This window comes from Maylandia zebra, linkage group LG8 (genome assembly GCF_041146795.1).
Source record: "Maylandia zebra isolate NMK-2024a linkage group LG8, Mzebra_GT3a, whole genome shotgun sequence".
In the NCBI taxonomy this organism is placed as follows: Eukaryota; Metazoa; Chordata; class Actinopteri; order Cichliformes; family Cichlidae; genus Maylandia; species Maylandia zebra.
Genome location: NC_135174.1, coordinates 22,423,094 through 22,544,989, shown reverse-complemented (window position 1 = coordinate 22,544,989; position 121,896 = coordinate 22,423,094). Strand labels below are relative to the sequence as shown.

Here is a 121,896-nt window from a genome sequence, read left to right as displayed (position 1 = left end):
CCTGGCTTAAAACAGGACATATTAGCTGCATTTAACCTTCAGTTACTCTTTATATAGTTAGGTAGGAGGCTGGATAATCAGATCTTCCCCACACTGTGAAAAGTGTTATTCAGGTTGACCTAACAAACCCAGTTAGCAGCTGTAGCTGTGAAAGGTCTTTTAGTGTCTTGATTCAGCTCCATACCTGGCTGAGAAGGACCATGGGTCAAAGCAGACTTCAGCACCTGGCTGTGATGTCAGTTGAGAAAGAGATGCTTGAGAGACTTGACCACCAAAATGTGATAGACAGATTTGCCAACCTCAAGGTGAGGTTAAAATAAAAGAAAAAATCTGCAGAGCCATAGAAGTATCTGCAGTAAAGATCTTTTCATACATTGTATACATTGTACCATAGGCCAAGGTGTCTCAATTTTTTAATAATATTTTGTACATTTCAAGGACTCTTCTATTTTTGGAGTGTATTTTTATGTATATATATTATATTATACATACACATTAAAAGTGAATCTCTGTCCAAAAAATGCACTGAGTTTACTTTTTACTCACTGTGAGCATCATTCATTATTCTCCCGCAGGTTAGGATATGTATTTTTTTTTTAAATTCCAATCCATTCTTCTTTGGCAGTAGTAGTCTTTAGCAGCATTTAAATAACCTTTATCAGATTTGATGGTTTTGTTACAGACTTTTCAAAAAAGTGTTTTGCTTTTCTTTCACAAATTTGGGGATTAAATTTTGTTAAAATGTACAAAACAGTGATGTCATGTTTTGTGGCGAGGACCCAGGCACAGAGAGACTTGATGAATTTAAGAATCTTATTATTTAATAAAGAAATTTGCAGACTTGCACAGAGATGGTAAAATTATGATGACTGATAATGGAGATGAAGACAACAGACGATGAGGACAGGGAGGAACACGGGTTTAAATGCACCAAGGAGACAGTCAGAGGGAACTCGGGACAACTGGAGACATTTAAGGATGCAGGGACTGACAGGGATCTTGTGCTTTGAAAGAAAACTTCTCCCTACTCTATAGTTGTTACCAGCCATGTTTTATTTCCACGCTGATGTCAGATTTAACCAGACCTTGGCATTTATTGGTCATGGCGGCCCACTATGATTATTTATACAATATGCGAAAGGACATGACATACCAGAGGATATATGTACACATTGTGTTATTTAAAAAAATAAAATAAAGCGCAGCAGCCAACAAGGAAGAGAGTAATCATGTTAAAAAACTACTACCCACTACTCAGGGATTCATCTTGCATTCTTACCTCCTCTCTAGCCTATAGCTCGCCTTGCATCCACTCTCAACCTGACTCTGTCTGCAGCCAATAACAATATTAAAAGTGTATTTGGTGACACAAAAACAGGATATTTCTAAGTATAGTTTAGTAAGTTTCCACATGTCTGTTGTTGATGCTGAGAAAGGCCCACTAAAACAATGGCCACCAGGCAAAAGCAATGCTTTTGACTCGATCAGTGTTAACCCCACCCCTGAATTTGATGGGTGAGACTGACAGATAAAATTAATTCATGAACACAGCCGCAAGGCCAGGTGTACCAAAATGAATTAAATAAATGCATCATTAAATAATTGATTAAATGTAAATTCAATTAAATGTCAAATTTGTATTAATTGAATATATAATTGTATAATTAATTATATGTATAATATATAATATAAATAAAATTGGAAATAAATAAATAATGTATTAAAAGCTTTAAATGAAATGAATGGGCATTTAATTATTAATGAACCATTTAATTAATTCCAATTTTAAGTTGATCTGTTTCCTATATTTTATTGGTTTAGAGTTATTCCAGATTCCGACTGATACTGTCTGATATGACAGGTTTGTCCTCCTGTAACCAACCAGTCATATATGCTAGGTCCCAATTCAGGGGCTGCATCCTTTGGAGGCTGCATTTGAAGGCCGATTACATCACAGCCAGGCAGCAAAGGCTGTCCCAATCTGAAGCCTGCACCAAATGCGGCCGACAAATGCATCCTTCATTTCCCCAAATTTGAACAATGGGTCGGGCGTATTCTTCTAAGTGTACGAATTTAGAGGAGAGCTGCTGATAGCCGAAGACAATCCGGTGGACCATGCATTGAGAGGGTTATCGGCAGATCAGCTCGTTGCTTCAAATCAGGGCCAGACTCTGCGGGAAACGGAGTTACCCATAAGGGAGGCTAAGGTGAGAGAGGTTAGTGACAATGATCCAGAACTTTAAAAGGCTCAGGTGCTCAACACCAGCACAAAGGTAAATAGAACATTGTTGGACCGCCTGACTAAGTTTTCTGGCTGGAAAAGAGCTGTTAAATGAGCTGTTGCTTGTCTTAAATGTTGTGCTAAGCAAGTCAAAGGTCTTAATCCCAACGGAAGTACAAGTGTTGAGGAAAGACAACAAACTAAACTTTTCAGAATCAGATTGGTCCAAAGAGAAGCATTCAGCAGTGAAATCAAGAATCTACGGCAATGCAACAACATAATATCCAAAGACAAAGCAAACACGCTATGCAAATTAAGTCAATTTTTGGATAAGCAGGGTGTGCTGAGAGCAGGCGGCCACTTGACAAGATCTGATCTTCATCCACACATGAAACATCCTGCCATTCTTCCAAAAGCAAGCCACATGTCTTCTTTACTGATCCAGCATTATCATAAGAAAGTACAGCATCAGGGAAGAGGTATGACTGTAAATGAATTGCGATCTAATGGGATATGAGTCATTGGATGCAGCAGTGCAGTTGCCTCACACATCTGTAAGTGCATCACATGCAGGAAGTATAGAAGGAACACACAAGATCCAAAGAAGGCGGATTTGCCAGACTGGTTGTGGCATAGACTGCATTGGAACATTCTATGTTAAGGATGCAAGGAATCCACCCGGATCTGCTCAGCCTGAGCCAGAGGAGCTCAGCGAGCCGGAGCATGACCAAAACCCACTGATCAAAGCCCACTGTTCAATGGCCGTGAGCACCATTCACAGAGAGTTGGGGAATGGCTGCAATCACAGCATTGTAAGATGGCGAAAGATGTACCCTTAGGCCCCCTCCTCGATTCAGAGCAGGTCTTTCCCTTTTCAGGTAAATGGTCTCCTTGACTCCCCGCTCAAACCAGCGTTCCTCCCTGTCCAACACGTTCTCACTCCCAACTCGTCAAACGTGTGACGCATGGTCAGGCTCCCTCTGCTGCACTTATGGACGCGCAGGGTACCCCTCTCGCGTCGGGAATTGACGTGAAGGGTCCTCCGATTGAAGAGATTGCCGGGAAGTGCCTGTTGTCGGTATATTTAGACATTTTCCAAATCACATTGTAGTGACGTATACAGAACACAATAAATTATATAATGTAAACAACTACCTGAAAAACAGGTAGAACGATACTTTTGTATGGTTTATTGCATTTACGGAGGGAGTGATGTATGCTGGGTAATGGCACAGCTAGCGACTGGGTGACTTTATTCACCCGCTTCGGCTGTTATCAGTCCATACATTAGCGTTATTAGCACAAACCAGTCCCATAGATATGGGCCATCTCCTGCTAGATTGTTCAGAAGGTTGTTCTCATCCATCCAGATGGAGGATCACTAACAGGAGCGTGGGAAGACTCCAGAATCCACTCTGGCTGGAATCCGGTGGATATGCAGTGTGTACAGGTAAGACCATTTAAACGGACAGCATTTATAGAATGACTATTAAAAGTCAGCGAGTGTCAGTAATGTTAATGTGGTTATGTTAGTAATACACCGAGTGCTAATATAACAGCTTTAAGATGCATTTGTAGATGTTATTACGTGTTTTACCGTCTTTATGGTGCTAGCTTAAAGTTACGGTGTAAACGTTAGCTTATATTGGAGGAAAGCTGTTACTGGTTAAACGATGTTAGCACAGAAATATTAGCTTCTGTCATGACTGATGAAGTTACTGGTTAATAAAGTTTTCAGTAAAGTGTTTAATCGCAGCCACAGATTGACAGCAAATATCTCGGTTAGCTTCAGTGCATCTATAATAAATATGTGCAAGTTTCAGTGCTTCGTTTAAACTGTATGATACTTATACTGACCCAGGGTCAGTGTAAAATACAATCCTAGCTGTGTGAACAAAGCCTGGCTCCTTTAATCCTGCATGACAAACCTCAGGATGCAGGTTATTATTACTCTTTCCTGCTGGCACACCTGTCACACCTGAGAGTCAGCTAGAAACTTACAGTGATGTGGACATCATGCAAAGACTGCCAGACTCTGTAATACTGCAAATGATCAGTGACTCAGGTTAACACTAAACTTTAAACGGCACCTCTGTGTCTCTGTGTGCTGAACATCTAGGATTGGGTCAGGCTGCATTGACTGTGGGACTTTAATGTGTTAAAAGCAGGTTGAAGACGGCTCAGAAACATTTGAAGATTAAAATTTAGCATTATGGCTGCTGGTGGTTTGTAAAGCCTCTACTCAGCTGTATTTTTGTTACTAATTTATGTTTGTTGTTGTTTAACACAGATTTCAGAAGAGCAAATATGCTTAATAGTTTAACTAGATTTCATTTGTCAGTGTGGGACTGCTGAGTCACCTGAAGAACTCATTTCATTCATTCTCCACATGATGTTCATTTACAGAAATGTTTCACAGGAACTGATTCCTCCCAAAGGGTGAACTAGTGTGTTTCCATAGATTACCTCTGTATGAATGTACTTCTTAAATGAAGGCAAGTGTTTGTCCTGTTTTGTTCCTCAGGTACAGTACGTGATATCAAGGGCAGGCGGTCAACACTGGGGGAAGACAAGAAGCAGACGTACTTCCAAGAGGGAGCTGCAGTGAGGTCAGAGGTCAGAATCTGAAACAGCTCAGGTTTATATTTTAGAGGTTATAAAAAATCAAAATGTATTTATAAAGAAACCTTTAAATAATAGTCATAATTATGATTATTATAAGAAATATCAAACATTTAAGTGGATTTTCTGTTACACATATTGTGTTAGCCCTGTAATAAACTGGCAGCCTGTCTTTGTCCTGTATCAGCTGGGATAGGCTTCATCCTCCCGCAACCCTGAATTGGATACATTGTATTCCAATTATGTAATCTGATCATTTACAAACTCAAGGTTTATAATCAAAATGTAAGTAATAATTATAAAATGGGAAAGCAGAAATAAGTGTGACATGAATGTAAATGTGTGAGCTGACATAGAGGACAGCTACATGCAGTCTGAAAAACCTTTGTTGTCAAGTTTGCTGGTATATCAGCACGAGACATTCTTACATAGAAGAGACATTAAAGTCTCTAACTCAGTGAAGCATTATTGGTCCCATCTGTTTGGATAAATATAGTAAGTTGATGTATGTCCATTTATTGACACATTTTCTTAAGTGCTTATCCAGCTCAGGATCACAGTGGAGCTGCAGCTGGATATGTTCACTAAATAAACCTTACAAAAGTCAACAATAAACCTGCATCCATGTACGTTGTTGTCCACAGGATGAGAAAATCAAACTGGAAGACTGTGGAACATGTTAATAAATGTTTGTGTGTTTATGCCTGTGTCTTTCACAGGAGGCGCTGGAAGGTTTCCCTAATAGTTCCTGGTGAATCAAAGCAGAACCATAAAGGTTGCTGGATTGCATGATGGCCTTACCCCTGAGCAGTCATCCTGTTACAGGAGGAACCAGTTAGAAGCTGTTTTCAAAGTAGCTGAGCAGATTTCATCTCAAGTAAGCAATTAAGTGTTTGTTCGTTTGTTCTGCCACTTAAAGAGCATTTAAGGACGTCTTTCGAGTGTCCAGTTGAATTAATTCTACTGGCTCTCATGGTCATTTGTGATTATAGACATATTTTTCATGTTCATCCAGCTATTTAGTAAATTCTATCTATTTAGTAATATCCGTCAGCTATAAAATGTAATATAAATATAAAAATATCTAAATATCTCCTGCCCTTTATGTTTTAATGATGTAAGTCTGTTATCGTGTTACATTAGCATTCCTCACATATCAATGAGATGCTGTACAGTACAATCCTGCTGACACAGCAGAGGGATAACGACGGCTATTCAACATCGTTACACGACACATTCGAGCTGCATGATGCAGACAAAGTGACTAAATCATCTTTTTTGTGGTTTATTGTCTTCAAACCAGCAGACAAAGCTGATGGCAGAAGATGTCGGAGAAGAACTTCAGGCCGTGGACTGAAAAGGTATTTTTTTCTTGTTATCAAAAGACATTTGGAGTGGCAGCTTCTACAACTGGTTGTGCTAAAGTAAAGCTTACAGTCTAAGAAACCACAGTGTTGATATTCAGCACAAAGAGAAAAGCTCACTTGTTTGAATTAATTTACAATCATAGTTTTATAAATTCTGACTGTAAAGAGCTTTTACAGCTTTGATATTGTTTGACACTCGATATCAGGTGATGGGTTTAATTTAAAGGTTTCTGTGTCCCAATGAGCCATTCACACTGATCAGTGTCAGTTTAACTGTAACACATTCATTATTTAGATTCAACAAAGAAATAACTGAATGTAAAAAAATGGCAGCCCTCAGGCAGGTTTATAGAGATATATGCATGCATTATGAAATTTATGTATCCCAGATAATTGTTATACATCTAGTCATGGCAGACCTACCTCTTCCTCCCAAGTTAACTGCAACCCAAAAGAACTAGTGGGGCTATTTACACACTCACAACCAGTGTGGGGTAAAAAGAGCCACCAAAAAGCTGTCAGCCACAGATGTGCTAGAAGAGTTAGAAGCTCTACTTATGGAGAAACTTTCTAAGTCTAACAGGGGACAGGTACTCCTGCCCAAATAACATGATATAACCCCACATACAGCCCAGCCATAAAGTGAACCAAGTCATTTAGTTAAAGACAGCATGGGACCAAATGCATGTAACCAGCCTGCATCAACCTGACATTTCTTCCTCCTGAATTAAATGAATGAATGGATGAAAGTTAAATGACTACAAACCTAAAGCCACTAGTTCCCACACTGGAGCTCCCTGACACTGTGTGTTAACCGTATTTAGCTTGTATCAACAGTTGTAACAGGCTAAGCCACCTGAGACACTGCATTGAATTTGTTCCTGTCTTAATGATTTCAGCTGACTGGTTTCAACTCAGATATTCTGCTTTTTCCTTTCAGTAGATCAAAGCAGCTCGTGCTGCTTCTGCTTCCAATTTAATGGCAAGAAGAAGAAGAAGAAGGCGAAGGCTTCAGCGAAGTGGCGTTCATGGTCTCAGTGAACAGTCACGGTCACACACTGCATGTGGTTTTAAAAGCAACATGTCTGTTCACCACAACAATGGAGATGTGTAATATTAGTGCAGCTACGGTTTGTTTTTGAACATCAGTTCTGTTTTCTACTTTGATCACTTAGACCAAAAAAGTGTTGTTTTCAGATTCTTTCTTTTACATCTATAAACCACCTGTTCATTTTTTTATTACAATTAGTTTCACATGAATGTTAGTGTTTCCTTTATGATCTTTTAATGCTTACACTACACTGTACACGTCTACATTAGAGACATTTCTGTTGACTCAGAGTTGTGAAATGTTCTTTTGTTTGATGCACAATATGAAGTTCATAGTTTTCTTACAAATAAAACTCTAATGACAAACATGAACAGCTGTGCTTATTTCTGAGACATGAGTTTTTGAGTGTGTTCATATTTAGACAGTGTGCATCTGTCTGCTGAAACTGTAATGGTGAACCTGAGGTGATGGTCAACAGAAGGCAAATATAAAACAATATTGAAGTAATGTCTTTACCCTCTGCAGCGTGTGGACGCTGTGCACACAATCACCTTATTCACTGTAGTAAACGTGCACCGCTAGCTCACATGACTGACTGTCTCCATGGTTACATCGTATATTATTAGCTATGCAAACAGCTTCCAAAGATACCGCCATAGCTCTCTGCAGCTGTAACACTTAAACACTTTGCAAATCATTTCATGTTTTTGATAGTTATGAAGACAGAATATGTTTTTAAGGTCATGCTAGGCGGTTGCTATGGTGGTTGCTGTGGACTTGGCTGGACCGCGTCCGATTCCTGTTATTAGCTGTCCGCCGCAGGAAGGCTGCGTTCCATTTACAAGTAGTGACAGTCTGCCGCAACTCGAACTCAAACCCCACTTTGTTCTTTAATTATAGGCCTTTTATAGCCGTTCATGACACGCACACACACACATAAAGCACTTTGCCTCACCATGAGAATGCAACTTTACCTAACCTAACCTTAAAGTATCTGATATAGGATAGAAAAATGAAGCAACCAGAGATTTAATGATGAAGACTCTGGGTTCTGTAGTTCACGTTTTACAGTCCTGAATGACTCTTTGCATATGATTTATTGAAGAGGACTTTAGAATGCACTTTACATTTAGACTGTTGCTGTTTAATTTTTTACATTGTTGCCGTGTTATGTCATGAATAAGGTTCACCTGCTGGGGGTTTGATGGATCAGCTGGACAATACAGTCAAAGACAGACTTCATTCATCATATGCAAGAATCCTAGTTGGATTTTTGTTGTCACTCGTGTTTTTGAACCAAATATTGAAAACAATTCTGACAGACTGGATACCTGGTCAGGTGTACATTACCTTGTACTCAAGCATCCCAGGACAGAGCCCTGCCCCACCATGAGCCTGGGTGGATACGTGGTTATAATATAAAAGGACCGATACTGAATATGAATATTTCATGAAAATTGAATTATAATACGAATTAGTAATAAGGGTTTCTCTGCGCCCTTATCTACCCCATACTCAAAGAGCTGCGGGCAGAGAGGGTGACAGGCGAGGATGGCACTGAAGAGAACATGCTCGGTTTCTGGAGTCTCCTGGTCCTGTCAGTATTAGTAGGATGCATCTGCTGTGTCTTCTCGTGGATGCTCACCTACCTTGACTCGTTCCAGCCTGGTATGGATTTCCCAACACTGCAGACAGTGGCCCACGTCAGAGACGTTTAATATTGATTACATATGTCTGAATTGCTAACCCTAACCCTAGCTCAACAGACCACAGTGCCCTGGACTGTCAGTATTATTACATGCTGTGAACATAAGTAGCTTTGATCACAGTTTGTTGTAAAAGAGAAGGAATATTGGAAAAAAGATCAACATTGTGATATTATTTCTTCCAAACTGACCAGAAACATGCTTGTCAGACTCTCACAGCAAAGGATCAGACTCACTGTGCATGACAGCTCAGGCCAATGATGTCTGTTAGATTGTCAGCTGTTCAGTGCTTCTGTACAGTTAGGGTCACCGTCTCTATTTCAGAATAATTAATATGCGGAAAACACTAAAAGTTGATTGTCTTCCAATATTCTAGCATAATTAAAAAACTTTGACTTTAAGTACATATTATTAGTCCTAATGCCAGCATGATTCTTCATAACTCCTGCTTTGAAATACTGAACTTTAAAATTTACCTGATGAAAGATCATTTACAGTGGCACTCTGTCAGGATCATTCTGACTGTAAGATCACTGTATTAATCTGAATCCTTCTGAAATGTGCTGTGAATGAATGCTGATGCAACTCACTGTGGGAAAGCTGTTAATAAAATGAATCTGTGACACATGCAACACATTCACAGAGGAAGAGGACACAAAGGGAGGACACGCAGAGGCTGTGTTAAAGTCAGAAATCCAAATCTTTATTAAAAAACAGGCGGCGGTAACAAACAGGAAGACAAGCAGTCCATCAAACAGTCTACAGGGTCAAACATACAGAGAATTCAAACAGCAGTAAAAAATAACTGGACACTGAAAAACATAAAGCAATGTGTGACGCAATAGAAGGAAGCAGCGCAGTATATTCACTGAATTATCATCAATTACAAAAGAGAAAAAGGACGATTTCTAAGGATCATTTTCTTAAATGCAGTTAGAGTGTGGCTGGTAAAGATGGAAACATACAGAATGTAAACTGTGTGAGTTTGTGAACTTTGTTAGTAACAAATGAGGTAAAAAAAAACAAAGACAAAACACAGAAAGAGGCTCTCAGTATTCATTAATAATTAGAAAGAAAAATTCTGGTCGTGGATTTTTACAGTCTTAGTTCCGCTCGCTGTCATCATTATAATCATCATGATCAATGGCGAGGTCCTGAGGTGGGTGGGGCTGTCTCTGGTGATGTCACCATGAAGGAACAGCATCTGGCACGTGTTGGTGAAACATCCCAGTACACTGGTGTAGTTTCCTCTCCAGCTGTTTGACATGTGACACTTGAACATTAAGGGGAAAAAGAAGAAACAGTGTTAGGTCAGGTGACCACTTGGTTTCTAAAGTAACTGACAGGAAGTAACCAGGCCGTTAGAAATGGATGGCATGTGTTTAGAGTTACTGTAGTTGGGTAACTCTACTTACCAAAAGCAGCAGCACACAGATGAAGGATCAGATGCTGAATGTTGCAGGAACATGCTCATGTGTGGTGGTCATTCAGTGCTGCTCCGGCAGGTTAGACAGTCCAAGACTGATATGCTGCCCATCTGAGAGTTTGAAAACACACATGCAAAGATTTATTTTGTATTACAGTCAAAGTTGGATGTTCATTTTTGTCCTTTAAAAATGTTTGTGTATTTGAAAGCACTAACATTTAAGGATGACTCTAATCGTCTCTCTCTAAGAGTGTCTCCTTTAAAGGGGAGACAAGTGTATCCACTGATCCACGTCACTTTACCTGGATAATGACTCCTCCACCCTTACTCAGAAACACTCCTAATATAACCAAGCAAATAAATAATATTGAAGATTTACTTACATCATTACAAAAACAGCAAAAACATCTCCCTTTGATTCCATTTCTCCATTCCTGCTGAACATCAGGCAACAAATATTTCAATAAATCACAGTAAAATGTAAAGCACATGTTTTCTCTGCTTTGTCTAACCTCTGCAGAGCCTCTGTCAAGAAAAACATAACTGTAAGCATAAAACAAATATACATTCATAACACGTCACTGGACAAACCTCGGTCAGTTGATTTCCTCTGTGCAGTGCAGACGAGCATCAGTCAGCGAGTGACTCTGCTGGTTCTTCTGAGGAAACACCACCGTCTCTCCACACCGTCACCATCTGTGAGCACAAACTGCTGCTCTGCCAGCATGTAGGAATCACATATCACACACACAAGGGTGAAGAAACATCAGAGCTCAACTTTGGATACTTTAGATCTAAACAGATCAAAGCAACTCTTAGTTTCAACAATCAGTGAAAAGACAAACAATGATACCAAACTGATTCTGTATGAATACAATATGGTATTTTCAATACAGCTGTCAAATTAATTTATTAAAACTAATACAGATATATGTATATTTCTTTTGATAAATTAGTTTGCTAAATTATAAGAATATATTTTTATTTTTTTTTCATTTAACAATTGCAACTGAAAGAAATTAAATATTGAACAAAAATATATTGTCACATTCTGAGCATGCTCAGCACGCTGACAGACTTGAAGTTGCTACAGATTTTAAGAAGTGATAATTATAGGGAAGAAACTTCTCTTTTTCATCCGTTTAATCAAACATTTGATGCCTCAGCTGTCTCAGTCTATAGCGTTCTGCAACTACAACTAACCTGAAGCTTGGATTTGGCTGCAGGTGCCCCTGTACATCCTTCTCAGCAGCACACATGTGGGTACCATTTAATCACACTTCTTCCTGAGCTTTGCTTCATCACAAGACCAAAGGTGGCATCCTGTGTCACAGTCTTATCATCATCCAGAAGAAACATTTGAAGAAACATCATGGAAAAGAAACATTTACGCGCCTCCTGGTTTTGTTTTCTGATCCTGCAAAAAGACTGAGGACAACAAAGCCCAGAGAACACGAGATACACAACATCCAACATTCAGACTCAACAGCCTCCATAAATGAAGAGCACCAGGTTGGTTCAGTTATAGTAGATATGAGCATACTTCACATTACTGGGTATGAATAATAATGAGGAGGCAAACTTTGAAGATGCAGAGCATGATGTCCCATCATCAGACTGTAAACAAACATCCACCAGGCTTCTTTGTTGGCAAAATTGATGATTCTCCCATCAGGGATCAGTAGAGTGTAGAAGCAGCAGTCACTGAAATATTACCGTTTCAGATAAGAAATCTAGCACATAAAAGCCAGGGTGGGAGGGATCTCTGCAAACTGACTTACCTCTGCAAGTGTGAAGCTCAACAAAAATCTGACTCTCCAGTCACAGACAAACAAAAAACTGCAGCTGGGAGATAGAAAACGCTGTCTGGGTCTTGCTGGATGTTGCTGGTCAGAGTCCCACATTAGCAGAGTGCTTCTTGGTCCCACTGACCCATGTGGACAGCGACTGTGGAGAACTGTTCTGGAAAACAGAGAAGAGAATTAAAATGACAAAAAGCCAAACAGGATTTCCACAAAGACTCTCTTGGAATCAGCAATCAAAAAAATCACTGGTTCATATTTCAATTAAATATGAACAGGTTCCTCAAATGTACGCAGTTCAGATCTGATTTAATTTAATTTCCTTCACACAGCACATTCGTCCAGGCTGACAGGTAAACATAGAATTAATCTCAGGTAACATGACTCATAGTAGAGATTCAGTAAGAAAGATTGCAGGCTCTAATATTATTACCACACAATCCAAGGACACACCGACAGCTCAGATTTGTAGAACTATTTAAACAAATGTCTTCTGAATATTCAATTCAGGTTCACAGTGGGGGGGGGGGGGGGTCGTGGAATTTTTGAAATAAAGTCTGCAACACAGAAAGAGCTGTGATCAAGCTATTTATTACTGCGCCAACACACATCAAACATCACAGTTCAGTCATGTCAGCGCTGCCACAGAAGTTGTGCTCCTCCTCCTTTATGCATTCCAAGGAAGAGGGAGGAAGTTACAAACTGATCCTACCACACTTCAACGGATCAATGGTTAAGCTGTTTTGTGCCCTTGGCCTTGTCAGCACCTGTAAAGGGAGTTGTTTTCTCAAACTGCTGACGCTGAAGTAAGTTCATCTAGTTTTAGAAACTTTCACTGAACAGTCTATAACAGTGTCACAACTAAGCATATGCATAAGCACTTAAATACTTAAAATGAGAATAACAGAACATTTCTATTACAGAGGCTAGAGCCTGTCCCAGTAGTCACAGGTAGAGCACACCTGGACAGGTCACCAGTCTGTCAGAGGACTAACACAGAGACAGACATCAGAGTAACAAATCTATTTAAAATTAATGTAAGTTTGCTGCAGCTGTATGTATGAACATGTGTTTCTGTGCTCACAGTCCACCTCTCAGGAACCTGCAGTTCACTTTTAGTCTACTTTAAACAGACCTCACAAAAGGCTGATGTGGCTGGATCAGTAGTCTGATTTAAGTACGATACCTTTGGCCAGGGATTAATCTGGTGCATCGCTTCACTGCAGTCTTACGTATTTTCCCCACACCTGAATAAAAAATACTGATATATACAAATAACAGCTTCAGCTGATGCAGCCTGACTCAATCCTAGATGTTCAGCACACAGAGACACAGAGGTGCCGTTTAAAGTTTAGTGTTAACCTGAGTCACTGATCATTTGCAGTATTACAGAGTCTGGCAGTCTTTGCATGATGTCCACATCACTGTAAGTTTCTAGCTGACTCTCAGGTGTGACAGGTGTGCCAGCAGGAAAGAGTAATAATAACCTGCATCCTGAGGTTTGTCATGCAGGATTAAAGGAGCCAGGCTTTGTTCACACAGCTAGGATTGTATTTTACACTGACCCTGGGTCAGTATAAGTATCATACAGTTTAAACGAAGCACTGAAACTTGCACATATTTATTATAGATGCACTGAAGCTAACCGAGATATTTGCTGTCAATCTGTGGCTGCGATTAAACACTTTACTGAAAACTTTATTAACCAGCAACTTCATCAGTCATGACAGAAGCTAATATTTCTGTGCTAACATCGTTTAACCAGTAACAGCTTTCCTCCAATATAAGCTAACGTTTACACCGTAACTTTAAGCTAGCACCATAAAGACGGTAAAACACGTAATAACATCTACAAATGCATCTTAAAGCTGTTATATTAGCACTCGGTGTATTACTAACATAACCACATTAACATTACTGACACTCGCTGACTTTTAATAGTCATTCTATAAATGCTGTCCGTTTAAATGGTCTTACCTGTACACACTGCATATCCACCGGATTCCAGCCAGAGTGGATTCTGGAGTCTTCCCACGCTCCTGTTAGTGATCCTCCATCTGGATGGATGAGAACAACCTTCTGAACAATCTAGCAGGAGATGGCCCATATCTATGGGACTGGTTTGTGCTAATAACGCTAATGTATGGACTGATAACAGCCGAAGCGGGTGAATAAAGTCACCCAGTAGCTAGCTGTGCCATTACCCAGCATACATCACTCCCTCCGTAAATGCAATAAACCATACAAAAGTATCGTTCTACCTGTTTTTCAGGTAGTTGTTTACATTATATAATTTATTGTGTTCTGTATACGTCACTACAATGTGATTTGGAAAATGTCTAAATATACCGACAACAGGCACTTCCCGGCAATCTCTTCAATCGGAGGACCCTTCACGTCAATTCCCGACGCGAGAGGGGTACCCTGCGCGTCCATAAGTGCAGCAGAGGGAGCCTGACCATGCGTCACACGTTTGACGAGTTGGGAGTGAGAACGTGTTGCCCTGTCCAAGATGTGTACATCCTCATCCTTGAGAGAGTGTCCACTGGCCTGTAGGTGTAAGCCTCGTCAGGCCAGGACTCTGCAGTCTATTTACACCTACAGGGTACATCTTCCACCATTGATCGCTTTGATTAGTGGGTTTTGGTCATTGGTTGTTGATCAATGGCCATGAGAATTTGCATAATTAAGATTAAGGAACTGACCTCCCAGCCCTTTGTTCCTTCAGTGGGCTGGTTTCAGTCATTATGCAAATGTACTGTTTATAAGATTGGGGAAACCTGCAGTCAGCTGAGACTGAAGAAGTCACGTGGATGAGTGACGAAACGTTTCTCCCACAAAACGCTACATCCAGATGAACAGAATCAACTTTGTGGAGATTTACTTTCCTGGATGATTGAGAATGCATCAAGACATCAGTGACTCGTATTATAGATATTACGAGAGCTTTTGAACTGGTCATGCCCAACTCAACACAGAAAATCATTCTTGAAATGACCTTTCTAAAAGGACTGTGTACTTTGGAGGTGAGAATTGGGGTCCTCGTCCTGGCTAGGGTGTCAATGAATTAATCATCTTTGGACTGAACTACAGACAAATGTACAGATGTACTTTTGTATACATATGTATAGATATACATATACAGAGATGATCTGTATAACATACAGATGTGCTACATATATACAGATGTACTAGTGTGTGGTAAACAGATCTACACAGTGCTATAAATATATCTACAGTAGTGGAAGCATAGCGCTCTGAACAGACTATAATAATGACAGTGTACACACTATAACAGAGACTATGCTATGTAAGGGTCCTAAAACTATAGTAGTAACCAATGTGAGCATATGTTCTGTTCCCACATCCCACATCACTACAAATGGAAATGTGGTATTTTCCATTAGAGCTGTGGAACTTTCCACTTACGACAATAGCAAATTTATTTAAATACTTCCGGCTTGGCACACAGTAACCTTGACACAGGTGTCCTTGGGCAAGACACTTCACCCGTTGCCTACTGGTGGTGGTCAGAGGGCCCGGTGGCGCCAGTGTCCAGCAGCCTCGCCTCTGTCAGTGCGCCCCAGAGTGGCTGTGGCTACAATGTAGCAGTGTGTGAATGTGTGCGTGAATGGGTGGATGACTGGATGTGTAAAGCACTTTGGGGTCCTTAGGGACTAGTAAAAGCGCTATACAAATACAGGCCATTTTACCATTTATTTGCCAACCCTGTTAATGGGGAAGTAAAACCACATTCCAAAGATCAACTATCAGTTATAGCTCCGTGAATGCACAGTGCAGTTTAACACCGCCACAAAAATAACACTATGCTTCTGATCTAAAAAAAAAAAATGGACTGGATTATTTTCTTTTCACATTACATGCATTTAGTCTTTGAGTGACAGATCGCTTACAAATATGACAAATTTATTTCCCCTTTCTCGTGCTCAAATAATAATATCCTTTGCCTAGATTTCCTTTGAGGTGCTGCTGATTTTAAAATGAGATATGCTGTTCTGTTCTTGCATAAGGGAAAAGAAGAACAGCATAGATGCATTAAATTAATGGACTAATATGTTAACATTCAATTCATTAAATTTATTTAGCACCTGTTCACAATGCCAGTGATCCCAAGGAGCTTTATATTTTAAGGCACAGACTCTGCACAGAGACATATCTAATGATGAGACATCATCTTATTAGGACATTTTGGAAAGGAGGAAATGTACCACTGGATAAGGGGAATTGCAGGATGAAGAACTGTGAATAGGATGAGATGATAACAGAAATGAGCAGCAGCAAGAAAAGAATCATAAAGCAAAAGATAAAGTATAAATAAGGGATGCTACAGGGCACAGTGATTTTAGGTTAAAACTTTTAAGCAAACTAGAAATAGAAGTATGTTTACATTATGCTAGTAAATTATAAAATACAAAATTAACACATCCCACAAAAGTCAGCTTTATTTCCTACATAAAATTACATGCACAATGTACACAGATGTTACAGATCATTTGAGCTGTCTTTGGATGTCATTGATACATCAAACAACTCTATACAAAACTTGTTGTGTTTGACTGAACATTTTGTGTTTCACAAAAAATAATTTTTCTGAAAGATACAACTTTTGAACTAATTAAGAAAATAAAATAACAGAGAAAAACTGTAACATCAAAACAAACCACCACAATAAAATCACAGCTTTTTTCTCCATTAAACCTCTAGAAATTTAAATTTACTATAAAAGCAAAGTCAACCACTAAAATCCAACAAACAAACAAATAAAAAAAGGATAATAATATAATCTTGTTATTATGCCTTTTTCCAGGGGTGGACTATATAATTGGCTATTTGGTTTCAACATGAAGATATTGTGCCACAAGTAAAAGCTGTAACTACAGCTGTCACAAACAGGTATTAACAGCGTTTATCTTAAAGCTAAATAACACATCAGACGTAAATAATTATACAGATATACCTGGATTACATATTACTCTTTTGTCAATATTTGATATATAAGCTGAAAAAGCATAAATGAAAACTGAAAATCTGCAACCAATAGTAACCAAACAATATCAAGTATTCAAATGCAAGAAAATTTATAAAACTGCCATTTATGCTGAAAACCCCTTCAATGTGACCAAATTAAACCAATAGTAAAAATAAAGAGGCAAAGAGTTCATCTGCATTAATGCTCTTGACTCAATCCCAGCTGTTGTCGATGCTTGATTTTAATCTATGGAAATTTACCCACAGAGATGCACTTTAATAAAATAACATGAGTGATAATAATCATAGCGTCTTTGCTTTGGATGGTTTAGTTTGCATCATTAATGAGATATTACTGCTCGATCGTCTTTTGCTTTTGATAAAACCACAAAAGGAGTTGCAGAAAAATAAAACCAGCTACCATAATGAGTAAAACTGAGCATCACATATTGTCTCAGTCTTTGGAAAGTACACATAGTTGTTTTTAAATCTGGTAATCAGAAATCTTGATCATGTCAGCGTTGCTTTTAGTTCTTTGCTTTTGACTCAGTTCTTCGAAACAGCCTGATTATTTTCCTGTTATGAAGGTCTTTCCATGTATTCTTCTCCAAAATGTAGTCATGGTTGGCGTAGAAAATGACTTTGCTCATGTTTTTCTCAACATAGTAGTTAGGATATTTGACGTAGTCGTCAGTCATGAATCCATATGCATCGACCTGAGGAAAACAGAAAGGGGGGGAAAAGAGTAGGACAAATATATTATAATTATATGTGTGTGTGTGTGTGTGTGTGTGTGTGTGTGTGTGTGTGTGTGTGTGTGTGTGTGTGTGTGTGTGTGTGTGTGTGTCTTTTTATTAAAATAAGAGGAAGGCAGGTTGAGGACAAAGTTAGAGAGGCAAAGGCTATGATGGTTGGGATCCATCAGATTCATCCCAGTTATTCTTGGATTTAAAACACCAAGAACAGTGAAAACGCTTATGTTTCATGAAGGGAAGTATGTGGTGGGTGGCACTGTATTAATCCCAATGGGGCGGACCTTTTGTTTAACTTGCAGAGTAAAAATGTGCTTTTTCATGAAAGGTGTCTTTGACTCTTCATCTTATTTCTGATTCATCTGGGCTGTGTGAGAAAGCTCCTGAAAGTTGACTTGCTCATTCTAGAGTTAATTGCCAGGTCAATGCTTCTAAAGCTGTGAATACCAGCAATAAGCACACAAAGTTCAAGTAGTTTTAACTCACTATGTCACAGGTGTGCAGAGCCAAGAAGACAGTGAATGCCCCGTTGGTTGGTCTGACCAAAGACCAGAATGTTTTATTCAGATTAGGTGACAGTAAGAACCTGTGAGTGAAGAAGAAGCATCAATTAAGCATACACATGGGGAAAATGAGCTACACTTCTATGACAGCAGAATAGGCAACCTCCAAATCCCAAACACACTGTAAAAGAACACATGCATAGAAAATTACTCAGTGTAAATTACTTGATGTTCTTCAAGAAGACTGGAGTCCTACTCCTGAAGACCACTTAAAGGAATTACAGGAAAGTTTGTCTGAGAGAGTTCAGACTGTGTTGAAAAATAAAGGTGGTCACACCAAACATTGATTGGTTAGAATTGTACCAATATATTTTGTCTAATATATTGTATGTCTATGTATGTTTGCACATGTTTCAATAAATTGCTGCAAATATTTCCCATTTTCAAAGTAAATGGGGAAAGTACTGTATAATTACATTGTTCAAGGACTGTTCATGCTGACATTCATGTCTGAGTTACAATCTTATAACAGTTATTCCAGTGATGTTTTGCTTGTTTCTCATCCTTATCGTTCATTTCTAATAGGAATCCCAACTGTATGGTTGAATTAGCTAACAAGGTTGCATTCCTGGGGTAGAGCTGTAAACAACAAACGGGTGTGGCAGCGTGTGTGGAGTTTCAGAGCGAGTGTGGCTGAAGAGGAGTGCGTGTGTGCGGAGGAGCTGTGGCGGTGACTGTGTGGAAGAGGAAGCATGTGTGTGGATACCCCCCCCCCCCCTTCTCTCCCTGGACCCCCTCCCAACTCACTGCACATATATATAGCACTGAGGTGATCCCTGTTGTAAATAAATAATCTCCTTTTGTTCTCAAAGAAAGAACTGTCTGCGCGTGAGTCCATCCAGTAGCCATGAAAGCTTTCTTCTAACTATTCATAGCCCTTTTAACAAAAATACTATGTACAGGGTGTTAATTGCAGGCTGACCTGTTCCGCACATATCGGAGGAAGTCCTGGTGCAGAACGTAGAAACGACTTTCATTGTATTGCCCTGAATAGTAGGTCCTTGGTCTGGTGAGGTTAGAAGACGAAATATGGCACACTTGTTAGTCACATATATGCCACAGAAGATATTTTGATTTGTAAAAGACATTATATTAGAAAGATACATTTAAATTACATGTCACAAACATTTTATATGTATGCAGGTAAAGCTTCCATGTACACTCAAAATTTGCATTTGTGAAACAAATGGCAACTGGTTGAATTTAATTTGGTTAAATTCATGTTTTTTTTCTTTCTTTTTTTTTCTATATTATATTATGTTACAGTGTTGACCTAAGATAACAGACTTTGAATAAATTAATAGATTAAATATATATATTTGTATTGATTAATATTTTATTTTGTCCAATTGTTGTATAAATACTGTAAAGGATAATGTATGATAGTACAAATAATCTTAATAACTTTCTCCTCAGTGGCATCATTATGTGTCCCATAAAATAGAAATAGAAAAATAGAAGGTTATAGTGTTTATTTATTTACTGAAAAATAAACAAACATATGTGTTTGGGAGTACAAAACATTTACATCATGATTCAAAAAACAAAACAAGACGTAAACAAATACAGTTGGAGTCTTAATTCCTTAATGGGATAATTGCAACTTTTTGAAAGTGGTGAAAACATTTCTTGATTAATTTTCTTTCTTTTTTTTGCATTTTATACTCACAGTTTATTGCGGTATGGGCCAGCAGAGACCTTTTCTCCTCTCAGAAGAGCCTTTAGCCACTGGAAATCCCTCATCCCCTCTGGAATCAACACATATTTTATACCCTGTCAAAAGGAAAAGGGGAGCCCTTATGTTTATTCTGTGCAGGGAAAATAAGTACGATACAACACTGTTGTCTTTGAAGTTTAAGTACCTCGTCATGAGGGGCAGATTTGTACCCGTACTTCTTGAGCAAGTAAAGTGATGTCGTGATGGAGTGGGCTGTGTGAACGTAAACCGATGTTTTGTTTCCTACATCTTCCTCATAACCCTTAGTGATGGCACCATTCATCCTGCCAGACAAGACAAGAATACATTTTATCAGTTGTTGCTAGCTAAAAGTGCAATACCAATGTCTAGGTGTTGACTACAAATATCTGCCATATATAAACTGCTTGTGGGACAGTGAGCAATTTCATGTGAAGTATCATCATAAAGCAACTCTAATTCGAAACATGCTGGAACATTGTGTAAAGTGTAAATCAAATCAGACTGCAGTTATTTGCAAATCGGATAAACCCACATATTATACACAATGGAACACAGAAAAAATGTACCATTTTAAGAAGAATATTACACTTTGATGACATCAACACATCTGAAAAAGAGTTGTCCATATTTACAACTGTGCATCATCCGTCTGTATTCTAATAAACCTCCATAACTATTTGGTACTGTGGTGTTCTGTGTCATCTCTATCCTATTCATCATTTCACATCTCAATCGAATTGAATTCAAATAATGACTAAATAATTATTTTTCTATAGAAACGATGTAAGTCTAGGAACCTTTTATGTTTTTTCGTTGAGAAACATTTTTCCAATAATTTGTAGACTTAGTGTTTTGTATGTTGTTGAACTGCTGTCCATCTTCTTCAAGATGCTCTTTTTATACCCAATTATCTCACTGACTTGTTAGCTAGCTGTTTGGGGGGGGGGGGGGTTAGCCCAACTTCATTTTCCTTTTTTTTTTACCTGTTCCAACTTTTTGTAGTTAGAAAATAAACAAAAATGTTGTTTTTGTGGAATTTTATAAACATTTTATTTAGATTTTTTTAAAATCAATACAACAGTTTCTTTGATACGAGATTTATATAGTCATAGACTATCGAAAGAGTAAAGCCAGTACAGAAGTGAATGAATATGGAAGCCTCCATTCTTCGTGAATGACAGCAGTTGTACTAAGCAGACGGTATCTCACTGGCGTCACTGTCGCCAGTGAGATACCGTAAAAAAGGCTACGGTGCGTTACCATAATTTGTCCAAGAGTATTATACTACTCCAGCAAAAAACGGTATCATCCTGCAGAACAGTAAGCTACCGTAACACGGCATCACGGTATGACGCTGGCAACAGTGACGCCAGTATGTTACCGTAAAGTGGTGATGAAAAGTCTAAATGTGTGGATCATTTTAATTCAGCTGGGTGTCTTTCCTTTTGTTATATTTCTTTAAGAGTTCAAAATGTGTTAATTACATAAATAAAATGTAATTTTCTCTGTAGCATTTCATGGATTTCATAAGAAACACACCTTAGTTGCTCTGTGGAATCTTTTAAGAAGCAGTTAAAAACTTTTCTGTTCAAACAAGCTTTTTGTTGATCTACGTATTTTATATTCTTTACATTATTTGCATTTGATCTTTTACATTGTGTATAATGTCTATTGATTGTATTGTTTATTTTAATATTTGTGTCCAGCGCTTTGTGACTGCCTGTCTGTGAAAAGCGCTTAATAAATAAACTTTACTTACTTTAGTTGTTCACACAAAGCATAAAGGTAAAAAACAAAACAAAACAATATATACAGTGTTATCTTCATTTTAGATTTCAAAAAGTATTTGCGGCTCCCAGTGTTTTTTTTTGCGTGGAAACCGGGTCCAAATGGCTCTTTGGGTGTTAAAGGTTGCTGACCCTCGACAGAGGGTTGTGCGATCAGCTGAGCGCACCATCCGCTCCGAGCTCCCTGACCTGCACTCAATCTACAGCAGGCGGTGCTGGACCAAGGCCAGGAAGATCGTGAAGGACCTCAGTCATCCCAACAACAGACTGTTCTCTCTGTTGAGGTCAGGAAAGCGATTCCGCTCCCTGAAGACCAACACAGAGAGACTGAGGAGGAGCTTCTTCCCGCAGGCGATACGGTCTCTCAATCACACCACTACACAGTACTGACCCACACATATAGTTCTTACACACACTGGACAATCTGGACATTGTTTTCACTTCATCACTTAAATCACTTTAAGCATATTTGCACTGCACAAGACATAATGTGGATTGCACAACACTGGTCACTATATTCTTCATTTCCAGTTAATACTTGTACAGCTGCTGTTATTGTGTATATATTTATTTATTTATATTTCTTCATACATTCTTATATAGTTCTATACTGTGTATTGTGTATTTTGTTGTACAGTTATTTTATTTTCAACTTTAATTTATATATTTAAGTGTGCCTATGCCAAAAGGCACACTTATTACTATTGCTCGGATTTATTATTATTATTATTATTATTATTATTATTCCGCCTGAAATTTTGGACCGTAACTCGCCCCACAGTTTTGAGACAAGGTTCACATATGATTGTGTGCGGCTGGAGCTGGAATGAGTTGCTATGACTTTTGGTGGTTATTACTTCTATAGTTTTTTAAATATTAATATTTTAGTGAAAATTTTCCCACGCTTATGTGCCGCACAGTTTTGAGACAAGGTTCACATATGTTATATCATTTTGTGCGGCTGGAGCTGGAATGGTGTGCTATGACTTTTGGTGTTTATTACTTCTATAGTTTTTTAAATATGAATATTTTAATGCTAGTTTTTGCCTATTGAAATGAATGGGAAGGGAAGTGAAACTTAACTTGTGGTGTGTTGGCTCACTCACTTAATTAGTGGTGTGTTGGCTCACTCTAGTGGTATGCCAGCAGTAGTACGGCCTGTCTACCCTTATTTGGATTTTTTTTTTTTTTTGAGCCGTATGAATGGCAAACTGCACTCATTGGCAGCGGCATAGGCACACTAAATTTTCGCTTTCTAGTTTATCTTATTCTTTCCCAGTTAAATTTACCCTTCATTCTAATTTGTGTTGTACAGTTATTTCATTTTTAACCTTAATTTATATTTTGTTCCTTCCTAGTTAAATTTACCCTTTTTAATTTTTCATATTTATTTCCGATCTTATTCATAGCCTTTTCCTTTGTTTTTCTTTAGGTCACGAGCAGTTGTCTAAGCATTTCACTGCATATCGTACTGTGTATGACTGTGTACGTGACAAATAAAATTTGAATTTGAATTTGAATTTGACCCCTGGCCTAGTGCCTGTCAAACAAAACAAACAGGTTTGCTTGGGTTTTTTTTGTCTTACCGAAAAACGTAATCATGGCCATCGATCTCCACTCCCTTCTTTGAGCCGTTCAGGATTCCTCCAGTACCTACCACAGCACAGCGCACACAGCCATCACCACCTGGTTTTGGGAGAAGCAGTGGCTTATTTGGCTTTGGAATCAGCTTCACTGAATCCATCACATCTGCAAACCAAAAGAAAAACATGAATACACATTCTGTGATTGTTTTATGGTTGCTGTATGAGTAGAGAAGAGGTTTGTTAGTTTGCTTTAAACTAATGTTTCATATTTAAAAGATGTATGTCTTTATAACGATGTCTCAAACAAGACAATATGATGCAGGTAGCATATAGTTTGAATCGATGGATATTAACAACTACCACCATCAGAAAATATAATACATCACCTGAAAAATAGCATGATTCATCCCAACACTCTCATGATGTGTAAACTCTTTCATATCGAACCACATTAAATTCGGCACTTGAAAATTTCCAGACAAAATAGTTCTCTGTTAAATTACAATAGAGCGACTACCAAAACAGTCGCTCGATTGTCTCTCATAAGTCTTCATTCACTCAAAATAACAAAAAATGCCTAAAATGCATACTTTAACTAATCTGTTTACATTAGTTAATTAGATTAGTTAAGTAGATTTTAAATGTAAGCTTTTGTTTGATTGGTATATGTTCAGTTTATACCAATCACATTTTCCTTAATGATTAATTATTTGAATAAATAAATATTTGAATTAATATATTTTAACTGTATCTCACTTAAAATAATTGCTTCATGTTTTTTTTATTAAGTAGTCCAGAGTTAGGTTTATATCAGCACGCCATCTTTTCTATTCATCCATTCCTAAATGCATTGACGTGCTGTTATTTCATTGGCTGTTTAAACATATCTCATAAAACTACATATGTGTTTAAAAATCCAGTCAGAGAATAGATGTATATTACTCTGTCATTCTTCAGTCTGGCACACAATACTGACCCAATATCAGCTTCATAAAGACCTACCATCATATTTGTAGTTCATAAACCCAAAAGGACTGTTGAAATGTGAAAGGCGATTCCACTCGCTCATGTTAATGTTGTCTTTGTGCAGAAACAAACGTATGTTAGGAAGAAAAGCCTTCTTGAATTTCTCATCCTGAGAGTTTCGTAGAGACTGAGCACATGTCTGAAAATCATAAAAAAATATGAAATGATGAAACAAGTTAAAAATGAATGACTTGAAACAAATCATGAAAAAGCAAAAGCAATACGTCAAGAAGCCAAAAAGACAGAAACTGAAATGTCAGGCATCATGCAGATGGCTGGTATGACTCCAGCTATGCTGGCTCACATCCATAAAGTTAATACGTTCGACTGTTTTTACTATATCTTGTCTTAACATGCTTACTGGTCGTCTATGTTGAGTATCTTTGCTGTAAACATCTTCAAAATCCCACCGAGGAAGCTTCTTGAAGTCTTTTTTGTAGAGGAGAGCCATGGGGGTCTCAGCTACAATGCATTGTATTGTGTTGTTTTTTGCTGAATCTGCTATTTCTGCTATTTCTGCTTCAAAGTCAGGATGTGGTGGTCCTGATTTTAATTTTCTTTCCCAGTATACCCTGTACCTCTCAAGCACAAAGTCTTCCGATTCACTGTCATCTATTTCTATGAAGGTTGACCAGCTGAATCAAAAGGGAAACAGAAGCAACATAAGATAATTAGTGAGACAAGTGTGTGTTTCTTTGAAAAACTTTACAGAAATAAAAAAATAATTTACCAGTAAACAGATTAAATCAATCATAGGTTTTTCATGAGTCAACATATAAAAACACAACCCACCTGATGCTTTTTATCCTATTGTCTAATAAATTCAAAATAATCAAGATACACGATGACAAAAAAAGCAAAGAAAAAAACTTTAAAATTAACTCTGCCATCTCTGGTTTGTGGAGTTGTTGCTGCTCAGTTAAGCTCAAAAACTATCTGCTCTCCCTCCTGAGAGCTGCTCACAGGTGGAAGAGCCACCTAACAAGTTGTCACTGATGCAGCAGGGCAGGGCTATAGCCAGTAGCGGTTTTTGATACGGGCGACACGGACGGTTTGCCCTGCTTCCAAATACAGCACATTTCATTCATAATATTGTAAATCCAAGTCCATTATGGATTCATGATTTGAATCCCGGGTTGTGTGAAATCCCAGAAATAAACTCTAGACAAAGCAAATCTGTGAAATAAGGCGTAGGTTTATTAGGTTATGTTGTGGTGATCCTCGAGTTGGGGGATGGGTGTTCATACTGGAGTGCAAAATTGAAGCCAATTGAAGATGGACAAGAAAAGTTCAAAGCCATCAGGTGCTCAGTTTAGAAAAAAGAGAAAAGAAGAGGAGGAGAAATGAGCAAAAGATACAGGTAAGCAGATGTGTCATTGGATAATGGCAGCTCATGTATCCTGAAACATTCAGGATACATGAGAATCATCAGAGGGAGTGTTCGCCCAGGGCGCCAAACAGGCTAGGACCGTCACTGTGTCTCCTCATGCAGCGATGCAAGCATTTTATTTTAAAAATGGCACAAGTGGGAATTTCTTCTGTACGGGTAATTTCAGCCTGTTCACAAGCGTTTCATTTAATCAAACCACTAGTTTTAATGTAACTAGTTTTTACGCATCTACTGGGGTTTCTTTCACGGGTTGATGCGATCATTTTATTTAAAAATCGGGATTTCAGAATGTTGAACTAAGAGGGAGACAGAGCCAGCTAGTTTTTTAACACAGTAAACGGTCGCAAATAATATTCAGCCCCTTTAGAAAATAAATTGTAGCTATTGGGCTACTTCTAAAACACGTTGCACACGATGTCACCTTTTCCCCCAAAGCAGCCAGTATCGCTCTTTCAAACTAATTGTTTTAATCACACTCATTTTGTAATTCTGATGTCACAGCATGCAGCGATGCAAGCATTTGATTTATTTACAAACGGATCAAACGAGAATTTCTTCTGTAAGGGGTTTCGTGGTTTCAGAGTAGTTTTTAACACGACACATGGTCGCAAATAACATTCAGCCCTTTAGAAAATAAACGCTGCAGTCATACTTCTAAAACCAGTCGCACAGACAATTAACAGCCGGTTAATTGTTTGAAATTGTTCAGGATTGCAAAAGCGTTTTTGTAATTCCCCGAGAAGGTAAAAGCCCCGCAGATGTACCAGTCGAGCAGGGTCGCGCCTATTTTCTGAAGTAGCCAGCAACAGCGGACCCTTAGGCCTATCTTGGCCAGTTACACCGGAGCTCAGCAACTGCGTGCTCCACCCTCATTGTTTTAAACTTGCACAGCAAGGCTTTTGCAATCCTGAACAATTTCAAACAATTAACCGGCATTTAAAAACCAACGGCATACCAAAGTGCTTCACATAAAAGACAGAAAATAAGACATAAATATTATAAATATTATAGGACCGTAGCAAAGTACCAAGTTTGCTAACAGGTCAGTGTCACTAATACACAGGAATAGCATAAAATGAATATCAAGTAAAAAAGCACAAAACCATAAAAAAGTGTATATAAACGGTAAAATAGAGTAAGTCTAGGGATCAGATACAGAGATTAACGAGCAGGAAAGACAAGGTTAAATAAATAGGTTTTTAACCGTGATTTAAGTGATTGGATAGAATCAGACACGCGGATAGCAATAAGAAGGTTCTTCCATAAATCTGGTGCAGCCAAGGCAAACACACGGTCACCTCTAGACTTCAGCCGAGATCTTGGCTGCACCAGGAGTAACTGAGCAGATGATCTTAGTGCTCTAGCGGGATTGTACGATCTAAGGGGTTCGATAAGGTAGCTCGGGCTGTGTTGTTGATAATTTTAAAAGTAAGCAGCAGTATTTTAAATTGGATGCGGCATTTAATGGCTAGCCAGTGCAGGTCAGCTAGAACAGGGGTAATAGAGGCAAACCTCCCAGTTCCGGTCAGAAGGCGTGCCACCGCATTTTGAACAGTTTGCAGTATATGAAGAAGGGCAGAATGAGGACCGAAATAAAGGGAGTTGCAGTAGTCCAGCCTAGAGATCACAAAGGCGTGAATAAGCTTTTCCAGGTCTATTTTCAGTTGTGGATGATAAAGGATTCAGAAAGTTTATTCATGCGGGCCCATATGACAGAGAATATGCATCTTCTTTTTGTTTTCATATTTTAATTTGTATTTAATTGTGTTGTGATTTGCAGTGTTTTGTGTTGTTTCTGTAACAGTTGGTGAAATGTTAGTATTTGACCACTAGGCGGAGCTCTTGTAATCAGAATCAGAATCAGAAAGGGTTTATTGCCAAATGTTGAGCAGGTTTACAACATTAGGAAATTGCTGCGGTGCTTCAGTGCAAACATACTGTCATAAATTGCGCTTAAATAGACATGAAAAAATAAAAGTAAGAATAAGAATTAAAAGTGCTATGTAGAGATATATGCATGAGATATACATGAGATATATACATGAGAATAAGAATTAAAAGTGCTACGTAGAAAGATATATACATGAGTGCAGGTGGTGATCAGTGCCAAACATGGAGTGATGCAGTGAACACAGCATAGGGTCATGTGTTAGTGGTGGGAACAGTCGTACGTTTATTGTTCATGTGTCCAACAGCAGAGGGGAAGAAACTGTTCTTATGGTGAGAGGTTCTGGTGCGAATGGACCGGAGCCTCCTGCCTGAGGGGAGCAGGTCAAACAGACTGTATCCAGGGTGAGAAGGGTCAGCTGAGATCCGAGCTGCACGCCCCAGTGTCCTGGAGGTGTACAGGTCCTGCAAAGATGGGAGTCTGCAGCCAATCACCTTCTCAGCAGAGCTGCAGTCTCTGTTTGTCCCTGATAGTGGCTCCAGCGTACCACACGGTGATGGAGGAGGTGAGGATGGACTCGATGATTGCAGTGTAGAATTGCATCATCGTCCGTGTTGGCAGGTTGAATTTCTTCAGCTGCCTCAGGAAGTACATCCTCTGCTGGGCTTTCTTGATGACGGAGGTGATGGTGGGCTCCCACTTCAGGTCCTGAGTGATGGTGGTACCCAGGAAGCGGAATGAGTCCACAGAGGTGATGGGGGTGTCAGTCAGGATGATGGGGGGGAGTGGGGCTGTGTGCTTCCTGAAGTCCACAATAATCTCCACTGTCTTCTGGGCATTCAGCACCAGGTTGTTGTGGCTGCACCAGGACACCAGACATTCAACCTACCTCCTGTAGGCAGACTCATCCCCGTCCGAGATGAGTCCAATAACGGTGGTGTCATCTGCAAACTTGATTAGCTTGACAGACTGGTGGGTGGAGGTGCAGCAGTTGGTGTACAGGGAGAAGAGCAGAGGAGAAAGAACACAGCCCTGAGGGGAGCCGGAGCTGATGGTCCGAGAGTCCGAGACATTCTTTCCCAGCCTCACATGCTGCTTCCTGTCCGTCAGGAAGTCAGTGATCCACCGGCAGATGGGATCAGGCACATTCATCTGGGAAAGCTTGTCTCGGAGATGGTCTGGAAGGATGGTGTTGAAGGCAGAGCTGAAGTCCACAAACAGGATCCTGGCGTAGGTTCCTGGGGAGTCCAGATGCTGCAGGATGAAGTGTAGGGCCATGTTGATGGCGTCATCTACAGACCTGTTGGCTCTATATGCAAACTGAAGGGGGTCCAGGAGGGGGGCCGTGAGGGTCTTGAGATGGGAGAGAACCAGGCGCTCAAATGACTTCATGACCACAGATGTCAGAGCCACGGGTCTGTAGTCATTTAGTCCAGTGATCCTAGGTTTCTTGGGGACAGGGATTATGGTTGAGGACTTGAAGCAGGCAGGCACATGACATGCCTGCAGTGAGGAGTTGAAAATGCCAGAAAACACTGGGGCCAGCTCGTTTGCACAGTGTCTGAGGGTGGCAGGAGACACACCGTCTGGGCCGGGAGCTTTTCGAGCATTCAGACTCCTAAACTGCTTCCTCACATCTGCTTCATGAATATGAAGAGTTGTGGTGGGAGGAGGTGGTGTGAAATCCTCTTTTGTGTGGGGTGAGGAGGGGGGTGTTGTAGGTGAAAAGTTTGAAGGTGGTGATGGCTCTATGGAGGGGGGAGAGGTGGGGGAATTAGTGTCCAAAGTGCCTCTATTGTTGGGGCCGTTGGAGGTGTGAAGGCTGCCTGATGGCTCGTCAAAACGGCAGTAAAAGTCGTTAAGGGTGTTGGCTAAGAGCAAGTCATCAGTAGAGTGGGGGGTTTTAGGCTTGTAGTTGGTGATATTCCTAAAACCTTTCCACACAGAGGCCGAGTCATTCTCTGAGATCTGCTGCTGCATCTTCTCAGAGTGCTGATGTTTAGCAATGTCCACTTCTTTAGTGAACCTGTACTTGGCCTCTCTGTAGCAGTCCCTGTCTCCGCTTCTGAACGCCTTTCTCTTTTCCAGCCACAGCTTTTTGAGTTTAGGAGTAAACCAGGGTTTGTCATTGTTATAACTCACCCTGGTGCGTGATGGCACAATGCTGTCCTGTGATAATGATAATGTAACTAACGCATTTTATTTTGTATGTTTTATTTTTGTGTTGAGCATGTTAACATTTTCCTTTTTTTGCCTACCGGATTGGTTGGTGTACAGTTAATTTGATACATGGAAAATAGCCGGATAATTTTGTAAGTATAAGGTATAAGGTATAAGGTAAGGGCAGAGGTCACTTCCTGTTTTGGGAAGTAAGGTCAGAGAAGCTGCTCATGGTGACGGTCTAGCCGTGTGAATGTTAAAGAAGAAATAAGTCCTAAGTTCCAATTACACCGGTTTGTCTACTTGCAGGCCAAAGTGGTATGTTTGTTTATATTTTGTGAATTTTATATTGTAATATGTTTTAATGCTGAAATATAATTTTCTTGTACATTTGTATTCACCAGTTCTACGGTGTACCTGTACGTTAAGAGAAGCACAGTAAACATCAGTAAAGAAGAACTCTCGTGTCTCTCGTGTATGTGTACAAGCCGGCATAGTTTCACTTTAAATTTGATTAAAAGGAAAAAGTTGAAAATTTAAATAGTTTAAAGTTGAACTGTGAATAGTTGGTTTTTGTCTTATATGATTTATTTATTACATTTTATGTGGAGTGAATAAATAAAAGTATATTTAAGGTGGACCCTAGAGACAAAGCACGTACAAACTCTAAAACACGTACAAAACACAACAGAAGTGCTCCAGGATGCTAGGCGCAGTGTTGAGCTAGTGGCTACCGGATTTGGTGTGTGGTAGTAACAGGTAAATGAACTTTTTTTTAAATTATTTGAATATATATGAGTGCAAGCCATACACATATGCTTTCAATTGTGTAATTTAAGCGAGGTAGCTCTGTTTTGGAAGTTCAGTTAATGCTAGAAATGTGTTTTGGAGTTTGTACGTGCTTTGTCTCGAGGGGCCACTGTAAATATTTATATATAAACATATATAAATAAAACCACGTTTTTTAACATTAGTAATTCCTTTTGTGCATAATTTTATATTATTGTTAATAATAAATTAATTAAAGCAACAAAACAACCTGAAGAGCTGGTTCGGAGCCGGAAGAGCCGGCTCTTTTTAGTGAGCCGAGCCGAAAGAGCCGGAAATCCCATCACTAGTGGATGATTACTATACCTTTCTAATGTGACATTGTTGTCCCTGGCTCTCTTTTCCTTTGTTTCTATGCTACCGCCAGTGTAACAAAGCACAAGGCTCGCGTGCGGAGTGACACGGAAAAAAAGTGCAAGAGAGAGGGTGAGAGAAAGAAAACAAAAACCCGGCTCCACACATCACTAACACACACACCCCTTCATACACACAAACATGGAAACGAGCAACAGCAGCAACAGGCAGCCAAACCAGACAGACAGGAAGTACCCGGAAAAATATATAAGGTGAAATGAAATTGAGTGCTGTGAAATGTGAACCACTGGAGAGACATGAGGAAACAGCTCTCGATGATGGCCAATCTCCTCTGTTTGGGGTGTCTGCTGAGCGCTTTTATCTGGTACACATTTGAAGAAAGGTGAGTAACTACCTTTGTACTTACAAATGAAAAGGGAGAAGCCAGTAAAACAAATATTTTGATCACTGTGAAACCACAAAAAAGTAACTGTTTTTTATTACAGAAAAAAAACAGTCAAGCTCTGTTAGTGTTTTACTCTTATTATACAAGCCCAATTCTGAAACACTTGGGAAGCTGTGTAAAATGCAAATGCAAGCCAGAGGTGGAAGAAATACACACATGCTTCACATAAGTAGAACTACACATTTTGGTCTTAAAAATGTCATGGTCCTGAGTCTGAGGACTCAGGGTTTTGTGTTTCCTTATGCTTTTGTTCATTTGTGTATTCTGTTGTGATTTTGCCATTTGTTAGGTTTCTGTTCTTTGCCTGCCTGCTCCCACTTCTCTGTGTTCCCTCTGTCTGTCCATGGTGTTATTGTGTCTGCTCATGAGTCTGCCTGTCAAGTTCAGTGTCCTGTCTGGTTCTCTGTGTCTGTTAGTTTCCTGTTTTATTCTGAAAGTTCATGTCTCATGTCAGTGTGTTCAGTTTTACCGCTCCCCTGTCTCGTTAGCCTAATTGCTCCCAGCTGTGTCTCCCTCCTGTGGCCCATTCCCTGATTACTCCCCGTGTATTTAAGCCCTGTGTTTTCCTGTGCTCTCTGTTGCGTGGTCTGTTTAGTTCCATGTCAGTCTGCATTATGCTGTTACCTGGTATTCATTCTGCGTCTCTCTGCCATCTCTCTTTGTGCATTTTGCTCCTCTTCCCGTGAGTGTCTGGTTTTAGTTTTGTTCTTTAGTTTTCCCAGTTTAGGTTTGTTTACTCCCCGCTCTGCTCTTCCTGTTTTGTCACCTTCTCACCGCTGTAAATTAAACACTCACTCGCACCCCAGCCAGTACCTGCATTTTGGATCATGTTGGGAAGCATTTAAGTAACAAAGTGTTGCAGGTTACCTTTGTGGTGGCCATCTTGTTTTCCCAGTAAAGAGGAAGCCTGCCTCAATTGCAGCTCTTTTATAGGCCAGTCTGTATTAAGGTGTGTCTTTAGAGTATTTAAAGGGAGCAGGAAATGGATTGGGGGCCATTTTGAAAAGTTGCTGTCTGCATGTGTATGATGTTGGCAAGAGATAATAAAACAATTACTTTAATTAAGATAGAGTGAAGTCTGATGTTTCCCTCACCACCCCTCACTGTGTAACAGTTGGATCCAACCACCCCTCACTGTGTAACAGTTGGATCCAACCACCCCTCACTGTGTAACAGTTGGATCCAACCACCCCTCACTGTGTAACAGTTGGATCTAGTGATGGGACGTTCTGTATCGAGGCTTCGGAGCGTGTGTCGAGTAATGGAGGGGGCGTTTCCGCGAAGCGCGTATCGAGGCTTGCTTCATTTATGGGAGGAGCTGAAAATGATGACGTCCGAAGCCTCGCTGCCCGGCTGTACCACGTGACTGGTTCATGAAGTGGTTCGAACTTTGCCGCGAGATATGACAGCGATATAAACCCCTCAGACTTCATTCAAAAATGTGGGTGTTTGATGGAGAGTTGCGGTTAGTGAGAGTTTGGAGACCGTTTGGAGGTTTATGAGAGTGAGGAAAGTCAGGAGAGAATGGAGCCAGCTAAGAAGAGGAGGATGTCCTCCCCTGTGTGGGAACATTTTGATCTTATTCCTCCCAACAAGGTATGTAAATTTCTACAGAAGATGTATTTTCATGATACTGATGGTGCAATACAATTTATGTTGAGCTGTCTTGACTTTTGTACAAGGTGAAGTGTTTGCTATGTGCCAGGGAGCTGGGATATGACAACAACAACACCTCATCCATGCTTAGGCACTACAGAGCTTTGCATGAGAATAAGGGGGACACCGATTGTGGCGCAAGACCAGGTGAGCCATCAAATGCAATGATAATATAGCATGCAGTAATGTTACTAAATGATATAACAATATTATACAACTGTTATAAGTTACGTGTGTGATATTTATATTTGTGCTTTGTCTTTATTGTCTTTCCTCAGGAGAACAATCTCAAATAGATGAAGACCTGGGGCCCGTTCTTCGTACCTCGCTAAGTAAGTTAGCTGGATTAGATTGTTGACGATTTTGCGTGATCTTGGATCGTTCGGTTCCCCGAAGCTCATCCGGGACTTGCTGCCATAGCAACAGAGCCGTAAGCGTAAACCTGCTCGGGAGCAGGTTTACTTTATGTAAACAGGATTAGATCGCGGCCACGCAGGTATGTCCGCTTCATTTATACGAAAGCAACAGCGATATTCCACCACTGTTTCACCATAAATAAATATTATCAATGTAACTAAAGATAATGCAGCACTTGATCCTTTTATTGATTTCACACAGATACATACAGGTCATTTCCTAAAAAAGGGAAATGTACTATTAACATTCTATTACATGTATGTGATTATTACAGATGTAATTCATATTTCAGAGTAGTAATTGCAAATTACTTTGTGTAATCAAGATGAGAGACCACGGCTATAAAAGCGAAGGTGGATTTGGGAAGCCTGTCGCAGCCATGTCCTGTCCGTATACGCGAGCAGCCCATTGCGGAAGGTGCAAGATTGATAAGGAGAGTTTTCAGAATTCAGCGTATATTGCGGGATAGACAGGATCCTTTAGCTCAGCGCGACAGTGTGCTCATTGAGAGATATCGATATTCCCGTGAGGGTATTATTTACTTAACCAACTTGTTGACGAGGGGGTGCAGGACCACCACCTGTCTTTTTTTGCTCTGCCCTTTTCTTGGTTGCTGTTATGAACAAACAAACAGATTATTTCAGGGTCTCTTTCCTAGAGACGAAAAGCAATATAAGTGATAAATATTACCATTCTGTAGCATATTCTTATATTCCACTTTTACTTGTTCCCATGTTCTAGTGGGTCCTGTTGTGGCTCTAATGTGTAAGGGGATATAATATAACATAATATAATGTAATATAATATTGGATAATATAGTGTAATACAATAAATTTACCCTACCGCCTACTGGTGTTGGCCAGAGGGGCCGATGGCGCGATATGGCAGCCTGGCTTCTGTCAGTCTGCCCCAGGGCAGCTATGGCTACAACTGTAGCTGCCTCCACCAGTGTGTGAATGTGAGAGTGATTGAATAGTGGCATTGTAAAGCGCTTTGGGTGCCTTGGAAAGCGCTATATCAATCCACTCCATTATTATTGTTATTATTAAATTACTTACGAGTTTAATTTGTCAGCAACTTTCTGCCAGCCCTCTCTCCTTGCTTTTGCAGCCTTTGCAGTGTTCCCTTGCGTTCTGATTAAACTCTGAAACTCCTGAAATCCCTCAATCAAGAGTTCTTGCTCTGCTGCCGAAAAATACCGAGCGCGCTCCTTCGACATTTTCGCCGACCAATCAGAGGGTTGCCGATCAATGTTTCTACTATCGATGCGTAGCCCCTTTTACGACACCCAGTGATCTCACATTACTTCATCCAGCTGTACTAATCGTCAACAGCAGGTGTGTTCGGAGAACCGGATTAGCGAGCTCATGGTTAGCGCGATGATTTGGTCTTGGATGTGTCATTTGATCTTGGATGTAGTAAGCGACGTACGAAGAACGGGCCCCTGGTCAGCATGGTGATTGAGGACTCCCAGCTATTTAGCATTGTGGAGGACAAAGGATTCAAAAGATTTGTTAAATCATTAAATCCTAGCTATGTTCTCCCCACTAAAAAGGTCATAAAAGCAGTGAAAATTTAGTTTTTACAGAATAAAATGTGAACAGGCAGGACTGTGTAGCTGTCCATACCTCAACGTTACAAAAGCACAACTACTGTCCACACCCCAACCACACCTCACCTCACAGTAAATGATCATTTCCATTTCAAGCATTTCCAAATAATCATTTCCCATACTGCCACTATAAATATACACAGTATACTGCCATCACTACAATATACATGTTTCACACACTCCTTTTGTTGTTGACATTTACAGGCTGTGTGCAAAATGCCACACTCTTCAAATTCATGCCAGCTATTATTTTTACGTCCAGTAGGTGTCCTGCTAGAGCAAATGAAGCTTCATGAAGCTTCGCGTTGGGGTGAACCAATTGGATGAAAAGCTTCAGTGCTTCATGGGGCTTCATCTGCCCATCACTAGTTGGATCCAACTGTTACACAGTGAGGGGTGGTGAGGGAAACATCAGACTTCACTCTATCTTAATTAAAGTAATTGTTTTATTATCTCTTGCCAACATCATACACATGCAGACAGCAACTTTTCAAAATGGCCCCCAATCCATTTCCTGCTCCCTTTAAATACTCTAAAGACACACCTTCTTAATACAGACTGGCCTATAAAAGAGCTGCAATTGAGGCAGGCTTCCTCTTTACTGGGAAAACAAGATGGCCACCACAAAGGTAACCTGCAACACTTTGTTACTTAAATGCTTCCCAACAGATCCTTTTTTCAATACACCACACGACTGCCCCCAGCCGTGACAAAAAATACTCTAGTAAACGTACTAATTCAACTTCTTTCCTCAAATTAAAAAAAAAAGTGAAGAAGTGCAGGCTCTAAAAGGTTCTCAATGTTGGAGTCAAATTGTTAAATGTTGTCACTGTGTTACTTAAATTTGTAAGTCTTAGTTCAAGCAGCATGATCAATGACATTCCTGTGTTTCTGACCATCTCTCCAGCCAGTTTGTTGGTGGGGGAGGCTGAAGTGTTTTATTATAGGCACATCCTATCTGAAGGTTCTGTTTTCTTGTGTCATAAACTTCCTGCTTTTATTACCCTTTTCTGGGCAGGAGGACACACACACACACACACACACACACACACACACACACACACACACACATATTCTTGCACATACATGCATGTTCAGACACATACAGTAGTAGCGCTAAAAAGAGCCGGCTCTTTCGGCTCCCAACCGGCTCTTCAGGTTGTTTTGTTGCTTTAATTAATTTATTATTAACAACAATATAAAATTATGCACAAAACGAATTACTAATGTAAAAAAAATGTGGTTTTACTTATATATGTTTATATATAAATAAATATATACGGTGGCCCCTAAGAGACAAAGCACGTACAAACTCCAAAGAGCTTGTACAAATTCCAAGACACATGGCTCTCTTTCTCTCTCTTTCCCTCCAGCTCTGTTCTACTGAGAATATTACTACCATCCCTCCGCCCTCTTCCCAGTGCAAAGCACAAGTCGCGTGCGGAGTGAAGTGGGAAAAAAAGTGGGAGACAGAGGGTGAGAGAAAGGGGGGGGGGGGGGAAACACGAGCCGGCTCGCATCGTTCACGTCAAAGTGTCGGCTCTACGAGCCGTTTCGTTCGCAACTGACACAACTCTAACATACATACACGTGCTTACACGTGCACACACGTGCACACACATAGTACCTTATCTTTTGTGACCATTGGGGGGTTTTACAATGGGTGGTGCTTGTGTTCACAGAATAAAAGGAGGCAAGGAAGGCTGTTTATTGGATGCTGGCTAGAGCAGAGTTGCAGTCTTACAAGCCTCTCTGCAGCTTCTCTCTTCCTGCTACCCCCCCTAAAAACCCATCTCCATTGAGACTGTGTCAGCTCCCAAACAGACAAAAAACAAACTAAAAACCAGCAATAAACAACTTAAACATAAAAAATCACAAAGAAAGAACAATACAGTATCCACATCTGAACCAAAGAGTAAAACAGTGAAATGTGGATTATTAAATATTAGGTCTCTCTGCTCCAAGTCTCTGTTAGTACATGACTTAATAATTGATCAACAAATCGATTTACTTTGCCTTACAGAAACCTGGTTGCAGCAGGATGATTATGTTAGTTTAAATGAATCAACACCCCCGAGTCATTCTAACTACCAGAAATCTCGAAGCACAGGCCGAGGGGGCGGTGTGTAGGGATGGGTATTGATAAGATTTTCACGATTCAGATTCCATTTTCGATTCTTTATCAATTCTGTTATTGATTCTTTTTTTTCTTTTTTTTAAAGGAGAACACTAAGGTCGATTAGCTTAGAACTTTGTTTTATATCTTCTCTTTGAACAAGATAGAAATTAGGAGTAACATGGCCTTACAGCAGTGTGATCTTAGAAGATCCAGCCTACGGCTCTTCAATGGGGTGTCACAGGGTCCCCGGGGAAAAAAATTGTAAATGTAAAATAATAAAATAAATAGTCTTCTGTAGCAATAACAAAGTATAACATAAATTATTCTGTAGCAATTACACAAGAATATCCAGTAATGTCCCTGCCTACAATTAAACACATTCACTTACCGAAAATCGGGGCATCTGCTGTGGCAAATGGGTGCAAGCCTTTTACCACAAATTTAGTCACTGCTCGGTGACATTCGTCTATCCTGGCCTGAAAGGAGATGCTACCGGTAGACTGCAGTGAGAACTGCCAGCATCTGAGCCAGACTCTGTCTGTCTCTCTCATCATGGTCACCTAAATACACAGTAATGGCAGGTTTTGTAATAAGGCAGATCTCACTAACATAATATGCACTGTTAGTTGATTATTTACCTGCCGCATTAATGGGAGAGGATGTGCAAACGTTACCGGTGCTGCTGGGTTGAGATTCACGAGTCCGGAGCGGAATTAAAAACACAACATTCATTTAAGGTTATCACGTGTTTTGTGAGCAAATGCTTTTGCATATTCGTAGTGTTTCCTTAAATGAAATATCTACTTTGCAAGTATTGCAAGTTGCCCTGTTGTCATCCGTTCTCGTAAAGTATAATCAAACTTTTTAGTGTTTGAGCCGCTTACACGCCGTGTTTCCTGCCAGGTAAATGACGCTCCGCAACGTGGTGACGTCATTCGGGGCGACTGGAATCAATAAGGGAATCGTTTGCAAAATTGGCAAACAACTCCAAGGAATTGAAACAGTGGGAACCGGTTCTCAACAAGAACCGGTTTTCGGTGTGGCAGCAATTTTTCCCACCAGCCTATTAATCAACGAAAGACCAAGACAGACTTTTAATTCATTTGAAAGCCTAATGCTTAACCTTGTCCACCCCAGCTGTAAAACTCAGAAACCAGTCTTACTTGTTATCATCTGTCGTCCACCTGGGCCTTACACAGAGTTTCTCTCTGATTTCTCAGACTTTTTATCTGATTTAGTGCTCAGCTCAGATAAAATAATTATTGTGGGTGATTTTAACATCCATGTAGATGTTAAAATGACAGCCTCAACACAGCATTTAATCTGTTATTAGACTCAATTTGGCTTCTCTCAAACTTTCAAAGAACCCACCCACCATTTTAATCACACTCTAGATCTTGTTTTAACATATGGCATAGAAACTGAACATTTAACAGTGTTTACTGAAAACCCTCTCCTGTCTGATCATTTCCTGATAACATTTACATTTACAATAATTGATTACACAGCAGTGGAGCGTAGACTTCATCACAGTAGATGTCTTTCTGAAAGCGCTGTAACTAAGTTTAAATGGTAAATGGTAAATGGCCTGTATTTATATAGCGCTTTACTAGTCCCTAAGGACCCCAAAGCGCTTTACATATCCAGTCATCCACCCATTCACACACACATTCACACACTGGATAAGAATATAATCCACCCACTGTTATCATCTTCAATGCCCTGTACCAACACAGAGCAGCTATCTGAACGCTACCCCAACAGAGGTCGATTATCTTGTTAATAATTCCACCTCACTACGTACGACTCTGGATACTGTAGCTCCTGTGAAAACTAAGGTCTCAAATCAGAAGTACCTGACTCCGTGGTATAATTCTCAAACACGTAGCCTAAAGCAGATGACTCACAAGCTGGAGAGGAAATGCTGTGTCACAAATTTAGAGGATCATCATTTAGCCTGGAGAAAAAGTTTGCTGCTTTATAAGAAAGCCCTCCGCAAAGCCAGAACATCTTACTATTCATCACCGATTGAAGAAAATAAGAACAACCCCAGGTTTCTCTTCAGCACTGTAGCCAGGCTGACAAAAAGTCAGAGCTCTTTTGAGCCAACCATCCCTTTAACGTTAACTAGTAATGACTTCATGAACTTCTTCACAAATAAAATTTTTACATTAGAGAAAAAATTACCAATAATCATCCCACAGATGTAATATTATCTACAGCTAATTTTAGTACCATTGATATTAAGTTAGACTCTTTTTCTCTAATTGATCTTTCTGAGTTAACTTCAATAATCAACGTGTCTTTTAGACCCCATTCCTACAAAACTGCTCAAAGAAGTCCTGCCATTAATTAATGTTTAAATCTTAAATATGATCAACCTATCTCTAATAACCGGCTATGTACCACAGGCCTTCAAGCTGGCAGTAGTTAAACCTTCACTTAAAAAGCATCTCTAGACCCAACTGTCTTAGCTAATTATAGGCCAATCTCCAACTTTCCTTTCATATCAAAAATCCTTGAAAGAGTAGTTGTCAAACAGCTAACAGATCATCTGCAGAGGAAAGGCTTATTTGAAGAGTTTCAGTCAGGTTTCAGAGCTCATCACAGCACAGAAACAGCTTTAGTGAAGGTTACAAGTGATCTTCTTATGGCTTCTGACAGTGGACTCGTCTCTGTGCTTGTCCTGCTAGACCTCAGTGCAGCATTCGATACTGTTGACCATAATATCCTATTAGAGCGATTAGAACATGCTGTAGGTATTACAGGTACTGCACTGCAGTGGTTTGTATCATATCTGTCTAACAGACTCCAGTTTGTACATGTAAATGGAGAGTCCTCTTCACACACTAAGGTCAGTTATGGAGTTCCACAGGGTTCAGTGCTAGGACCAATTCTGTTTACATTATACATGCTTCCCTTAGGCAGCATCATTAGAAGACATAGCATACATTTTCACTGCTATGCAGATGACACCCAGCTCTATCTATCCATGAAGCCAGGTAACACACACCATTTGGTTAAACTGCAGGAATGTCTTAAAGACATAAAGACCTGGATGGCTGCTAACTTTCCGCTTCTTAATTCAGATAAAACTGAGGTTATTGTACTCGGCCCTGAAAATCTTAGAAACATAGTATCTAACCAGATTCTTACTCTGGATGGCATTACCTTGGCCTCAAGTAACGCTGTGAGGAACCTTGGAGTTATTTTTGACCAAGACATGTCCTTCAACGCACATATTAAACAAATATGTAAGACTGCGTTCTTCCATTTGCGCAACATCTATAAGATTAGAAATATCCTTTCTCAGAGTGACGCTGAAAAACTAGTTCATGCATTTATTACTTCCAGGCTGGACTACTGTAATTCATTATTATCAGGATGTCCAAAAAACTCTCTGAAAAGTCTACAGCTAATCCAAAATGCTGCAGCAAGAGTCCTGACAGGGACTAGAAAGAGAGAGCATATTTCTCCTGTTAAATCCAGAATTGAATTCAAAATCCTGCTCCTCACATACAAGGTCCGAAATAATCAGGCCCCATCATATCTTAATGACCTTGTAGTACCATATCACCCTATTAGAGCACTTCGCTCTCACACTGCAGGCCTACTTGTTGTTCCTAGAGTATTTAAAAATAGAATGGGAGGGAGAGCCTTCAGTTTTCAGGCGCCAGCTTCCAGTTTGGATTCAGGAGACAGACACCGGGGCTGGGCCATATCATACCGTTTACGGTAATACCGGTATAATGTCGGGCAATGATAAGAAATTGAAATATCGTGATAGAATATGGGTAAAACGCGCATGCGCAGTACCTTTGTTTTCATACGCACATGGAGGAAAAAGCGTGCCGGCGACGGAGAATGAGAAGAACGAAAGCGGATGTTGAATGAAACGGATGAACCAGAATTGGTTTGTAAAAATGCTGCAACTTCAGTGGTGTGGAACTGGTTTAGCTTTCGTCTGTCAGATACACAAAAGCACTATTTCTGGTAGCACATGCTAGCGGGCCGTCGTTATTACCGTGTTTTTTGGAAAATACGGCACACTTAAAATCAATCCTTTGATTTTTCTGAAAGTCGACAGTGCCCCTTATAATCCCGTGTGCCTTATGTTTGGATTCTGGTTGTGTTTACTGACCTCGAAACGATTTTATGTGGTACACGGCGCTCAAAAATCTGGCAAATGTTTTAGTACGACTTTGCTAAGCTACGAAGCCGCACTGCTTGATGGATTGTCGGAGCGTTGTGGCTATTGTAGGCAGGAGCCTCGCGGAGTGATACGTAATGTGCTTCAACATAATATTACTGTATTGTGTGCATAACCTCTTTTTAAGTTTTGTGGATATTATACATGGTTATGCTGAGGATATGTCAGCCAATTTCCACTGGAAATGCCTTTTGGTTAAACTGTCAGCAAGGAATTTGCATTTGCACTGTTAATTTTTTATATAACTTTAATGCACATAAAAAACAGCTGCTTGTTTAAGTGAAAATACATTGATTTTATTTTTTGCACTAATAAAGTTGAGGAGTTGTGAAGTATTTTGTCTAGTGTCAATTATATCGTCAGTTATATCGTTATCGCAAATTTTCAAATGTTTATCGTGATAAATATTTTTGGTCATATCGCCCTGCTCTAACAGACACTATCTCTACTTTTAAGATTAGGCTTAAAACTTTCCTTTTTGTTAAAGCATATAGTTAGGGCTGGACCAGGTGACCCTGAATCCTTCCTTAGGTATGCTGCAATAGGTGTAGGCTGCCGCTGCAGATGGCCGCCTCTCCCTGAGCCTGGTTCTGCCGGAGGTTTCTTACTGTTAAAAGGGAGTTTTTCCTTTCCACTGTCGCCAAAGTGCTTGCTCATAGGGGTTTATGGGTTTTTCTCTGTATCTATTATTATAGGATATACTGTACAATATATAAACGCCTTGAGGCGACTGTTGTTGTGATTTGGCACTATATAAATAAAATTGAATTGAATTGAATTGAATGGCTAGGAGACAGGTGAGGAGCATTCAGCTCCAAGAGCCTGGTTCCGACCAGTCTCCCTTGCTAGCAAGTAAAAGATGTTCGTCTTGCTTGTCGTTAACAAGAATAAATAAAACCAGCGGGGCCTGTGGAAGCGCAGACCCAGCACTCAAGTATAAAAATAAAAATTAGGTCTTTGGAGGACATTTGTACCAGCTCTCTGCCAGGCAAACTTTATTATGTGTGCCAACTTTATTATGTGTTTGCCTACATGTCAATTATTCTCTCACACGTCACTACAAACCCCAACTAAGGAAACTCACTCCCTCTTCACTATTTACTTTACAGGTATTAAAATATTTCAGCTTCCCTGCAAACATATGGTGCAAAAAAAACCCTCACCAACAAAGAAGAATGAGCATCACACTACGTATAGGCACATAGGAAAAGATGTATGTGGATTCTAAATATCAAATTACGTTGGACCTTTGACATCTTCTTCAAGGTCAGATAAAGTCAATTTACCAAAAATATCTTTTATCTTGAACACTATACTTAAAATTCTCCTGTCTTTGTTTGTGTTGGTAACATTTAGGACATTATACTGGTTTATCCATCCATCCATCCATCCATCCATTCTCTTCCGCTTATCCTTATCAGGGCCACAGGGGGGCTGGAGCCTATCCTAATACAATGCTGTTTCTTTAATAGTGCCCAGAGAGTGAGCTTCCTTGGCAGAGGTTTTCACTCTAGGAGTGTTTCTTGTTTATAAATACAAGCTGATTAAAAAAAAAAAAAAAAAAGCAGAAAATAAAAGAAATAATAAATAAGAGTGATTTAAATTGGCTTTGCCTTAAAAAAAGAGTATGTAAGGTCTAAAGTGAGATTTGACAGCCAATCTTAGTGTGAAACCTAAGATTGGTTGTAGTTGGGAATAGAATTCACTGCTCTTTATTGATTTGCACAACTAAATTCAACGAGATTGAAGCACACATTAGTGAGTGAGTAAATCCAAACACGATCATCCACCTAAATTCAAATTGATCTCTGGTATGGTTGATGTGACTGAATTATGACAGGAAGCAGTAAAGCTGCTCTGCACCAGTTCATCATCAATGGCACTACTCTAAACTTCACCGCAATACTGACTAGACTAATCAATCTAACTTGCCACAAACCACCAGTACTTCCTAGCAACCTTTGAATAACACAGAGTTGGCCATGTCAGCCCTGCAGCGATGATACTTCAAACTGTGAAGTGGAATTAGTTTGTTTTCCAAGACATTTAACACCATGAAAAAACAAAACAAAACATGTAACAAGTTGTTTATAACGCAGATATCTGATCTAATATTATATTGAATATGTAGGTAACTTTTGGAATTTTTGCAGGTAGCATAAGAACAGGGTTCAGACACAATGAGTTAAGATCATGACCTTCCAACACATGTACAGAAAAGAACAACAGCAATGAAGCTGAGGGAAAAAATGGGTACAAGAAAAGGTAACTTTTTTATGTGCACATACTAATCTGTCTCATTTATTTCTCACAGTTTGGAATTTCACCGACCACTTCCTCAAAGAAGTGCCTCAAAGCCCTCTGAACTTTGTAAAGGCTGCAAGTAAGAGCGAGCACTGTCATAACTTTTTTCTTAATAAATTACAGTATTTTTGCCAAGATTGAGTCATGTCAGACCTGCAGGCATGATACTTCTAACTGTGTGTATGAATGCTTGTGCATTACAGGGAAGCCATCGATAAAGTAAAAAAGCTCTACAATCAAACATGGAAAAAGCAGGAGGAGAATTACCACAGATTCAGGTAAGATCATACACTTCAAGCCTTCTAACATCCTGATATTAGACAGTGAATTACAGGTCATTTTACAGAGAAAAGCAATTGTAATGTAAACAATAGTTTAACAGATTACTTCCTCCTAGGACTAATTAAGTAAAGCAGCGGTCCCCAACCTTTTTTGCGCCACGGCCGGTTTATGCCCAACAATATTTCCACGGACCGTCCTTTAAGGTGTCGCGGATAAATACAACAAAATAAAACTAGTACCGGTACCGAAAAAAATTCATAACACAAAACCGAGTAAACGATAAAAACGATAACAAAATAACGCTGAAAACCGATAAAAACCCTGAAAACCATACATTTCACACCTGAGACTCAACTCTCGCGGCCCGGTACCAAACAACTCACGGACTGGTACCGGTCCGAGGCCCGGGGGTTGGGGACCGCTGAAGTAAAGTACTGAATTACTTTTAATAAAAGTGTTTTGTGTAATACATTATTTTTTCGAATAATGACTTAAACACCGATTGTTAAATTGAATTGTTAAATGTTGTCATTTTTATGCTTACCATCTCTACATTGTTTCAAGCAGTAGGACCAAAGACATTCTTTTGTCTCTGACCACCTCTCCAGCTACTCTGGTGCTGGGGGAGGTTTTATTGTAGATACATCCTATCTGAAAGATCTGGTTCTTGTGTTGTAAGCTTCCTGTTTTTATGATCCTTTTGGTGAGCAGGAAGTCACACAAACGCACCCCCACGACACACACACACACACACACACACACATTCTTGCACACATGCTTACACGTGCACACACACACACACATAGTGTCTTGTCTTAGAACCATTGGTGGGTTTTACAGTGGAAGGTGCTTGTGTTGTGTTGTATTGTGTAAACTATTGTATATTGTAACAGTTTGTCAATAAAAAGGCTACGAGGAGAGCTGCTCTTTGAAGGATTTGGGCTAGAGACAGGTGATGAGCATTATGCTCCACCGCCTGGTTCTGACCAAAGCTTCCCTCGTTAGCGAGTTAAAGACCGGTTGAAGATGTTCTGTCTTGTTTTCGTTCTCATGAGGAATAAGTCTCTAAACTTGCGGGGCCTGTGGAAACACAGACCCAACACCGATTGCAACAAGGAGCTTAAATACCTCCAACATGCACAAATATTTGACCCACAGCATCTAATTAATTTCCATGAATGTAATGTGTTTGATATGCTGCTTAGAGATGGCAGTAACTCCCAAAATGGAGCCAATGAGAATCAGTAAGGAGATCAATAAGGAATCGAATTGATAAGTGATATTGATGATAGAATCAGAATTGCTACATTCTTACCAATTCCCAACCCTAGTATTTACATTCATGAAAGCATCTCTTTATTGATTGTACACTTGAGAGTGTTCCTTAATTGGTAAGATGCTGTAAAATTCTTCTCATTGACTATGTAAATAATTCTGTTATCCTGCACTTCTGTGGTCTTTCAGGTCTTTTTGCTGCTGAGCTGATTCACTGCAGTCTTTCTTTTAAAGAAAGAATCAGTCTGTTAATTTTTTGCTCTCTTTTTTCCAACCTAATAATGGCTTCCTTCATTTGCATTGACATTTCTTATATTTAGAATCAGAGGAAAAGTTACAAAATATAAAATCGAGACTTTAAATTAACTTCAGATATTACATCTGCATAATTTTTTATGAATTAAGAAGGGGTTCAGCAGGACATGAAACTGGTTATCATTCAACTGTCAAATTACATTTGAACCACTCAGAATAGGGAACTTTGTATAAAAATGTCTTTAATTGCTGAAGAGTTAAGCCAAATATTGCCAAAGAAAAAACTAAACATAAAAAACACTAACTGTAAACATAATATACAACAATAGACAAATTAATATGAAATACAATCTAAAGACAAAAGACAGGTTGTCTGTTCTACATGTATGCTGTATCTGTAGCTGCCTGAAGTTAAATGGCTTTCATTATGGTTAAATAATCATTTCCATTCAAACCACTGAAGCCTATTCAAATACTACATAAATGAAAACATTTATTTGAATTGTTTTCCCTCTCTGGTAAGCCTGATTTGCTGTAGCTGAAATTCATCATTGGAAATTAAAATGAAATTAACTAATATAAAACTGTATTGCTTTCAGTGTTTTAAATAAAATAAAATCAGTGTTTTAAATAACACACTGAATTCATGTGGGATTTGTTTGCTTTTTATACATACGTAGCAGAAATGACACTTACAATACAGGTGTACTGTATTTTAAACCACAAATCTTTCACCTTAACACTAAAGCTAACTTTAAACATTTATTTATTTATTTATTTATTCATTTATTATTTTTCAAGATTACAGCTGAACATCAATTGCAATGGATCCAACAATGGCATTATCACTCAGGAAAACACTCCAGTGGGATCTAAGATTGTCTGTGATAAGGACAGGACTGTCATTCCCGTGACCCCAGTGCTTTTCAAGGCCTTTATCAAAGTATGTATTTCTTAAAGATGGGAACATGCCTTGAAATGTATTCTTTATGAATGCGCTAGAATGAACTCAGACAAAATCTGCTGCATGTTTCATGTCCTAATTATTCTTCAAATGTTCTAACATAGTATTACTAAGTTCTTATATCACATGTTTAGTCATGTGCTAAATCTGGGGACCTGCACCCTTAACGGATTGAATCAAATGAAATTCTTTAGCATATTCCTACATTAGCTGCCCAGAGTACTTTTGCAGCAGTTCATCTGTCTTAATAAGTTCTGTCAGAGTTCTGTCTCTTAATTATTTATTGGTTTAAAAAGGACAAAAAACCTTCTAACTTGACTATGGTTCATATAAGTGTGGTTTGTATTGTCAACATATTGAAAGTAACACATAAAGATTTAAAATGACATATCAAATTCAAAGTCAAAGTGATAATTATGCTCTATCCAGCTGTTTCTTACTGCCAATGTCTATACTTACAATTGTTATGTTCAGATTTTTCAGAAGGAATTCAGGAGAAATATTTGTAGTTTAAAAAATGTAATTTGTTTGAGCAGTTGAAATTACAAGTTACAGCGCTGGACTTTTTTGTGAACCAGCGAACTGTTTCACAGAAAAGATGACCCTGGATCAGGGCTGTACAGGTTTATACTGTGACAATAACAAAGATTATCTTCTCCCAACACAAACGTGGCAGTTTGCTGTGAATCCTCCCCGTTCAGTCCGACCTCACCTCGTATTTGCTTGTCCTGGAATGAGAAACAGAGAAGAAAAACAACCCCTGCGTAGCCTTGGCTATCTGCTTATTATTCTAAGGCCCAGTTCAAGAGCCTTGGGGGTCTCGTTCGCATTTCCTGAGCCAGTTTATGAGCATATTTGCATTGTGTATAAATAAAATATTAAAACAGCTTTATCTAATAATTTAAATAAAAAAAATCAAAAGTTTTCAACCCTAACACAATACATAGGCATGTAATGAATGCTATTCTGAATTTCACATTACTTTGGACCTTTTTCTTTGTTGTTCTCATCCTACAGATTTGACATAATTCCTTAAATACAATGAGTACTTGTCTCTCACACATAGTACATTAGAAACAGTATAAATCTTGCTCTTTTTGTAATGTGTAATCTGTTGATGTCAATTCCAGGAAAATCCTTTCTCAAAAAAGAGATGGGACACTTGTTCAGTTGTTGGGAGTGGTGGGATTCTGACAAACAGCGGCTGTGGAAAAATAATTGATTCAGCTGATTTTGTTTTTAGGTGAGAAATATGTCATGTGTATAGCACCAAAATCATGACGACAACTCATCTCTCTGTAAGAAATATTTTGTTGTGTTTTCAGGTGCAACCTACCTCCTCTGGAAAATGAATTTAAGAATGATGTTGGCATAAAGACTAACCTTGTGACAGCAAACCCAACCATCTTCATAAATAAGTGAGCAAACATTTATTCTAACATGGAACTGAATTGGGTTTTTTTTTTTTGTCTTGTTGCTTTAAGCGTTGTTGTTTAATTTGCAGGTATGGGTCACTGACGGGACGTCGCCGGCCGTTTGCAGACAGCCTCCACCAGTATGGCAACTCCCTGCTCCTCTTTCCTTGCTTCTCCTTTGGGTTTAGTAGGGGTGTGTGTCAGCGGGCTGTGTATGCCATTGAGGACATGAAAATCCCTATTCAACCAATCTTCTTTAACCCTCTGTACCTTGAAAGACTGGACAAATTCTGGAAATCCCAGGGGTTAAAGGAATATCGACCTAGCACTGGATTATATATAACTAGTCTGGCCCTGGAATTATGTGAAACAGTGCATCTGTATGGATTCTGGCCCTTTAGTAATCACCCAAATAGACTCTTTCCCCTAACTAACCACTACTATGATAATGTACCATATAATGCAAGAGTCCATTCAATGCCAAATGAGTTTTACCACTGGGTACAGCTGCACAATAAGGGTGTGCTCAAGCTTCACCTTGGAGACTGCAAATCAGGTCAGGTCTAGTTTAAATGATGGAATTAAAAAAAATGCTTAAGTGTCCAACTGCGAAGCCAAGACATTTTCACTGAAATCAATATGTATTAGTCAGAAGTAGGCTACATTTTACTTTAAAAGTCTTACAATATATCTCCAAATCTCTTTAATCCTGGAACTGGTGACTCGCGGGAATTTCTCTGAGCTTCACAGCTTCTAGTGTATATCAAGAAATTTAATATCTCACATTGAACATTAAGAAAACAATATCTGTTTGCTTTTCATTTTTAAAAAACTTTTTCTAGAATTAGATCTAAATGTGAGTGTCAGTTATTTTAGTCGTGTTTTTTTTAGAACAAGCTACCTGACTTGAGATCAATTACTGTCCGTACATTCAACACCAGATTCTAAATCTTTCCATTCACACAGGTCTACAGTTAATAGGTTTTGTTATTCTGTTTTATTTTATTTTGTTCTGTTGTTTTCCCTGCCATTGTAAATTTGCCTATTTCTTTACATTGGTGATCACATTGTGTTTCCATGTAATGAAATGTACTATGCAAATTAAATTGTCATTGTCATTAAAGGGGCTATAAACGCTGCATTCATACATGCTTTATCTATACTAATAAAAAATTGCAGGAATGCGAATACCACTACCAAATTTATCATCTGCTTTTAGTCACTTCACTGTTACTACAGCTGTACCAAAGATGTTCCCCTTCAGCACTGACTGTTGACAGAGCACTTTCAAATAAAAACAGTAAATTTTGTATTAATTTTATATTTACAGCAGGTTTACAGTTTTAAGACTTTTCAAGTGCTCAGAGAATATATCACCAGTGTCAAAAATGCCATGTCAAGCTAGGTTTTACTAGATGGAACTTTAAAACAAACAGATGTTGCTGTGAAACATTGTTTATTTAGAAAATTCCATCATATTGCACATAAATCCAGTTTAGTAGCTGTCTAAAGGAGTTATTTATATGATGAAAACCTGATTTATAGTAATAAATAGCTTAATTAAAGTAATACCTTTACTTAAATAATGAATAAATTTGTATTCATCTACGTAAATAAGTCATCAGTAAAAACAAAACCCAAAACTTTATATGCTAATTTTATAATTCTGCTACATCTCAAGAAGTCTGTTAATAATAGATTTTATTTTTCATTTTATTTTACACTAAAACAAAATGACTCTCAATGGCAGATATCAGATTCATAAACAATACATTTACTGTATCGAAAACATATGAAGCACTTTTTTATCTGAACAAAATATTAACTGTTAATGTTCTTTGATTAAACTGATACTATTGCAATGAGCTGAAAAATCATAAGCAGAAAAGCAATCAACTACAGAAGTTTGGAAGAATATCTGTGTAAGAGTGCAACTGACCCTAATCCAAAGACATCAAACAAAATGCTATGTTAAGTTTGTTCAAGATGTTTAAGTTAAGTTTTAAAAAATAATAATAATAAGTAGGCATGTCTTGATGCATGCTCAATCATCCAGGTAAGGAAATGCAAGTGGCAGATGGACACACTGAAAAAAAGGGATTGGCCATCTCTTGAATTTATGTAAGCATCTTGCGTGTTCTTGTTGTGTTCTGTTCTTGCATAAGGGAAAAGAAGAAAAGCATAGATGCATTAAATTAATGGACTAATATGTTAACATTCAGTTCATTAAATTTATTTAGCACCTGTTCACAATGCCAGTGATCCCAAGGAGCTTTATATTTTAAGGCACAGACTCTGCACAGAGACATATCTAATGATGAGACATCATCTTATTAGGACATTTTGGAAAGGAGGAAATGTACCACTGGATAAGGGGAATTGCAGGATGAAGAACTGTGAATAGGATGAGATGATAACAGAAATGAGCAGCAGCAAGAAAAGAATCATAAAGCAAAAGATAAAGTATAAATAAGGGATGCTACAGGGCACAGTGATTTTAGGTTAAAACTTTTAAGCAAACTAGAAATAGAAGTATGTTTACATTATGCTAGTAAATTATAAAATACAAAATTAACACATCCCACAAAAGTCAGCTTTATTTCCTACATAAATTTACATGCACAATGTACACAGATGTTACAGATCATTTGAGCTGTCTTTGGATGTCATTGATACATCAAACAACTCTATACAAAACTTGTTGTGTTTGACTGAACATTTTGTGTTTCACAAAAAATAAATTTTCTGGAAGATACAACTTTTGAACTAATTAAGAAAATAAAATAACAGAGAAAAACTGTAACATCAAAACAAACCACCACAATAAAATCACAACTTTTTTCTCCATTAAACCTCTAGAAATTTAAATTGACTATAAAAGCAAAGTCAACCACTAAAATCCAACAAACAAACAAATAAAAAAAAGGATAATAATATAATCTTGTTATTATGCCTTTTTCCAGGGGTGGAATATATAATTGGCTATTTGGTTTCAACATGAAGATATTGTGCCACAAGTAAAAGCTGTAACTACAGCTGTCACAAACAGGTATTAACAGCGTTTATCTTAAAGCTAAATAACACATCAGACGTAAATAATTATACAGATATACCTGGATTACATATTACTCTTTTGTCAATATTTGATATATAAGCTGAAAAAGCATAAATGAAAACTGAAAATCTGCAACCAATAGTAACCAAACAATATGAAGTATTCAAATGCAAGAAAATACATTTGATTACCTCACACCATTTACATTTTCTGCTAATGTTAGAAGTTTACATTTTGTCTGGAAAGCATTTATACTGACACTTCAGTTTAAAACAGATTAATTTCACTGTCAGTGCAGTTCCATGTTTCAATTTTGCAATACATGCAGGCAGGGCTGGACTGGGACAAAAAATCGGCCCGGGCATTTTGACTAGAGACCGGCCCACCAGGTATTATAGGAAAAACCATAAAGCCTTTGAATGAAAACAAACGCTGTTGTCACAGTGATGTACACTGTCTTGTTGATATATATGTATCAGTCTAATAAACTTAAACCTACACCATCCTCCCTATTCTGGTATTCTAAACAGTACCCGAAAGTAGACTGCTTGGTCGAGTTAACCTCCTGAACTATCTACAACACATGGTGAAAACCTGAAATTAAGACAGAGAAGACTAGAGGTGAGACATGATCATTACTGAATACTGATGACAGATTTAGATATATTTTCATAAACCATTCATTTGCCACATCAACAAACAGCATGGCAGGGCAAAATATTTTTTCTAACATGGCAACCTTTAAAAAGTGAAAGGAGACAGAAAGACAGGTGAGAAAGAATAAAACTTAATTGACTTTTTGATGGCATTTTACACACAGTACTGGTACAGTATCTAGAAAATGTGGGAAAATACTGGCATCTTATACAATACAGTACACTACTTCTGAAGAAATTATGATGGGACCATAAAATAAATTACTATGTACAATAATGGATTTCTATATATTTTACATCAGATGAAAACGTTTGTTGTAAGATTCAGATAATTATTTGTTAAAAGCGAGACATTTTAAATGAGAATAAGAAAATATTTCTTTGTGCCCCCTCTCCCTGTTAATGCCCTACCTGGGCCCCTGGCAAAACTTTGCTAGATCCGCCCCTGCACAGTTACCAGCAGTCAGCTGCTTAGAAAAGGATCCTGGTGTTATTTGTCAGAAACCGTTCATAACTTCCCTTCAACTCATTTGTCACCTAAAAGGTAAACCTGTTTCTCCATCACCTGTTCAGCTCTGATGATTCAGTAAGGACATCTCCTGGTTTCATCTTCATGTTTCCCTCTCACCAGATAACCAAACCGACATCATGACCAGCTGCTTTTGCAGCTGTGGCTCCAGCAAACATCAGCTGATACTAGAAAGTAATATTACATAAATTCTAACAACAGCTGATCAAGCTTAAACGTGCTGCCGTTGTTTAGCGCGACATCCGCTGTTTTCCCCTTTCTGGCACAGAGTGAGCGATAAACAAACAAGAGAGAAAACCCAATCAGCTGATCATTGATCAGTTTCATGATTGAAGTAGCAACAGGAGAGAGAGGGGAGAGAATGAGAGAAGAAGAGGCAGCTGTGCAGCAAAGACACAGAAAAACTCCAGCTTTGTGTCTTTTTCATTGTAGCTGAAGTTCGAGACAAACTGCTCCTTTTCAGCTCAATACGAAACGCGTGATATTTTCTCTGAATACCAGACGATTCCGTTTTTTTACAGGAGGGTTGGAAACTCTAATAACTAACCTTACAAATAAAATAAGATAAAACAAGTTCAACATCAATAATATCAAAGCACCCGCCCAGCAGTATATAAACGCCGTCATGCTAGCTAGTACACAGTACGAGTTATTGCAACTGACTGTAAAAAGTCAGCATAACGAAAATAAACTCCACCTAAACTTGGTTTATATCTGACCCAGATAGACTGCAGGTCATAACTTCTTACCTGAAGTTCAGTTCACCGCCTCTGCGGGTCTCTGCTCCTCCTGCCTTTCCGTCATCCACCTGCCAGCGTGTTGCATCTGCTGGCCTCCACCACTTGCTAATGTTACTGAATCTGTGGAAGCTCCGCAATAGCCACCACCAAACAACTGAGTTATTTTTACACATCTCCCAGCATCTGGCCAATCCACCACCTTTCAGTGTTTATACCGTTACGGAAAAAACAAAACAAAAAAAACATCGGCCCATAAAAACAAAAAAATCACCATCGGCCCACCAGGCAAATGCCCGGTATGCCCGATGGCCAGTCCAGCTATGCATGCGGTGCTATGAAAAGGTATTTGCACTCTTGCTGATTTTGTTTTTTGCATATTTGTCAGCCTTACTTCAGATCATTGAACACATTTTATTATTATACAAAGATGCTAATAGAATAAATTAACAAAAGTTAAATACAAATATTTTATTAAAGGGGAAAAAATATCCAAACCTACCTGGTCCCAAGTAAAAAAGGAATTGCCCCAGCTTTTTAAATCATGAATTAACTTTGATTAACCACAAATTTACTAACCAGACCAAGGCCCGATTACTGCCTACTGAATCAAGAAAACTACTGCTGACCAAAAAAAAAAGCCTCATCACATATTTGCCAAAAACATGTTGATGAGCCCCAAGAGTTGTTTTGAAAATATTTTTTGGACTGATGAGAGAAAATCAGAAATATTTGGAAGGTTTGCGTCCCATCACATCTGACAAGCTACTAACACAGCACTTCAATAAAATTAACAGGCAAACATAGTTGTGGTAACGTGATTGTCAGAGCCAATAAGTGATATAGCTATGAATGCTCTGGAGCTCAAGCACACTTTGGTTATGCAGAATTTGGACAAAGATCCAAAACACACCCCAACTCCACATCTGAATGTCCAAAAAATTTTAGAGATTACAAGATTTTAGAGTTTCCTACTTAATTTCTAAACTACAATGTTGGCATAACTTAAAACAGGCCAGTTATGCTGAAAACCCTTCAATGTGACCAAATTAAACCAATAGTAAAAAAAAAAAAAAGAGGCAAAGAGTTCATCTGCATTAATGCTCTTGACTCAATCCCAGCTGTTGTCGATGCTTGATTTTAATCTATGGAAATTTACCCACAGAGATGCACATTAAAATAACATGAGTGATAATAATCATAGCATCTTTGCTTTGGATGGTTTAGTTTGCATCATTAATGAGATATTACTGCTCGATCGTCTTTTGCTTTTGATAAAACCACAAAAGGAGTTGCAGAAAAATAAAACCAGCTACCATAATGAGTAAAACTGAGCATCACATATTGTCTCAGTCTTTGGAAAGTACACATAGTTGTTTTTTAAATCTGGTAATCAGAAATCTTGATCATGTCAGTGTTGCTTTTAGTTCTTTGCTTTTGACTCAGTTCTTTCATACAGCCTGATTATTTTCCTGTTATGAAGGTCTTTCCATGTATTCTTCTCCAAAATGTAGTCATGGTTGAGGTAGAAAATGACTTTGCTCATGTTTTTCTCAACATAGTAGTTAGTCGTCAGTCATAAATCCATATGCATCCACCTGAGGAAGACAGAAAGGGGGGGAAAAGAGTAGGACAAATATATTATAATTATATGTGTGTGTGTGTGTGTGTGTGTGTGTGTGTGTGTGTGTGTGTGTGTGTGTGTGTGTGTGTGTGTGTCTTTTTATTAAAATAAGAGGAAGGCAGGTTGAGGACAAAGTTAGAGAGGCAAAGGCTATGATGGTTGGGATCCATCAGATTCATCCCAGTTATTCTTGGATTTAAAACACCAAGAACAGTGAAAACGCTTATGTTTCATGAAGGGAAGTATGTGGTGGGTGGCACTGTATTAATCCCAATGGGGCGGACCTTTTGTTTAACTTGCAGAGCAAAAATGTGCTTTTTCATGAAAGGTGTCTTTGACTCTTCATCTTATTTCTGATTCATCTGGGCTGTGTGAGAAAGCTCCTGAAAGTTGACTTGCTCATTCTAGAGTTAATTGCCAGGTCAATGCTTCTAAAGCTGTGAATACCAACAATAAGCACACAAATTTCAAGTAGTTTTAACTCACTATGTCACAGGTGTGCAGAGCCAAGAAGACAGTGAATGCCCCGTTGGTTGGTCTGACCAAAAACCAGGATGTTTTATTCAGATTAGGTGACAGTAAGAACCTGTGAGTGAAGAAGAAGCATCAATTAAGCATACACATGGGGAAAATGAGCTACACTTCTATGACAGCAGAATAGGCAACCTCCAAATCCCAAACACACTGTAAAAGAACACATGCATAGAAAATTACTCAGTGTAAATTACTTGATGTTCTTCAAGAAGACTGGACTTCAGATCATGCTGACTTCTGTTCATGCTGACATTCATGTCTGAGTTACAATCTTATAACAGTTATTCCAGTGATGTTTTGCTTGTTTCTCATCCTTATTGTTCATTTCTAATAGGAATCCCAACTGTATGGTTGAATTAGCTAACAAGGTTGCATTCCTGGGGTAGAGCTGTAAACAACAAACGGGTGTGGCAGCGTGTGTGGAGTTTCAGAGCGAGTGTGGCTGAAGAGGAGTGCGTGTGTGCGGAGGAGCTGTGGCGGTGACTGTGTGGAAGAGGAAGCATGTGTGTGGATACCCCCCCCCCCTTCTCTCCCTGGACCCCCTCCCAACTCACTGCACATATATATAGCACTGAGGTGATCCCTGTTGTAAATAAATAATCTCCTTTTGTTCTCAAAGAAAGAACTGTCTGCGCGTGAGTCCATCCAGTAGCCATGAAAGCTTTCTTCTAACTATTCATAGCCCTTTTAACAAAAATACTATGTACAGGGTGTTAATTGCAGGCTGACCTGTTCCGCACATATCGGAGGAAGTCCTGGTGCAGAACGTAGAAACGACTTTCATTGTATTGCCCTGAATAGTAGGTCCTTGGTCTGGTGAGGTTAGAAGACGAAATATGGCACACTTGTTAGTCACATATATGCCACAGAAGATATTTTGATTTGTAAAAGACATATTAGAAAGATACATTTAAATTACATGTCACAAACATTTTATATGTATGCAGGTAAAGCTTCCATGTACACTCAAAATTTGCATTTGTGAAACAAATGGCAACTGGTTGAATTTAATTTGGTTAAATTCATGTTTTTTTTCTTTCTTTTTTTTCTATATTATATTATGTTACAGTGTTGACCTAAGATAACAGACTTTGAATAAATTAATAGATTAAATATATATATTTGTATTGATTAATATTTTATTTTGTCCAATTGTTGTATAAATACTGTAAAGGATAATGTATGATAGTACAAATAATCTTAATAACTTTCTCCTCAGTGGCATCATTATGTGTCCCATAAAATAGAAATAGAAAAATAGAAGGTTATAGTGTTTATTTATTTACTGAAAAATAAACAAACATATGTGTTTGGGAGTACAAAACATTTACATCATGATTCAAAAAACAAAACAAGACGTAAACAAATACAGTTGGAGTCTTAATTCCTTAATGGGATAATTGCAACTTTTTGAAAGTGGTGAAAACATTTCTTGATTAATTTTCTTTCTTTTTTTTGCATTTTATACTCACAGTTTATTGCGGTATGGGCCAGCAGAGACCTTTTCTCCTCTCAGAAGAGCCTTTAGCCACTGGAAATCCCTCATCCCCTCTGGAATCAACACATATTTTATACCCTGTCAAAAGGAAAAGGGGAGCCCTTATGTTTATTCTGTGCAGGGAAAATAAGTACGATACAACACTGTTGTCTTTGAAGTTTAAGTACCTCGTCATGAGGGGCAGATTTGTACCCGTACTTCTTGAGCAAGTAAAGTGATGTCGTGATGGAGTGGGCTGTGTGAACGTAAACCGATGTTTTGTTTCCTACATCTTCCTCATAACCCTTAGTGATGGCACCATTCATCCTGCCAGACAAGACAAGAATACATTTTATCAGTTGTTGCTAGCTAAAAGTGCAATACCAATGTCTAGGTGTTGACTACAAATATCTGCCATATATAAACTGCTTGTGGGACAGTGAGCAATTTCATGTGAAGTATCATCATAAAGCAACTCTAATTCGAAACATGCTGGAACATTGTGTAAAGTGTATCAGACTGCAGTTATTTGCAAATCGGATAAACACACATATTATACACAATGGAACACAGAAAAAAATGTACCATTTTAAGAAGAATATTACACTTTGATGGCACCAACACCTCTTAAAAAGATTTGTCCATATTTACAACTGTGCATCAACTGTCTGTATTCTAATAAACCTCCATAACTATTTGGGAACTGTGGTGTTCTGTGTCATCTCTATCCTATTCATCATTTCACATCTCACAAAGTTATTTTAGTAATTGTAGGGTGTGGACTGAAGGCAGGCCAGTTCAGCAGGTGGAGAACTGTTGTTGAAATAGATGTAATAGTATGTCTTGCTGAAACATGTAATGAATTCCTTAAGCACTGATAACCATAAACCATAAATAGATAGACATTGTGTTCTCATAGAGAGAAGAGAGAGAAAGACTATAATTTTTAAAAAGAGTTTTGTTAGGGAGTTTTTATTGTTTTATTTGATTATGCTTCAAATGTTATGTTATACTTATGTTCACATATTTCACCAGACTCAGTTTTCTGTAGAAACAGGAAGCTGACCCTGTGACTCTGTGTTCATTTACCGCAAGAGATCAGTACAGAAATACACATCCGCAGAAGTTGACTTGCATTATATTATTCTTAGAAACTGACTTGCAACACACACACTTTGTGACACACACACACAAACACAGCTTACACACAGACAGCATCAGGACCTGCGTAACAGGAAATGTGATTATATTTGCATATTGACGATGTAACCTATAAAAATAAACGAATACTGCAGTTCGTGGTGTCTCTCTGTCTGAGATTCACCCGTGCCGCACGTTATCAGTATCAAGTGTCTCAGTTTTCTTTATTCACCTGACCGTTTGTTAACTGTAAATCTCTGACAAGTTTCAACTTTCAATTTTTCTGACTAGTTTTTCACTCTGCCTTAGTTACTTTAACCTCCTAGGATCTGGCGTCCACATATGTGGAGATCATATTTTGGCTGGTCTAGACCAAAATACTACATTTTACTCTACAAGGGCCTGATATCCACTTACGAGGACATTATGCTGTCACTATTGAATCGATATTTAAAACACATTTCCTCATATGTGGATCTCATTTTTGTCAAAAACAAAAATCAGGAAAAAAAAATACAAATCAGCTAATTCTTTGTTTTTACATTTATCTAGTCCCAGTCAGCCCAAACAGCAAAGAGAAATTAAAAATGGATGCTATGAAAGGGTTCGGGTCTTAGGAGGTTAAATGATTTTGGCCACCTGAGGGTCCAAACATCAAGCACAATATTGATTTGTGGCCCTCTCTCTTGTAGAGATTTCTCTAGACTGTGTGGATCTTTTTATGATATTATTCACAGTAAATACTGCAAATTGTAAACATTGTACTGTAAACCATCACCCCTAACTGGTCACAGTAGATGGATATTCTGTTAAATAGGACATTTTCCCTTCAGGAGGGGTCCTTGGCTTGTTCTCTGTATTATTTTAGCATCTTTACCTTACAATAAAAAGTGCCTTCAGATGATAGTTGGTATATGAAAAAATTAATCGAATTGAATTCAAATAATGACTAAATTATTTTTCTATAGAAACAATGATGTAAGTCTAGGAACCTTTTATGTTTTTTTGTTGAGGAACATTTTTCCATAATTTGTAGACTTGGTGTTTTGTATGTTGTTGAACTGCTGTCCATCTTCTTCAAGATGCTCTTTTTATACCCAATTATGTCACTGACTTGTTAGTTAGCTGAATGTTCAGCTAGGTGTTTTTGTTTTGTTTTGTTTTGTTTTGTTTGTTTTTTTTTTGGGGGGGGGGGGGGGGGGGGGGTAGCCCTACTTCATTTTCCTTGTTTTTACCTGTTCCAACTTTTTGTAGTTAGAAAATAAACAAAAATGTTGTTTTTGTGGAATTTTATAAACATTTTATTTAGATTTTTTAAAATCAATACAAGAGTTTCTTTGATACGAGATTTATATAGCCATAGACTATATATAAAGGTTGGACATCGAAAGAGTAAAGCCAGTACGGAAGTGAATGAATATGGAAGCCTCCATTCTTCGTGAATGACAGCAGTTGTACAGAAGTCTATGATAAAAAACAACCGTTGGGTCCCCTGCTGTCTAATTTCTACCTCTCACAAGTTTAAAGTGTTACTGAATACAAAATAAAGTTAATTTTGTAAATTATGGTATGAAAGTAGGGGTGGGTTTTGATGATCGATTTATCGATTAAAATCGATTCTAGCTTGGATAACGTGATATCAATTCATTAAAATCCTGAATTGACTTTTTAATATAAATTTAAACACCAGAATCTCAGGTTAAACCTCACAAAAAGCTGCAGGTTTCATCACTCACCAAACAATATTGACCAAACCAGCAGCAAAAGAAGATCCAAACTAGGCTTCACTTAAACATCGTCGTGAATTCCCTCTGACTTTTGCCGTTTTGCTTCCACCATGATAAAATCACACTTCATGCACAGCTCTCTCTCGCTCTCAGTATACTTCAAGAAGAGTTTCTGTTTTCTGATTATTCGCTTGCTTGTTACGCAAAAGTCTACCGTTGTTTACAGCGCTGTGGGACGCTGTTTTTTTTCCTTTTACTTACTTCCAAAAAGAAAGCCTCATTTCTGCTGTTCAATACTGAACAAATTTGAACTTTAAATTATGCAAAATTGCAAAATACTTAGCTCTGTCTCTAATAAAACCTCTGTAACTTTGCTCTGCTTCAGGTCAGCAGCATCAGGTAATGTTTATATGTTGATTAATGATTTTCTTTCGTTTTTGATCTACTGCAGAATATTTTTATAAAATCCCAGGTCAGGAAAATCACCTTCACGTTTTTCTTTGTTTCATCCTCAGCTACTTAACAAGTAACATCACAGCATCTGCTGTGATGCTTACACCTTTGATAAAGTCTCGCAAGTGTCAGTTCTCTTTTTATAGATATAAAAATATGGAAATGTACTGATGCATGATCTGAATTATAATTTTTCTGACTGTCTGAGGCAAAATTTCCCCAATTTGAATCGAATCGTGAATCGAATTGAATCAAATCGTGGATCGATTTGGGACCTTGTGAATCAGAATCAAATAGATTCTAGAAATCAGTGACAATACCCAGCCCTATATGAAAGTCACAGAGAAAGATAAAGCAGTATGCTTTACACTGCTTTATCTTTTCTACACTTGGCCTAGTGCCTGTCAAACAAAGCCAAGAGGTTTGCTTGGGTTTTTTTTTTTTTTTGTCTTACCGAAAAACGTAATCATGGCCATCGATTTCCACCCCCTTCTTTGAGCCGTTCAGGATTCCTCCAGTACCTACCACAGCACAGCGCACGCAGCCATCACCACCTGGTTTTGGGAGAAGCAGTGGCTCTTTTGGCTTTGGAATCAGCTTTACTGAATCCATCACATCTGCAAACCAAAAGTTGCTGTATGAGTAGAAGAGGTTTGTTAGTTTGCTTTTTTTTTTTTTTTGACTGTCCCATTTGGATCTTTAGCCATCAGAATTGTTGTCTGAAGGCCAAGAAAGATCCCAAGTGGATTTACTTTACCAAGTGGATCATCATGGCCTTGCCATATTGGTCCATTTGATTGACCTTTATTATAATTATGTATTTATTTTATTTTCGTTTTTTAAAGACGGGACAGACATGACTGGAGGATAGGACAGGGAGAAAGAATGAAGGAAAGAGAGGGAGAGAAAGAAAAATAGAGAGGAGAAGAGACGGTGAGAAAGGGGGGAAGAAAAAAAAAAAGACAAAACACCTGGATCAACTGTATGGAGATAAAAAACCAGAAGAGAAAACAAACAAACAACAAAGAGCAACATAATAAAAACAACACCATCACAATAAACTAGCTAACAATAGATAACAGTAGATACTTTTTTAATTTCACCTGTTAAGAATGAAAAAAAGAAAACAAGTAGAAGAAAACGAGAGCAACATAATAAACAACATCACGATGATCTATGGGAATATAACTGTAAATACTAAATATTAAACATTATTGTGCAGCACATAAGATCAACAGAACACAGTGTGCTTTGAGGTAGGAGCCAAAAAGGGTGTAGTTTGTGTGTGTGAGCACCCGTGTGTACACCTGTGAGCATGGACGCGCTTGTATTTAAAAGGTTCCTTCATGTAATGATCTGCTAGAGGGTGTGGGGGGGCCACAGCCCCGTCCTCCAGGGCATGAAGCAGGTATGGAGGAGATCAAACCTCCAGACATCCAGAGGCCCTCAGAACACAAGAGACCAAGGAAGACCAACAGAGGGGCAGCTGCGCCACTGTCCCAGGAAGAGCTGAGGAGAGCCCCAGATAAGGGTCACTCAGCAGCTGCAGAGCAGAAGCCAAGGGGGTTGCAGTGGCGTGCCCGTGAGCTCCGCCGGCAGCCAGCTGTGCCAGAGTGACCGAGCCCCAGGCCGAGAGGCCAAGGGAACCCCACCCCCGAAGTGGCCCGAGCGAGCCCCAGGCTCCAGGGCCCAATAAGCAGCCACCAAGGAGTGAGCCGGTGTGTACCTGGACGCCCACCCCCGGACACAAAGAACCACCAACGCAACGATGTCTGAGGGTGTCTGCCACTGGCAGGGGAAGTGGTAGTAGGGGGAGATAGGCCTCCAAACCTTAGAGGGCCTGAGATGTCCCCAGAGAGGTGGCGTCTGATACCCGACCTGACATATAGACACAGACATACAGGCACACACAGACAGATACAAACATCCATTCCCACCCTCATGCTCTCATATGCAATTACTCAACACTCACCCAACGTGGAGACAGACATAGAGAGACACTGTACACACAATCACACTCCCCAAGCGTACTCTAAGCCCCGGGTCTAGGTACCCTTGCCCCTGGAGAAGGAAACTGCACCCAGACCCAGGTGGTGTTACCCCTTTCCCTGGGGTAGGGAGAAGCAGACCGCCCCGACTCCGCAGCAGCAGGGAGCCCCCACACTCCAGACCCCAGTCGGACAGCCAACTTCTCCTCCTAGCCCCCTGCTCCAGCAGGCCGCAGAGAATGGGGGTGTGTGAAGACTCCAAACCTCCCTCCGCCCGCTCATATGTAGTGTTGATGCATGTGTGTTCTAAGGTGCCTTTAAAACCCAGGAGGGCATGGAGCTACCTGCCAGAGAGCAGCAGGTAAGCGCATAGCCCCTCCTGCTAGCCCCGTTAGTTTGCTTTAAACTAACGTTTCATATTTAAAAGATGTACCGTATTTCCCGGACTACAAAGCGCACCTGAATATTAGCCGCACAAGCTAAAATCAGGGGAAAATCCCGTTTTGTACATACATTAGCCGCACCTGACTAAAAGCCGCAGGTGTTTCAATGTTGACTTATCATTACGGTATGTCTTTATAACGATGTCTCAAACAAGACAATATGATGCAGGTAGCATATAGTTTGAATCGATGGATATTAACAACTAAATCTTTATAGCCACCATCAGAAAATATAATACATCACCTGAAAAAATAGCATGATTCATCCCAACACTCTCATGATGTGTAAACTCTTTCATATCGAACCACATTAAATTCGGCACATGAAAATTTCCAGACAAAATAGTTCTCTGTTAAATTACAATAGAGCGACTACCAAAACAGTCGCTCGATTGTCTCTCATAAGTCTTCATTCACTCAAAATAACAAAAAATGCCTAAAATGCATACTTTAACTAATCTGTTTACATTAAATTCAAATTCAAATTCAAATTTTATTTGTCACACACACACAACCATACACAGTATGACATGGGGATGAAATGCTTGTAGCTGTACAATGCCCGACCATTAAATGACAGAAGAAAAGTTTTACAATATTTACAATTTACAGTTTACTACAAAAATTTACAAACTAACTTAGGAATTTACAGTAAAGAATGTGCAAATAGCAGAAGAGATTATAAAGATAAGGATTATAAATTATAGGAATTATAGGATTATAGGAAATGTGTGGTAGTGCGTGTGGTGACGTGTGTGAGAGTCCAGTCTTATAGTGACGTGTTTGGGAGAGTCCAGTCCTACACCTGGTTCAGGCCCCGAATAGCCTGGGGGAAGAAGCTCCTCCTCATTCTCTCTGTTTTGACCTTAAGGGAGCGGAAGCGCTTCCCAGACCTCAACAGTGAGAAGAGTCCATTGTTGGGATGGGAGAGGTCCATCATAATCTTCCTAGCTTTGGACTTGCACCGCTTGGTGTAGATGGACAGCAGGTCAGGGAGCTCTGATTGAATGATGCGTTCTGCCGAGCGCACCACCCTTTGCAGATCTCGTCTGTCCTGCTTGGTGCTGTTCCCAAACCAGGTGCAGATGTTTGCCGTCAGGACGCTCTCGATGGTGCAGGAGTAGAAGTTCTTGAGCACCTTCAGTGGCAGATGGAAGTCTCTAAGTCTTCTGAGGAAGAAGAGACGCTGACGGGCTTTCTTAACCAGGGTGTTGATGTGACAGGACCATGACAGGTCCTGAGTGATGTGGACACCCAGGTATCGGAAACTGTCCACTCTCTCCACTGGCGTGCCACTGATGATGAGGGGTTTGTAATTCCTCGCCTGCTTTGTAGTGAAGTCCACAATCAGCTCCTTAGTCTTGCTGATGTTTAGGAGGAGGTTATTCTCCTGGCACCAGGTCTCCAGGTTCCTAATCTCCTCCAGGTAGGCCGTCTCGATGTTGTCGGAGATCAGGCCCACAACAACAGTGTCGTCAGCAAACTTGACAATGGAGGTGGTGTCGGATGTGGCTACACAATCATAAGTGTACAGTGAGTACAGCAGGGGGCTTAAAACACAGCCCTGAGGCACTCCAGTGCTGAGTGAGATGGAGGGGGAGACTTGTTTTCCCACCCTCACTGATTGGGGTCTGTCTGTGAGGAAGTTGAGGATCCACTGACACAGTGATGAGCTGAGTCCTAGATCCGTCAACTTGGTGAAAAGCTTAGAGGGAATTATTGTGTTGAATGCTGAACTGTAGTCCACGAACAGCATCCTAACATAATTCCCTCTGCCAGTGTCCAGGTGACTCAGGGATGTGTGGAGCAGGTGAGATATGGCATCGTCTGTGGAACGATTAGTCCGGTAAGCAAACTGAAGTGAGTCGATGGTGGCAGGAAGTGAAGAAGTGATGTGATCTCTCATCAGTCTTTCAAAACACTTCATCACAGTTGAAGTCAGTGCTACTGGACGGTAGTCATTGTGGCAAGCGGGCTGTTGTTTCTTTGGAACAGGGACAATAATGGACTGTTTGAAGCACGTGGGAACCACAGCTTGGGCCAGGGAGAGGTTAAAGATCTCCGTGAACACCGGTGCTAGTTGATCAGCGCAGGCTCTAAGGACCCGGCCAGGAATTGCATCTGGTCCTGCTGCCTTCCTGGTGTTCACCCTCCTGAAGGTGTTCCTCACGGCATGCTCTGTGATGACGAATGCATTTTCTTCACTGGTGCACTCCGAGCGCGCGCAGCCGTTTGTTGTTTTAATTGCTGTGGCGTCGAAGCGAGCATAAAACGTGTTCAGCTCATCAGCCAGTGAAGCATCTGCATTCATCATTGGAGAAGCTGGTCGGTTATAGTCCGTTATTAATTAGTTATTAGTTAATTAGATTAGTTAAGTAGATTTTAAATGTAAGCTTTTGTTTGATTGGTATATGTTCAGTTTATACCAAGCACATTTTCCTTAATGATTAATTATTTGAATAAATAAATATTTGAATTTATATATTTTAACTGTATTTTACTTAAAATAATTGCTTCATGTTTTTTTTATTAAGTAGTCCAGAGTTAGGTTTATATCAGCACGCCATCTTTTCCATTCATCCATTCCTAAATGCATTGACGTGCTGTTATTTCATTGGCTGTTTAAACATATCTCATAAAACTACATAGGTGTTTAAAAATCCAGTCAGAGAATAGATGTATATTACTCTGTCATTCTTCAGTCTGGCACACAATACTGACCCAATATCAGCTTCATAAAGACCTACCATCATATTTGTAGTTCATAAACCCAAAAGGACTGTTGAAATGTGAAAGGCGATTCCACTCGCTCATGTTAATGTTGTCTTTGTGCAGAAACAAACGTATGTTAGGAAGAAAAGCCTTCTTGAATTTCTCATCCTGAGAGTTTCGTAGAGACTGAGCACATGTCTGAAAATCATAAAAAAATATGAAATGATGAAACAAGTTAAAAATGAATGACTTGAAACAAATCAGGAAACAGCAAAAGCAATATGTCTGATATGACTCCAGCTATGCTGGCTCACATCCATAAAGTTAATACGTTCGACTGTTTTTACTATATCTTGTCTTAACATGCTTACTGGTCGTCTATGTTGAGTATCTTTGCTGTAAACATCTTCAAAATCCCACCGAGGAAGCTTCTTGAAGTCTTTTTTGTAGAGGAGAGCCATGGGGGTCTCAGCTACAATGCGTTGTATTGTGTTGTTTTTTGCTGAATCTGCTATTTCTGCTATTTCTGCTTCAAAGTCAGGATGTGGTGGTCCTGATTTTAATTTTCTTTCCCAGTATGCCCTGTACCTCTCAAGCACAAAGTCTTCCGATTCACTGTCATCTATTTCTATGAAGGTTGACCAGCTGAATCAAAAGGGAAACAGAAGCAACATAAGATAATTAGTGAGACAAGTGTGTGTTTCTTTGAAAAACTTTACAGAAATAAAAAAATAATTTACCAGTAAACAGATTAAATCAATCATAGGTTTTTCATGAGTCAACATAGAAAAACACAACCCACCTGATGCTTTTTATCCTATTGTCTAATAAATTCTAAATAATCAAGATACACGATGACAAAAAAAGCAAAGAAAAAGACTTTAAAATTAACTCTGCCATCTCTGGTTTGTGGAGTTGTTGCTGTTCAGTTAAGCTCAAAAACTATCTGCTCTCCCTCCTGAGAGCTGCTCACAGGTGGAAGAGCCACCCAACACCTTGGCACTGATGCAGCAGGGCAGGACTATAGCACAACTGCCATAGAAAGAGCAATACAAAATCCAAAGCAAACAAATTCATTCAGAAGCAGACACACCCATACACAAAATGTCATCAGACGTTTGTGCCTTTATCACACAACAAAGGGATAAACATGCACAAGAACATTTTAATTCCCTGGTCACGCCAGCCTGCATTCCAAGCACCCTGGCAAACTACTAACACAAAGTTGTTTTCCATGAATGTGTGAATGTTAGATAGAAAAGACTTAAGCATAAAAAATGCTTCCATGAATGGATGAATAAAGAAAATTGTTTAAAGCGCTTTGAGTACTACTCAGGTTGTGTATTATGTAACACCGGTCTGTTTACCTTTTGGCAAGGGCGATCGTGACTCAAGAGTTGGGAGTTCACCTTGTAATCAGAAGGTTGCCGTTTCGAGCCCCGGCTTGGACAGTCGCGGTCGTTGTGTCCTTGGGCAAGACTACTGGTGGTGATCAGACAACACGTTCTCACTCCCAACTCGTCAAACGTGTGACGCATGGTCAGGCTCCCTCTGCTTCACTTATGGACGTGCAGGGTACCCCTCTCGCCTCGGGAATTGACGTGAAGGGTCCTCCGATTGAAGAGATTGCCCCGGAAGTGCCTGTTGTCGGTATATTTAGACATTTTCCAAATCACATTGTAGTGACGTATACAGAACACAATAAATTATATAATGTAAACAACTACCTGAAAAACAGGTAGAACGATACTTTTGTATCGTTTATTGCATTTACGGAGGGAGTGGTGTATGCTGGGTAATGGCACAGCTAGCTACTGGGTGACTTTATTCACCCGCTTCGGCTGTTATCAGTCCATACAATGGGCGTTATTAGCACAAATCAGTCCCATAGATATGGGCCATCTCCTGCTAGATTGCTCAGAAGGTTGTTCTCATCCATCCAGATGGAGGATCACTAACAGGAGCGTGGGAAGACTCCAGAATCCACTCTGGCTGGAATCCGGTGGATATGCAGTGTGTACAGGTAAGACCATTTAAACGGACAGCATTTATAGAATGACTATTAAAAGTCAGCGAGTGTCAGTAATGTTAATGTGGTTATGTTAGTACTACACAGAGTGCTAATATAACAGCTTTAAGATGCATTTGTAGATATTATTACGTGTTTTACCGTCTTTATGGTGCTAGCTTAAAGTTACGGTGTAAACGTTAGCTTATATTGGAGTAAAGCTGTTACTGTTTAAACGATGTTAGCACAGAAATATTAGCTTCTATCATGACTGATGAAGTTACTAGTTAATAAAGTTTTCAGTAAAGTGTTTAATCGCAGCCACAGATTGACAGCAAATATCTCGATTAGCTTCAGTGCATCTATAATAAATATGTGCAAGTTTCAAGGGTTCAAGGGGGTTCAAGGTTCAAGGTTCTTTATTTGTCACATGCATAGTTATACAAGTATAACACACAGTGAAATGTAGCCTGACACGCTCCTCGACATGTGCAAAAATTGGGGGGGGGGTGTAGAGGAAGAACATTATATATACATATATATATATATATATATATATATATATATATATATATATATACATATAGTATATACACTGGGTGAATGTGCAGTAGTAGCAGCAAGCAGGTGAATTCTGTACATTAATATGAAGAGACATCTGACTATTTTACAGGATAGACAATATAAACATATTTAAAATTAAAGGAATTGAAATGTACATTGTGCCTTGGTTTAGAGTGTCTGGAAGAGAGTCCTGTCTCAGTCAATAGCTAGGTTTCATTTGACGTAGACGTGACGTCGACGTAAAGCGCGAAATTTGACTGGCGGTCGGAAGTGAAAAAGATAAGCGCAAAATCACAGACAGACAGTACGCAAAATGCCTATGTCCTGTTGTGTTTACGGATGCTCCAGTAGGTCGACCCGAGAAACTGATAAACGGTATTTTAGGGTACCAAAAATAGCCCAACGAAGAGGAGAAAAATGGAAAATTCTAACCGAAAAACGTAGGAAAAAATGGATTTTAAATTTACGTTTACAGTCGGGAGGAGCAGAGTCTGCCAATGCCCGTGTCTGCAGCGACCACTTCGTCAGAGGTAATGTTATGTTTGCAAACGAACTTATTAGCATTAGGTAGTCGTTAAATTCTCGTTTACTTAGTGCTTTTAAGTTAGTAGTCTAATATTGACTTGATTGGGACTATAGGCTGCCCAAGTGCTTTGGATGACGAAGAGTCGGAGGACTGGGCTCCGACGGTCAATCTCGGCTACGAACGAAAACCCAGATCGGAATCAGTTCTCAAACGAGAGAAAAGAATGAAGCTTAAGGCAGAACAGCATCGATGTGCAGAGGCGATTTTGGATATGCAACAGACGGCTGAGAGCCCGGATTTGAGCCTACTTAATTAGGCTACTAACCCTGCCATACAATTGCAATGAGCTGCAATCACTTCTCCATCCTCCTTTGCAATTACCCAAGTCTTCAGAGGTGTCTCGTTAGACCGCTGAGAATGGTTTACCTTGAAACAAACAACTGTCACTCTAACGAAGTCCTAAGGATGTGGCATGTTTGTTGACGTTAAAGCCGCTACCGCTAACTGTTAGCGTGTTTAAGATAAAGCAATATAAGAACAAACACTCACCCTTGCAAACACCAAACTGTATCCATCACGGAGACGTTTTGTTCCAAGGTTGTGGACCCACCCGCTGACAAAAAAATTGTACGCCTCCAGACTCTTGAAAGCTTTCATTTGCTGCCTAGTGTAGTAAGAAGTCTGGAGGACCAAGTAGTTGGTGATATCCACAGCCTCGATAGTAGGCAAATCCTTTACTTCTGTGGTGTATTCGGACATTTTCAAAGAATACGGATCACGTCCGATATATTTTTTAACTATCTGCTTATATCTCTCCCGAGAAACGGGGTCTAAAGTTGCACAATAGCTGCTCTCCTGACTCTCCACAGTGTCCTCCATGTTTACTTCCGCCCTCCACTCAAAAATCGCGCTGCCTCCGCACGTCATCAGAACCACGTGACCGCAACCCAACTATTATAGATGATGTGAGAGGGCGGGTGTGTGTGTTTAGGGCACGGATGGCTTGGGGATAGAAGCTCCTCTTGAGTCTCTCTGTCCTTGCCCGGAAGATGCGGAACCTTCTACCAGATTGCAGAAGTTGGAACAGTTTGTTGCCAGGATGGGACGGGTCAACTAGTGTGTTTCCATAGATTACCTCTGTATGAATGTACTTCTTAAATGAAGGCAAGTGTTTGTCCTTTTTTGTTCCTCAGGTACAGTACGTGATATCAAGGGCAGGCGGTCAACACTGGGGGTAGACAAGAAGCAGACGTACTTCCAAGAGGGAGCTGCAGTGAGGTCAGAGGTCAGAATCTGAAACAGCTCAGGTTTATATTTTAGAGGTTATAAAAAATCAAAATGTATTTATAAAGAAACCTTTAAATAATAGTCATAATTATGATTATTATAAGAAATATCAAACATTTAAGTGGATTTTCTGTTACACATATTGTTTTCGCCCTGCAATAAACTGGCAGCCTGTCTTTGTCCTGTATCAGCTGGGATAGGCTTCATCCTCCCGCAACCCTGAATTGGATACATTGTATTCCAATTATGTAATCTGATCATTTACAAACTCAAGGTATCTAATCAAAATGTAAGTAATAATTATAAAATGGGAAAGCAGAAATAAGTGTGACATAAATGTAAATGTGTGAGCTGACATAGAGCTACATGCAGTCTGAAAAACCTTTGTTGTCAAGTTTGCAAGTATGTCAGCACGAGACATTCTTACATAGAAGAGACATTAAAGTCTCTAACTCAGTGAAGTATTATTGGTCCCGTCTGTTTGGATAAATATAGTAAGTTGATGTATGTCCATTTATTGACACATTTTCTTAAGTGCTTATCCAGTTCAGGATCACAGTGGAGCTGCAGCTGGATATGTTCACTAAATAAACCTTACAAAAGTTAACAATAAACCTGCATCCCTGTACGTTGTTGTCCACAGGATGAGAAAATCAAACTGGAAGACTGTGGAACATGTTAATAAATGTTTGTGTGTTTATGCCTGTGTCTTTCACAGGAGGCGCTGGAAGGTTTCCCTAATAATTCCTGGTGAATCAAAGCAGAACCATAAAGATTGCTGGACTACATGATGGCCTTACCCCTGAGCAGTCATCCTGTTAAAGGAGGAACCAGTTAGAAGCTGTTTTCAAAGTAGCTGAGCAGATTTCATCTCAAGTAAGCAATTAACTGTTTGTTTATCTGTTCTGCCACTTAAAGAGCATTTAAGGACGTCTTTCGAGTGTCTAGTTGAATTAATTCTACTGGCTCTCATGGTCATTTGTTATTATAGACATATTTTTCATGTTCATCCAGCTATTTAGTAAATTCTATCTATTTAGTAATATCCGTCAGCTATAAAATGTAATATAAATATAAAAATATCTAAATATCTCCTGTCCTTTATGTTTTAATGATGTAAGTCTGTTATCATGTTACATTAGCATTCCTCACATATCAATGAGATGCTGTACAGTACAATCCTACTGACACAGCAGAGGGATAACGACGGCTATTCAACATCGTTACACGACACATTCGAGCTGCATGATGCAGACAAAGTGACTAAATCATCTTTTTTGTGGTTTATTGTCTTCAAACCAGCAGACAAAGCTGATGGCAGAAGATGTCAGAGAAGAACTTCAGGCCGTGGACTGAAAAGGTATTTTTTTCGTGTTATCAAAAGACATTTGGAGTGGCAGCTTCTGCAACTGGTTGTGCTGAAGTAAAGCTTACAGTCTAAGAAACCACAGTGTTGATATTCAGCACAAAGAGAAAAGCTCACTTGTTTGAATTTATTTACAATCATAGTTTTATAAATTCTGACTGTAAACAGCTTTTACAGCTTTAATATTGTTTGACACTCGATATCAGGTGATAGGGTTTAATTTAAAGGTTTCTGTTTCCAGAGGTGTGGACTTGAGTCACATGACTTGGACTCGAGTCATTAATTTTATGACTTTAGACTTGACTTGAAAAAATGTTCTAAGACTTGTGACTTGACTTGGACTTTTACACCAATGACCTGGGACTTGAATTGGACTTGAACCGGTTTACTTGAAAAGACTTGATATTTCACCCCAAATATAAAATTTAACATGCATATTATATAGAGATTGAAAACGTGACGTCATTCACGGGTAGAACCGCAAAGGATTCTGGGAACTCGTGGCAAGAGGTACTAGCGCACGCAGGCTTTCAATTGAAATCAGTTATACAGCGATAAAAAGAAACACAAAAATGTCAAGAAGCTGTTGTATAATTAACTGCAATAGCCGGTCGCATGACAGCCACGGGAAGCCGACGGGTAAAGAGATCGGTTGTTATCGGATTACGTCGTTGAAGAGAAATTGTTCAGCCATGTTTCCGAAGTGACAAACAGGCGACGGATGGCCTGGATTACAGCCATTCAAAGACCAAATATAACGTCCCAGAACACTCCAGCTCACAGGTTAGTCTGCTCCAAGCATTTACACGAAGGTCAGTGTTTTTTAGTAGTTAATACGTCATTTTTCTTAACATAATTAGTGATATAGGTTACAAGCAAGTCTGGCGCTGAACAGAAATTGTCGTGCTATGCTCCTTTGTTTATTGTGCATAAATAGTGAATTGTCCTGACACAATATTGCGTTTCGCTTCTGTTGTTATGGTACATTGACAAAAACATATACTTTTATTCACAGGGTAAAACAGTTGTTTTGTATCACTAATTGCCCAGTACGATTACAGCATACAGTATTATTGTCACTGCTACATTTCTGTAACGCGTACCAGAAATTATTTCCACTGCTAATTAATTATCGTTGAGCTCAAAGGTCCTATTAATAAACGGTTAAGGAATGTGTATTTATGACGACGATTTGTGAGACTGGTAAACTTATGATACGTACGATGGTCTTTCGTTCTACACGGTGCATTTCAAGGTCCTGCACCCATCTGTCGGTAAACTGTACCTGGGCTTGTTGCAGTGACCTGAAGTTACTAAACTTCACGAGTGTATGCACTCACTCCAAGAACCGTATGATTATAAATATGCATATAAATATGCTACGATGAGATAGCTGACTTCATCTAACTAGCAAATGTTTTCCAGGCTACGTTGGTGATGCAGTTTTTTTTTTAATGTATATGATATTTTTGTCATGCGATTTTAAAGCCGGTCCTACAACCGCATCCAAGAATAACATGCAGCTTATCTCAGAACTGTCGGTGAAAATTATTCTTGGAGCTAGGTTTAATTGAGCTGCATTCTAAAGAGGTGCAATTTCACAATTTGTGTATATTTTCTAAGTTCACTATTTTGTCATGTGTTGAGAAAAACAGATTTAAAAATTACATGGTCTAATATTTACATTTAGCATATAACTGCAACATGCGTTTTTTCGTTTTTTTTTAATGACTCGAAAGGACTTGAAATTCAAAATTTCAGACTTGTGACTTTACTTGGACTTTTACACCAGTGACTTGAGACTCGACTCTGACTTGCCTGACATTACTTGAGACTTGACTTGAGACTTGAGGATAAAGACTTGAGACTTACTTGAGACTTGCAAAACAATGACTTGGTCCCACCTCTGTCTGTTTCCCAATGAGCCATTTACACTGACCAGTGTCAGTTTAACTGTGACACATTTATTATTTAGATTCAACAAAGAAATAACTGAATGTAAAAAATGGCAGCCCTCAGGCCAGGTTTATAGAGATATATGCATGCATTATGAAATTTATGTATCCCAGATAATTGTTAATCATCTAGTCATGGCAGAACTACCTCTTCCTCCCAAGTTAACTGCAACCCAAAAGAACTAGTGGGGCTATTTACACACTCACAACCAGTGTGGGGTAAAAAGAGCCACCAAAAAGCTGTCAGCCACAGATGTGCTATAAGAGTTACAAACTCTACTTATGGAGAAACTTTCTAAGTCTAACAGAGGACAGGTACTCCTGCCCAAATAACATGATATAACCCCACATACAGCCCAGCCATAAAGTGAACCAAGTCATTTAGTTAAAGACAGCATGGGACCAAATGCATGTAACCAGCCTGCATCAACCTGACATTTCTTCCTCCTGAATTAAATGAATGAATGGATGAAAGTTAAATGACTACAAACCTAAAGCCACTAGTTCCCACACTGGAGCTCCCTGACACTGTGTGTTAACCGTATTTAGCTTGTATCAACAGTTGTAACAGGCTAAGCCACTTGAGACACTGCATTGAATGATTGTTCCTGTCTTAATGATTTCAGCTGACTGGTTTCAACTCAGATGTTCTGCTTTTTCCTTTCAGTAGATCAGAGCAGCTCGTGCTCCTTCTGCTTCCAATTAAGAAGAAGAAGAAGAAGGCGAAGGCTTCAGCGAAGTGGCGTTCATGGTCTCAGTGAATAGTCACGGTCACACACTGCATGTGGTTTTAAAAGCAACATGTCTGTTCACCACAACAATGGAGATGTGTAATATTAGTGCAGCTACGGTTTGTTCTTGAACACCAGTTTTGTTTTCTACTTTGATCACTTAGACCAAAAAAGTGTTGTTTTCAGATTCTTTCTTTTACATCTATAAACCACCTGTTCGTTTTTTTTATTACAATTAGTTTCACATGAATGTTAGTGTTTCCTTCATGATCTTTTAATGCTTACACTACACTGTACATGTCTACATTAGAGACATTTCTGTTACCTGTTTCTGTTGACTCAGAGTTGTGAAATGTTCTTTTATTTAATGCACAATATGAAGTTCATAATTTTCTTACAAATAAAAATCTAATGACAAACATGAACAGCTGTGCTTATTTCTGAGACATGAGTTTTTGAATGTGTTCATATTTAGACAGTGTGCATCTGTCTGCTGAAACTGTAATGGTGAACCTGAGGTGATGGTCAACAGAAGGCAAATATATATCAATATAAAACAATATTGAAGTAATGTCTTTACCCTCTGCAGCGTGTGCACGCAATCACCTTATTCACTGTAGCAAACATGCACCGCTAGCTCACGTGACTGTCTCCATGGTTACATCGTATATTATTAGCTATGTAAACAGCTTCCAAAGATACCGCCATAGCTCTCTGCAGCTGTAACACTTTCACACTTTGCAAATCATTTCATGTTTTTGATAGTTATGAAGACAGAATATGTTTTTAAGGTCATGCTAGGCGGTTGCTATGGTGGTTGCTGTGGACTTGGGTGGACCGCATCCGATTCCTGTTATTAGCTGTCCGCCGTAGGGAGGCTGCGTTCCATTTACAAGTAGTGACAGTCTGCCGCAACTCGAACTCAAACCTCGCTTTCTTTAATTATAGGCCTTTTATAGCCGTTCATGACACGCACACACACACACACACATAAAGCACTTTGCCTCACCATGAGAATGCAACTTTACCTAACCTAACCTTAAAGTATCTGATATAGGATAGAAAAATGAAGCAACCAGAGATTTAATGATGAAGACTCTGGGTTCTGTAGTTCACGTTTTACAGTCCCAAATGACTCTTTGCATATGATTTATTGAAGAGGACTTTAGAATGCACTTTACATTTAGACTGTTGCTGTTTCATTTTTTACATTGTTGCGGTGTTATGTCATGAATAAGGTTCACCTGCTGGGGGTTTGATGGATCAGCTGGACAATACAGTCAAAGACAGACTTCATTCATCATATGCAAGAATCCTAGTTGGATTTTTGTTGTCACTCATGTTTTTTAACCAAATATTGAAAACAATTCTGACAGACTGGATACCTCGTCAGGGTGTACATTACCTTGTACTCAAGCATCCCAGGACAGAGCCCTGCCCCACCGTGAGCCTGGGTGGATACGTGGTTATAATATAAAAGGACCAATACTGAATATGAATATTTCATGAAAATTGAATTATAATACAAATTAGTAATAAGGGTTTCTCTGCGCCCTTATCTACCCCATACTCAAAGAGCTGCGGGCAGAGAGGGTGACAGGAGAGGATGGCACTGAAAAGAAGATGCTCGGTTTCTGGAGTCTCCTGGTCCTGTCAGTATTAGTAGGATGCATCTGCCGTGTCTTCTCGTGGATGCTCACCTACCTTGACTCGTTCCAGCCCGGTATGGATTTCCCAACACTGCGGACAGTGGCCCACGTCAGAGACGTTTAATATTGATTACATATGTCTGAATTGCTAACCCTAACCCTAGCTCAACAGACCACAATGCCCTGGACTGTCAGTATTATTACATGCTGTGAACATAAGTACCTTTGATCATAGTTTATGTTGTAAAAGAGAAGGAATGTTGGAAAGAAAGATCAACATTGTGATATTATTTCTTCCAAACTGACCAGAAACATGCTTGTCAGACTCTCACAGCAAAGGATCAGACTCACTGTGCATGACGGCTCAGGCCAATGATGTCTGTTAGATTGTCAGTTGTTTAGTGCTTCTGTACAGTTAGGGTCACCGTCTCTATTTCAGAATAATTAATATGCGGAAAACACTAAAAGTTGATTGTCTTCCAGTATTCTAGCATAATTAAAAAACTTTGACTTTGTAAGTAGGGGAGAGCGGGGTAAGTTGTCACACTCTTCACACTGACTAACTTTTACTGAGCACCATACATCACAACGTAATAAATGTTTCACCAAATGAAAGACGGAAGTCTCGGGCACATATGATGTATTCATTACATTTTCATATCTTATCTCATTACGGAGTTGTAGACTGTTGAATGGAGAATGTGCACTTGTGACAATTTGCCCCATCGGCAGGTAAGTTGTCACACTAGATTATCTTAAAATATGAACACAAATACTTAATTATGATTATTGATTTTAATTGTTAAATTCAAACCAAAACTGGAAATTTGAACAATTATGCCAAGAGAATTTGGAAAAAAACAATTATTTCAATCCAATACACATTTTAATCAAAACATTAAGTAGAAAGAAAACTTTAGTTTGAACTTTAAACTCAAATGTTCTCTGGCTTGCACATAAATCCATCATAACTGAATGGAATGCTGCAAATAACTTGCTTTACTTAACATGTTTATCCTCTGAACAAAACAGATGCCCTATTTCTGATTAATCAGACTCAACTTCATAGTCACAATTCTGGCACACATAAATTGCCTGGCCTGAGGTGCAAGCATCATGGGCCCATTTGTTGCATTTCACGCATTTTACCCAGGTCTCTTTTGGACGACTGTTTGAAAATGGCTCCACACAGACAAGGCAGAAGCACTCTTCATCATCTGATGATGACTCTTGAATTATTTTTCTTCTTTTAGCTGCGTTGTTCTTCATAGGTCCAGATGTTTTCCCCCCTCGCGTCCCTCTTTTGAAACAGCTTTTTGCTAGATTCAGCCTTATTCTTTTCTTTTTCTAGTTGCTGCTTCACTGGCGTGTCGGTTAGAATTGCTGATTTGCATCGTTTTCTTCCTTTGCTGGATGGTTTTCGGCGGCCAGCTTTTGGATATGGCTGGATGTCCTCTGGAGTTGGTAGTCCGCTGTCAGTAATTGCAGTGCGGTAATTTATGTCAAAATCCTTTGCTGTACTTGTGATTTATCAGCCATATCTAACACAGGCATACATAAGACCGTCGCCATGTATAAAACCGATCACACACTGTCTGAAGACCCTGGTTTTTTAAAACACACACCAAAAAAGAACACCCCTGGCAGACCGCTGCGACATAGTACACTAAAAAAAATAAAGAATAAAAGAAACAAATTAAAGGGGGTCCTGTAGAGTGGTTGGATTTTTGAATTCAGGTTTTTTCTTATTGCAGAAATTGTTTTTCTGCTAAAAAATATTTGCTGTTTGGTGTTTTTCTACTGTAATGGGTTTTTTTTCACTTATTGCTGCTAAATTGTTTTGTTTTATTTTCTTTTATTACTGTTAAATATATGTTTTTCTTTTTTATTACTGTTAAATATTTAGCTGCAGCTGCAGCTTCGAGGCTGCAGCTGCAACTGCAGCTTCGAGGCTGCAGCTAAGGACTCCAACGATGCTAGTGCTAGCGGCGCTAACGGCTGCAGACAGGAAGATACTGCCAGCACCGGAAACGTGCTCGTCATCTCCGAGCATGAAGTAAGGAGAGCCTTCAAGAGAGTGAACACCAGGAAAGCAGCAGGACCAGACGGCATCCCAGGTCGTATCCTCAGAGACTGCGCATACCAGCTAGCTCCTGTGTTCACTGAGATATTCAACATCTCTTTATCTCAGTCGGTCATCCCCACATGCTTTAAAGAGTCCATCATTGTTCCTGTCCCGAAGAAACCCCACCCTGCTTCTCTCAATGACTATCGCCCTGTAGCCCTCACCTCAGTAATGATGAAGTGCTTTGAACGCCTGGTCAGAGACTTCATCATTTCTTCACTACCAGACACACTGGACCCACTACAGTTCGCTTACCGTCCAAATCGTTCCACAGACGATGCCATCTCTCATCTCCTCCACACATCACTTACTCACTTGGACACTAGAAGGGGGAATTATGTTAAAATGCTCTTCATAGACTACAGCTCTGCATTTAATATCATAATTCCCTCCACACTCACCACCAATGGGGTGGCTGTAGCTCAGGTGGCAGAGAAGGTCAGCCACTAATCAGAAGGTCGGTGGTTCGATCCCAGGCTGCACCCTGGCTGCATGCCAAATATCCTTGGGCAAGATACTAACCCCGTGTTTGCCTACTGGTGGTGGTCAGAGGGCCCGGTGGCGCCTGTGTCCGGCAGCCTCGCCTCTGTCAGTGCGCCCCAGGGCAGCTGTGGCTACAATGTAGCTTGCTATCGCCAGTGTGTGAATGTGTGTGTGAATGGGTGAATGACTGAATGTAGTGTAAAGCGCTTTGGGGTCCTATGGACTAGAAAAGCGCTATACAAATGCAGGCCATTTACCATTTACCAAGCTGGAGCATCTGGGACTCAGCTCATCTATGTGTCAGTGGATCTCCAACTTCCTAACTGGCAAACCACAGGCAGTAAGGATGGGCGGACATGTCTTAGCCTCCACCACTCTCAGCACTGGAGCCCCCCAGGGGTGTGTTCTGAGCCCCCTGCTGTACTCTCTGTACACATATGACTGTGTGGCCACTACCAGCTCCACCACCATCATCAAGTTTGCTGACGACAGTTTGTGTCTAATTTGTGTTGTACAGTTATTTCATTTTTAACTTTCATTTTTATTTTTTATTTTATTCCTTCCTAGTTAAATTTACCCTTTTTTAATTTTCATATTTATTTCCTATCTTATTCATAGCCTTTTCTTTTTTTCTTTAGGTCACGAGCAGTTGTCTAAGCATTTCACTGCATATCGTACTGTGTATGACTGTGTACGTGACAAATAAAATTTGAATTTGAAATTTGAATTTGATATTTTATGTCTTTTATTACTGGTTAATGTTTGATTTCTTTTATTTATGTTTAAACAAAGTATGTTGTGAATCTGTATATATATACACACGAGATTTGATAATAAATACCATTGTCTCGATTAAATCATGCTCTCATGTTGTTTTTATTATTCTCATTAGTACATGTCAGTATCCGCATTGCACACACACATAATCACTGCATACAGCAACAGGTTGTATGTTGTTGACAAATCGACACCATAGCATCATTACAAATTAAATCAGACCCATACATGTTAAGAAGACTGGCATAAGATACACCATTTTGCATATGATATTAAAAAAAATACACAATGTTGACTGCATGTGATGGAGAACTCGTTCTACACTTGTTTTCCTGAATATAAAACAGTGGAACCGTTTTTTAGAAGAAACATCTTTATTGCTGGGGGAAAACTGTCTAACGAGTGACCAAAACTATCAAAAAAATAACCGCGTCTGTCTCTCGAAATATAAACAGCAAGCCAATGTTCCCCGGGCATCGTAGAAGGGTGGGTGTTTACAATACCCATAGCAGGGAGTCTTTGAAGCCGTTCAGTGGTTAGCTGATCATAGGCTAACACGCCTAGAAAATGTGTGTTTTTATTGATAATGCTGCCGATCACGTTGTCTCAATAGTAGTCCAAGAGCACTTGTCTCATGTTAGAATCAAATACAGAATAACACAAGAGGTTCACTGTACGGGGTAGTGGATTTCTGAAACGGGTTTCCAATCTCACGTTCCCAGTTTTAATTCACGACACATTCCCTGAATGTCCTTCGTCAGCTTCCAGATTGAAACAGAATAAAGTGTAGCCGTTACCAAAGTCGGCACGTGTTATGGCCAAGGATCTGTCCTTTAAATGTCTTCCTGTGGTTTGTATCAGCTGGTAAAATTCTCTGGTATAGTGTTTTCTCTGGAAATTTGGCTGGAATGGTTTAGCAGGATAAGCCTGACTATCAGCATATAAAGACATAAATTCTATATCGCAGTTTTCAAAATGAAATGGATTACACTGGTAGGAGCCAGTGTATGCTTCATTGTCTATGAATGCAATGATGACAAATTTAGGTAACCTACCCATAAATAAATTGTCATTTGTTGATATTCTAGCCCCTGCAGGTATGGAGAAGGTCTTTAAAGACACTCTGTCTACCGTGTATTTTGCGTTTGCATGGTGCAATGCCTTGCTGTGTGCAAGTCTGACGCTCAGTGATACACTAACTTTCTTGACAAAGAGACTGGCTGAGACAATTTTAAATCTGTATGCATTGGCATCCGCTGTCATGAGAGCAAATTTGTCTTTAGAGCGCATAAATTTCAGCGACAGGTCTTCTCTCCTTCTATAGATGTGTCATTCATGTGTGATGATGTATCCTTACAGAATAACCCAGTGCTGAACTGTGTGTCTAAAGTGTCCTTATTATAATTGATAAGACATTCTATCACACCTCTGTATGGATATGTGTTGGATGATTGACTAATGAGCCGGTCTCCCAAATTAATATCGACTTGACTAAATATGCTGCATCCAGGATAATTAATAAATCCTACATTAGCGTCCCTAGCCAGGTTTGAGCCATCAGCGTTTGTGATTCTCACACGTATGTAGATATATGAGTCATTTAGATCCAGGTAATCTTCACCGGACGATGAGATGTAAAACTCGATTGGCGCTCCATCAGTGATTGCAGATACAGGTGGGATTTCGATAAATGTACTTTTCTCAATGCTAGTCTGTATGTAGGGAACAGTAAACAGGTCCAGCTCTGTTTTTACACATTCTCCAGAATGACTGTGTAACAGTGCCATTTAGAATATGTCAAACACTGCAGTTTTTGAACGACTGGTTCTGGGTCTTTTCACTCTGCGTGGCGGTGTCCGTTTGGTGGCTCTCCTGCTAGGTTTTGTGGTTTTACGCTTTTTAGACAACAGCTGCCCTGGGGGTGGGGTCTTAGATGGTTTGGGCATATACCATACACATACAAGCCGTTACCGTCCCTCTTAGTGGTTGAGGGTCTGGTTATGTTGGTTATGACATCAGACACTATGCCCGATGCGGCTGTTTTTAGGTGTGGTTTGCCCTGACCCATATTGTGTAGGGGAGACCGGGGATAGTTGTAACGTGGGTCAGTTGTAACACTTCCAATTTCTCCAATCAGGGCTAAGTTTCAAATGATGTGACTCATCCTGTGCATGCCCAATTCAGTTCTGCTATCACATGTGAAAAATCAGCACATTTCGTCAAACACAGACAATTTAATTAAATTTAACTAAACTCATCAAACTTAAATTATGTTATTTGTATGTCTATGGGGATATATTCTGTGTGGGTCTTTAGTGCTAGTGTTTTAGCCGTTGGCTGTAATGTTAGCTAGTTCATGGCTATAGGAGTCTGGGTCAGTTGTAACAGCAACAGTCTGGGTTAGTTGTAACAATAATGCAGATGTTACAACTTACCACACTATTACTTTAACTTATATTAAACAAGTTGGGGCAACGACATCAGCAAAGAGAGGTTCACTGGTCGCTTTTGTATATGCGGTTAATGCCATTGGCAACACAATTCCTCCACTGTTTGTGTTCCCACACATACATTATGCAGACCACTGTGTCAGAGATGGACCAGCAGGAAGTACTGGTAGTGGAAATAAATCAGGATGGGTGCAAGAAACAGATTTCCTCACCTTTCTGAAGCACTTTGCAAACCACACCAAGGTAAGCCATGATAAAAAGTAATGGAATTGCGATGCTGGTGAACAACTACATTTTTTCAGCTCCATTGTTATGTTCAAAATTGGTGCAAGAGTTGCAGGTTATAATGCCCACTGAGCCAATGAGGCCAAACTCAAGGAAGACCAACCAAAATTAATGAAATATTCAGTTGCAGAAAATTCCATAATTTGTCTTTTTTGGGGGGCTGGAATATGTTCAAAAGCTAGATTTCTGCATTCTGTCACACACACACACATAGCTACATAAATGGATGTAAGTGCATTCATGTGTTGAATAAAAAAGATTACATGTTAATGTTTTGTCAGTACCCTTATTTCATTGTGTTACATTTCACCCCAGGATATGTTACAACTAACCCAGACTATGGGGTTAATTGTAACATTTCACTCTTCGTGTTTGAGGCCATACCATGCAATGGGTAATTGTGCTGCAGAGAAAATAGCGGCACTATTTAATAGCAGAGACATGTAAATACTTTGCATTACATTTTGAATCCACTACCTTAAAAGAGCTCCAATTTACAGACAGAAATGTGAAAAATGTTACAACTATCCCCGGTCTCCCCTACTGGTCCCAACATACCCTCCGAGCTCTCCACCAGCCTGTGATAAGTAGTATTTTACATATTTTGAGTCATCAGTGTTGTAGACGGCCATCCTTTTTTTTCAAAAATGCTTGGTTATCGGTCGGAAGTGTAACTTGACAAACACCTTGCCGTATAAAAAGTGTATGTGTTGATTTCAATCGTCTTTCAAATCAATTTCTTTGTCGTCGATTAATGTCTTTGACACAGGTGTGTAGTGTGGACTGTCAAATTGTAGAATAGGCAAGCGGCGGTCATCGTCTGTAATATTTATAGCTCTTAATAGCCTCGCGTGGGCGTCACCCACAAGCTGGTAATCAACGATATCTGCATAAATAAAGATGTTATATTTTCCCCCGCATATGTCTGCGGGGTGCGGGGCATATGTGTTTTTATAATGAAGTACAAACGGGTCTCCTGTTTTGAATCCTAGGATTTTCGCCAGTCTCCCTCTAAATGTGAGAATAGTCCCCCTAGGCCCCATAACACAGGCATGGTTACTAACTGCGTTGTATTGCATTTTAATGTCTCCAGTGGCTTGGTGCTGCTGACATTTAAAATTAAATTCTTTTATTATCTGTTCCACAGATGTATAATGACCCACAGACAGTTCGATCATGGTTACGGCTATGGTTCCATCTTTGACTGGGTCATGAATTTCCACTTGCGAATCTGATTGTGGAAAAGACAGCCATATGCGTGGGTACTGTATCTCTATAACAGCGACCTCATACGGCTGATCCAAAACAATAGGTTTTGCTAGCTTTGTTCTAAAATTAGATATCTTATTACCCGGGTGAACATGTGCTGAAGCATTCGAGAAGAGGCTTACATAGAAGCCTGCATTGTTGTTCTTTTTATTCATGCTTTCTCAGTCTATGCTCAGTGTTGAATGAATGTGTGTAGAGCCGCGTCATCTGAGTTAATTACGCCTCAACAATGTCTTTTTCTGGAATCCACGAATTAAAGCTGTTGGGCCATCCTAGCCATTTCACTAGCACCTGCTTTTTCCGACCCACTTTTTTTCTAGCCAATATGTTTTCAATTTTAAATGTTTTGTTTTCATCAACAACCACACGTTGTACCTCAGTCTCATAAAATGACCCTTTCAATACCTCTCCTGCTAGATCCGCTAGTCTGTACACTGGGGGCTGTCTCCCTATACGTTCCTTGACTGTGAAAATCTCATTGGTGTAGGTCTGCTCGTATCCTTTTCGAAACTTTCCTCTCAGTTTTGATATTCGTACAGTGTCACCAATATTAAATTTAAAGCGCAGGTCCCTCTTAGGCCTCGTTTTGTACAGCGACTTCTCATTATCCTTATTCACCTCTGCCGGAGCCATTTGGATAGATCTGTGATAAGCATTGTTATATGCTTGTGGGAGATCTTGTATGACATCTACATATCTCCGGGAGTTGGCTGATGTTAAGTACTTCCACATTCTACCCTTGAAGCTATGACTGAATCTCTCGACAATACTGCATTTAACCTCGCTAGCTGTTGAGAAATGCTTGATATTATATCGCTTCATTAGCTGTTTAAAGGTTGTATTATAAAACTCTTTGCCTTCATCTGTTTGTAGTTTCACAGGGATCCTACCCTCACTAAGTATATCCTCAAAAGCAGCTGATACAGCAGTCCCTGACTTGTTTGTTAGGCATCTAACCCATGCGTATTTTGAGAATACATCTATACATGTTAGCAGATATCTCACATTATCATTATCTGCCACATATTCACACATGTCAACCAGATCGGCTTGAAACTGTTTGTCGACCCCTGTCACCAATACTCTATTTCTGGGGAAGTGGATCCTCGCAGGTTTATGGAGTGTGTAAGTGTCGTCTTGTTCTAAATAATGTTTGACCTTAGAAAGTGGAGGTGTTACACCTGATGCCTCCCCTGCCGCTATACGTAGCTTATTTAAACTGGCCAACCCCGCAGGATGGGCTGGATCATTATATATTTTATGCAATGTGCTTTCCATGATTTACAAACCACAAATGACTAAGATGTTGATGTTAACACGTCTTTTTATTTAATTTTCACACATACACAAACACAGACAATGGATACTTGAACAGGACACATTAAACCAGGTGTCTCCCAGCCCAGTAGTTTCCAATCATGCGGAGCATGCGCAATGTTGTCATTAATGGCGCATACTATATGTCGCTCTGATCTCAGTTCACACATGATGTGTTCTGCAACTCTGCGGATTTGTGTTCCAGTCCCATCTACAGTGTATGAGCGTACAAACAGCCGGATGGCTGGGATGAATCGGTCAATCTGGAGCCTTATCATCACATCATCATAGTAGGTGTCGAAGAAATACTCAGACAATTCCTGCAAGCAGCTGTGTTGCACCTGACTGGGGTGGCCTGTTTGGCATCCGTGACATGTCTCTTGTAGAAACTCATTCAACGCCAACATCAACAGGTGGAGAGTTGCGAGTTTGATGTCGATTACAGTTTCCTCCCACAGGTCTGATATGAGGGGGTCTTGCGAGCATTGTGGTGAAGGTGGTGGAGTCTGGGGGGTCGGGATTAGCAGCGCTGTTGATGGTGACTCTGACAGGTCCCACGACTGCATGTCATGCTCTGTAAAATGAAAACCACAAGCTCTTAATTTGTCACATAGATACACACGCAACCCTACACACCCGCACATTAAACCTACCAGTTTATTGTTTAGTTGTCGGAAGGTCTTATGATTTTAGGTTTGCACAGCGTAGCAGGCAAACCAGTCTTCGGACAACTCGCCAGATCGTCAAAAACAAGGCGTTTTCTAATACTCTCGTACGCAGTGTTGAGTCTGTCCCTCTTGATCGCGTCATCAATCTGGCTAAACAGACGCGACAAACCTCTCCAGTCGCACCACTGTATAAAAAACAAGTCGTTAAACTATCTTGTGCGCTCTTCGAGGTTTAGAGGGTAAGGATTTAACCTCCAGTTTTCAAGCCCTCTGAAAGCAATAAGACTATCCCTGTCATCACATACACTGAGAAAAATAAAGTCGTCAGGGTTGCGATTGAAACGATCAGCCTCAACCCTGTAAAGCTCAGGGCCTGATGCACTGTTCCACTGGGAAACATACAGCAGCTCTGGGAAGCCCACATTGTCCAGGTCCGCGCACACTACGGTGCGGAAGAGCTTCCAGTTTTTAGTAGACATGACTTGGGGTTCCCCCCAAAACAATCCCTCGCCACAATCTACACTAAGCACAACTGCCCCTTCGGTATATTTAATGGCATACACATACCCTTCGGCGCCTTGATATTCTAACTTAAATACAGTCCCATCTACGGGGTTTTCACAGCGTTGCTTTTTACGTTGAGGACCCCGACTGCATACTCCTGAAGACATACCTAGAGTGGCTGTGGTATGGGTAGCACACCTGAACGCGCATGCGCACACGCACGAAACCGGTCAAACCGGGTGTCATCTTAAACTAGTGCCATCTTACTTGTGTCTTTGTGAACTCTCAGCAGTCACACAACCGGTTTGGTTGGCCACTATCTTGAACTAGTGCTATCTTACTTGTGTCTTTGTGAAAATCAGCAGTCGCACAACTGGTTTGGTTGGCTGCCATCTTGAACTAGTGCTATCTCACTTGTGTCTTTGTGAATTCTCAGCAGTCACATCAAGTTGTTAAATACTCCAGGTGGTTTTTCGACCTCTGAGCAAATCTCAGAAGAAAGAGAAAATACTTTTCTTTTTAATTAAACAGCAAAGCCTTCACTCAGCAGTGATGGCGGTCCAAAAGTTCAGGATTTTTTCTTTGCTCGTTTTTGTAACTGTTGGTTTTCTGGTGTTTATTCTGTCACAGGAACATTTATCAAAAAGGTCAGTTGGGTTTTTTTTCTTTGTTTTTTAATATTTTGTGTTGATATAAAGAATCATTAAAAAGGGAACTGTGAACTGATTTGCTAGTTCTGTTATTTGTACTTTGCTATTTGTTTGTCATTTGTTACCTCTGTTGCATTTCTGCCTAATTCCTGATTCAGGAGGACAACTTTCTCAGGAAAAAATGGACACAAATGGGAACATTTTTCTCTTGACAGTGTCATTACATTTTTGGGAAAAATCAAAAAGACATCTGCACCACCTTTTGTGTGTACCACAGCTGGCATAGCAAAAGTTATTTCAACAAAAATGAACCCAGTGACAAAATCTAAAACCCCTACACGCGGAGCCATGGCTGAGACTCCTATGCCTATCCTCTACAAAATAAATTTCACAAAGCTTCCTCAGTGGGATTTTGATGATGTTTATAACCAGGATGCACCACCTAGACCGACAGTAAGCATACGAGCATATGAGAGAAGTAATATAAATGCAGTTCCTAACTTTTCTGTGTTTGGGTATAGGCAGCACTGAATTCTGCTCAGCCAAGCAGTCAATCGTTTTCCTTGTGACCTATACATGTACCTTGTTTCCCCCTTTAAATTCATTATTTTCATTTTGTGGAGCTGTTTTTCTACCTTTGTGGCTTCGCATATGTCTGCCTTCACTCTTTCCTGCAGTGATGCACCAATTATGAAATTCTCTGCTGAAACCAATACAGATGTTTAAAAATAACTATCTGGCACATGGCTAATGCTAACACTTATTTTACTCTTGCTTTATTACATTTTTTCTGTCATTTGGTTCTCCCCGTTTTGAATTATTCAAGGATGTTATTTAATAGAGTTGGATAATTATATCACAGCAAATTCTGTCTTTGGCTAATTTCCTGTATTTAATAGTTTTATGATTTTCAGGCATGTGCCCAGTCTCTGCGAAACTCTGACGATGAAAACTTTAAGAAGGCTTTTCTTCCAAACATACGTTTGTTTCTACACAAGGACAACATCAACATGAGCGAGTGGAATCGGCTCTCACATTTTAACAATCCTTTCGGTTTTATGGAGTTCAAGTACGACGGTAGGTCTTTTAGTGACACACCTATTTTCTTTTGTTATGACACATCCTCAAGCAACTTTTTGGCACATGAATAGGCGACTTGAGGCTACTTCTCAAATCAATGTTCCCCTATCCATTTTCCTATGCTTATCCAATTCAGGGTCACATGGTGTTGCTATAGGTTACCACCTGCAATATGCAGACTCTACGCAGAAAGACCAGGGCTGAATTCAAACCCAGGCTTGCTGTGAATTTATGGTACCAAGCTTGTGTCCAGCTGTGTGTATTTGCTTTCTGAGAGTGGTTTCAAACCAGCACTTTCAGTCCTCCAAAATCCTAGCTGCATGTTGCTCTACATTAATGACCCCATGTGTTAGTTGAATGCTGATTGGCTGACAAGGGGCTAAAACAATGAAGTTAGCAACAGCTGAGTTCACAAGGAATGAGGGGAGCAGCTATAAAAAAAAATAAAAGATCTTAAGTTTGTTTGTTTGAGGTTGTTTTTTGATTTGTCAACCCAGACTAAGTGCCTTTCATAGTCTTTTGTTTTGGACTACTTCAGGAGCTCCAGGTTTTCTTGTTGCACTTTTGTTCTAGCTCTGGTCAGTTCATGACAACATGAACTTTAAGTTCTTGTCTGCATTTCATTATGTTTCCTGTTATATTTTGAAAGAGGTCCCCAGTTTAGTTTTAAGTTTCCCCTGTGACGTCGTTATGTTCATGTGTGTCAGCTGTTTCCTCATGTGTTGCCACTTCTCCTGATCACCTCATGTCTGTATTTAAGTCCTTCCTGTGTTCAGTGTTGCATCCTCCCTCATATGTCTGTTTGCCAAGCCTAACAAGTTTATTTTGTATCACCAAGTTTAGTTTATTGCTAAACACTGGAGCAAATAAAACTACCATTTTCAGTTTCAGCTTGGCCTCTGTGTTTTAGTCTGCAATTTAGGTCCTTTCATGCCTCCCTCCACACAGACCATAACAAATTTACTCTAGTTTTGCTCACTGAAAGCTCTCGTCCCTTTTAGTAAACATGAGCAGGTGAGTCAGGTAAAGCTGAAGAAACAGCTGTTAATGCATGAATAAGAGTTATGGCCTTCATCTTGCTTCATTGTTTTCATATACAGGATACATTACTATGCTGGAACTACAGCACTCAGAGTAAACACATTTTTGAATTTTTCTTTTGGTTTGCAGATGTGATGAAGTCAGTGAAGTTGATTCCAAAGCCAAAAGAGCCGTTGCTCCTCCCAAAACCCGGTGGTGACGGTTGTGTGCGCTGTGCTGTGGTAGGTACTGGAGGAATCCTGAACGGCTCAAAGAAGGGGGTGGAGATCGATGGCCATGATTACGTTTTTCGGTAAGACAAACCCCCAAGCAAACCTCTTGGCTTTGTTCGACAGGCACTAGGCCCAGTGTAGAAAAGATAAAGCAGTGTAAAGCATACCCTGCTATATCTTTCTCTGTGACTTTCATATAGGGCTGGGTATCGTCACTGATTTCTAGAACCTATTTGATTCTGATTCACCAGAATGGGTGTAGAGATTGATGCGCATGATTATGTTTTTCGGTAGGAAAGGACAAACAGAACAACACTATCAACTATTAAGGTGTATCTTTTACTAAAGTTAGCTTTAAAACATAAGAACGCTAAAAAAGATATAAAAAAAAACATGAGAACGGTTGCTGATCAGCAAATTCTTTGACAGTAAAAATGTGGTACTGTATCTGATAGCTCACCTGCTTGTGGTGTAGAAACTCCAAAATGTATTGTTCTCTTTCAAACATCAGTGTCGTCATAGAGTCAGAATGGAAAGCGTGTTAAGTGAATTAAGTTTCAGTAAGAGTATGTTCTGAAATGTTTTGGGCCAACACTTCAGTGGTATTGCTGAAGGTGGTTGATTCCACAAGAAAACCATTCTCCCAAAATGAAAGCAACGATTGCTTCTCAATTGATCTGAGCAAATTACTAAGCTTAAACATTTGAAGCCAAGCTTAACATCTGCAACACCTGCTTCTGCCTGTGTGGCAGGATGAATGGTGCCATCACCAAGGGCTTTGAAGAAGATGTAGGAAACAAAACATCGGTGTATGTCCACACAGCCCACTCCATCACTTCATCTCGTTACATCCTTAAAAAACACGGATACAAAGCTGCTCCTCATGATGAGGTAATGAAGCTTTTCATTGGCCTTTGATTTTTGTTTTATTTCACTAGAGTAAAGATGGCTTCTCTGTCCTCATTTTCCTTCTGGCAGGGTATAAAATATGTGATGATTCCTGAGGGGATGAGGGATTACCAATGGCTTGAGGGCCTTCTCAAAGGAGAAAAGGTCTCTGCTGGTCCATACCGCAACAGACTGTGAGTATCAACTAAATGTTATGTGCTGCTGCAGTATTTATGGCTTTTTGTGGTGTTAAATTAAAATAAATTCAGAATCTGTGACATTTTTATTCAAATGCTATAACATACATTTTATTAAGTGTCTATTAAAACTGTACATTTAAAAAATAGAACTTTGTAATAAGTGTTTTGCCTTAAATTTAATAATAATTTTACAAATCATTTATCTCTTGCTCAAACAACTTTCTGGGACCTTCCTCTGTGGAGTTTCCGTGTTCTCTGTGTGCTCATGTGGTTATTCCCTTGCTGTTCCCTCAGTCCAAAAACATGCATTCTGTTGATGGTGATTCTAAATTAGTCTTATTGTAGGTGAAATAGACATGCATGTAAAGTGCTATATAAACATTTGTGAAAATTGTTTGAGTGATGGTCAGATAAGAAAAGCACCATAAGCCACTTCATTTCTTTTTTGCTTTGCTTTTTTACTTTTTAAGTATTTTGCCGGTTCAGTTACTGTTGAGAAACATCTGCTTTCTGTTTGTGCAAATCAAGCCTTCATTTTGGTGAAAGTGAGCTTTTAGGGGAATAATCAACATTTACTTTATACTGATAAGTCAAACCGTAAGACGTGTATTGCCACTTGAATTTAAAAGACTCTTTAAAGCAGAATTGTTTATGTCAATTAAATTTCATTTGCAGACAATTAATTGAGATAGTTTACTACGGAGAAGTGTAAACTTTTCTTTCACTTAAGTAAATGCACACTTTTTTTTAATAACTACACGGCTGTTCTGCAGACCATCTAAATTTTGTGTCATACATGCACACTCAGACTGATATTCAGGTAAAAGTTTTTTGGTCTAAAATGCACTGCAGGCACATAAGCATATGTTTCCAGCTGTTCACTCCAGCAAATAAATTTAATAGCATTTGAGAAACTAAAACATCTCATCATCCTTTCATTACTCCTATTGTTCAACCCCCCCAGGCCAAGGACCTACTATTCAGGGCAGTACAACGAGAGCCGCTTCTACGTTCTGCATCAGGATTTCCTCCGATATGTGCGGAACAGGTCAGCCTTCTTTCACCATCCACTCCAGAACATTTATTTTTAAACAGTGCAGACTATTTATTCTATTTTTTTTTTAAATTTTATTTAAAGCCTTAAATTATTTAAAGCCTTCTCTTAATTACAATATTAAAAGTTGTTAAGTTAAATTAAAAAAAAATGTTGATAAAAGTTGTTAAATAAGTTGAAGGTCCATAATGTTTGATTATTTTTTTTTAATCAAATGATCCAAACAATATTGAAGTACAGATTTTATGCATAGTCCAAGTTAACTTTTCCCATTGTAACAATATGTATACAAATACAAACAGACATTTTGCAGTTCTTTCTGCTTACATTGAATGAGTAGCAGCCAGGTTCTGCTAATCAAGGGGAAGTTTTCTGCAGTCATTGCTCCAGACCATGCAGATGTGTGCTAACACCATGCTACAGTCTTCCCAACAGTGGGTGTGTGATGGTCAAAGAAATTGCAAAAACCGCAATAGCTACACCTTAGATTCTAACAGTCTTAGTTAGCATGTTAATTGTTAAAGATCATGACATTACAATGAGGAAAATGAAAAAGCCTCTACTCTCTAAAAAAGAAATGCAGCACTGTTTAGGTTTGAAGAGTTCTATCTGAACAAACCGCAGGACTTCTAGAACAATGTCCTTTGGACAGATAAGCCCAAAGTGGAAATGACTGCCCATAATGCACAGCACCACATTTAAATACAGCATATCAGCTCAAACGCCTCATATTGACTGAAACCACAGTGCGAGAGGAAAGATGATGAGTTGGACTTGTTTTCTAGCCATAGCAAATGGACATTTTATAGTCGAAGAGTTAAACATACACTTGTCTGTATATCAAAGTGTTCTACAGCCAAATGTGAGGCCGCCTGTAGAACAACTAAAGCCAGCCAAACTGAGTCATTTACTAGGACAATGATTCCAAATCAAGCAGCAAGCGTACAACAGAATTGCTGTGGAATCAAGGTGCTGCAATGTCCCATTCAAAGTCCAGACCACAACTCAATGGAAATGTGAGGTGAGAAATTAAGACACCTGTGCATAAACAAATGCCTACAAATATTGAACTTAAGCAATGTTGTACAGAAACATTCTTCCACAACAAAGTGAGAGACTGTTAGTAATACAGAAAACAATTATTACTTCAAGTTATTGTTGCTAAGGCCAGTCCTACAACCTATTATATCATTGCATTACAGGTTCTTGAAGTCACCCAATCTGAATAAGAGATACTGGGCGAGGGTCAGACCAACCAACGGAGCATTCACTCTCTTCCTGGCTCTGCACACCTGTGACACAGTGAGTTAACACTTGATTTTAACTTCTTAACATTACAACTACTTCTAACCACACCTTTGGAAGAATGCAACACACCATGTGTACATTAACTTTGTATTAAAAGCATATTAACGTCAAACTATCTTATTACTGTTTTAGCAGCATATTTCAACGTGGAAAGACCTTCCCAGCAATCATATAATAAAGTTGTATTAAAGCTCTGAACCACTGTCAGGGATAAGCTGAAGGAACACTGACTTTTTGTGTACCCTCCTAGGAAAATAAGATAAGATGTTTAAATTAAAACTGTAAAATAAGGTGTGTCACCAGTTTTATTGAACTGTTCCAATGTGTGAAGACAGACCAGCTGGACAGCATCGATAAAACTGATGTCACACCTTGTTTTACACAGCTATTTAATAAACTTGTCAAACAGATTCATCAAGTGTCTATAACATGACCCAACTCAAGAGCTTCATGCATTTATATAAATTTCACAATGGTAACTTTATCATTTACTTTGAATTATTGGCAGTTTCTCTTAACAGCTTTCTTTTTTTTTTGGACACTTTTTATTAGCTGTTAGCCAAAGTCTGATGTGTTACTATTGTCAAGAGTTTTCTTTTTTTAAGGCCTTTTTTGGGGTGATTTTTCTTTTTTACATTCTCACAACAGGCTAATTGTGTTAGGGTTCAAAGATGGACCAAAATTCAGAGTAAAACAAAAACCAAGACTTATCACACAGTGATCAGTGCTAGTTAAAGGTACAGTTTCTTTATTTCTCAAGGACAGCAAAGAATGTGAGAACTTCACTCAGAGATGGAAAGACAGGACAGGAGACAAAGCAAACATTCAAAGAATAGAAATGCTAAGGGATACAGTGGCTTGCAAAAGTATTCGGCCCCCTTGAACTTTTCCACATTTTGTCACATTACAGCCACAAACATGAATCAATTTTATTGGAATTCCACGTGAAAGACCAATACAAAGTGGTGTACACGTGAGAAGTGGAACGAAAATCATACATGATTCCAAACATTGTTTACAAATAAATAACTGCAAAGTGGGGTGTGCGTAATTATTCAGCCCCCTTTGGTCTGAGTGCAGTCAGCTGCCCATAAACATTGCCTGATGAGTGCTAATGACTAAATAGAGTGCACCTGTGTGTAATCTAATGTCAGTACAAATACAGCTGCTCTGTGACGGCCTCAGAGGTTGTCTAAGAGAATATTGGGAGCAACAACACCATGAAGTCCAAAGAACACACCAGACAGGTCAGGGATAAAGTTATTGAGAAATTTAAGCGAATTCAAGCGATTATTCCAAAATGGAAGGAGTATGGCACAACTACCAAGACAAGGCCGTCCACCTAAACTCACAGGCCGAACAAGGAGAGCGCTGATCAGAAATGCAGCCAAGAGGCCCATGGTGACTCTGAGCGAGCTGCAGAGATCTACAGCTCAGGTGGGGGAATCTGTCCATAGGACAACTATTAGTCGTGCACTGCACAAAGTCGGCCTTTATGTAAGAGTGGCAAGAAGAAAGCCATTGTTAACAGAAAACCATAAGAAGTCCCGTTTGCAGTTTGCCACTGGCCAAAATGCAAAACGCTATGTGTGGCGGAAAACTAACACTGCACATCACTCTGAACACACCATCCCCACTGTCAAATATGGTGGTGGCAGCATCATGCTCTGGGGGTGCTTCTCTTCAGCAGGGACAGGGAAGCTGGTCAGAGTTGATGGGAAGATGGATGGAGCCAAATACAGGGCAATCTTGAAAGAAAACCTCTTGGAGTCTGCAAAAGACTTGAGACTGGGGCGGAGGTTCACCTTCCAGCAGGACAATGACCCTGAACATAAAGCCAGGGCAACAATGGAATGGTTTAAAACTAAACATATCCATGTGTTAGAACGGCCCAGTCAAAGTCCAGATCTAAATCCAATCGAGAATCTGTGGCAAGATCTGAAAACTGCTGTTCACAAACGCTGTCCATCTAATCTGACTGAGCTGGAGCTGTTTTGCAAAGAAGAATGGGCAAAGATTTCAGTCTCTAGATGTGCAAAGCTGGTAGAGACAAACCCTAAAAGACTGGCAGCTGTAATTGCAGCAAAAGGTGGTTCTACAAAGTTTTGACTCAGGGGGCTGAATAATTACACACACCCCACTTTTCAATTATATGTTTGTAAACAAATGTTTGGAATCATGTATGATTTTCGTTCCACTTCTCACGTGTGCACCACTTTGTGTTGGTCTTTCACGTGGAATTCCAATAAAATTGATTCATGTTTGTGGCTGTAATGTGACAAAATGTGGAAAAGTTCAAGGGGGCCAAATACTTTTGCAAGCGACTGTATTTGATAAACTGCATATTTAAAGCTCTAGGATATCCTCAGATTGCACCGTGATTTGCACTGTTGCCTCACAGCAAGAAGCTCCTGGGTTCAAATGCAGCCTAAATACATTTGCACCAGCTTTATGCTGTCTAGGCGAGGTGGAAAGCAGTGATAGCTCACGTAACATCTGCTTGCAACTTGAAATCGTGAAAATTTGAATTTCCATAATTGTTCTCCCTTTAATATGTTACTTCTCTAATGATAAAAGTAATAATTATCATTAGAGAAGATAGTGAAGATAAAGGTATATTTATATTTTTATTTAACATTAGCTGTTGCTGTTAAAGAAGGAGTTAAAGATAAACTAATAAACTGGGCTTGTTAAAGTGGCTCCCCAGGTGTTTTACTAATTCCAAAAGCAGTTATGTCATTTTTATCATTTATTATTTCAGTGTAATTCAGTCCCCTTTTTATTTCTCACTACTTCATCTTCAGGTGGATGCATACGGATTCATGAGTGAAGAATTCAAGAAATACTCCAACTACTATTATGACAAGTATGTTAAAACCAGGGTCGTTTTCTATTCCAACCACGACTACATTCAAGAGAAGAACACATGGAAAAACCTTCACAACAGCAAAATATTAAATCTGTACCAGGGAGTGTAAGTAAACCCAGGACTGTAAGATCTGCAGCAATGCTGCAACGGCAAGAATAAAAGCAATGGGATAAGGAAGAGACTGTTATTTACCGATTATTACAAGTCAAACAGATAAGGTTCAGATAAGAGCGTTGTTTAACAGCACCATAAACATCTTCTCCACAATCAAGTTGATTCTGTTCTCTTCCAGTTAAGATCCGGTATTATAACCACACATTTGAGTAAGTCAGTGCGATCTAGGATGAAATTTACACTTTTTCTGTTTCTAGCCCCGTATTCAAATTTCATTTCTTACAAATCAATATTCAGAATTTATTCAGAATGATCCATACATGTTTAACTATATATAAGTATATACTCATATACAGCACATAAACATACACATAAAACAATTTCAACACATAAACCAAAACAACAACAAACTACATTTTTACATAAACTAAGCAACCTGTGGTTAACAGCCACTTAATCTCTTACCTAATTTTTATTTCTAAGTCACAAAATACCTTAATGAACACTTTAAGCTTGGGTTACTCTGGCCTCGATCTATAAAAATAAGGACAAGGCTTCAATAGAACATAATGAGACAACTCAATAGGTATGACAGGATTAAATAATGCTATCTGCACACATAGTAATGGATTCTGGGTGCACATGCAAGGCCTACCAGTTCTTACAAATAACAATCCAACAGTCAACACCACTCCTTTAAAATGCAGATTACACGTGTTATTAGGCATGTAATGTAGTAATAATGTATTATTTAGTTTTAATGCTTTGGTGATTGTCAATTCGTTTCTGTAAAAGAATGTATATGTAAAGTATTAAAAGTAGCCAGGATGTGGCTGCTGGTATTAAACTTAAATGAAGTGATGTGATGTTTTTTGACTGTTAAAACTACTACAGATGAGATATAAAGGCTATAAATTGTTTATTTTGGCCCGTGGATGGTTAAATTGTTTCTCCAATCTGTATCTATCTCAGACAGTTGCAGTATGGGCTTTGAGATGAGCTCCTGCAGTAAACAGCACCACCTGCAGCTTTTTCAGAGCAGGACTTTATCCAAGTGCTGTACTTTAGTACGCCTTTGACTTACTTTAAGATAAGATAAGATAAGATAAGATAAGATAAGATAAGATAAGATAAGATAAGATAAGATAAGATAAGATAAGATAGAACTTTATTAATCCCTCGGGTGGGTTCCTCTGGGAAATTCGGTTTCCAAAAGCACAGCACCGACAGAAGTTACAGTTACAGAATATTATATATATATACACACACACATAAATATAAATACAGAGACAAATATAAATAAAATATACGAAGGGGGATAAATAGAATAAATAGGAATAAAAATAAAAATACAAGTGAATTGCACATTTCAAGTATTGAGGTCTATTTGCACCGTTGACTATTTACAAAAGTATTGCACAAAGGTATTGCACAGTGAGGTGAAGAGGCACTACAGCTTAGTTGTTCCCCCCTCCTTTGTCCTCCTGTTTCCCCTCCCTCTCCCCTCCAGAGAGGAGTTAAACAGTCTGATGGCGTGTGGGACAAAGGAGTTTTTACTATATAATACTGATATACTTTACTATACAATACTGATATATAGTACTTTGTACTATATATCAGTATTGCAGTAATATAACGTAGCGTTACTGTTTTAACATAATAATAATTAGGTGAGTGGGTTTTTTTTTATGTTTTGTTGAATGTATCTTATTTAATCACACTGTTTTAGTCACAAGTGAAACTAAATAATTTTTTTAAATGCATGTTGTGATGTTTTTATCTTCTTTCCTATTGATGATTTTGTATCTTGTAAATTAACCGTGTCACCCAATTCTACACACAGACACTGTACTTCAATACTTTTTTCATTATTTTTTTTCTTATTTCATACAAATATTATGTTGGGTATACTTTACTAGTATTGAGTTGTACTCTGGCCTTCAGTGCTACTTTAATTCTTTATGGTAAAGATTCAACACAGTGATGGAAACATTCCTTGGAGATTTTGGTCCATGTTGAAATGATAGCATTGTGCACTCTCCAGTTCCAGAAAGCAGTGGCACCCCCTGTGGGCCTCTGCTGCTGTAGCACATCTGCTTTAAGATTTGACATGTTCTGTTCTGCATATACTGCCACCCTTCTATCACCTGGCACATTCTCCTCTGATTTCTCGAATCATCAAGCCACTTGTTTTACTTATTTATTTATTTTAATTCCTTTTCACAGCTTTCTCTATAAACCGTGGACACTTCGAGTAGATCAGCAGTTTCTGAGACACTGCAACGAGCCCATCTGACACCAACAATCAAGTTAAAAGTTTAAAGACACCAACATCACTTCCCCCCCCCCCCCCCATTCTGATGCTCAGTTTGAACTTCAGCAGCTCATCTTGAATACATCCACATGCCTAAATGCACTGAGTTGCTGCCATGTGATTGGTTTGATTTGATGTTTCACATTGTTTGTTCGTCTATTTATTTATTTATTTATTTATTTATTTATTTATTATTTCAGCGGTTATTGAGCTATTATTGACAGTTGATTTTATTCTGCACTGGCTTTTAATGCATTACTTCAGATGGGCAGCTTAGGCTAAATCCTAATTGCTCATATTAACTAGTGTGCATTGTCCCTTTTATATTTAAAAAAAAAATCAATAGAAAAATCAGTCCCCAAAAATGGGATGTGGTCTCCATAATTGTGAGTTCAGCTTTACAGATTTCCCCCTACATCACTGCTCCGAGTGGGGCGGTGACTGAGTAGGGGCGTGTCAGGGTTGACTGACAGGTGTCCTGATACATGGCCTTGTTAAAGTGGACCTTTTCACTGTATAGGCTGTGGGAGCAGTTTTAACTACGTTTTTTTGTGTGTGTGGCACAGAGCATCCGAGAAGTTTGTGCTTGAGTTTTTGGTGAGTGAAATTCTGGTCTTTAACGAATCTGTGACTTCCCGCACATTAGCAGACACGTATGTGTGTTACCTGATAACTTTACGCTCCACCCTTTAACCCATCAGTTCTGGATCCGAAAGTCAACATGGCGGCAACACAGCTAAAGCTAAAGCTTTGAAATGTGGAATAAGGAACAAATTCGTGACGTCACGACGGTTACGTTTACACGGGGCGTGACTTCCGAAAATAAATGATACGGTTAAACATTTAAAAGCGTTCAAAAACATTAGCGCAATGCTTCACCATGCTTTGCGAGGTAAAAACAATTATAGGAAAAAATCTTACGCGAATAAATAAGAGCTCTGCGTTAGATTTTAACTTTTTAACAACCCGGAAAACCCCCACGGAATCCCATCATGCATTGCGCTTACTGTTGACGGTTAATCTAATGTGAATAAACTTACAGCGTTCACATTAAAAGTCTTACCCTGTGCATTTATATTGTTTTATTCACTACTGCATTGTGTGACAATGAGTGGTCTTTGTCATTTATAAATGCTCTTTCCCAGTGAACCGTCACTTTACACGGCTTTGTTGTCAATGGGGTCCTGTTGCGGTGTTGCTATAATTTAGTACACTCTTGTTTCTCTTCAGATCGTATAAATCTTTCGCCTTTTACTAAAGATTTCCGTGGAGAGGAACAATAAGAGTTTCACCCAATTTTTTGATGCCCTGCGTTTAGCGGGGCTTGTTAACTATGTTCAAAAGAAATAATGCACTGGTAGCGCAATCGCGAACAATGTTAGTATTGCAACATCTTCAAATGTAGCCAGTAATGTTTTCATTTTTCATGTACCCGTTATTGTTGTTACAGTATATAACATAGTGAGCACGCTGAACTATAGCAGTTTATCACAGTTATTATTTTCATATTTTACGTTGGTTTTTTTTCCCATTTATTCACATTAAGATTTTATTTTATTTTTTAAATGTTTCTATTCGTTTCATTTATTTATGTTAGTTTGTTAGTCTTTTTCTAATTGGAGTTCAGAACAATGCAAAAGAGTAAAATTAAGGACATTTCCAAAATATTTTTATTTTATTCAACATCATGTTTACTTGATGAATGTTCATTCATCTATCGCTTCCACTTATCCTTTTTAAGGTCACGGGGGGGCGCTGAAGCATATCCCAGCTGTCTTTGGGCAAGAGGCAGGGTTCACCCTGGACAGGTCTCCAGTCTATCACAGGGCTAACACATAGACAGAGACAAACATTCGCACTCACATTTACTCCCGCATTCACATATATGGGCAATTTAGTGTTTCCAATTAACCTAACGCCACTAACTGCATGTCTTTGGACTGTGGGAGGAAGCCAGAGTACCTGGAGAGAACCCACACAATCACGGGGAGAACATGCAAACTCCACACAGACCCCGGCCAGATGGTGGAATTGAACTCAGGACCTTCTTGCTGTGTGGCAACAGTGCTAACCATTGGTGAATGTATATTTAGTTTTGTTTTTTTTAACAGTAGTATTTAACTTTTTTAGTTTTGTTTAGAGTAGATTTTAAATTTTTGTTTTTAACACCTCACACATGATCTGGCATCAAAGTATTTCCCTGACGTGCACCTAAGCTGCAAACCTGCTTGACCTCTTAGGTCATCTAGATCAAGCTGCCTGGTTATATTCCAGGTTTCCATTAAAACTGTTGGAGAAGCTCATACTTTTTGTGTTCAACAACCTATTAAACCGTGTTAGATGTGCTCCAACAAATCAGTGCTTAAGGGTGTTTAGTTCCTGCTCTTAAGTATTTTACAATTGAAAAACATATTTTAGGTTTAATTAATTTTATTGGACTACTGTTGAGCTGTTTGTTTGTTGTTTGCTCAAGAAAGATGTTAAATCTTTATATAATTTATATAAATCTCCTGTGTTGTAATTCTGGTTACCCATTATCACTGATGAGGCTGTTATTAAAACAAGAAGGTGAGTGTTGATTTATTGGAATAAGACATAACCAAATCAGCCACGGATTACAAATAGTAAAAGACTTGAATGTAGTGGAGTAAAATGTGCAATATAGATGCAAAAGTCCCATTTTTCTAAGGCATGATCCCTGATTATACATTATGCTATGTATCTTCAGTATCCCCCACCATATTACACCTCAACTACCAGTACGAACCATTTAAACAAAGTAGGATGAAGCCATGCTTTCATGTTGTTTAGGTCAAATACTACCTGTATGTCACAAAACAGACTCATCCAACAAGCAATGTTTTTTGTTTTGTTGGGGGAGGGTTCAGTCTTCAGTCCAGTTTTAAAGATCCTGTGTAAATTTTTAGTGGCACCCAGCGTGGTCTTCTGCTGCCAAAGCCCATTTGTGTCAGGGTTATACGTTCAGAGATTATCTTCTGCATACTTTGGTTGTAACGTTCAGTTGTCTGAGTTACTGTTGCCTTCCTATCAGCTTGAAGCAATCTGAATCTGGTCATCCTCATCTGACCTCTAGCATCAACAAGCCTACAGAACTGCCACAGACTGGATATTTTCTTTTTTTTTTAGACTGCTCTCTATAAACCCTAGAGTTAGTTGAGTGGGAAAATCCCAGCAGATCAGCAGTTTCTGAAATACTCAGAGCAGCCCATCTGGCACCAAGAAGAATGCCACATTGAAAGTCACTAAAATCACTTTTCTTCTTCAGTTTGTTGCTCAATTTGCAGGTTATCTTGACTATGTCTCTGTGCTTAAATGCACTGAGTTGCTGACATGTAATTACATATTTTTTAAGGCGTCATTATTAAGTCCTAGGCAGCACACAGTGGTGCAGTAGTTAGTACTGTTGCCTCACAGCAACGTTCAACTGCACCATCTGGCCAGGGCCTTTCTGTGTAGAGTTTGTATGTCCTGTATTTGTGCGGGTTCTCTGCAAGTACTCCAGCTTCCTCCCACAGCCCAAAGACATGAAATTAGAGGGGTTAGGTTAACTGATAAATTGCCCTTCGGTGTGAACATGAGTGTGAATGGTTGTCTGTCTCTCTGTGTTAGGCCAGCAAATGACTGGCAACCTGTCCAGGGTGTACCCCGCCTCTCGCTCTATAATAGCTGGAATAGGCTCCAGTCCCCCGACAACCCTGACAAGGATAAGTGGAAGAGAACGGATAGATGGATGGATTATTATGTTCTTTGCATCCGCAGGTTAATCAAAACCTGCCAGTGTTTTGGTTAGACTGTAGATTTGAATTTACAACTTCTAAACTATGAAATCTACTACCATTGCATATGAGATCTGTGGCTATTGAAACTTTTAAAGAGCTGTTAAAGAGTTTTTAGTATAGGCTTGCTTTAAACTAGTGGATAATGTTGTTGTTTTAACACTTATATTATATTTTGTATTTGTTTTCTTGCTTTTCTTAAAAGGTGCTATTTAAATACATTTTATATACTTACTTAAAAAGTAATGAAAAGAGTGCTGTAATCTACCCGAGCACAAGAGGGCGCCTTTGAACGCTTTGAAATATTTAAAGCGAAGCGGTTTTAATGATATCAAACGTTCGAACATAAACAAAACCAACAAGAATAAAATTCACTCTGGAGAACATGGTATTCTTTTCTTTAAAAATGACTATAGTACTAAAACCAGATTACTGTAGCTTATTAGTCACTAATTGTTCCAGCTTTAATCCTATAAATAGACTTTTAGCCTACTTCTTATTCATGAACATATGAATATACGCTGAGCATACCTCTGTAGCTACCCTTACTCAAATTTTTAAAAGCAGGACTTAACATCAGGCAAATATTGCAACCTTCATTTACTGACTATAGACTGTTACTATTATACTCACATGTTACTTATTAATAAAGTGAACAAATCACTATTTAAATCCCGTTTCCGCCTAAATGTCCCTTTACTCTGTGAGGAATAAATCACACACACACACAAGCGGGTAATAGAGAGTCCAGGCCTTTAACAAATGCTGTAAGCCCTTTAGTATGTACGATCCCCGGCCCTTCCTCCCCGGCTCGTCCCTCATCTCCTCCCGGTTAAAACGTGACACACTTCAGTGACAGGTCACGTGATGGCCGTAGCGTTGATCCGGAAGGAGGGAGGGATGGAGGGGAGCGGGTTGAGTAGCGGGAGGAAGGGAGAGTAGAAGGGGATTGAAAATGCGTCAGGTCAGCCAGAGAGCGCGTGTAACAGAACGGAAGCTTGTGCGAGGAGGTTTCAAAATAAACATCAAGGAGCTTAAAGAGAGAAAAAAAAATCACCCATGACTGAAAAATGAAACCAACAAAGAAATGATAAAAACTCTGCAGTTCATCTAATGGTCACTTGAGGCTGGTTCCAAAAGTCAGTCAGTCCCCGAACTCCAATATTAAAATGCCCAACCAAACAGTGTTAAAAGAGCACGTTTGCAGCCTGGTACCAAAAACGAAAAAATAAATAAATAAAAATACCTGGCAGCACGAAGCTATTATGGGTTTATTGGTTTACTGAATTGACTTAATCTATGTTCAGTAATTGTCAATAAAGAATCATTCTGTTCTTCTTCTTCAGACTGAAGAAAACAGATCTTCTTCTGAAAATAAAGGTCAAGTTATTTTCCATAGTGGACCAAATTAAATGACCAAATTTATGCTATAGAACCCAAAAAAACTAAATAAAATCTACTTAAAAACATGTGTACTTAAAAAAAAAAAAGACTGGCAGTGGATAGATGCAAGGACCCCAAAAGTTACGCTTTGGTGGAAAATAGATGTTCTATTAGACACAATAAGATGGCTGATCAAATCATTTGACTAACTCATCTACCAGCCATGGCAGTTATTAGTGTTGAAAATATAACTTTAATCTTTACATTTCGACTTCATCCTCAGAATGTTATTTAGACTTTATCCTGAAAATAATATTTTGACTTTTAGATCGAAAGTTAGACTTTATTCTCAAAATGCAGAAGAGGATTAGGGCCAATATGCCAAAATGGCCAGGGTAGAATTCCGAGGAAAAAGGTCCTAGTGGTGATTTTCGACTACACTGAAACTTGTTTTTAGTTTGGAAATCACCACCGGAAGCTGCCCGAGGTAATGGCTATCTTGACTTTGCTTCAGTTCAGCTCGCCTGCATTCCTCCTCTCTCTAAACCCTGGCCGATAGAGACAGAGAAAGAAAGGAGGAGCAGGAGGGGGGCAGATAACACAAATTATTATTCACAACCGTGTTGGATTTTTATGAAACCCGGAGTCGACTCATACGGGACACATCAAGCCACGAAAATTACTCCTGCCAGACGGCTCCTTCGGACGTACAATACCGAGAAAATGCGTATTTTTCTTTACTGAAAAGGGGACTGTGGCGTTGATGAGTCTGTGTAGGACAGCTATCGAAAAGCAGCTTTGGTGAAACAGCCTACAGCGTTTCCACAGCGGATATCTACTTTTTGTCTTTCTTTTTTTAAAATGAGGATTTGCAAGATGGCTGATGACAGCTAGCCCTAACAAGGACAGAAACGCGACGTCCCCTTTAAGATCAGGAGGGTATATTTTTGTATTTTTTTTGTAATTTTTTTAGTTAAATATATAAATATGGCTGCTTCTAAAAATAATGACCATAGGTTATATTAGCAGCGACTGTCCTCGTGTGAAAGCGGAGTGGATGTAGTGTTTATCTGTACCTGTGCTATGGTAGAAAATGGTGAGGTGACGTCTGAGGTAATTTACGCGATTTAATCGAGATAAGGAAGTACATAAATATGTTGTTGGCTGAAGGCTGTAGGGGGGGAAATGGTACAAACCAAAGTAAAATAAAATAAAATGAAGGGGTCCACAGCTGAGAACTAGTAATCTTTGTGTGAGGAGATATTTGATAGATGTTTCTGGCTCTGCAACAGCAGCCCAACATTCCTGCGGATCCTAAAAACCCCTTTGTTTTGTGCGCAAGAGCTGGACTCGACTATTAAAACGATTAACTATGCAGTAAACAGCCTCGATGTGATGGCCCGGGTATGATTTCCTTTTTAATGAGATTATAAGGCCTTTGTTGTCGACTGAAAACTGGTAGAAAAGCTGCGGCCTTGTGTTCAGATATGCGAGCTGTGCCACATAGCAGGCGTTATTCATCAAATGGAAATGTCGCTTTTATGTCAAATTGAAGGGCTGGAGGTACCTGTGTTTTTCCATCTGACCTTTGAAACAGCTTTTTCTGCCTACTGCCAAACCATCGCTGGTTGTATGTATAATTAAATTGCTGGTAGAGGCTACTCGGATACTTATTTATGATTCAGCGGACAAAAGCATTGCGCTGCGTTGTGATTATAGAGGAAATCAAGCGTCCTTGAGATCCCGATAAAACAGGTTCAGCTATTTTTTTTCTCTCTCTCTCTCTCTGTAAAGCTTTCTGTGTGGGAATAGTAATCAGGGTGTGGGCTCCAGCAGTCCTTTCTCGTGCTTTTCATGTTTTCATGCATGGTTTGTTGGTCTGAATTGTCCACAGTCAGTCATAATCCGGCGTTTAAGTGGAAGAGAGCTGTGAAGGTAAGGGCAGAAAAGGATCAAGTGTCTATTCCCGTGCTACACAGAGATTGAGTCTCTCCCTCGTCGTACAGGTAATTGTGTAGATCTTAATTCTCTGTGCCTTGTTTGCATTTCGTGGTTTACCTGTAGCAGACAGGCTGTTGGCTTCCTGCAGCAGGCCTTTAAACAGACACACACAGAAGCTGTGAAGTGAAGGCAGGCCCAGTGCTTGTGTGTATGTGTGAGTGTGTGTGTGATTTAGGGGAAAGGAAAGCACAGTTTACTGTAATCTGCATAACGTCAGCCCCTGTTGCATGTGTTGAAATCACCAAGGTGTTGTCATTTTTGCCTGAAGCCTTCTCTGGTCAGGTTTCTGGAATTTTGCCTTCATGCTGCAGTAATAAGCAATACTCGTCATCTGTCAGGGAGACTCCTCTAATTTGGTCACAAAGGTCGGCCTACACAGACTGATCTTTCAGGGGCGGCATTGGGTCTGGTTTTATCTTCTTTCTTTTTTTCGCGAGACTCAGTTTGAGAGTGTCAGGTTTCCTGTGAGAGAGACAGAGGTCTGAAAGGAGTGGAAACCAGTGTATGCCTGCCTGCACCATGATGGCCTCTGACATGGCTGAGACATGGAGGAACTGTTTTGAGGAGGAGCTTATCTGCCCCATCTGCCTACACGTGTTCTCAGATCCCATCCAGCTGCCCTGCAAGCACAACTTCTGCCGGGGCTGCATCAGCGAGGCCTGGGCCAAAGACTCCTCGCTGGCTCGCTGCCCCGAGTGCAATCATGCTTACACCCAGAAGCCCAGCCTGGAGAAGAACCACAAACTATCCAACATAGTTGAGAAGTACAACGCCCTGAGCGTGGAGAAGGCCACCACGCCGACACTGCAGTGCATTCTCTGCCGCCGGGGTCCCCCACTCCCCGCCGTGAAGGTCTGCCTGCGCTGCAACGCCCCGTGCTGCCAGTCACACGTCCAGACACACCTGCAGCAGCCGTGCTCAGCCCTCGGGCACCTGTTGGTGGAGGCGGAGGCGGTGAAGGCCTGGACCTGCCCCCAGCACGACGAGTACAGGCTGTACCACTGCGAGGCCGAGCAGACGGCTGTGTGTCAGTACTGCTGCTTCGCCCGTTGCCATCCCAGCCACGGCCACGCCGTCACTGATGTGGAGCTGCGACGCAATGACATCAGAGTAAGGGAAAACGAATACAGTGTGCTTACTTTAAACACTTGTTTTTTCCATTTCTTATATGTGCTCAAGTGACTCGAATAAGAACAGGGGAAAGAAAACTACTGACGTCTTGTACGTTACTCAGATTGGTTGATAAGATATTTAAAAGGAAACCAGTAGGAGTATTGAACCTGTGGCTTCAGAGTCATATGCAGCTCTTTCTGCCATCTCCAGTGGCTTCCTGTGGCCAGACCTAGATGATTGTAAACATAGAAATGAATAATAGTTGCTTTATAACAGCCCCGATTCCTTCAGTTGACAAATTTTTTTTGTTTGTTTATTTGTTTTGTTGTTAGTAATGATAAAAGCAACTAATTTTTAGTATTTTAGTTCATAAATGCTGTAAGACTTTGAAGAAATTGTAATAGGTTAATTTATACTAAGTGGACATTATAAAGCTAGAATATATTTTGGGGTCAAAAATTACTGGAAAAAAGCACTTTTGCTAGTAAAATCTGTAAAATCTATTTAACTATGATTTTTTTTAAAAAAATCAGTGGTGTCACATTGGATCGTCTGTCGAATATTTTCTACATTTTGCTGATAGACTACAACAATTAATCAAAAAAATAATCAATAGTTTCAGCCCTACTTACTGCTCTCTGCTCATCAGAGATCAATAAGTGCTGGCTTTTATAACAGCATCACACCATCCTGCAAGCTCATTTTTCATCCACTTTGTAGCTTTCAAGCAAACATCAGCAGAACAAAGAGCATATTTAATGCCTTCCCGTGCCACATTTAAGACCTAAAGTGGAGATTTCTGCTGCCACAATAAGTTGTTGATTGTTTACCTCGTTACACAATCCCGTCTTCAATAACAGAACACTTTCCCATTTTAAGAAATGGTTGCATTTCAAGTGTTTCAGGTCTATCTCGCATTTTTTCAGTGGTGATCCATTCCAGCCTCCGTTCTCATCTGCTGGAATGACAAACAATGTGGTCGAGAGTGGAACAATGAGGGGCCCTCAGAGGGCCTTATCTCCCCAGCACAGGTGCATCCGAGCTCAGGGATCGCCAGTTGTGTGCGGCAGGGGTGGGAGTAGAGACGAGGGGAAGGGGGATTAAAGTGATTCGTCACTTGATTCTGCGGTCTACTTGGGGTTTTTTATTAACCTCTTCCTTTCCTGAGGGGTTGGTGCTTACTGCAGCTCGTTCTAGCGGAGGCTGGGCGAGTTTCCTCGCCTCTGTTCTTTCTTTTGAAGGGGTGGTTGACAGGCGCGTCCAGTCAGAGTGAAAACCAATTCCATCTGACTCATTTAGTTCACCCAACACCCTGTTTAGGTGGCAACCGTGTTATGGTTGGGCATTTTTCCTGCTGGTAATGCTATGACTCAGCTTTACGTATAGTAAATCAGTCACCTGTAGCGCACAAATGACTCTCAGGTGGGCTAAATTTAGAAGTTGTACTGTTAAAATCTGTCATATTTGCATTTTTACTAAAATACACTATTGTGGCCTGATGTTTATTGACCTTTAATCTGTGTCAGTGACCTGAATATGTGAAGAAGGAAACGTCTTACAGGTTAAGAAAAAAACACACAAGCATTCTGTTTAGTTTCATTCGTGGGACCATGCACAAAAACATTAATCCTATAAGAGAAAAGATGCTTTGTACCAGATTTAGCTACAAGCCAATTTACATCCAAGGTTTCTGGGCAGTGACACAAAACATGGCGCTCATTACATGATGTTGGATGATGAAAGGGTTAGCGTGGGTTACCGACGAGAAACAAGATCTGTGGTTTAGATGGGCTTTAGACAAATTCATGGATGTGCAGCATAAAATACACAGTTGAATAACCCATCACACATGAATCTCTAAGGCCTCAGTCACACTGGTCTAGAGACCGGTCAGCAAACCAAAGGCAACCATATGAGGTTTGTTCCCCAACTGGTTGCCAGTTGATTGGTGGTAGTTTTTAGGCGAATTGGGTAACAAAGAGGGTCCTGCAAGCAGATTGCCCCATTAGTAGTCCATAGTTTCCATGGAGCACAGAGTGGTCTGCAAATATTTGCTGTTTACTCTCCAAGCTGTAGTAAAACAATGGAAAACGGTAACCTAACATTTCGGGTTTGTTTCACACTTTGTTTTTTTGTTTTTTTAGTCGTACTACTGCTAGCTGTAAATGAACCAAGTAGATGCTAATTTGTCAGTGATCCCACAGGTGTGATACTCTATTTAGAAATAGCTTCACTAATAATAGGTTAATAGATTGTCAGTCCATTAATCTACAAATTGCATGGAGTGTAAAATATACAGATAAGGTGAAAATACCCACATGGTGGTGGCTTCATATGCTTTATTTTCCTTAGCCAACAGTCCAGAACTACAGGGAAAACCAGTTTAAGTCTTTGAATTCACAAGAGATGGCTCAGCCATTCACCTGCCTTGGCATTTACAAGTACAGGGCTCCCGACACCCACTGCTTGTTGGCTCCTATAATTGTAGAAGGTTTTTTGGAAGGTTTGCATTCAAGCAAGACCTTCAGTAACAACAGATATGATACTAAATATATGAAGGAGCTGGGGTGAAGAAGGGTTGCAAAGCGGCTTGCAGATGCAGGGCTAAAGCAGCTTTGATAGAGCGTCTTATATGAGATTTATTGATGTGTAAAGGATATCAGCTGATGTGGGCTGGCATTTAGATTAGCTGATCTGCCAGGATTGGGGCCGAGTTTGATTGTAAGGCCTGCCGAAACTGGTTCCTGTGCTCATGTTTTTTGGGCCCTCAAACACATTTTAGCCAGATCTAAACAAAAAGATCTCCAGTATAGTCAAATTATTTTTCCTGCCAACTTTCTGTTGACCACGTTTAATTTAATCAAATATAATTGCACATCTTTATTATATAAACGGTCAGAAATGTCTTGGCCCTTACTATAAATGAACAGTTCTGAGCCCGGAAAAAACCCTACAGTAAAAAAAATGCTGCACTAGGTTAGAAGTCAATTACAAACTCTCTTCTTGTTACACTGTAAAATGTCTCACTAGCCGCTTTAAAAATACAGCATCAACCAGACTTTAACCTCATTAAAAATTTATATTTTATGAAATAAAAGAGCAGAAGCTGTCTCTGAATAAATAGACCACGAGGTAAATTGTATCTCATCTGGGTGGTTGACCATGTTTTTAAGATGATGCAAACAGGAAAAAAAAAATCTAATGTCACTGAGCTCATTCACAGCCCCAGTCCATAAATATTTTAGATATTTGTCTACATGTATTAACTACTAGCAGATCCTCCATGTTGAATGTGATTTAAGGCTTGCAGAGAGGAACCACCCCTCCCTTTCACACATACACACAACCCTACAGGCCCCACCCTGCTCTTCACCTCCATCAGTCCCCCTCCAACAAATTCACCTCCCTAACACCATCCACCAGTCACTCCCGGTGAGGACCGACCTTCCCTCTGGCCCCGTTCTCCTGCTCTGGTGGTTCTGATGGAAAAGACACTGTGGTGAAATGACAACTAAAAAGCCCCCTCCCCTCTTCAATACCCCCTGTTTCCTCCCTCCCTTCCTCCCTGAGAGGTTCTCTGCAAAGCCTCAGCTTCTTCGACCCTGTTTTTCCCCCTCTGGCTTCTGCTCAGAGCCTAACTCAATCAGTCAGCACAACCAGGTCACCGTCCTGGATCTAACCATGCCAACTGTGTGTGTGTGTGTGTGTGTGTGTGTGTGTGTGTGTGTGTGTGTGTGTGTGTGTGTGTGTGTGTGTGTGTGTGTGTGTGTGTGTGTGTGTGTGTGTGTGTGTGTGAGAGAGAGAGAGAGATATCTAGGGCAGCAATTCCCAACCATGTGCTGCTGAGGCCCAGGAGTATGCAGGTTTTCATTCCTATCAGCCTCTACAGCAGCTGATCACTAATGATAAAAGCAGCTGCTGTTGGCTAGAATGACTGCGCAGTGACGATGATGATTGTGGTGGTTGTATGTGAATAAACCTTCAGCCTGAGGAAAAACAAATGATTAATGGCATGCCAAGCTAATGACAGACTCATCCTTTAATTAAGGCTGTCTGACTGTTGAATACTGAAAGTTATTCATGCTCACCAGAGGATGAATCCTAAGCATTATGGTGACCACCATGAGGTTTGCTAATCCTTGGGTGCATACACATTTTAGGTTGAATGTCATTCATTTGGTGATCATTTAATACCTTAAAGTCTCTTTAGACATGCTTTTATCCTAGTCCCGTCCCCAATTTGGTTGTATTTGTTATTTCTCTCTTTATGCTGTACCTCAAAGCATTTTTTTATTAACCAGTCTTATATTAAACATATATTTGCTTATTTATTCATGGATGGCACTCACAAATGTATGAGCTAAGCACTATCATCCCAAATTGTTGTCTGATGAGCCAATCAGAAAATGAGATTATGTCTACAGATATCATTTCCCAGTTATTCAAATTTTATTTTATTATTTTTTTAGGTTTAGAGATTGTGTCATAGTAAGTTGGTAGACAAAAAAAAGCAAAGTGATAATTTTAATCCCACTGAAAAAAGTTACAAAGTAATAAAGAATAAGGGGGGGGGGGGGGTGTATATATGCTGAAAATGGGTTACTTTAGGCTGTTGCCCAGTGGTTGCTCGGCACAGTGCATAATACACTTTTTATGCATATCCATGACTTGTTCTTCCAATGAATTTTAAGTGATGTGTAACAGGTTCTAGATGCATAGCCCATTGCTACACATCATGATATCAGATATATAAGAACCTCCAGAGGCCTAAGATTTACCCCTGAGCCAGGGTTAGTTGCTCAACTCTTGATGGTAGGAGAATTTGAAGGACAACGTAACACAGACTCATTTAGTGTGTTACTGACGTCCATTGGTATCATTATTAGATTACACTGCTAATTTTAGTACTAATTAACAAATGTTAGCTTATGGGGTGCAATGTGTGCAGGGTGGCGGCCAGGGGCAGAGACCCTGGTGGACTGATCCCAGCTACCGAGTCTAGCGATTGGGACATGGAATGTCACCTGTCTGATGGGGAAGGAGCCTGAGCTAGTGCGTGAGGTTGAGAGGTATTGGCTAGTCAGGGTCACCTCAACACATGGCTTGGGCTTTGAAAAAAATGGATTGTCGGGCAGTGGAGGGAATACTTTGAGGGCCTTATCCCACTGCCAGATCTTCCGTAGAGGAAGAAGAGTCTGGGGACAAGGGGGTGGAGTCACTGAGGCAGTTAAACAGGGCCCATGGGATAGATGAGGTTTGCCCCGAGTTCCTGATGGCTCTGGATGTTGTAGGGTTATCTTAGTTGACACGCCTCTACAATATTGCATGGCAATCAGGGGTAGTGCGTCTGAATTGGCAAACTGGAGATGGTGGTTCCCATCTTGATGAAGGGGCAATAGAGTGTGTGCTCCAAATATAGGGGGATCACACTCCTCAGCCTCCCTGGTAAAGTCTATGCCAGTGTGCTGGAAAGCAGAGTTTGTCAGAAAGTCAAACGTCAGATAAAGTTGGAACAATGCAGTTTTCGTACCGATCACGGAACAGTGGACCACCTCTTTACCCTCTCGAGAATACTTCAGGGTGCATGGGAGTTTGCCCAACCAGTCTACATGTGTCCAATTGGGTGGTCTCAGAATCTTATCTCTCCTTTTTGCAGATGACGTGGTTCTGTTGGCTTCATCCAGTGGTGGCCTCTAACTCACACTGGAGCAGTTTGCAGCTGAGTGTGAAGCAGCTGGACTGAGAATCAGCTCCTCAAAGTCTGAGGCCACGGTCCTCAGCTGATAAAGGGTGCAGTACCCACTCCATTTCTGCCCTAAGTGGAGACGTTCAAGTATCTCGGGGTATTGTTCGTTAGTTACGTGAGCAAGTGCGCGACAGACGGATTGCTGCTGTGGCATGAGTCGTGTGAATGCTGTGCCAGTCCGTCGCGGTGAAGGAAGAGCTGAGTGTAAAAGCGAAGCTCCTGATCTACTGGTCAATCTGTACCCCTACCCACACCTATGGTCGCCGAAAAGTGCCTGGCCTGTCTCATAGAGATGGGGTAAGAAGTTCAGCCATCCCATAAGGGCTCTTAGTAGAGCCACTAGCCACATCGAAAGGACCTAGTTGAGGTGATTTGGCTGTCTGGTCAAAGGTACCTTTATTGTCCCCAATGGGAAATTGATTTGCAGCATATCCACACATTAAACAACACATACATTTAAAAACACAAAAAAGAAAATCTGACGAGGATCCGAGGTGTTCCGGGCATGTCCCACTGGGAGGAGGCCCCAGGTCAGATTATATCTCTCGGCTGGCCTGGGAATGGCTTGGTGTTCCCCAGGACAAGCTGGAGGAGGAGGGTGGTCTGGGATTCTCTGCTTAGGCTGCTGCCCCCACGATCCAGCCCCAGATAAGCGGAAGAAAATGGGTGGATGGCTTTTGGAGATGCACAGATCTATCAGCTTAAGCCCATATCATCCAATAGTATGTCGTTTACTGATTTCACAATCTGATGTTTTTTTGTTGTTTTACATCAGTTTTATGCTAATCTAAGAGATAACATGATAAACTCTTAATAAGCCTCTTTGCACTGTGATGTTAGATTTCATAAAGGAAGATTTATTTTTATTTTTATTTTTTTTTTACATAATAAACAAAAATAAATAAATAAAATAATGGCATCAGCAAAACTAAACTGTTCAAATTTCAAACTCCGTATGTTCAAAATTTATATGTTGAACATCTTGGGCTAAAATTTTACAGCTGGCGGATGCCACATTCATTGTTAAATCATTAAACTTTTTTCATCTGCTCTTTTATTTCTGATTTTTCTTTTATTCATAAAATGCTACAGCAAATGAATCTGTTTTTATTTTAGTACAGTTTTACACTGGATGCCCTTCCCAACACAATCCTCCCATTAATCAGAGGTTTGGGATCGGCACTAGAAAAGCACTAGCTTATGACCCCCTAAGGCAGGGGTGTCAAACTCCAGTCCTCGAGGGCCTGTATCCTGCTTGTTTTTGAGATATCCCTGCCCTACCTGCTGCTGATTACCTGGATCAGGTGTGCTTTTGCCAATAAGAAGCTACAAGGGCAGGCTAGTTGGAAAACAAGCAGGACAGTGGCCCTCAAGGCCTAGAGTTTGACACCTGTGCCCTAAAATTATGGTTTCAAATTGGGGATCTTTAATATGTAAGGGCAACGTGTCAACCACTACACTATGGAGCCAAAAGTGAAAATTTGCTGGTTAATCCTCCTTAAATATGAGTATTTGCAAATTTTGGTGGTTAATTGGGGGAAATCTTTGGCTTTATTCTCTTACTAGGTTGAACCACCTTGGGCAAGATTTAACCTATTTATGAATAATTTATAGACTTAAAAAAAATTCTACTATTGAAATTCATTTGATTTTACTTACACATTTTTAACACTAATGAGTAAAAGTTGAATGCACAAATGCATCGTGAACTATCGCCAGTAAGCAGGACAACATTTACCAACATTAATGCCATGTATTTATTTTTATTCAGAGATGGTGTGGTGAAAAGCTTAAACACTAGCAGTACTTTAATTTTCTCAGACAGAAAATGACGATTCAAAACAAGAACAGAAAAATGTCGGTCAAATTGCTCTTTTAAACACAGGTGTCAGCCCTGAATTTCACAAACCTGTGCCCCCCTGGTCACACAGTTCACTAAATGATCGACTTGCCAAACAATACACCTGCATAGGATAACTATTCTAGCATTGTCATTGCGAGCATGTTGGCATGTAGCTGAAACCGGCACTTAGCACACCTGACCAAGAAGCAAAAAGGGCTGTAGCCATGTCAGCACCATCTTATCAATACGCTCCATTAAATGTTGAGTGAGGGTTATTTATATTTCCCATTAAATATTAGCAACACGAAGGGATCATCAAATCTGTGTCAATGGCATTCCCGCTATCCAAAATTTATGCAAAGGATTGTTGGTCTCGCACGGAGCCATTTATTCCTTCTTTTCTGTAAATTTTGGCCACAAGCTGAGCCGGATAAAACTCAGCTCGGCCTTTATTTCTTCACATGCCATCATCTTCATCATCATCATCATCCCAGAAAAAACAGACGCTGTTGCCACAACATTGCCATAGCTCGCAGAGCAGCCTCCTCTGTTTGAGTGTGTGTCTTTTAGAAAGAAAAGGCAGAATAGAGGAAGAGGAGTTGCACCAAGGGGAGAGCGAAGCTGCCGGAGCTTTTTCTGCCCATTTATCTATCTCTGCTCGCTGCCCCCGGCTCCCCCAACATTAGTCTTCACTCGCTAATGCAAACACAAAATAGCTGCTGGTTGCTATGACTGCATCCCCCTCCTTCCTCCCCCACAGGGATTGTGTGTTCGATGGAGACTAAATTAGCCCACTCCCGGATCCTAATATCTCAGGCTTGGGGAGGGGATGCTAGTAGCTGACCGAGGTCACAAGTTTCCAAGGCCACAAGGCGTTCTTTATTTATTTTCTGTCCTTCTCACCTCACAGCAAAACCTGTTAAGACAGCAGGAACGCGTGGAGGAGCGAGTGCAGGAGATTGAGGAACAGCTTTGCAAACTCGACTCAGACAAGTGTGTGGTGGAGGTATGTTTTTGCACGTCACTCCGTGGGCACGTTTTCTCTTTTATGGCTCTATAAAATCTTTAGGAAATTTTGATTGGTGTGTGTGTGTGTGTGTGTGTTTATTTTACAGGACAGGGTATGTGAGCTGAAAGAGGAGGTGCGCCTGCAGTACCAGCGGATGCACCAGCTCCTGGAGGAGGATCTCGGTCGGACACTGGAGGCTCTGGATCGGGCTCAGGCTCGGTTTTGTCAGGAGAACGCAGCCCAGGTTTTAGCTCTCGGGGAGCAGCGCCACGAGGCCCAGAAGCTGCTGAGCTCCATCCAGACTGCCTTCGGGAAGGCGGAGGAGCTGAGCTTCATGAAAAACACCAAGCCTGTTAAAATCCTCACAGACAGGTGAGCAAACGGTCTTCATACAATGATTTTTATTTATTGAATTATTTTGGAGATGTTTCCAAGCAAACACCTTATCATGAACCCCGTCTCCTCGCACTTGTTGCAGATCTCAGGCATGTGTGGGCAGCAGTCTCCCTCCTTACAAAGTTGGGAATCTCAACTCTAAACTTTTCCTTTCTGAGATCTCAAAAAGAGAGAAGAGCTTGAAAAGAACACTTGAAGGTGAGAAAATGAAATACACCTGTTAGCTTTTAATGCAGGGCACGACCGTCATGGAAGTGTTTTTCTTTTAATTACCACTTACCTCTTCTCATTTCGCACTTTCTCTCTCTCGTCTCGTAGCTCCCCTCACCCCTCCCTCGACCTTCCTGCAGTCTGTTCCCGCCTATCCCAGCGGTCAGAGCTCTGGCTCTGGTGCAGAGAAACGGAAACATTCCACTGCTTTCCCAGAGGGAAATGGGAACGGCGGAAAAAATGCCGCACCGGGTTTCAAAGACTCGTCCTCCTCTTCCTCATCTTCTTCCTCGTCGTTAGCCAAACAGCCCTACCTGGGGTCCAGCTCTGCCTCTGGAGAAGGCCAGTCCACCAATCAGCAGGCTCTCGGACCCTGTGGCCCGCCTCACATCAGCGAGAGCGGCGGGACGGGAAGCGGGAGTGGCTCGTTGACTAATCACCATTCAGGCTCTGTATTCGGCTCCTCTCACTTCCCTCCTGGAGGCAGCAGTTCCTCGCACTCCTCCCAGCAGGCAGTGCTCCCTCAGTATGGCGGTCGCAAGATTCTGGTGTGCACGATGGATAACTGCTACTGCTCTGGAGTGCCCTCTGTGTCAGGCCACCGCAGCCACCCTCCGTATCCACGCTCGGGCTCTTTTCCCTGGGTCAGTGCCCAGGACTACCCCCCTCCTCCTGGCCTGGCTTCCGGAGGTCCGTCCATGCAGGGCTTGGCAGTGAGGGACTGGATAGACGCCTCACAGACACACAGACATGCAGATTTCTACGGGCTGTATGGGCAGCCCTCTACAAAGCACTACGTCACCAGTTAACAGAGCAAACACACACACACACACACACACAGATATAGAGACAGGCACCAAAATAGCACACCTTTACAGACTTACTAACGGGAATAGACACAATACGATTATACTATACACATATTAAAATAATTGTTTATATCTACACACATACGCGCACACACATTCGGGGGCAGGGTTGATCTCTTTGTTTTTATTTTCTTCCTTTCTTTAATTTTGGTCCGTGTTTTCATGTAGTGTATTATACGTAAAATGCATAAACAGGCTGGTGAAACTCAGCTCAGCATTTTACACAGAAACAAGGAAGAGAAGCCTGAAGAGGAGACGAGGAGATGCATCTTTTTTTATTTATAGAGTAGGAGATGGATTGGTAGGAAATTAACTTTTAGTAGAGAATCTTCTCATGCTTCTTCAAGGCTTCTCACTGAGGCTAAAGGGAAAAGAGATTATACCGTGCAGTGTTGAGCTTTCCACGTTCAGCTCATGTTTCTCTGATATAATCACCCCTCCAGTTGTACTGAGGTCAATTGCCTTATGTTATTAGCAAACATATTTTTCTCCGCATAGCTGACTTTGTTTGACAGATCCTTTAAAAAGGGACTGCGGTCCCTGCGTGTCCGTTTTATTTTTATTGTCATGGCACTTCTTCCTTTCTTTGCTGAGTTCAGGGATGGATCGTACAGCTTGAACACAAAAAGCTCTTCCATGGAACACCCACAATGCACTTGTGGACGCCTTGCTATGCCTGGACTACAGATGCTGACCCACAGAGGGACAATAGAGCAGCGTCTAAAGGGCCGGCTGACCCCAGCCCTCTGCATTTTTGAAAATTCGGCCCGCATCCTTAGCACTCCCTTCCTGCTGCCACAGGACAGAAAATATTACAGACTGTTTCCATTTAGTGATGAATGACTTTGTGTTATTTGGTACACTTGTACGTTTAACGCTTGTCTACAGAGACTCTACTATTTTAGAGAAAAGGGCAAGACTGGGGAGACCAAACTAATCAGGCATCTGGACGATCTGATGATGCTGTAATTGTACTTCCTGCAGGGCAAAGATGTCACTTCCTCTCAATAAGCACACAAGCTCTTGGCTTCCTGTTTGCAGCTGAAAGCATGCAAGGAAGAGGTTTAGTTTGTTGTTTGTTTTTCTAAAAGCACTCAGATGAAGAACAATGGGGGAGAAGAAACTGTATGCTGTTTTAAAATGAGTGTACGAAAGAAACGAAGGGTGGGAGGAGCTTCTTTTTTTTTCATGAACTTTTTCTAAAAGACTGGACTGCAAGATGTAAGCAATGGTTCATCATCCTTAAAAGTAGCTGTTACAACAGCCACGATAAAGAGAGAGGAAAAAAAAAAAAACCTAAAAGTATCTTTTTTTGTAAATATTTTGTGAAATGGAAAAATTACAGACGTGATTTGGAGAAAGGATCCAAATAAACAAGTTTAAACCAGTCTCTGCTGTCAACTGTGTATGTGCGAAACATCTCATGTTTAAAGGATAAGGTTGGTGATATTCTATATTTTTGTTACTGTAAATAAATCCCATAAAAAGACAAAAAAACAGCTGTGTGTTAGTATTCAAATACGTTTCCACTTCCCCGTCATGTCCATACATAGCAGCAGCTTGTTTACTCCAACTAGAGATGTAAACAGGTAACAAATTTATGCATTAGTTTATTTAAAAACTCTTATTTTCAATCTGGCCGTTATAAAAATTCAACAAAACTGTCGTGAAAGTGCTTTTGTACACTTGTAGAGGCAGTTAGGATGTTTTTTTTATCCTAACAGCTAGCTAAAGCGAGATTAATATAGCAAATGATTCACCTGCCCAGGGTTTACTAAACTTGCAAGAAATTGTTAGCACCTGCAATTAAATATATATAATATTTATTTTGGCTGGGAAAATGTTTGGATCTATTTATTTAAAGTTCATACATAGATACATAGAAATACAGTATATAAAACAAAAACAGTCTGTTTTAATATCCAGACAATATTTGGTCTGACCGCCTTTATTCTTCAACATAGTTTGAACTCTCTTAGGCAGCTTTCTTGTCATTTAAATATCCATCAGGAATCGTTCTCTAGGCTTCTTGAAGGGCATTCAAAGCTCTTCCTTGGATGTTGGCCGCTTGTGTTACGTTCTCTGTCAAAATGATCCCGCACTGTTTCAGTAATGTTGACGTCCGGGGAGGTCAATCCATGACTGATTTTGTTCCGTTGTATGGCCTTCTATCCTAGCCTAGCATTGTATTTGGGATCATTGTGATGCTGAAAAATGAAGCTGTTGCTAATCAGATGCTTTCCAGTTGGTATTGCATGTTGGATAAAAATCTGACTTCATACTGCCATTAATTTTTACAAGATCTCGAACACCACTGGTTGACATGCAGCTCCAAACCATGACAGTGCCTTCACTGTATTTTACTGTAGGACCTCTCTCCTGAACTCTTCCATACACATGGAAGACCTTTTGATTTTCAGTTCTTGTGTAATTTGACACACTTCAGTCTGTTTCCCTTCCTTAAGAATGGCTTCTTGACAGCCACCCTTCCACTGACACAATTTCTGACGAGGCTTCATTGAGCAGTTGATGAAGGTGCAAATGCATTTCTTAGTTTCTGTGTCAACTTTGCTAAGTGTTAGGTAGCTTAACAAACAAAAAGCATTTTTTCTGAAAATGGTAAGGTACAAAGAAAAATTCTGAAAGCTCAGGGAGCCTTTCCTCAAGACCACTTTCAAAATTTGCACAAAGGTCTGGCTCTTTGCATAGAGTTTTTCATCTTCCTCTCTGGTACACAGTAAAATCACACACTAGCTTTAGCTGAGCTTTCCCGAGACTAACGCCTTCATCCTTTTAAAAATCGTGGGGGGCAATTTCATAGCACTAAAGGGCTGCCATATTTAAGTTTGTACTACTTTAATTAAGGGTCCAGTTTACAGCGTAGTTCAGAAGAGGACCCAAAGTTTTCCAGATGTGGTGGATACTTATTTTATTTACACTTTGCTTTGATTTATTTATTTTAATTATTTAAAAATTAAGCTGAGTCATAGATCTGGGTTTCCACTGTTGTGTGTGAGAAAAGGTGTCCGTGTCATCAGCGTTGCGTAACAGTTCTTCGACACCATTAGATGTGAAATACCACATTGACTCATGGTGCCAAATATATCTTTCAGAGAGCCAACTCTGGGTTTTGGGCCTTGAGTTAAAGAATATTTCAAGCCATGTTACATGTGACCTAAACAAATATGAAAATCTTTCGTCAACCAAAGTCTGTTGTCAAGTACAAAGAAGTTCAAATTGACTGTATAGCCTAAAAGAGCAGCAAAATAGATGACCTCATAAAGACAATGCTTATTGGAAGCACGAATTCTTTGATGGTTTTGCTATTTTGTGGATTGTATTTCTCATAAAATTTTCCACTGGCATTTTGTGCAGTTTTGCAAACACAGCTACCCCTAAACAGTCATCTGCATACTCAACCATTCAACCTTAAAACAAACTGACATCCTCCCACCTATACCCTTAACATTACACAATCTCTGCTCCAACAGACCTCCCCCAAAAAAAACCTAATCAGTCCGCCTTGTATCGGTTTTATATATAATCTATTAGTGTACTTATCTGTCTTAATGGACGTGTCAGTAAAGGAAAAACCCATTTAAACAGAACTTAACAACTATCTCTGTGTCCACTGAGTACAAAACGGCTCATGAGTATGTGTGGGTGGAGGCCTGCAGAGAGAAAACAGGATGGAGAAAACGAGTCTTGAGATGACTAGACGCGCGAGACAGAGATGCAGAGAGAGTGTGTGTGTCTTTGAGTGAGTGCATGTGTGCGTTCCCCTCAGCCCGATTAAGCTGTTGCATTACTGCTTTCCACTACCCAGCACTTTGAGCCTCAATCCCATTCACACAGCAGAGATGATCCACCTGTGTCTTAGAAAAACAGTGAGTGCAGAGCGGAAAGAAGGAAAGAAAATTTTGAATATTTCAGTTATGAAGATCACATGATTCGATTGAAAGTTACTCAAAGGAGTAGACTGACGCTAATAATTTCCTAGATGAGGACACTTCCATCAATAAAGTTATCTTTGTTTAGCATATAGACTGTAAACAAAGGGTAGTTTAGTTTCACTACTTTACATGTTTTCAATGTTAATCCAGCAACTGGCCACACTTTATATTAATTCTGGCATCAAATTATATCACAGGCAGTTACAGATCTACGTTGCTGCTAGCGAACTCGCAACAGCATTAACTGATAACTCCACAGGACTGTAACGTATAAAATAAAAAGCTACAGGCTAGTTTAAACCTCTGGGTGTTGTTGTGGCAGCTACAATGATCTTTTATGTAGAGTTTACGAATGAGACATCTGCAGAGGTGCTGGTTTTGGCTGATTTTGTTGTTCTGGACTAAATGCTTCTTTCTTCTAGGCTCTGTGCTAAGCTGCAGTAGTGGTCAGAAGTTTACATACACTCAATCAGGAGCATGAATGCCATGGTAATTTTGGTCTTTTAATGATTTCTTTGAACTCTTCTATTTTCCAGGGTAGAATGATTAAAATGCATACATCTTTAACTACATTAAAGAAACAAAAATTGGGTGCACAAGTTTGGATTTATTCAGAATTTCTCTAATCCACATACATATAGGTTCAAATATATACATACATTTAAATCTAATAAGAGGAGCTAAAAGTTCTCTAATTTCTTTTAACTTGACAGTGTCATGGGCAGTTTAAAAGCACAAAAAAGAATTTATTTGACAGAACTTGTTGGATTGTTAGAACAATGGGACAGTCCAAAAAGCCGAGGTAGATTTAAGAAAGAGAAATTCAGATTTACAGTTGGGAAGTTCTCTTTGAGCTATTTGTCCACAATGTTTTGAGGATTTAAGATGAGGTTTTTCAAACTGTCAAGCATGGTGGTGGTAGCCTCGTGCTCTGGGGCTGTTTTACTGCCAGGGTTACTCGTAAATTGCACAAGGTGGATGGAGTAATGAAGGAGAACTACCAAAGTCTTCAGCTCCACCTGAAATGAACAGCTAGACACTTGAAACTTGGACACAATTGGGTGTCAACAGCAGGACATTTGTCTCAAATACAGCCCTCACCTCAACTCTATTACAAATTTGTTAATTACACTTAAAGTCCGGCCAGGAAACCAACTTATATCTGCCAAGAACTGTCAGACGTCCAATCACGAGTATGCCTGAAGGCTGTCAGTAGCTACCAAAAGTGTCTGGCCCAGGTGCAGCCTGCTAAAGGAAATTAAATGTTAGTGGAGGTGTCTATATTTGAACCTGTATGCACACTTTTGACTCTTTGTGGATTAGAGAAAATCCAAAATAAATTCAAATGTGCACACAATTCTTATTTTAAAAAGTCATTATGTATCCGGTACAAGACAAAGAACAGCTCAAAGAAATCCCGAACATTATGAGTGTCATGGAAACATCATGACCACGACTGCACATTCATTTTTAATGTGACTGAATTGCATATTTGAACTTTACATGACTGACTGTAACTGCATGTGTCAGTTCACAGAAGGAGTAGTTTTATTGCAATGTTTCCAAACAGAAAATGAGAACAGTGGACATAAGGTGCAAGTTACCTGGTAAGATTGTGGTCGTTAACCACTTGGTTCTGCTTTCAGTCCGTTGTGATGAGAACTGAATATGTGACCAAGTTTGAAACACCAAGGAACTACTGACAGCATTTTTGTTTATCAAGCAATTTAAATATGTAGCCTACAGATACTTAATGATGTGAAAGTGAAAATTTAAACATGCCCTGGCTACGTTAGAAATGAAGGTTTCTTTTTATTCATTATGAGAGAGCTGTGAGCTGTAAAGTCTTGCATCAGTTGCAACAAGGTGCCTGCAGGTCCTGTTGGCTTCCTCAAAAGTTTACCCCATGCCATGCTACTGTGTATGAGTGGCACCAGTCTTATTCATAAAACAACTAAAGCTACAAAATCAACATCACGTTGAGGTTGTTTTGTCAACTACAGCTTCCAAGGTAAAGAATAAACCTACATTTTGAACTCTCTTCACAGTTTTATGAGATATTTACTCATTATATGTCAGTTTCAATGTCTGAATGCCATTTCTTTCCCTCCAGCAGCAGTCAGCGGTTAACATACACGTAAAAACAAACATTTTAAATCACATTGCTTCTTGCTCCACCCTCATCTTCCTCCCACTTCTTCTCCCTTTCAAGCTTAAGCAGAGGTCTGATGTGCTGCTTCTTTTTCTCACGTCAGCAAACCTCAGCAGAGACAGGCAGCCAAGAGCTGTGGGGTCGGAGGTGCAGCATAAATTACAGCGCTGCTTTTCAGTCTTTCTCTCTTGCTGACACACACACACACATTAGCAAACACTCCCCTCTTTCTCTCCTGACACACATTTTCTCACACTTGCGCACACAGCTGCCGAACAGCTGCTTGATCCACAAGGAGAAACAAGAAGAATCCGGTCGCCTACCTCTCAGATATGCATCTATGACACACACACACACACACATGCATACACTGTGAGCCACTTTAGAATTACCACCACACACAGCAGGGTTTTTTATTCACCAATAAAACAGCCACAGAACTTTTTGTACTCTCATTTGAAGCTTCAACAGACACATAAAAGACAGATAGAACTCTAAAAATATGGCATTAAAAGAAAGAAGA

General features: G+C 39.8%; 5 protein-coding genes, 3 long non-coding RNA genes and 1 other non-coding gene across 25 annotated transcripts; 6 read left to right on the top strand and 3 right to left on the bottom strand.

Annotated features, from left to right (window-relative positions):
- The first annotated feature begins 3,137 nt into the window (after positions 1-3,137).
- LOC112435534 (uncharacterized) lies at positions 3,138-7,626 on the top strand. Of its 3 annotated transcripts, XR_013099898.1 has the most exons (6): positions 3,138-3,299; positions 3,592-3,671; positions 4,746-4,837; positions 5,563-5,720; positions 6,147-6,204; positions 7,151-7,626. It is a non-coding gene; the product is annotated as an uncharacterized LOC112435534 (long non-coding RNA). The 3 variants fall into 3 exon arrangements; XR_003024649.2 differs by lacking the exon at positions 3,138-3,299 and having other exon boundaries at positions 3,306-3,671; positions 6,150-6,204; XR_003024648.2 differs by lacking the exon at positions 3,138-3,299 and having other exon boundaries at positions 3,306-3,671.
- A 2,033-nt stretch (positions 7,627-9,659) lies between these two features.
- Positions 9,660-14,689, bottom strand: LOC143419876 (uncharacterized). Of its 10 annotated transcripts, none has more exons than XR_013099894.1 (7): positions 14,545-14,689; positions 14,173-14,252; positions 11,597-12,355; positions 10,985-11,110; positions 10,777-10,827; positions 10,383-10,504; positions 9,660-10,240 (listed from the first exon to the last, which is right to left on the bottom strand). It is a non-coding gene; the product is annotated as an uncharacterized LOC143419876 (long non-coding RNA). The 10 variants fall into 10 exon arrangements; XR_013099895.1 differs by lacking the exon at positions 14,545-14,689 and adding an exon at positions 13,382-13,456 and having other exon boundaries at positions 14,173-14,538; XR_013099893.1 differs by lacking the exon at positions 14,545-14,689 and adding an exon at positions 13,382-13,442 and having other exon boundaries at positions 14,173-14,538.
- A 1,951-nt stretch (positions 14,690-16,640) lies between these two features.
- LOC112430022 (alpha-N-acetylgalactosaminide alpha-2,6-sialyltransferase 1) lies at positions 16,641-32,400 on the bottom strand. Of its 4 annotated transcripts, none has more exons than XM_076887636.1 (9): positions 32,248-32,400; positions 24,959-25,232; positions 24,574-24,736; positions 23,572-23,734; positions 20,362-20,500; positions 20,169-20,272; positions 19,422-19,505; positions 18,423-18,522; positions 16,641-17,900 (listed from the first exon to the last, which is right to left on the bottom strand). In XM_076887636.1, exons 1-9 carry the CDS (start codon positions 32,274-32,276, stop codon positions 17,712-17,714), a joined length of 1,245 nt encoding a protein of 414 aa, XP_076743751.1. In that variant the 5' UTR covers positions 32,277-32,400; the 3' UTR covers positions 16,641-17,711. The 4 variants fall into 4 exon arrangements, with proteins under 4 accessions (XP_076743751.1, XP_024659309.2, XP_076743750.1 ...); XM_024803541.2 differs by lacking the exon at positions 32,248-32,400 and adding an exon at positions 25,390-25,546; XM_076887635.1 differs by lacking the exon at positions 32,248-32,400 and adding an exon at positions 25,390-25,546 and having other exon boundaries at positions 23,572-23,671.
- LOC101466343 (alpha-2,8-sialyltransferase 8F) lies at positions 31,417-49,277 on the top strand. Its single transcript, XM_076887639.1, has 7 exons — positions 31,417-31,560; positions 43,952-44,020; positions 44,145-44,219; positions 46,555-46,696; positions 47,848-47,960; positions 48,043-48,135; positions 48,222-49,277. The coding sequence occupies exons 1-7, from the start codon at positions 31,475-31,477 to the stop codon at positions 48,697-48,699; spliced, it is 1,056 nt and encodes a 351-aa protein (XP_076743754.1). The 5' UTR covers positions 31,417-31,474; the 3' UTR covers positions 48,700-49,277.
- Positions 49,278-50,703: 1,426 nt separating this feature from the next.
- Positions 50,704-66,699, bottom strand: LOC101481664 (alpha-N-acetylgalactosaminide alpha-2,6-sialyltransferase 1; the record flags this gene model as incomplete). The annotated part of the gene is given in 10 exon segments (XM_076887869.1): positions 50,704-54,677; positions 54,679-54,707; positions 55,220-55,319; positions 55,997-56,080; positions 56,740-56,843; positions 56,933-57,071; positions 60,519-60,681; positions 65,243-65,405; positions 65,579-65,852; positions 66,617-66,699. Coding segments are annotated over 10 exon segments (1,284 nt in total), but the record flags the coding sequence as incomplete, so codon positions are not given.
- Positions 66,700-66,874: 175 nt separating this feature from the next.
- On the top strand, positions 66,875-74,069 carry LOC112435250 (uncharacterized). Of its 3 annotated transcripts, none has more exons than XR_013099887.1 (5): positions 66,875-67,230; positions 69,499-69,583; positions 70,311-70,468; positions 70,895-70,952; positions 73,581-74,069. It is a non-coding gene; the product is annotated as an uncharacterized LOC112435250 (long non-coding RNA). The 3 variants fall into 3 exon arrangements; XR_013099886.1 differs by having other exon boundaries at positions 69,499-69,590; positions 73,584-74,069; XR_013099885.1 differs by having other exon boundaries at positions 69,499-69,590.
- Positions 74,070-85,597: 11,528 nt separating this feature from the next.
- On the top strand, positions 85,598-95,448 carry LOC101474318 (alpha-N-acetylgalactosaminide alpha-2,6-sialyltransferase 1). Its single transcript, XM_004556804.4, has 9 exons — positions 85,598-85,818; positions 85,980-86,274; positions 86,736-86,898; positions 88,072-88,234; positions 88,907-89,045; positions 89,133-89,236; positions 90,207-90,290; positions 91,499-91,598; positions 94,409-95,448. Exons 1-9 carry the CDS (start codon positions 85,724-85,726, stop codon positions 94,580-94,582), a joined length of 1,317 nt encoding a protein of 438 aa, XP_004556861.4. The 5' UTR covers positions 85,598-85,723; the 3' UTR covers positions 94,583-95,448.
- Positions 95,449-98,111: 2,663 nt separating this feature from the next.
- LOC111500633 (U5 spliceosomal RNA) lies at positions 98,112-98,226 on the top strand. The gene has a single exon (XR_002721189.1). It is a non-coding gene; the product is annotated as a U5 spliceosomal RNA (small nuclear RNA).
- Positions 98,227-102,573: 4,347 nt separating this feature from the next.
- On the top strand, positions 102,574-116,656 carry trim8b (tripartite motif containing 8b). The gene is made up of 5 exons (XM_004556636.4): positions 102,574-105,192; positions 113,695-113,790; positions 113,900-114,165; positions 114,272-114,387; positions 114,508-116,656. Exons 1-5 carry the CDS (start codon positions 104,587-104,589, stop codon positions 115,206-115,208), a joined length of 1,785 nt encoding a protein of 594 aa, XP_004556693.1. The 5' UTR covers positions 102,574-104,586; the 3' UTR covers positions 115,209-116,656.
- Positions 116,657-121,896: the final 5,240 nt, after the last annotated feature.

Coding starts and splice junctions, on each gene's coding strand:
- LOC112430022 (XM_024803541.2), bottom strand. CDS start 25,487: ATGGCAGAGTTAATTTTAAAGTTTTTTTCTTTGCTTTTTTTGTCATCG. Junction 24,737..24,958: donor ATACTCAACATAGACGACCA/GTAAGCATGTTA, acceptor TATGATTTTCAG/ACATGTGCTCAGTCTCTACG. Junction 20,501..23,571: donor GGCCATGATTACGTTTTTCG/GTAAGACAAAAA, acceptor CTTGTCTGGCAG/GATGAATGGTGCCATCACTA.
- LOC101466343 (XM_076887639.1), top strand. CDS start 31,475: ATGAGGAAACAGCTCTCGATGATGGCCAATCTCCTCTGTTTGGGGTGT. Junction 44,021..44,144: donor GAACTTTGTAAAGGCTGCAA/GTAAGAGCGAGC, acceptor TGTGCATTACAG/GGAAGCCATCGATAAAGTAA. Junction 47,961..48,042: donor TCAGCTGATTTTGTTTTTAG/GTGAGAAATATG, acceptor TTGTGTTTTCAG/GTGCAACCTACCTCCTCTGG.
- LOC101474318 (XM_004556804.4), top strand. CDS start 85,724: ATGGCGGTCCAAAAGTTCAGGATTTTTTCTTTGCTCGTTTTTGTAACT. Junction 86,275..86,735: donor ATGCACCACCTAGACCGACA/GTAAGCATACGA, acceptor TATGATTTTCAG/GCATGTGCCCAGTCTCTGCG. Junction 89,237..90,206: donor GGTCCATACCGCAACAGACT/GTGAGTATCAAC, acceptor CAACCCCCCCAG/GCCAAGGACCTACTATTCAG.
- trim8b (XM_004556636.4), top strand. CDS start 104,587: ATGCCTGCCTGCACCATGATGGCCTCTGACATGGCTGAGACATGGAGG. Junction 113,791..113,899: donor CAGACAAGTGTGTGGTGGAG/GTATGTTTTTGC, acceptor TTTATTTTACAG/GACAGGGTATGTGAGCTGAA. Junction 114,388..114,507: donor CTTGAAAAGAACACTTGAAG/GTGAGAAAATGA, acceptor CTCGTCTCGTAG/CTCCCCTCACCCCTCCCTCG.